Consider the following 144,179-nt stretch of genomic DNA (forward strand, 5'->3'; position numbering starts at 1 on the left):
TAAACCGTTCGTTGGCAGTAACAGTTTTAATTTTTAGGTTTCATTCTGTTTTCTCCTATATGGATACATGTAGTTGGAACTCTAAATCAAACACGGTTTGTGCTAGCCCTTGGAAACTTGACACAATAAAGTATTTCCTAGTTCTATCTCTATGGTTTGTTTCCTATTGATATAGCCCTAAGCAGAGACCGGCGCAAATCACTTTCATGGAAAGTTGTTGCCAAGCTTCCAAAAAACTACGAGTTTCCTGAAATCTCAGCACACATTTTTTCACCCAAACTTGATGACACTTTCAGGTAATGATCAGTACACCAATCCCACTTGGCTCACCAAATTTCGTTCTTCTAGGTTAAACCGTTCGTTGGCAGTAACAGTTTTAATTTTTAGGTTTCACTCTGTTTTCTCCTATATGGATACATGTAGTTGGAACTCTAAATCAAACACGGTTTGTGCTAGCCCTTGGAAACTTGACATGATAAAGTAGTTCCAAGTTCTATCTCTATGGTTTGTTTCCTATTGATGTAGCCCTAAGCAGAGACCGGCGCAAATCACTTTCATGGAAAGGGGTTGCCAAGCTTCCAAAAAACTACGAGTTTCCTGAAATCTCAGCACACATTTTCTCACCCAATCTTGATGACACTTTCAGGTATTGATCAGTACCCCAATCCCACTTGGCTCACCAAATTTCATTCTTCTAGGTTAAACCGTTCATTGGCAGTAACAGTTTTAATTTTTAGGTTTCACTCTGTTTTCTCCTATATGGATACATATAGTTGGAACTCTAAATCAAACACGGTTTGTGCTAGATCTTGGAAACTTGACACAATAAATTAGTTCCAAGTTCTATCTCTATGGTTTGTTTCCTATTGATGTAGCCCTAAGCAGAGACCGGCGCAAATCACTTTCATGGAAAGTTGTTGCCAAGCTTCAAAAAACCACGAGTTTCCTGAAATCTCAGCACACATTTTTTCACCCAATCTTGATGACACTTTCAGGTAAATATCAGTACCCCAATCCCACTTGGCTCACCAAATTTCATTCTTCTATATTAAACCGTTCGTTTGCAGTAACAGTTTTAATTTTTAGGTTTCATTCTGTTTTCTCCTATATGGATACATGTAGTTGGAACTCTAAATCAAACACGGTTTGTCCTAGCCCTTGGAAACTTGACACGATAAAGTAGTTCCTAGTTCTATCTCTATGGTTTGTTTCCTATTGATGTAGCCCTAAGCAGAGACCGGCGCAAATCACTTTCATGGAAAGGGGTTGCCAAGCTTCCAAAAAATTACGAGTTTCCTGAAATCTCAGCACACATTTTTTCACCCAATCTTGATGACACTTTCAGGTAATGATAAGTACCCCAATCCCACTTGCCTCACCAAATTTCATTCTTCTAGGTTAAACCGTTCGTTGGCAGTAACAGTTTTAATTTTTAGGTTTCACTCTGTTTTCTCCTATATGGATACATGTAGTTGGAACTCTAAATCAAACACGGTTTGTGCTAGATCATGGAAACTTGACACAATAAAGTAGTTCCAAGTTCTATCTCTATGGTTTTTTTTCCTATTGATGTAGCCCTAAGCAGAGACCTGCGCAAATCACTTTCATGGAAAGTTGTTGCCAAGCTTCAAAAAACTACGAGTTTCCTGAAATCTCAGCAGACATTTTTTAACCCAATGTTGATGACACTTTCAGGTAATGATCAGTACCCCAATCCCACTTGGCTCACCAAATTTCATTCTTCTAGGTTAAACCGTTCGTTGGCAGTATCAGTTTTAATTTTTAGGTTTCACTCTGTTGTCTCCTATATGGATACATATAGTTGGAACTCTAAATCAAACACGGTTTGTGCTAGCTCTTTGAAACTTGACACAATAAATTAGTTCCAAGTTCTATCTCTATGGTTTGTTTCCTATTGATGTAGCCCTAAGCAGAGACTGGCGCAAATCACTTACATGGAAAGTTGTTGCCAAGCTTCCAAAAAACTACGAGTTTCCTGAAATCTCAGCACACATTTTTTCACCCAATCTTGATGACACTTTCAGGTAATGATCAGTACCCCAATCCCACTTTCCTCACCAAATTTCATTCTCCTAAGTTAAACCGTTCGTTGGAAGTAACAGTTTTAATTTTTAGGTTTCACTCTGTTGTCTCCTATATGGATACATGTAGTTGGAACTCTAAATCAAACACGGTTTGTGCTAGCTCTTTGAAACTTGACACAATAAATTAGTTCCAAGTTCTATCTCTATGGTTTGTTTCCTATTGATGTAGCCCTAAGCAGAGACTGGCGCAAATCACTTTCAGGGAAAGGGGTTGCCAAGCTTCCAAAAAACTACGAGTTTCCTGAAATCTCAGCACACATTTTTTCACCCAATCTTGATGACACTTTCAGGTAATGATCAGTACCCCAATCCCACTTGCCTCACCAAATTTCATTCTCCTAAGTTAAACCGTTCGTTGGAAGTAACAGTTTTAATTTTTAGGTTTCACTCTCTTTTCTCCTATATGGATACATGTAGTTGGAACTCTAAATCAAACACGGTTTGTCCTAGCCCTTGGAAACTTGACACAATAAAGTAGTTCCAAGTTCTATCTCTATGGTTTGTTTCCTATTGATGTAGCCCTAAGCAGAGACCGGCGCAAATCACTTTCATGGAAAGGGGTTGCCAAGCTTCCAAAAAACTACGAGTTTCCTGAAATCTCAGCACACATTTTTTCACCCAATCTTGATGACACTTTCAGGTAAATATCAGTACCCCAATCCCACTTGGCTCACCAAATTTCGTTCTTCTATATTAAACCGTTCGTTGGCAGTAACAGTTTTAATTTTTAGGTTTCATTCTGTTTTCTCCTATATGGATACATGTAGTTGGAACTCTAAATCAAACACGGTTTGTGATAGCCCTTGGAAACTTGACACAATAAAGTAGTTCCAAGTTCTATCTCTATGGTTGTTTCCCATTGATGTAGCCCTAAGCAGAGACTGGCACATATCACTTTCATGAAAAGGGGTTGCCAAGCTTCGAAAAAACTACGAGTTTCCTGAAATCTCAGCACACATTTTTTCACCCAATCTTGATGACACTTTCAGGTAATGATCAGTACCCCAATCCCACTTGGCTCACAAAATTTCGTTCTTCTAGGTTAAACCGTTCGTTGGCAGTAACAGTTTTAATTTTTAGGTTTCACTCTGTTTTCTCCTGTATGGATACATCTAGTTGGAACTCTAAATCAAACACGGTTTGTGCTAGCCCTTGGAAACTTGAAACGATAAAGTAGTTCCAAGTTCTATCTCTATGGTTTGTTTCCTATTGATGTAGCCCTAAGCAGAGACCAGCGCAAATCACTTTCATGGAAAGGGGTTGCCAAGCTTCCTAAAAATTACCAGTTTCCTGAAATCTCTGCACACATTTTTTCACACAATTTGATGATACTTTCAGGTAATGATCAGTACCGCAATCCCACTTGGCTCACCAAATTTCGTTCTTCTAGGTTAAACCGTTCATTGGCAGTAACAGTTTTAATTTTTAGGTTTTACTCTGTTTTCTCCTATATGGATACATGTAGTTGGAACTCTAAATCAAACACGGTTTGTGCTAGCCCTTGGAAACTTGACACAATAAAGTAGTTCCAAGTTCTATCTCTATGGTTTGTTTCCTATTGATGTAGCCCTAAGCAGAGACTGGCACAAATCACTTTCATGGAAAGGGGTTGCCAAGCTTCCAAAAAACTACGAGTTTCCTGAAATCTCAGCATACATTTTTTCACCCAATCTTGATGACACTTTCAGGTAATGATCAGTACCCCAATCACACTTGGCTCACAAATTTCATTTTCTAGGTTAAACCGTTCGTTGGCAGTATCAGTTTTAATTTTTACCTTTCACTCTGTTGTCTCCTATACGGATACATATAGTTGGAACTGTAAATCAAACACCGTTTGTACTAGCTCTTTGAAACTTGACACAATAAAGTAGTTCCAAGTTCTATCTCTATGGTTTGTTTCCTATTGATGTAGCTCTAAGCAGAGACTGGCGCAAATCACTTTCATGGAAATTTGTTGCCAAGCTTCCAAAAAACTACAAGTTTCCTGAAATCTCAGCACACATTTTTTTACCCAATCTTGATGACACTTTCAGGTAATGATCAGTACCCCAATCCCACTTGGGTCACCAAATTTCATTCTTCTAGTTTAAACCGTTCGTTGGCAGTAACAGTTTTAATTTTTAGGTTTCACTCTGTTTTCTCCTATATTGATACATGTAGTTGGAACTCTAAATCAAACACGGTTTGTGCTAGATCATGGAAACTTGACACAATAAAGTAGTTCCAAGTTCTATCTCTATGGTTTGTTTCGTATTGATGTAGCACTAAGCAGAGACCGGCGCAAATCACTTTCACGGAAAGGGGTTGCCAAACTTCCAAAAAACTACGAGTTTCCTGAAATCTCAGCATACATTTTTACACCCAATTTGATGACACTTTCAGGTAATGATCAGTACCCCAATCCCACTTGGCTCCCCAAAGTTCGTTCTTCTCGGTTAAACCGTTCGTTGGCAGTAACAGTTTTAATTTTTAGGTTTCACTCTCTTTTCTCCTATATGGATACATGTAGTTGGAACTCTAAAACAAACACGGTTTGTGCTAGCTCTTGGAAACTTGACACAATAAAGTAGTTCCAAGTTCTATCTCTATGGTTTGTTTCCTATTGATGTAGCCCTAAGCAGAGACAGGCGCAAATCACTTTCATGGAAAGGGGTTGCCAAGCTTCCAAAAAACTACGAGTTTCCTGAAATCTCAGCACACATTTTTTCACCCAATCTTGATGACACTTTCAGGTAATGATCAGTACCCCAATCCCACTTGGCTCACCAAATTTCATTCTTCTAGGTTAAACCGTTCGTTGGCAGTAACAGTTTTAATTTTTAGGTTTCACTCTGTTTTCTCCTATATGGATACATGTAGTTGGAACTCTAAATCAAACACGGTTTGTGCTAGATCTTGGAAACTTGACACAATAAAGTAATTCCAAGTTCTATCTCTATGGTTTGTTTCCTATTGATGTAGCCCTAAGCAGAGACCGGCGCAAATCACTTTCATGGAAAGTTGTTGCCAAGCTTCAAAAAACTACGAGTTTCCTGAAATCTCAGCACACATTTTTTCACCCAATCTTGATGACACTTTCAGGTAAATATCAGTACCCCAATTCCACTTGGCTCACCAAATTTCGTTCTTCTATATTAAACCGTTCGTTGGCAGTAACAGTTTTAATTTTTAGGTTTCATTCTGTTTTCTCCTATATGGATACATGTATTTGGAACTCTAAATCAAACACGGTTTGTGCTAGCCCTTGGCAACTTGACACGATAAAGTAGTTCCAAGTTCTATCTCTATGGTTTCTTTCCTATTGATGTAGCACTAAGCAGAGACCGGCGCAAATCACTTTCATGGAAAGGGGTTGCCAAACTTCCAAAAAACTACGAGTTTCCTGAAATCTCAGCATACATTTTTTCACCCAATCTTGATGACACTTTCAGGTAATGATCAGTACCCCAATCCCACTTGGCTCACCAAAGTTCGTTCTTCTAGGTTAAACCGTTCGTTGGCAGTAACAGTTTTAAATTTTAGGTTTCACTCTGTTGTCTCCTATATGGATACATGTAGTTGGAAATCTAAATCAAACATGGTTTGTGCTAGCCCTTGGAAACTTGACACAATAAAGTAGTTCCAAGTTCTATCTCTATGGTTTTTTTCCTATTGATGTAGCCCTAAGCAGAGACCTGCGCAAATCACTTTCATGGAAAGCTGTTGCCAAGCTTCAAAAAACTACGAGTTTCCTGAAATCTCAGCACACATTTTTTCACCCAATCTTGATGACACTTTCAGGTAAATATCAGTACACCAATCCCACTTGGCTCACCAAATTTCGTACTTCTCGGTTAAACCGTTCGTTGGCAGTAACAGTTTAAATTTTTAGGTTTCACTCTGTTTTCTCCTATAAGGATACATGTAGTTGGAACTCTAAATCAAACACGGTTTGTGCTAGCCCTTGGAAACTTGACACAATAAAGTAGTTCCAAGTTCTATCTCTATGGTTTCTTTCCTATTGATGTAGCCCTAAGCAGAGACTGGCAAAAATCACTTTCATGGAAAGGGGTTGCAAAGCTTCCAAAAAACTACGAGTTTCCTGAAATCTCAGCATACATTTTTTCACCCAATGTTGATGGCACTTTCAGGTAAATATCAGTACCCCAATCCCACTTGGCTCACCAAATTTCATTCTTCTAGGTTAAACCGTTCGTTGGCAGTATCAGTTTTAATTTTTAGGTTTCACTCTGTTTTCTCCTATATGGATACATGTACTTGGAACTCTAAATCAAACACGGTTTGTGCTAGCTCTTGGAAACTTGACACAATAAAGTACTTCCAAGTTCTATCTCTATGGTTTGTTTCCTATTGATGTAGCCCTCAGCAGAGACCGGTGCAAATCACTTTCATGGAAAGGGGTTGCCAAGCTTCCAAAAAACTACGAGTTTCCTGAAATCTCAGCACAAATTTTTTCACCCAATCTTGATGACACTTTCAGGTAAATATCAGTACACGAATCCCACTTGGCTCACCAAATTTCGTTCTTCTAGGTTAAACCGTTCGTTGGCAGTATCAGTTTTAATTTTTAGGTTTCATTCTGTTTTCTCCTATATGGATACATGTAGTTGGAACTCTAAATCAAACACGGTTTGTGCTAGCTCTTTCAAACTTGACACAATAAAGTAGTTCCAAGTTCTATCTCTATGGTTTGTTTCCTATTGATGTAGCCCTAAGAAGAGACCGTCACAAATCACTTTCATGGAAAGGTTTTGCCAAGCTTCCAAAAAACTACGAGTTTCCTGAAATTTCAGCACACATTTTTTCACCCAATCTTGATTACACTTTCAGGTAATGATCAGTACCCCAATCCCACTTGGGTCACCAAATTTCATTCTTCTAGGTTAAACCGTTCATTGGCAGTAACAGTTTTAATTTTTAGGTTTCACTCTGTTTTCTCCTATATGGATACATGTAGTTGGAACTCTAAATCAAACACGGTTTGTGCTAGCCCTTGGAAACCTGACACAATAAAGTAGTTCCAAGTTCTATTTCTATGGTTTGTTTCCTATTGATGTAGCCCTAAGCAGAGACTGGCACAAATCACTTTCATGGGAAGGGGTTGCCAACCTTCCAAAAAACTACGAGTTTCCTGAAATATCAGCATATATTTTTTCACCCAATCGTGATGACACTTTCAGGTAATGATCAGTACCCCAATCCCACTTTCCTCACGAATTTTCGTTCTTCTAGTTTAAACCGTTCGTTGGCAGTAACAGTTTTAATTTTTAGGTTTCACTCTGTTTTCTCCTATATGGATACATGTAGTTGGAACTCTAAATCAAACACGGTTTGTGCTGGATCATGGAAACTTGACACAATAAAGTAGTTCCAAGTTCTATCACTATGGTTTGTTTCCTATTGATGTAGCACTAAGCAGAGACCGGCGCAAATCACTTTCATGGAAAGGGATTGCCAAACTTCCAAAAAACTACGAGTTTCCTGAAATCTCAGCATACATTTTTTCACCCAATCTTGATGACACTTTCAGGTAATGATCAGTACCCCAATTCCACTTGGCTCACCAAAGTTCGTTCTTCTCGGTTAAACCGTTCGTTGGCAGTAACAGTCTTAAATTTTAGGTTTCACTCTGTTTTCTCCTATATGGATACACGTAGTTGGAACTCTAAATCAAACACGGTTTGTGCTAGCTCTTGGAAACTTGACACAATAAAGTAGTTCCAAGTTCTATCTCTATGGTTTGTTTCCTATTGATGTAGCCCTCAGCAGAGACTGGCACAAATCACTTTCATGGAAAGGGGTTGCCAAGCTTCCAAAAAACTACAAGTTTCCTGAAATCTCAGCATACATTTTTTCACCCAATGTTGATGACACTTTCAGGTAATGATCAGTACCCCAATCCCACTTGGCTCACCAAATTTCATTCTTCTAGGTTAAACAGTTCGTTGGCAGTATCAGTTTAATTTTTAGCTTTCACTCTGTTGTCTCCTATATGGATACATATATTTGGAACTCTAAATCAAACACCGTTTGTGCTAGCTCTTTGAAACTTGACACAATAAAGTAGTTCCAAGTTTAGTCTCTATGGTATGTTTCCTATTGATGTAGTCCTAAGCAGAGACCGGCGCAAATCACTTTCATGGAAAGGGGTTGCCAAGCTTCCAAAAAACTACGAGTTTCCTGAAATCACAGCACACATTTTTTCACCCAACCTTGATGACACTTTCAGGTAAATATCAGTACCCCAATCTCACTTTGCTCACCAAATTTCGTTCTTCTATATTAAACCGTTCGTTGGCAGTAACAGTTTTAATTTTTAGTTTCACTCTGTTTTCTCCTATATGGATACATGTAGTTGGAACTCTAAATCAAACACGGTTTGTGCTAGCCCTTGGAATCTTGACACAATAAAGTAGTTCCAAGTTCTATCTCTATGGTTTGTTTTCTATTGATATAGCCCTAAGCAGAGACCGGCGCAAATCACTTGCATGGAAAGTTTTTGCCAAGCTTCCAAAAAACTACGAGTTTCCTGAAATCTCAGCACACATTTTTTCACCCAATCTTGATGACACTTTCAGGTAATGATCAGTCCACCAATCCCACTTGGCTCACCATATTTCGTTCTTCTAGGTTAAACCGTTCGTTGGCAGTAACAGTTTTAATTTTTAGGTTTCACTCTGTTTTCTCCTATAAGGATACATGTAGTTGGAACTCTAAATCAAACACGGTTTGTGCTAGCTCTTTGAAACTTCAAACAATAAAGTAGTTCCAAAGTCTATCTCTATGGTTTGTTTCCTATTGATGTAGCCCTAAGCAGAGACTGGCGCAAATCACTTTCATGGAAAGGGGTTGCCAAGATTCCAAAAAATACAAGTTTCTTGAAATCTCAGCACACATTTTTTCACCCAATCTTGATGACACTTTCAGGTAATGATCAGTACCCCAATTCCACTTGGCTCACCAAATTTCGTTCTTCTAGGTTAATCCGTTCATTGGCAGTATCAGTTTTAATTTTCAGGTTTCACTCTGTTTTCTCCTATATGGATACATGTAGTTGGAACTCTAAATCAAACACGGTTTGTGCTAGCTCTTTGAAACTTGACACAATAAAGTAGTTTCAAGTTCTATCTCTATGGTTTCTTTCCTATTGATGTAGCCCTAAGCAGAGACCGTCGCAAATCACTTTCATGGAACGGTGTTGCCAAGCTTCCAAAAAACTACGAGTTTCCTGAAATTTCAGCACACATTTTTCACCCAAACTTGATTACACTTTCAGGTAATGATCAGTACCCCAATCCCACTTGGGTCACCAAATTTCGTTCCTCTAGGTTAAACCGTTCATTGGCACTAACAGTTTTATTTTTTAGGTTTCACTCTGTTTTCTCCTATATGGATACATGTAGTTGGAACTCTAAATCAAACACGGTTTGTGCTAGCCCTTGGAATCTTGACACAATAAATTAGTTCCAAGTTCTATCTCTATGGTTTGTTTCCTATTGATGTAGCCCTAAGCAGAGACTGGCGCAAATCAGTTTCAGGGAAAGGGGTTGCCAAGCTTCCAAAAAACTACGAGTTTCCAGAAATCTCAGCACACATTTTTTCACCCAATCTTGATGACACTTTCAGGTAATGATCAGTACCCCAATCCCACTTGCCTCACCAAATTTCATTCTCCTAAGTTAAACCGTTCGTTGGAAGTAACAGTTTTAATTTTTAGGTTTCACTCTGTTGTCTCCTATATGGATACATGTAGTTGGAACTCTAAATCAAACAAGGTTTGTGCTAGCTCTTTGAAACTTGACACAATAAATTAGTTCCAAGTTCTATCTCTATGGTTTGTTTCCTATTGATGTAGCCCTAAGCAGAGACTGGCGCAAATCACTGTCAGGGAAAGGGGTTGCCAAGCTTCCAAAAAACTACGAGTTTCCTGAAATCTCAGCACACATTTTTTCACCCAATCTTGATGACACTTTCAGGTAATGATCAGTACCCCAATCCCACTTGCCTCACCAAATTTCATTCTCCTAAGTTAAACCGTTCGTTGGAAGTAACAGTTTTAATTTTTAGGTTTCACTCTGTTGTCTCCTATATGGATACATGTAGTTGGAACTCTAAATAAAACACGGTTTGTGCTAGATCTTGGAAACTTGACACAATAAAGTAGTTCCAAGTTCTATTTCTATGGTTTGATTCCTATTGATGTAGCCCTAAGCAGAGACCGGCGCAAATCACTTTCATGGAAAGTTGTTGCCAAGCTTCAAAAAACTACGAGTTTCCTGAAATCTCAGCACACATTTTTTCACCCAATCTTGATGACACTTTCAGGTAAATATCAGTACCCCAATCCCACTTGGCTCACCAAATTTCGTTCTTCTATATTAAACCGTTCGTTGGCAGTAACAGTTTTAATTTTTAGGTTTCATTCTGTTTTCTCCTATATGGATACATGTAGTTGGAACTCTAAATCAAACACGGTTTGTGATAGCCCTTGGAAACTTGACACAATAAAGTAGTTCCAAGTTCTATCTCTATGGTTGTTTCCCATTGATGTAGCCCTAAGCAGAGACTGGCACAAATCACTTTCATGGAAAGGGGTTGCCAAGCTTCCAAAAAACTACGAGTTTCCTGAAATCTCAGCATACATTTTTTCACCCAATCTTGATGACACTTTCAGGTAATGATCAGTACCCCAATCCCACTTGGCTCACCAAATTTCATTTTTCTAGGTTAAACCGTTCGTTGGCAGTATCAGTTTTAATTTTTAGCTTTCACGCTGTTGTCTCCTATACGGATACATATAGTTGGAACTGTAAATCAAACACAGTTTGTGCTAGCTCTTTGAAACTTGACACAATAAAGTAGTTCCAAGTTCTATCTCTATGGTTTGTTTCCTATTGATGTAGCTCTAAGCAGAGACTGGCGCAAATCACTTTCATGGAAATTTGTTGCCAAGCTTCCAAAAAACTACGAGTTTCCTGAAATCTCAGCACACATTTTTTCACCCAATCTTGATGACACTTTCAGGTAATTATCAGTACCCCAATCCCACTTGGGTCACCAAATTTCGTTCTTCTAGTTTAAACCGTTCGTTGGCAGTAACAGTTTTAATTTTTAGGTTTCACTCTGTTTTCTCCTATATTGATACATGTAGTTGGAACTCTAAATCAAACACGGTTTGTGCTAGATCATGGAAACTTGACACAATAAAGTAGTTCCAAGTTCTATCTCTATGGTTTGTTTCCTATTGATGTAGCACTAACCAGAGACCGGCGCAAATCACTTTCATGGAAAGGGGTTGCCAAACTTCCAAAAAACTACGAGTTTCCTGAAATCTCAGCATACATTTTTACACCCAATTTGATGACACTTTCAGGTAATTATCAGTACCCCTATCCCACTTGGCTCACAAAATTTCGTTCTTCTCGGTTAAACCGTTCGTTGGCAGTAACAGTTTTAATTTTTAGGTTTCACTCTGTTTTCTCCTACATGGATACATGTAGTTGGAACTCTAAATCAAACACCGTTTGTGCTAGCTCTTTGAAACTTGACACAATAAAGTAGTTCCAAGTTCTATCTCTATGGTTTGTTTCCTATTGATGTAGCCCTAAGCAGAGACAGGCGCAAATCACTTTCATGGAAAGGGGTTGCCAAGCTTCCAAAAAACTACGAGTTTCCTGAAATCACAGCACACATTTTTTCACCCAACCTTGATGACACTTTCAGGTAAATATCAGTACCCCAATCTCACTTGGCTCACCAAATTTCGTTCTTCTATATTAAACCGTTCGTTGGCAGTAACAGTTTTAATTTTTAGTTTCACTCTGTTTTCTCCTATATGGATACATGTAGTTGGAACTCTAAATCAAACACGGTTTGTGCTAGCCCTTGGAATCTTGACACAATAAAGTAGTTCCAAGTTCTATCTCTATGGTTTGTTTTCTATTGATATAGCCCTAAGCAGAGACCGGTGCAAATCACTTGCATGGAAAGTTTTTGCCAAGCTTCCAAAAAACTACGAGTTTCCTGAAATCTCAGCACACATTTTTTCACCCAATCTTGATGACACTTTCAGGTAATGATCAGTACACCAATCCCACTTGGCTCACCATATTTCGTTCTTCTAGGTTAAACCGTTCGTTGGCAGTAACAGTTTTAATTTTTAGGTTTCACTCTGTTTTCTCCTATAAGGATACATGTAGTTGGAACTCTAAATCAAACACGGTTTGTGCTAGCTCTTTGAAACTTCAAACAATAAAGTAGTTCCAAAGTCTATCTCTATGGTTTGTTTCCTATTGATGTAGCCCTAAGCAGAGACTGGCGCAAATCACTTTCATGGAAAGGGGTTGCCAAGATTCCAAAAAATACAAGCTTCTTGAAATCTCAGCACACATTTTTACACCCAATCTTGATGACACTTTCAGGTAATGATCAGTACCCCAATTCCACTTGGCTCACCAAATTTCGTTCTTCTAGGTTAATCCGTTCATTGGCAGTATCAGTTTTAATTTTTAGGTTTCACTCTGTTTTCTCCTATATGGATACATGTAGTTGGAACTCTAAATCAAACACGGTTTGTGCTAGCTCTTTGAAACTTGACACAATAAAATAGTTTCAAGTTCTATCTCTATGGTTTCTTTCCTATTGATGTAGCCCTAAGCACAGACCGTCGCAAATCACTTTCATGGAACGGTGTTGCCAAGCTTCCAAAAAACTACGAGTTTCCTGAAATTTCAGCACACATTTTTCACCCAATCTTGATTACACTTTCAGGTAATGATCAGTACCCCAATCCCACTTGGGTCACCAAATTTCGTTCCTCTAGGTTAAACCGTTCATTGGCACTAACAGTTTTATTTTTTAGGTTTCACTCTGTTTTCTCCTATATGGATACATGTAGTTGGAACTCTAAATCAAACACGGTTTGTGCTAGCCCTTGGAATCTTGACACAATAAATTAGTTCCAAGTTCTATCTCTATGGTTTGTTTCCTATTGATGTAGCCCTAAGCAGAGACTGGCGCAAATCACTTTCAGGGAAAGGGGTTGCCAAGCTTCCAAAAAACTACGAGTTTCCAGAAATCTCAGCACACATTTTGCACCCAATCTTGATGACACTTTCAGGTAATGATCAGTACCCCAATCCCACTTGCCTCACCAAATTTCATTCTCCTAAGTTAAACCGTTCGTTGGAAGTAACAGTTTTAATTTTTAGGTTTCACTCTGTTGTCTCCTATATGGATACATGTAGTTGGAACTCTAAATCAAACACGGTTTGTGCTAGCTCTTTGAAACTTGACACAATAAATTAGTTCCAAGTTCTATCTCTATGGTTTGTTTCCTATTGATGTAGCCCTAAGCAGAGACTGGCGCAAATCACTTTCAGTGAAAGGGGTTGCCAAGCTTCCAAAAAACTACGAGTTTCCTGAAATCTCAGCACACATTTTGCACCCAATCTTGATGACACTTTCAGGTAATGATCAGTACCCCAATCCCACTTGCCTCACCAAATTTCATTCTCCTAAGTTAAACCGTTCGTTGGCAGTAACAGATTTAATTTTTAGGTTTCATTCTGTTTTCTCCTATATGGATACATGTAGTTGGAACTCTAAATCAAACACGGTTTGTGATAGCCCTTGGAAACTTGAAACAATAAAGTAGTTCCATGTTCTATCTCTATGGTTTGTTTCCTATTGATGTAGCCCTAAGCAGAGACTGGCAAAAATCACTTTCATTGAAAGGGGTTGCAAAGCTTCCAAAAAACTACGAGTTTCCTGAAATCTCAGCACAAATTTTTTCACCCAATCTTGATGACACTTTCAGGTAAATATCAGTACACCAATCCCACTTGGCTCACCAAATTTCGTTCTTCTAGGTTAAACCGTTCGTTTGCAGTATCAGTTTTAATTTTTAGGTTTCATTCTGTTTTCTCCTATATGGATACATGTAGTTGGAAGTCTAAATCAAACACGGTTTGTGCAAGCTCTTTCAAACTTGACACAATAAAGTAGTTCCAAGTTCTATCTCTATGGTTTCTTTCCTATTGATGTAGCCCTAAGAAGAGACCGTCGCAAATCACTTTCATAGAAAGGTGTTGCCAAGCTTCCAAAAAACTTCGAGTTTCCTGAAATTTCAGCACACATTTTTTTACCCAATCTTGATTACACTTTCAGGTAATGATCAGTACCCCAATCCCACTTGGGTCACCAAATTTCATTCTTCTAGGTTAAACCGTTCATTGGCAGTAACAGTTTTAATTTTTAGGTTTCACTCTGTTTTCTCCTATATGGATACATGTAGTTGGAACTCTAAATCAAACACGGTTTGTGCTAGCCCTTGGAAACCTGACACAATAAAGTAGTTCCAAGTTCTATTTCTATGGTTTGTTTCCTATTGATGTAGCCCTAAGCAGAGACTGGCACAAATCACTTTCATGGGAAGGGGTTGCCAACCTTCCAAAAAACTACGAGTTTCCTGAAATATCAGCATATATTTTCTCACCCAATCGTGATGACTCTTTCAGGTAATGATCACTACCCCAATCCCACTTTCCTCACCAATTTTCGTTCTTCTAGTTTAAACCGTTCGTTGGCAGTAACAGTTTTAATTTTTAGGTTTCACTCTGTTTTCTCCTATATGGATACATGTAGTTGGAACTCTAAATCAAACACGGTTTGTGCTAGATCATGGAAACTTGACACAATAAAGTAGTTCCAAGTTCTATCTCTATGGTTTGTTTCCTATTGATGTAGCACTAAGCAGAGACCGGCACAAATAACTTTCATGGAAAGGGGTTGCCAAACTTCCAAAAAACTACGAGTTTCCTGAAATCTCAGCATACATTTTTTCACCCAATCTTGATGACACTTTCAGGTAATGATCAGTACCCCAATTCCACTTGGCTCACCAAAGTTCGTACTTCTCGGTTAAACCGTTCGTTGGCAGTAACAGTCTTAAATTTTAGGTTACACTCTGTTTTCTCCTATATGGATACACGTAGTTGGAACTCTAAATCAAACACGGTTTGTGCTAGCTCTTGGAAACTTGACACAATAAAGTAGTTCCAAGTTCTATCTCTATGGTTTGTTTCCTATTGATGTAGCCCTCAGCAGAGACTGGCACAAATCACTTTCATGGAAAGGGGTTGCCAAGCTTCCAAAAAACTACGAGTTTCCTGAAATCTCAGCATACATTTTTTCACCCAATGTTGATGACACTTTCAGGTAATGATCAGTACCCCAATCCCACTTGGCTCACCAAATTTCATTCTTCTAGTTTAAACCGTTCGTTGGCAGTATCAGTTTAATTTTTAGCTTTCACTCTGTTGTCTCCTATATGGATACATATATTTGGAACTCTAAATCAAACACCGTTTGTGCTAGCTCTTTGAAACTTGACACAATAAAGTAGTTCCAAGTTCTGTCTCTATGGTATGTTTCCTATTGATGTAGCCCTAAGCAGAGACCGGCGCAAATCACTTTCATAGAAAGGGGTTGCCAAGCTTCCAAAAAACTACGAGTTTCCTGAAATCACAGCACACATTTTTTCACCCAACCTTGATGACACTTTCAGGTAAATATCAGTACCCCAATCTCACTTGGCTCACCAAATTTCGTTCTTCTATATTAAACCGTTCGTTGGCAGTAACAGTTTTAATTTTTAGTTTCACTCTGTTTTCTCCTATATGGATACATGTAGTTGGAACTCTAAATCAAACACGGTTTGTGCTAGCCCTTGGAATCTTGACACAATAAAGTAGTTCCAAGTTCTAGCTCTATGGTTTATTTTCTATTGATATAGCCCTAAGCAGAGACCGGCGCAAATCACTTGCATGGAAAGTTGTTGCCAAGCTTCCAAAAAACTACGAGTTTCCTGAAATCTCAGCACACATTTTTTCACCCAATCTTGATGACACTTTCAGGTAATGATCAGTACCCCAATCCCACTTGGCTCACCATATTTCGTTCTTCTAGGTTAAACCGTTCGTTGGCAGTAACAGTTTTAATTTTTAGGTTTCACTATGTTTTCTCCTATAAGGATACATGTAGTTGGAACTCTAAATCAAACACGGTTTGTGCTAGCTATTTGAAACTTCAAACAATAAAGTAGTTCCAAAGTCTATCTCTATGATTTGTTTCCTATTGATGTAGCCCTAAGCAGAGACTGGCGCAAATCACTTTCATGGAAAGGGGTTGCCAAGCTTCCAAAAAATACAAGTTTCTTGAAATCTCAGCACACATTTTTTCACACAATCTTGATGACACTTTCAGGTAATGATCAGTACCCCAATTCCACTTGGGTCACCAAATTTCGTTCTTCTAGGTTAAACCGTTCATTGGCAGTATCAGTTTTAATTTTTAGGTTTCACTCTGGTTTCTCCTATATGGATACATGTAGTTGGAACTCTAAATCAAAAACGGTTTGTGCTAGCTCTTGGAAACTTGACACAATAAATTAGTTCCAAATTATATCTCTATGGTTTGTTTCTTATTGATGTAGACCTAAGCAGAGACTGGAAGAAATCACTTTCATGGAAAGGGGTTGCCAAGCTTCCAAAAAACTACGAGTTTCCTCAAATCTCAGCATACATTTTTTCCCCCAATCTTGATGACACTTTCAGGTAATGATCAGTACCCCAATCCCACTTGGCTCACCAAATTTCATTCTTCTAGGTTAAACCGTTCGTTGTCATTATCAGTTTTAATTTTTAGCTTTCACTCTGTTGTCTTCTATACGGATACATATATTTGGAACTCTAAATCAAACACCATTTGTGCTAGCTCTTTGAAACTTGACACAAAAAAGTAGTTCCAAGTTCTATCTCTATGGTTTGTTTCCTATTGATGTAGCCCTAAGCAGAGACTGGCGCAAATCACTTTCATGGAAATTTTCTGCCAAGCTTCCAAAAAACTACGAGTTTCCTGAAATCTCAGCACACATTTTTTCACCCAATCTTGATGACACTTTCAGGTAATGATCAGTACCCCAATCCCACTTGCCTCACCAAATTTCATTCTTCTAGGTTAAACCGTTCGTTGGCAGTAACAGTTTTAATTTTTAGGTTTCACTCTGTTTTCTCCTATATGGATACATGTAGTTGGAACTCTAAATCAAACACGGTTTGTGCTAGATCATGGAAACTTGACACAATAAAGTAGTTCCAAGTTCTATCTCTATGGTTTGTTTCCTATTGATGTAGCACTAAGCAGAGACCGGCGCAAATCACTTTCATGGAAAGGGGTTGCCAAATTTCCAAAAAACTACGAGTTTCCTGAAATCTCAGCATACATTTTTTCACCCAATCTTGATGACACTTTCATGTAATGATCAGTACCCCAATCGCACTTGGGTCACCAAAGTTCGTTCTTCTCGGTTAAACCGTTCGTTGGCAGTAACAGTTTTAATTTTTAGGTTTCACTCTGTTTTCTCCCATATGGATACATGTAGTTGGAACTCTAAATCAAACACAGTTTGTGCTAGCTCTTGGAAACGTGACAAAATAAAGTAGTTCCAAGTTCTATCTCTATGTTTTTTTTCCTAATGATGTAGCCCTAAGCAGAGACCTGCGCAAATCACTTTCATGGAAAGTTGTTGCCAAGCTTCAAAAAACTACGAGTTTCCTGAAATCTCAGCATACATTTTTTCACCCAATCTTGATGACACTTTCATGTAATGATCAGTACCCCAATTCCACTTGGCTCACCAAAGTTCGTTCTTCTCGGTTAAACCGTTCGTTGGCAGTAACAGTCTTAAATTTTAGGTTTCACTCTGTTTTCTCCTATATGGATACACGTAGTTGGAACTCTAAATCAAACACGGTTTGTGCTAGCTCTTGGAAACTTGACACAATAAAGTAGTTCCAAGTTCTATCTCTATTGTTTGTTTCCTATTGATGTAGCCCTCAGCAGAGACTAGCACAAATCACTTTCATGGAAAGGGGTTGCCAAGATTCCAAAAAACTACGAGTTTCCTGAAATCTCAGCATACATTTTTTCACCCAATGTTGATGACACTTTCAGGTAATGATCAGTACCCCAATCCCACTTGGCTCACCAAATTTCATTCTTCTAGGTTAAACCGTTCGTTGGCAGTATCAGTTTAATTTTTAGCTTTCACTCTGTTGTCTCCTATATGGATACATATATTTGGAACTCTAAATCAAACACCATTTGTGCTAGCTCTTTGAACCTTGACACAATAAAGTAGTTCCAAGTTCTGTCTCTATGGTTTGTTTCCTATTGATGTAGCCCTCAGCAGAGACCGGCGCAAATCACTTGCATGGAAAGTTGTTGCCAAGCTTCCAAAAAACTATGAGTTTCCTGAAATCTCAGCACACATTTTTTCACCCAATCTTGATGACACTTTCAGGTAATGATCAGTACCCCAATCCCACTTGGCTCACCATATTTCGTTCTTCTAGGTTAAACCGTTCGTTGGCAGAAACAGTTTTAATTTTTAGGTTTCACTCTGTTTTCTCCTATATGGATACATGTAGTTGGAACTCTAAATCAAACACGGTTTGTGCTAGCTCTTTGAAACTTCAAACAATAAAGTAGTTCCAAAGTCTGTCTCTATGGTTTGTTTCCTATTAATGTAGCCCTAAGCAGAGACTGGCGCAAATCACTTTCATGGAAAGGGGTTGCCAAGCTTCCAAAAAATACAAGTTTCTTGAAATCTCAGCACACATTTTTTCACCCAATCTTGATGACACTTTCAGGTAATGATCAGTACCCCAATTCCACTTGGCTCACCAAATTTCGTTCTTCTAGGTTGAACCGTTCATTGGCAGTATCAGTTTTAATTTTTAGGTTTCACTCTGTTTTCTCCTATATGGATACATCTAGTTGGAACTCTAAATCAAACACGGTTTGTGCTAGCTCTTTGAAACTTGACACAATAAAGTAGTTCCAAGTTCTATCTCTATGGTTTCTTTCCTATTGATGTAGCTCTAAGCAGAGACCGTCGCAAATCACTTTCATGGAAAGGTGTTGCCAAGCTTCCAAAAAATACAAGTTTCCTGAAATTTCAGCACACATTTTTCACCCAATCTTGATTACACTTTCAGGTAGTGATCAGTACCCCAATCCCACTTGGGTCACCAAATTTCGTTCCTCTAGGTTAAACCGTTCATTGGCAGTAACAGTTTTATTTTTTAGGTTTCACTCTGTTTTCTCCTATATGGATACATGTAGTTGGAACTCTAAATCAAACACGGTTTGTGCTAGATCATGGAAACTTGACACAATAAAGTAGTTCCAAGTTCTATCTCTATGGTTTGTTTCCTATTGATGTAGCACTAAGCAGAGACCGGCGCAAATCACTTTCATGGAAAGGGGTTGCCAAATTTCCAAAAAACTACGAGTTTCCTGAAATCTCAGCATACATTTTTTCACCCAATCTTGATGACACTTTCATGTAATGATCAGTACCCCAATCGCACTTGGGTCACCAAAGTTCGTTCTTCTCGGTTAAACCGTTCGTTGGCAGTAACAGTTTTAATTTTTAGGTTTCACTCTGTTTTCTCCCATATGGATACATGTAGTTGGAACTCTAAATCAAACACAGTTTGTGCTAGCTCTTGGAAACGTGACAAAATAAAGTAGTTCCAAGTTCTATCTCTATGTTTTTTTTCCTAATGATGTAGCCCTAAGCAGAGACCTGCGCAAATCACTTTCATGGAAAGTTGTTGCCAAGCTTCAAAAAACTACGAGTTTCCTGAAATCTCAGCATACATTTTTTCACCCAATCTTGATGACACTTTCATGTAATGATCAGTACCCCAATTCCACTTGGCTCACCAAAGTTCGTTCTTCTCGGTTAAACCGTTCGTTGGCAGTAACAGTCTTAAATTTTAGGTTTCACTCTGTTTTCTCCTATATGGATACACGTAGTTGGAACTCTAAATCAAACACGGTTTGTGCTAGCTCTTGGAAACTTGACACAATAAAGTAGTTCCAAGTTCTATCTCTATTGTTTGTTTCCTATTGATGTAGCCCTCAGCAGAGACTAGCACAAATCACTTTCATGGAAAGGGGTTGCCAAGATTCCAAAAAACTACGAGTTTCCTGAAATCTCAGCATACATTTTTTCACCCAATGTTGATGACACTTTCAGGTAATGATCAGTACCCCAATCCCACTTGGCTCACCAAATTTCATTCTTCTAGGTTAAACCGTTCGTTGGCAGTATCAGTTTAATTTTTAGCTTTCACTCTGTTGTCTCCTATATGGATACATATATTTGGAACTCTAAATCAAACACCATTTGTGCTAGCTCTTTGAACCTTGACACAATAAAGTAGTTCCAAGTTCTGTCTCTATGGTTTGTTTCCTATTGATGTAGCCCTCAGCAGAGACCGGCGCAAATCACTTGCATGGAAAGTTGTTGCCAAGCTTCCAAAAAACTATGAGTTTCCTGAAATCTCAGCACACATTTTTTCACCCAATCTTGATGACACTTTCAGGTAATGATCAGTACCCCAATCCCACTTGGCTCACCATATTTCGTTCTTCTAGGTTAAACCGTTCGTTGGCAGAAACAGTTTTAATTTTTAGGTTTCACTCTGTTTTCTCCTATATGGATACATGTAGTTGGAACTCTAAATCAAACACGGTTTGTGCTAGCTCTTTGAAACTTCAAACAATAAAGTAGTTCCAAAGTCTGTCTCTATGGTTTGTTTCCTATTAATGTAGCCCTAAGCAGAGACTGGCGCAAATCACTTTCATGGAAAGGGGTTGCCAAGCTTCCAAAAAATACAAGTTTCTTGAAATCTCAGCACACATTTTTTCACCCAATCTTGATGACACTTTCAGGTAATGATCAGTACCCCAATTCCACTTGGCTCACCAAATTTCGTTCTTCTAGGTTGAACCGTTCATTGGCAGTATCAGTTTTAATTTTTAGGTTTCACTCTGTTTTCTCCTATATGGATACATCTAGTTGGAACTCTAAATCAAACACGGTTTGTGCTAGCTCTTTGAAACTTGACACAATAAAGTAGTTCCAAGTTCTATCTCTATGGTTTCTTTCCTATTGATGTAGCTCTAAGCAGAGACCGTCGCAAATCACTTTCATGGAAAGGTGTTGCCAAGCTTCCAAAAAATACAAGTTTCCTGAAATTTCAGCACACATTTTTCACCCAATCTTGATTACACTTTCAGGTAGTGATCAGTACCCCAATCCCACTTGGGTCACCAAATTTCGTTCCTCTAGGTTAAACCGTTCATTGGCAGTAACAGTTTTATTTTTTAGGTTTCACTCTGTTTTCTCCTATATGGATACATGTAGTTGGAACTCTAAATCAAACACGGTTTGTGCTAGCCCTTGGAAACCTGACACAATAAAGTAGTTCCAAGTTCTATTTCTATGGTTTGTTTCCTATTGATGTAGCCCTAAGTAGAGAGTGGCACAAATCACTTTCATGGGAAGGGGTTGCCAAGCTTCCAAAAAACTACGAGTTTCCTGAAATATCAGCATACATTTTTTCACGCAATTGTGATGACACTTTCAGGTAATGATCAGTACCCCAATTCCACTTGGCTCACCAAATTTCGTTCTTCTAGTTTAAACCGTTCGTTGGCAGTAACAGTTTTAATTTTTAGGTTTCACTCTGTTTTCTCCTATATGGATACATGTAGTTGGAACTCTAAATCAAACACGGTTTGTGCTAGCCCTTGGAAACCTGACACAATAAAGTAGTTCCAAGTTCTATTTCTATGGTTTGTTTCCTATTGATGTAGCCCTAAGCAGAGACTGGAACAAATCACTTTCATGGAAAGGGGTTGCCAAGCTTCCAAAAAACTACGAGTTTCCTCAAATCTCAGCATACATTTTTTCACCCAATGTTGATGACACTTTCAGGTAATGATCAGTACCCCAATCCCACTTGGCTCACCAAATTTCATTCTTCTAGGTTAAACCATTCATTGGCAGTATCAGTTTTAATTTTTAGCTTTCACTCTGTTGTCTCCTATATGGATACATATATTTGGAACTCTAAATCAATCACCGTTTGTGCTAGTTCTTTGAAACTTGACACAATAAAGTAGTTCCAAGTTCTGTCTCTATGGTTTGTTTCCTATTGATGCAGCCCTAAGCAGAGACTGGCGCAAATCACTTTAATGGAAATTTGTTGCCAAGCTTCCAAAAAACTACGAGTTTCCTGAAATCTCAGCACACATTTTTTCACCCAATCTTGATGACACTTTCAGGTAATGATCAGTACCCCAATCCCACTTGCCTCACCAAATTTCATTCTTCTAGGTTAAACCGTTCGTTGGCAGTAACAGTTTTAATTTTTAGGTTTCACTCTGTTTTCTCCTATATGGATACATGTAGTTGGAACTCTAAATCAAACACGGTTTGTGCTAGATCATGGAAACTTGACACAATAAAGTAGTTCCAAGTTCTATCTCTATGTTTTGTTTCCTATTGATGTAGCACTAAGCAGAGACCGGCGCAAATCACTTTCATGGAAAGGGGTTGCCAAACTTCCAAAAAACTACGAGTTTCCTGAAATCTCAGCACACATTTTTTCACCCAAACTTGATGACACTTTCAGGTAATGATCAGTACCCCAATCCCACTTGGCTTACAAAATTTCGTTCTTCTAGGTTAAACCGTTCGTTGGCAGTAACAGTTTTAATTTTTAGGTTTCACTCTGTTTTCTCCTATATGGATACATGTAGTTGGAACTCTAAATCAAACACGGTTTGTCCTAGCCCTTGGAAACTTGACATGATAAAGTAGTTCCAAGTTCTATCTCTATGGTTTGTTTCCTATTCATGTAGCCCTAAGCAGAGACCGGCGCAAATCACTTTCATGGAAAGGGGTTGCCAAGCTTCCAAAAAACTACGAGTTTCCTGAAATCTCAGCACACATTTTTTCACCCAATCTTGATGACACTTTCAGGTAATGATCAGTACCCCAATCCCACTTGGCTCACCAAATTTCATTCTTCTAGGTTAAACCGTTCATTGGCAGTAACAGTTTTAATTTTTAGGTTTCACTCTGTTTTCTCCTATATGGATACATGTAGTTGGAACTGTAAATCAAACACGGTTTGTGCTAGCTCTTTGAAACTTGACACAATATAGTAGTTCCAAGTTCTATCTCTATGGTTTGTTTCCTATTGATGTAGCCCTAAGCAGAGACCGGCGCAAATCACTTTCATGGAAAGTTGTTGCCAAGCTTCAAAAAACTACGAGTTTCCTGAAATCTCAGCACACATTTTTTCACCCAATCTTGATGACACTTTCAGGTAAATATCAGTACCCCAATCCCACTTGGCTCACCAAATTTCGTTCTTCTATATTAAACCTTTCGTTGGCAGTAACAGTTTTAATTTTTAGGTTTCATTCTGTTTTCTCCTATATAGATACATGTAGTTGGAACTCTAAATCAAACACGGTTTGTCCTAGCCCTTGGAAACTTGACACGATAAAGTAGTTCCTAGTTCTATCTCTATGGTTTGTTTCCTATTGATGTAGCCCTAAGCAGAGACCGGCGCAAATCACTTTCATGGAAAGGGGTTGCCAAGCTTCCAAAAAATTACGAGTTTCCTGAAATCTCAGCACACATTTTTTCACCCAATCTTGATGACACTTTCAGGTAATGATCAGTACCCCAATCCCACTTGCCTCACCAAATTTCATTCTTCTAGGTTAAACCGTTCGTTGTCAGTAACAGTTTTAATTTTTAGGTTTCACTCTGTTTTCTCCTATATGGATACATGTAGTTGGAACTCTAAATCAAACACGGTTTGTGCTAGATCATGGAAACTTGACACAATAAAGTAGTTCCAAGTTCTATCTCTATGTTTTGTTTCCTATTGATGTAGCACTAAGCAGAGACCGGCGCAAATCACTTTCATGGAAAGGGGTTGCCAAACTTCCAAAAAACTACGAGTTTCCTGAAATCTCACCATACATTTTTTCACCCAATCTTGATGACACTTTCAGGTAATGATCAGTACCCCAATCCCACTTGCCTCACCAAATTTCATTCTCCTAAGTTAAACCGTTCGTTGGAAGTAACAGTTTTAATTTTTAGGTTTCACTCTGTTGTCTCCTATATGGATACATGTAGTTGGAACTCTAAATCAAAAACGGTTTGTGCTTGATCTTGGAAACTTGACACAATAAAGTAGTTCCAAGTTCTATTTCTATTGTTTGATTCCTATTGATGTAGCCCTACGCAGAGACCGGCGCAAATCACTTTCATGGAAAGTTGTTGCCAAGCTTCAAAAAACTACGAGTTTCCTGAAATCTCAGCACACATTTTTTCACCCAATCTTGATGACACTTTCAGGAAAATATCAGTACCCCAATCCCACTTGGCTCACCAAATTTCGTTCTTCTATATTAAACCGTTCGTTGGCAGTAACAGTTTTAATTTTTAGGTTTCATTCTGTTTTCTCCTATATGGATACATGTAGTTGGAACTCTAAATCAAACACGGTTTGTGATAGCCCTTGGAAACTTGACACAAAAAAGTAGTTCCAAGTTCTATCTCTATGGTTTGCTTCCTATTGATGTAGCACTAAGCAGAGACCGGCGCAAATCACTTTCATGGAAAGGGGTTGCCAAACTTCCAAAAAACTACGAGTTTCCTGAAATCTCAGCATACATTTTTTCACCCAATGTTGATGACACTTTCAGGTAATGATCAGTACCCCAATCCCACTTGGCTCACCAAATTTCATTCTTCTATGTTAAACCATTCATTGGCAGTATCAGTTTTAATTTTTAGCTTTCACTCTGTTGTCTCCTATATGGATACATATATTTGGAACTCTAAATCAAACACCGTTTGTACTAGCTCTTTGAAACTTGACACGATAAAGTAGTTCCAAGTTCTGTCTCTATGGTTTGTTTCCTATTGATGCAGCCCTAAGCAGAGACTGGCGCAAATCACTTTAATGGAAATTTGTTGCCAAGCTTCCAAAAAACTACGAGTTTCCTGAAATCTCAGCACACATTTTTTCACCCAATCTTGATGACACTTTCAGGTAATGATCAGTACCCCAATCCCACTTGCCTCACCAAATTTCATTCTTCTAGGTTAAACCGTTCGTTGGCAGTAACAGTTTTAATTTTTAGGTTTCACTCTGTTTTCTCCTATATGGATACATGTAGTTGGAACTGTAAATCAAACACGGTTTGTGCTAGATCATGGAAACTTGACACAATAAAGTAGTTCCAAGTTCTATCTCTATGTTTTGTTTCCTATTGATGTAGCACTAAGCAGAGACCGGAGCAAATCACTTTCATGGAAAGGGGTTCCCATACTTCCAAAAAATACGAGTTTCCTGAAATCTCAGCACACATTTTTTCACCCAAACTTGATGACACTTTCAGGTAATGATCAGTACCCCAATCCCACTTGGCTCACAAAATTTCGTTCTTCTAGGTTAAACCGTTCGTTGGCAGTAACAGTTTTAATTTTTAGGTTTCACTCTGTTTTCTCCTATATGGATACATGTAGTTGGAACTCTAAATCAAACACGGTTTGTGCTAGCCCTTGGAAACTTGACATGAAAAAGTAGTTCCAAGTTCTATCTCTATGGTTTGTTTCCTATTCATGTAGCCCTAAGCAGAGACCGGCGCAAATCACTTTCATGGAAAGGGGTTGCCAAGCTTCCAAAAAACTACGAGTTTCCTGAAATCTCAGCACACATTTTTTCACCCAATCTTGATGACACTTTCAGGTAATGATCAGTACCCCAATCCCACTTGGGTCACCAAATTTCATTCTTCTATATTAAACCGTTCGTTGGCAGTAACAGTTTTAATTTTTAGGTTTCATTCTGTTTTCTCCTATATGGATACATGTAGTTGGAACTCTAAATCAAACACGGTTTGTCCTAGCCCTTGGAAACTTGACACGATAAAGTAGTTCCTAGTTCTATCTCTATGGTTTGTTTCCTATTGATGTAGCCCTAAGCAGAGACCGGCGCAATACACTTTCATGGAAAGGGGTTGCCAAGCTTCCAAAAAATTACGAGTTTCCTGAAATCTCAGCACACATTTTTTCACCCAATCTTGATGACACTTTCAGGTAATGATCAGTACCCCAATCCCACTTGCCTCACCAAATTTCATTCTTCTAGGTTAAACCATTCGTTGGCAGTAACAGTTTTAATTTTTAGGTTTCACTCTGTTTTCTCCTATATGGATACATGTAGTTGGAACTCTAAATCAAACACGGTTTGTGCTAGATCATGGAAACTTGACACAATAAAGTAGTTCCAAGTTCTATCTCTATGTTTTGTTTCCTATTGATGTAGCACTAAGCAGAGACCGGCGCAAATCACTTTCATGGAAAGGGGTTGCCAAACTTCCAAAAAACTACGAGTTTCCTGAAATCTCAGCATACATTTTTTCACCCAATCTTGATGACACTTTCAGGTAATGATCAGTACCCCAATCCCACTTGGCTCACAAAATTTCGTTCTTCTAGGTTAAACCGTTCGTTGGCAGTAACAGTTTTAATTTTTAGGTTTCACTCTGTTTTCTCCTATATGGATACATGTAGTTGGAAATCTAAATCAAACATGGTTTGTGCTAGCTCTTGGAAACTTGACACAATAAAGTAGTTCCAAGTTCTATCTCTATGGTTTTTTTTCCTATTGATGTAGCCCTAAGCAGAGACCTGCGCAAATCACTTTCATGGAAAGTTGTTGCCAAGCTTCAAAAAACTACGAGTTTCCTGAAATCTCAGCAGACATTTTTTAACCCAATGTTGATGACACTTTCAGGTAATGATCAGTACCCCAATCCCACTTGGCTCACCAAATTTCATTCTTCTAGGTTAAACCGTTCGTTGGCAGTATCAGTTTTAATTTTTAGGTTTCACTCTGTTGTCTCCTATATGGATACATATAGTTGGAACTCTAAATCAAACACGGTTTGTGCTAGCTCTTTGAAACTTGACACAATAAATTAGTTCCAAGTTCTATCTCTATGGTTTGTTTCCTATTGATGTAGCCCTAAGCAGAGACTGGCGCAAATCACTTACATGGAAAGTTGTTGCCAAGCTTCCAAAAAACTACGAGTTTCCTGAAATCTCAGCACACATTTTTTCACCCAATCATGATGACACTTTCAGGTAATGATCAGTACCCCAATCCCACTTGCCTCACCAAATTTCATTCTCCTAAGTTAAACCGTTCGTTGGAAGTAACAGTTTTAATTTTTAGGTTTCACTCTGTTGTCTCCTGTATGGATACATGTAGTTGGAACTCTAAATCAAACACGGTTTGTGCTAGCTCTTTGAAACTTGACACAATAAATTAGTTCCAAGTTCTATCTCTATGGTTTGTTTCCTATTGATGTAGCCCTAAGCAGAGACTGGCGCAAATCACTTTCAGGGAAAGGGGTTGCCAAGCTTCCAAAAAACTACGAGTTTCCTGAAATCTCAGCACACATTTTTTCACCCAATCTTGATGACACTTTCAGGTAATGATCAGTACCCCAATCCCACTTGCCTCACCAAATTTCATTCTCCTAAGTTAAACCATTCGTTGGAAGTAACAGTTTTAATTTTTAGGTTTCACTCTCTTTTCTCCTATATGGATACATTTAGTTGGAACTCTAAATCAAACACGGTTTGTGCTAGCTCTTGGAAACGTGACACAATAAAGTAGTTCCAATTTCTATCTCTATGGTTTGTTTCCTATTGATGTAGCCCTAAGCAGAGACCGGCGCAAATCACTTTCATGGAAAGGGGTTGCCAAGCTTCCAAAAAACTACGAGTTTCCTGAAATCTCAGCACACATTTTTTCACCCAATCTTGATGACACTTTCAGGTAAATATCAGTACCCCAATCCCACTTGGCTCACCAAATTTCGTTCTTCTATATTAAACCGTTCGTTGGCAGTAACAGTTTTAATTTTTAGGTTTCATTCTGTTTTCTCCTATATGGATACATGTAGTTGGAACTCTAAATCAAACACGGTTTGTGATAGCCCTTGGAAACTTGACACAATAAAGTAGTTCCAAGTTCTATCTCTATGGTTGTTTCCCATTGATGTAGCCCTAAGCAGAGACTGGCACATATAACTTTCATGAAAAGGGGTTGCCAAGCTTCGAAAAAACTACGAGTTTCCTGAAATCTCAGCACACATTTTTTCACCCAATCTTGATGACACTTTCAGGTAATGATCAGTACCCCAATCCCACTTGGCTCACAAAATTTCGTTCTTCTAGGTTAAACCGTTCGTGGGCAGTAACAGTTTTAATTTTTAGGTTTCACTCTGTTTTCTCCTGTATGGATACATCTAGTTGGAACTCTAAATCAAACACGGTTTGTGCTAGCCCTTGGAAACTTGAAACGATAAAGTAGTTCCAAGTTCTATCTCTATGGTTTGTTTCCTATTGATGTAGCACTAAGCAGAGACCGGCGCAAATCACTTTCATGGAAAGGGGTTGCCAAACTTCCAAAAAACTACGAGTTTCCTGAAATCTCAGCATACATTTTTTCACCCAATGTTGATGACACTTAGAGGTAATGATCAGTACCCCAATCCCACTTGGCTCACCAAATTTCATTCTTCTAGGTTAAACCGTTCGTTGGCAGCATCAGTTTTAATTTTTAGCTTTCACTCTGTTGTCTCCTATATGGATACATATATTTGGAACTCTAAATCAAACACCGTTTGTGCTAGCTCTTTGAAACTTGACACGATAAAGTAGTTCCAAGTTCTGTCTCTATGGTTTGTTTCCTATTGATGCAGCCCTAAGCAGAGACTGGCACATATCACTTTCATGAAAAGGGGTTGCCAAGCTTCGAAAAAACTACGAGTTTCCTGAAATCTCAGCACATATTTTTTCACCCAATCTTGATGACACTTTCAGGTAATGATCAGTACCCCAATCCCACTTGGCTCACCAAATTTCGTTCTTCTATATTAAACCGTTCGTTGGCAGTAACAGTTTTAATTTTTAGGTTTCACTCTGTTTTCTCCTATATGGATACATGTAGTTGGAACTGTAAATCAAACACGGTTTGTGCTAGATCATGGAAACTTGACACAATAAAGTAGTTCCAAGTTCTATCTCTATGTTTTGTTTCCTATTGATGTAGCACTAAGCAGAGACCGGAGCAAATCACTTTCATGGAAAGGGGTTCCCATACTTCCAAAAAACTACGAGTTTCCTGAAATCTCAGCATACATTTTTTCACCCAATCTTGATGACACTTTCAGGTAATGATCAGTACCCCAATCCCACTTGGCTCACCAAATTTCATTCTTCTAGTTTAAACCGTTCGTTGGCAGTATCAGTTTTAATTTTTAGGTTTCAATCTGTTTTCTCCTATATGGATACATGTAGTTGGAACTCTAAATCAAACACGGTTTGCGCTAGCTCTTGGAAACGTGACACAATAAAGTAGTTCCAAGTTCTATCTCTATGGTTTGTTTCCTATTGATGTAGCCCTAAGCAGAGACCGGAGCAAATCACTTTCATGGAAAGGGGTTCCCATACTTCCAAAAAACTACGAGTTTCCTGAAATCTCAGCATACATTTTTTCACCCAATCTTGATGACACTTTCAGGTAATGATCAGTACCCCAATCCCACTTGGCTCACCAAATTTCGTTCTTCAATATTAAACCGTTCGTTGGCAGTAACAGTTTTAATTTTTAGGTTTCATTCTGTTTTCTCCTATATGGATACATGTAGTTGGAACTCTAAATCAAACACGGTTTGTGCTAGCCCTTGGAAACTTGACACAATAAAGTATTTCCTAGTTCTATCTCTATGGTTTGTTTCCTATTGATATAGCCCTAAGCAGAGACCGGCGCAAATCACTTACATGGAAAGTTGTTGCCAAGCTTCCAAAAAACTACGAGTTTCCTGAAATCTCAGCACACATTTTTTCACCCAAACTTGATGACACTTTCAGGTAATGATCAGTACCCCAATCCCACTTGGCTCACAAAATTTCGTTCTTCTAGGTTAAACCGTTCGTTGGCAGTAACAGTTTTAATTTTTAGGTTTCACTCTGTTTTCTCCTATATGGATACATGTAGTTGGAACTCTAAATCAAACACGGTTTGTGCAAGCCCTTGGAAACTTGACATGATAAAGTAGTTCCAAGTTCTATCTCTATGGTTTGTTTCCTATTGATGTAGCCCTAAGCAGAGACCGGCGCAAATCACTTTCATGGAAAGGGGTTGCCAAGCTTCCAAAAAACTACGAGTTTCCTGAAATCTCAGCACACATTTTTTCACCCAATCTTGATGACACTTTCAGGTAATGATCAGTACCCCAATCCCACTTGGCTCACCAAATTTCATTCTTCTAGGTTAAACCGTTCATTGGCAGTAACAGTTTTAATTTTTAGGTTTCACTCTGTTTTCTCCTATATGGATACATGTAGTTGGAACTCTAAATCAAACACGGTTTGTGCTAGATCTTGGAAACTTCACACAATAAAGTAGTTCCAAGTTCTATCTCTATGGTTTGTTTCCTATTGATGTAGCCCTAAGCAGAGACCGGCGCAAATCACTTTCATGGAAAGTTGTTGCCAAGCTTCAAAAAACCACGAGTTTCTTGAAATCTCAGCACACATTTTTTCACCCAATCTTGATGACACTTTCAGGTAAATATCAGTACCCCAATCCCACTTGGCTCACCAAATTTCATTCTTGTATATTAAACCGTTCGTTGGCAGTAACAGTTTTAATTTTTAGGTTTCATTCTGTTTTCTCCTATATGGATACATGTAGTTGGAACTCTAAATCAAACACGGTTTGTCCTAGCCCTTGGAAACTTGACACGATAAAGTAGTTCCTAGTTCTATCTCTATGGTTTGTTTCCTATTGATGTAGCCCTAAGCAGAGACCGGCGCAAATCACTTTCATGGAAAGGGGTTGCCAAGCTTCCAAAAAATTACGAGTTTCCTGAAATCTCAGCACACATTTTTTCACCCAATCTTGATGACACTTTCAGGTAATGATCAGTACCCCAATCCCACTTGCCTCACCAAATTTCATTCTTCTAGGTTAAACCGTTCGTTGGCAGTAACAGTTTTAATTTTTAGGTTTCACTCTGTTTTCTCCTATATGGATACATGTAGTTGGAACTCTAAATCAAACACGGTTTGTGCTAGATCATGGAAACTTGACACAATAAAGTAGTTCCAAGTTCTATCTCTATGTTTTGTTTCCTATTGATGTAGCACTAAGCAGAGACCGGCGCAAATCACTTTCATGGAAAGGGGTTGCCAACCTTCCAAAAAACTACGAGTTTCCTGAAATCACAGCATACATTTTTTCACCCAATCTTGATGACACTTTCAGGTAATGATCAGTACCCCAATCCCACTTGGCTCACCAAAGTTCGTTCTTCTCGGTTAAACCGTTCGTTGGCAGTAACAGTTTTAATTTTTAGGTTTCACTCTCTTTTCTCCTATATGGATACATGTAGTTGGAAATCTAAATCAAACATGGTTTGTGCTAGCTCTTGGAAACTTGACACAATAAAGTAGTTCCAAGTTCTATCTCTATGGTTTTTTTTCCTATTGATGTAGCCCTAAGCAGAGACCTGCGCAAATCACTTTCATGGAAAGTTGTTGCCAAGCTTCAAAAAACTACGAGTTTCCTGAAATCTCAGCAGACATTTTTTAACCCAATGTTGATGACACTTTCAGGTAATGATCAGTACCTCAATCCCACTTGGCTCACCAAATTTCATTCTTCTAGGTTAAACCGTTCGTTGGCAGTATCAGTTTTAATTTTTAGGTTTCACTCTGTTGTCTCCTATATGGATACATATAGTTGGAACTCTAAATCAAACACGGTTTGTGCTAGCTCTTTGAAACTTGACACAATAAATTAGTTCCAAGTTCTATCTCTATGGTTTGTTTCCTATTGATGTAGCCCTAAGCAGAGACTGGCGCAAATCACTTACATGGAAAGTTGTTGCCAAGCTTCCAAAAAACTACGAGTTTCCTGAAATCTCAGCACACATTTTTTCACCCAATCTTGATGACACTTTCAGGTAATGATCAGTACCCCAATCCCACTTACCTCACCAAATTTCATTCTCCTAAGTTAAACCGTTCGTTGGAAGTAACAGTTTTAATTTTTAGGTTTCAGTCTGTTGTCTCCTATATGGATACATGTAGTTGGAACTCTAAATCAAACACGGTTTGTGCTAGCTCTTTGAAACTTGACACAATAAATTAGTTCCAAGTTCTATCTCTATGGTTTGTTTCCTATTGATGTAGCCCTAAGCAGAGACTGGCGCAAATCACTTTCAGGGAAAGGGGTTGCCAAGATTCCAAAAAACTACGAGTTTCCTGAAATCTCAGCACACATTTTTTCACCCAATCTTGATGACACTTTCAGGTAATGATCAGTACCCCAATCCCACTTGGCTCACCAAATGTCGTTCTTCTATATTAAACCGTTCGTTGGCAGTAACAGTTTTAATTTTTAGGTTTCATTCTGTTTTCTCCTATATGGATACATGTAGTTGGAACTCTAAATCAAACACGGTTTGTGATAGCCCTTGGAAACTTGACGCAATAAAGTAGTTCCAAGTTCTATCTCTATGGTTGTTTCCCATTGATGTAGCCCTAAGCAGAGACTGGCACATATCACTTTCATGAAAAGGGGTTGCCAAGCTTCGAAAAAACTACGAGTTTCCTGAAATCTCAGCACACATTTTTTCACCCAATCTTGATGACACTTTCAGGTAATGATCAGTACCCCAATCCCACTTGGCTCACAAAATTTCGTTCTTCTAGGTTAAACCGTTCGTTGGCAGTAACAGTTTTAATTTTTAGGTTTCACTCTGTTTTCTCCTGTATGGATACATCTAGTTGGAACTCTAAATCAAACACGGTTTGTGCTAGCCCTTGGAAACTTGAAACGATAAAGTAGTTCCAAGTTCTATCTCTATGGTTTGTTTCCTATTGATGTAGCCCTAAGCAGAGACCAGCGCAAATCACTTTCATGGAAAGGGGTTGCCAAGCTTCCTAAAAACTACCAGTTTCCTGAAATCTCTGCACACATTTTTTCACACAATTTGATGATACTTTCAGGTAATGATCAGTACCGCAATCCCACTTGGCTCAACAAATTTCGTTCTTCTAGGTTAAACCGTTCATTGGCAGTAACAGTTTTAATTTTTAGGTTTTACTCTGTTTTCTCCTATATGGATACATGTACTTGGAACTCTAAATCAAACACGGTTTGTGCTAGCCCTTGGAAACTTGACACAATAAAGTAGTTCCAAGTTCTATCTCTATGGTTTCTTTCCTATTGATGTAGCCCTAAGCAGAGACTTGCACAAATCACTTTCATGGAAAGGGGTTGCCAAGCTTCCAAAAAACTACGAGTTTCCTGAAATCTCAGCATACATTTTTTCACCCAATCTTGATGACACTTTCAGGTAATGATCAGTACCCCAATCACACTTGGCTCACAAATTTCATTTTCTAGGTTAAACCGTTCGTTGGCAGTATCAGTTTTAATTTTTAGCTTTCACTCTGTTGTCTCCTATACGGATACATATAGTTGGAACTGTAAATCAAAAACCGTTTGTACTAGCTCTTTGAAACTTGACACAATAAAGTAGTTCCAAGTTCTATCTCTATGGTTTGTTTCCTATTGATGTAGCCCTAAGCAGAGACCGTCGCAAATCACTTTCATGGAAAGCTGTTGCCAAGCTTCAAAAAACTACGAGTTTCCTGAAATCTCAGCACACATTTTTTCACCCAATCTTGATGACACTTTCAGGTAAATATCAGTACCCCAATCCCACTTGGCTCACCAAATTTCGTACTTCTCGGTTAAACCGTTCGTTGGCAGTAACAGTTTTAATTTTTAGGTTTCATTCTGTTTTCTCCTATATGGATACATGTATTTGGAACTCTAAATCAAACACGGTTTGTGCTAGCCCTTGGCAACTTGACACGATAAAGTAGTTCCAAGTTCTATCTCTATGGTTTGTTTCCTATTGATGTAGCACTAAGCAGAGACCGGCGCAAATCACTTTCATGGAAAGGGGTTGCCAAACTTCCAAAAAACTACGAGTTTCCTGAAATCTCAGCATACATTTTTTCACCCAATCTTGATGACACTTTCAGGTAATGATCAGTACCCCAATCCCACTTGGCTCACCAAAGTTCGTTCTTCTAGGTTAAACCGTTCGTTGGCAGTAACAGTTTTAAATTTTAGGTTTCACTCTGTTTTCTCCTATATGGATACATGTAGTTGGAAATCTAAATCAAACATGGTTTGTGCTAGCCCTTGGAAACTTGACACAATAAAGTAGTTCCAAGTTCTATCTCTATGGTTTTTTTCCTATTGATGTAGCCCTAAGCAGAGACCTGCGCAAATCACCTTCATGGAAAGCTGTTGCCAAGCTTCAAAAAACTACGAGTTTCCTGAAATCTCAGCACACATTTTTTCACCCAATCTTGATGACACTTTCAGGTAAATATCAGTACCCCAATCCCACTTGGCTCACCAAATTTCGTACTTCTCGGTTAAACCATTCGTTGGCAGTAACAGTTTTAATTTTTAGGTTTCACTCTGTTTTCTCCTATATGGATACATGTAGTTGGAACTCTAAATCAAACACGGTTTGTGCTAGCCCTTGGAAACTTGACACAATAAAGTAGTTCCAAGTTCTATCTCTATGCTTTTTTTTCTATTGATGTAGCCCTAAGCAGAGACCTGCGCAAATCACTTTCATGGAAAGTTGTTGCCAAGCTTCAAAAAACTACGAGTTTCCTGAAATCTCAGCACAAATTTTTTCACCCAATCTTGATGACACTTTCAGGTAAATATCAGTACCCCAATCCCACTTGGCTCACCAAATTTTGTTCTTCTATATTAAACGGTTCGTTGGCAGTAACAGATTTAATTTTTAGGTTTCATTCTGTTTTCTCCTATATGGATACATGTAGTTGGAACTCTAAATCAAACACGGTTTGTGATAGCCCTTGGAAACTTGACACAATAAAGTAGTTCCAAGTTCTATCTCTATGGTTTGTTTCCTATTGATGTAGCCCTAAGCAGAGACTGGCAAAAATCACTTTCATGGAAAGGGGTTGCAAAGCTTCCAAAAAACTACGAGTTTCCTGAAATCTCAGCATACATTTTTTCACCCAATGTTGATGGCACTTTCAGGTAATGATCAGTACCCCAATCCCACTTGGCTCACCAAATTTCATTCTTCTAGGTTAAACCGTTCGTTGGCAGTATCAGTTTTAATTTTTAGGTTTCACTCTGTTTTCTCCTATATGGATACATGTAGTTGGAACTCTAAATCAAACACGGTTTGTGCTAGCTCTTGGAAACTTGACACAATAAAGTACTTCCAAGTTCTATCTCTATGGTTTGTTTCCTATTGATGTAGCCCTCAGCAGAGACCGGTGCAAATCACTTTCATGGAAAGGGGTTGCCAAGCTTCCAAAAAACTACGAGTTTCCTGAAATCTCAGCACAAATTTTTTCACCCAATCTTGATGACACTTTCAGGTAAATATCAGTACACCAATCCCACTTGGCTCACCAAATTTCGTTCTTCTAGGTTAAACCGTTCGTTGGCAGTATCAGTTTTAATTTTTAGGTTTCATTCTGTTTTCTCCTATATGGATACATGTAGTTGGAACTCTAAATCAAACACGGTTTGTGCTAGCTCTTTCAAACTTGACACAATAAAGTAGTTCCAAGTTCTATCTCTATGGTTTGTTTCCTATTGATGTAGCCCTAAGAAGAGACCGTCACAAATCACTTTCATGGAAAGGTGTTGCCAAGCTTCCAAAAAACTACGAGTTTCCTGAAATCTCAGCATACATTTTTTCACCCAATGTTGATGACACTTTCAGGAAATGATCAGTACCCCAATCACACTTGGCTCACCAAATTTCATTCTTCTAGGTTAAACCATTCATTGGCAGTATCAGTTTTAATTTTTAGCTTTCACTCTGTTGTCTCCTATATGGATACATATATTTGGAACTCTAAATCAAACACCGTTTGTGCTAGCTCTTTGAAACTTGACACGATAAAGTAGTTCCAAGTTCTGTCTCTATGGTTTGTTTCCTATTGATGCAGCCCTAAGCAGAGACTGGTGCAAATCACTTTAATGGAAATTTGTTGCCAAGCTTCCAAAAAACTACGAGTTTCCTGAAATCTCAGCACACATTTTTTCACCCAATCTTGATGACACTTTCAGGTAATGATCAGTACACTAATCCCACTTGCCTCACCAAATTTCATTCTTCTAGGTTAAACCGTTCGTTGGCAGTAACAGTTTTAATTTTTAGGTTTCACTCTGTTTTCTCCTATATGGATACATGTAGTTGGAACTCTAAATCAAACACGGTTTGTGCTAGATCATGGAAACTTGACACAATAAAGTAGTTCCAAGTTCTATCTCTATGTTTTGTTTCCTATTGATGTAGCACTAAGCAGAGACCGGAGCAAATCACTTTCATGGAAAGGGGTTCCCATACTTCCAAAAAACTACGAGTTTCCTGAAATCTCAGCATACATTTTTTCACCCAATCTTGATGACACTTTCAGGTAATGATCAGTACCCCAATCCCACTTGGCTCACCAAATTTCATTCTTCTAGGTTAAACCGTTCGTTGGCAGTATCAGTTTTAATTTTTAGGTTTCAATCTGTTTTCTCCTATATGGATACATGTAGTTGGAACTCTAAATCAAACACGGTTTGTGCTAGCTCTTGGAAACGTGACACAATAAAGTAGTTCCAAGTTCTATCTCTATGGTTTGTTTCCTATTGATGTAGCCCTAAGCAGAGACCGGCGCAAATCACTTTCATGTAAAGGGGTTGCCAAGCTTCCAAAAAACTACGAGTTTCCTGAAATCTCAGCACACATTTTTTCACCCAATCTTGATGACACTTTCAGGTAAATATCAGTACCCCAATCCCACTTGGCTCACCAAATTTCGTTCTTCAATATTAAACCGTTCGTTGGCAGTAACAGTTTTAATTTTTAGGTTTCATTCTGTTTTCTCCTATATGGATACATGTAGTTGGAACTCTAAATCAAACACGGTTTGTGCTAGCCCTTGGAAACTTGACACAATAAAGTATTTCCTAGTTCTATCTCTATGGTTTGTTTCCTATTGATATAGCCCTAAGCAGAGACCGGCGCAAATCACTTACATGGAAAGTTGTTGCCAAGCTTCCAAAAAACTACGAGTTTCCTGAAATCTCAGCACACATTTTTTCACCCAAACTTGATGACACTTTCAGGTAATGATCAGTACCCCAATCCCACTTGGCTCACAAAATTTCGTTCTTCTAGGTTAAACCGTTCGTTGGCAGTAACAGTTTTAATTTTTAGGTTTCACTCTGGTTTCTCCTATATGGATACATGTAGTTGGAACTCTAAATCAAACACGGTTTGTGCTAGCCCTTGGAAACTTGACATGATAAAGTAGTTCCAAGTTCTATCTCTATGGTTTGTTTCCTATTGATGTAGCCCTAAGCAGAGACCGGCGCAAATCACTTTCATGGAAAGTTGTTGCCAAGCTTCAAAAAACCACGAGTTTCCTGAAATCTCAGCACACATTTTTTCACCCAATCTTGATGACACTTTCAGGTAAATATCAGTACCCCAATCCCACTTGGGTCACCAAATTTCATTCTTCTATATTAAACCGTTCGTTGGCAGTAACAGTTTTAATTTTTAGGTTTCATTCTGTTTTCTCCTATATGGATACATGTAGTTGGAACTCTAAATCAAACACGGTTTGTCCTAGCCCTTGGAAACTTGACACGATAAAGTAGTTCCTAGTTCTATCTCTATGGTTTGTTTCCTATTGATGTAGCCCTAAGCAGAGACCGGCGCAAATCACTTTCATGGAAAGGGGTTGCCAAGCTTCCAAAAAATTACGAGTTTCCTGAAATCTCAGCACACATTTTTTCACCCAATCTTGATGACACTTTCAGGTAATGATCAGTACCCCAATCCCACTTGCCTCACCAAATTTCATTCTTCTAGGTTAAACCGTTCGTTGGCAGTAACAGTTTTAATTTTTAGGTTTCACTCTGTTTTCTCCTATATGGATACATGTAGTTGGAACTCTAAATCAAACACTGTTTGTGCTAGATCATGGAAACTTGACACAATAAAGTAGTTCCAAGTTCTATCTCTATGTTTTGTTTCCTATTGATGTAGCACTAAGCAGAGACCGGCGCAAATCACTTTCATGGAAAGGGGTTGCCAAACTTCCAAAAAACTACGAGTTTCCTGAAATCTCAGCATACATTTTTTCACCCAATCTTGATGACACTTTCAGGTAATGATCAGTACCCCAATCCCACTTGGCTCACAAAATTTCGTTCTTCTAGGTTAAACCGTTCGTTGGCAGTAACAGTTTTAATTTTTAGGTTTCACTCTGTTTTCTCCTATATGGATACATGTAGTTGGAAATCTAAATCAAACATGGTTTGTGCTAGCTCTTGGAAACTTGACACAATAAAGTAGTTCCAAGTTCTATCTCTATGGTTTTTTTTCCTATTGATGTAGCCCTAAGCAGAGACCTGCGCAAATCACTTTCATGGAAAGTTGTTGCCAAGCTTCAAAAAACTACGAGTTTCCTGAAATCTCAGCAGACATTTTTTAACCCAATGTTGATGACACTTTCAGGTAATGATCAGTACCCCAATCCCACTTGGCTCACCAAATTTCATTCTTCTAGGTTAAACCGTTCGTTGGCAGTATCAGTTTTAATTTTTAGGTTTCACTCTGTTGTCTCCTATATGGATACATATAGTTGGAACTCTAAATCAAACACGGTTTGTGCTAGCTCTTTGAAACTTGACACAATAAATTAGTTCCAAGTTCTATCTCTATGGTTTGTTTCCTATTGATGTAGCCCTAAGCAGAGACTGGCGCAAATCACTTACATGGAAAGTTGTTGCCAAGCTTCCAAAAAACTACGAGTTTCCTGAAATCTCAGCACACATTTTTTCACCCAATCTTGATGACACTTTCAGGTAATGATCAGTACCCCAATCCCACTTGCCTCACCAAATTTCATTCTCCTAAGTTAAACCGTTCGTTGGAAGTAACAGTTTTAATTTTTAGGTTTCACTCTGTTGTCTCCTATATGGATACATGTAGTTGGAACTCTAAATCAAACACGGTTTGTGCTAGCTCTTTGAAACTTGACACAATAAATTAGTTCCAAGTTCTATCTCTATGGTTTGTTTCCTATTGATGTAGCCCTAAGCAGAGACTGGCGCAAATCACTTTCAGGGAAAGGGGTTGCCAAGCTTCCAAAAAACTACGAGTTTCCTGAAATCTCAGCACACATTTTTTCACCCAATCTTGATGACACTTTCAGGTAATGATCAGTACCCCAATCCCACTTGCCTCACCAAATTTCATTCTCCTAAGTTAAACCATTCGTTGGAAGTAACAGTTTTAATTTTTAGGTTTCACTCTCTTTTCTCCTATATGGATACATTTAGTTGGAACTCTAAATCAAACACGGTTTGTGCTAGCTCTTGGAAACGTGACACAATAAAGTAGTTCCAAGTTCTATCTCTATGGTTTGTTTCCTATTGATGTAGCCCTAAGCAGAGACCGGCGCAAATCACTTTCATGGAAAGGGGTTGCCAAGCTTCCAAAAAACTACGAGTTTCCTGAAATCTCAGCACACATTTTTTCACCCAATCTTGATGACACTTTCAGGTAAATATCAGTACCCCAATCCCACTTGGCTCACCAAATTTCGTTCTTCTATATTAAACCGTTCGTTGGCAGTAACAGTTTTAATTTTTAGGTTTCATTCTGTTTTCTCCTATATGGATACATGTAGTTGGAACTCTAAATCAAACACGGTTTGTGATAGCCCTTGGAAACTTGACACAATAAAGTAGTTCCAAGTTCTATCTCTATGGTTGTTTCCCATTGATGTAGCCCTAAGCAGAGACTGGCACATATAACTTTCATGAAAAGGGGTTGCCAAGCTTCGAAAAAACTACGAGTTTCCTGAAATCTCAGCACACATTTTTTCACCCAATCTTGATGACACTTTCAGGTAATGATCAGTACCCCAATCCCACTTGGCTCACAAAATTTCGTTCTTCTAGGTTAAACCGTTCGTGGGCAGTAACAGTTTTAATTTTTAGGTTTCACTCTGTTTTCTCCTGTATGGATACATCTAGTTGGAACTCTAAATCAAACACGGTTTGTGCTAGCCCTTGGAAACTTGAAACGATAAAGTAGTTCCAAGTTCTATCTCTATGGTTTGTTTCCTATTGATGTAGCACTAAGCAGAGACCGGCGCAAATCACTTTCATGGAAAGGGGTTGCCAAACTTCCAAAAAACTACGAGTTTCCTGAAATCTCAGCATACATTTTTTCACCCAATGTTGATGACACTTAGAGGTAATGATCAGTACCCCAATCCCACTTGGCTCACCAAATTTCATTCTTCTAGGTTAAACCGTTCGTTGGCAGCATCAGTTTTAATTTTTAGCTTTCACTGTGTTGTCTCCTATATGGATACATATATTTGGAACTCTAAATCAAACACAGTTTGTGCTAGCTCTTTGAAACTTGACACGATAAAGTAGTTCCAAGTTCTGTCTCTATGGTTTGTTTCCTATTGATGCAGCCCTAAGCAGAGACTGGCACATATCACTTTCATGAAAAGGGGTTGCCAAGCTTCGAAAAAACTACGAGTTTCCTGAAATCTCAGCACATATTTTTTCACCCAATCTTGATGACACTTTCAGGTAATGATCAGTACCCCAATCCCACTTGGCTCACCAAATTTCGTTCTTCTATATTAAACCGTTCGTTGGCAGTAACAGTTTTAATTTTTAGGTTTCACTCTGTTTTCTCCTATATGGATACATGTAGTTGGAACTGTAAATCAAACACGGTTTGTGCTAGATCATGGAAACTTGACACAATAAAGTAGTTCCAAGTTCTATCTCTATGTTTTGTTTCCTATTGATGTAGCACTAAGCAGAGACCGGAGCAAATCACTTTCATGGAAAGGGGTTCCCATACTTCCAAAAAACTACGAGTTTCCTGAAATCTCAGCATACATTTTTTCACCCAATCTTGATGACACTTTCAGGTAATGATCAGTACCCCAATCCCACTTGGCTCACCAAATTTCATTCTTCTAGGTTAAACCGTTCGTTGGCAGTATCAGTTTTAATTTTTAGGTTTCAATCTGTTTTCTCCTATATGGATACATGTAGTTGGAACTCTAAATCAAACACGGTTTGCGCTAGCTCTTGGAAACGTGACACAATAAAGTAGTTCCAAGTTCTATCTCTATGGTTTGTTTCCTATTGATGTAGCCCTAAGCAGAGACCGGCGCAAATCACTTTCATGGAAAGGGGTTGCCAAGCTTCCAAAAAACTACGAGTTTCCTGAAATCTCAGCACACATTTTTTCACCCAATCTTGATGACACTTTCAGGTAAATATCAGTACCCCAATCCCACTTGGCTCACCAAATTTCGTTCTTCAATATTAAACCGTTCGTTGGCAGTAACAGTTTTAATTTTTAGGTTTCATTCTGTTTTCTCCTATATGGATACATGTAGTTGGAACTCTAAATCAAACACGGTTTGTGCTAGCCCTTGGAAACTTGACACAATAAAGTATTTCCTAGTTCTATCTCTATGGTTTGTTTCCTATTGATATAGCCCTAAGCAGAGACCGGCGCAAATCACTTACATGGAAAGTTGTTGCCAAGCTTCCAAAAAACTACGAGTTTCCTGAAATCTCAGCACACATTTTTTCACCCAAACTTGATGACACTTTCAGGTAATGATCAGTACCCCAATCCCACTTGGCTCACAAAATTTCGTTCTTCTAGGTTAAACCGTTCGTTGGCAGTAACAGTTTTAATTTTTAGGTTTCACTCTGTTTTCTCCTATATGGATACATGTAGTTGGAACTCTAAATCAAACACGGTTTGTGCTAGCTCTTGGAAACTTGACATGATAAAGTAGTTCCAAGTTCTATCTCTATGGTTTGTTTCCTATTGATGTAGCCCTAAGCAGAGACCGGCGCAAATCACTTTCATGGAAAGGGGTTGCCAAGCTTCCAAAAAACTACGAGTTTCCTGAAATCTCAGCACACATTTTTTCACCCAATCTTGATGACACTTTCAGGTAATGATCAGTACCCCAATCCCACTTGGCTCACCAAATTTCATTCTTCTAGGTTAAACCGTTCATTGGCAGTAACAGTTTTAATTTTTAGGTTTCACTCTGTTTTCTCCTATATGGATACATGTAGTTGGAACTCTAAATCAAACACGGTTTGTGCTAGATCTTGGAAACTTCACACAATAAAGTAGTTCCAAGTTCTATCTCTATGGTTTGTTTCCTATTGATGTAGCCCTAAGCAGAGACCGGTGCAAATCACTTTCATGGAAAGTTGTTGCCAAGCTTCAAAAAACCACGAGTTTCCTGAAATCTCAGCACACATTTTTTCACCCAATCTTGATGACACTTTCAGGTAAATATCAGTACCCCAATCCCACTTGGCTCACCAAATTTCATTCTTGTATATTAAACCGTTCGTTGGCAGTAACAGTTTTAATTTTTAGGTTTCATTCTGTTTTCTCCTATATGGATACATGTAGTTGGAACTCTAAATCAAACACGGTTTGTCCTAGCCCTTGGAAACTTGACACGATAAAGTAGTTCCTAGTTCTATCTCTATGGTTTGTTTCCTATTGATGTAGCCCTAAGCAGAGACCGGCGCAAATCACTTTCATGGAAAGGGGTTGCCAAGCTTCCAAAAAATTACGAGTTTCCTGAAATCTCAGCACACATTTTTTCACCCAATCTTGATGACACTTTCAGGTAATGATCAGTACCCCAGTCCCACTTGCCTCACCAAATTTCATTCTTCTAGGTTAAACCGTTCGTTGGCAGTAACAGTTTTAATTTTTAGGTTTCACTCTGTTTTCTCCTATATGGATACATGTAGTTGGAACTCTAAATCAAACACGGTTTGTGCTAGATCATGGAAACTTGACACAATAAAGTAGTTCCAAGTTCTATCTCTATGTTTTGTTTCCTATTGATGTAGCACTAAGCAGAGACCGGCGCAAATCACTTTCATGGAAAGGGGTTGCCAACCTTCCAAAAAACTACGAGTTTCCTGAAATCACAGCATACATTTTTTCACCCAATCTTGATGACACTTTCAGGTAATGATCAGTACCCCAATCCCACTTGGCTCACCAAAGTTCGTTCTTCTCGGTTAAACCGTTCGTTGGCAGTAACAGTTTTAATTTTTAGGTTTCACTCTCTTTTCTCCTATATGGATACATGTAGTTGGAAATCTAAATCAAACATGGTTTGTGCTAGCTCTTGGAAACTTGACACAATAAAGTAGTTCCAAGTTCTATCTCTATGGTTTTTTTTCCTATTGATGTAGCCCTAAGCAGAGACCTGCGCAAATCACTTTCATGGAAAGTTGTTGCCAAGCTTCAAAAAACTACGAGTTTCCTGAAATCTCAGCAGACATTTTTTAACCCAATGTTGATGACACTTTCAGGTAATGATCAGTACCCCAATCCCACTTGGCTCACCAAATTTCATTCTTCTAGGTTAAACCGTTCGTTGGCAGTATCAGTTTTAATTTTTAGGTTTCACTCTGTTGTCTCCTATATGGATACATATAGTTGGAACTCTAAATCAAACACGGTTTGTGCTAGCTCTTTGAAACTTGACACAATAAATTAGTTCCAAGTTCTATCTCTATGGTTTGTTTCCTATTGATGTAGCCCTAAGCAGAGACTGGCGCAAATCACTTACATGGAAAGTTGTTGCCAAGCTTCCAAAAAACTACGAGTTTCCTGAAATCTCAGCACACATTTTTTCACCCAATCTTGATGACACTTTCAGGTAATGATCAGTACCCCAATCCCACTTGCCTCACCAAATTTCATTCTCCTAAGTTAAACCGTTCGTTGGAAGTAACAGTTTTAATTTTTAGGTTTCACTCTGTTGTCTCCTATATGGATACATGTAGTTGGAACTCTAAATCAAACACGGTTTGTGCTAGCTCTTTGAAACTTGACACAATAAAGTAGTTCCAAGTTCTATCTCTATGGTTTTTTTTCCTATTGATGTAGCCCTAAGCAGAGACCTGCGCAAATCACTTTCATGGAAAGTTGTTGCCAAGCTTCAAAAAACTACGAGTTTCCTGAAATCTCAGCAGACATTTTTTAACCCAATGTTGATGACACTTTCAGGTAATGATCAGTACCCCAATCCCACTTGGCTCACCAAATTTCATTCTTCTAGGTTAAACCGTTCGTTGGCAGTATCAGTTTTAATTTTTAGGTTTCACTCTGTTGTCTCCTATATGGATACATATAGTTGGAACTCTAAATCAAACACGGTTTGTGCTAGCTCTTTGAAACTTGACACAATAAATTAGTTCCAAGTTCTATCTCTATGGTTTGTTTCCTATTGATGTAGCCCTAAGCAGAGACTGGCGCAAATCACTTACATGGAAAGTTGTTGCCAAGCTTCCAAAAAACTACGAGTTTCCTGAAATCTCAGCACACATTTTTTCACCCAATCTTGATGACACTTTCAGGTAATGATCAGTACCCCAATCCCACTTGCCTCACCAAATTTCATTCTCCTAAGTTAAACCGTTCGTTGGAAGTAACAGTTTTAATTTTTAGGTTTCACTCTGTTGTCTCCTATATGGATACATGTAGTTGGAACTCTAAATCAAACACGGTTTGTGCTAGCTCTTTGAAACTTGACACAATAAATTAGTTCCAAGTTCTATCTCTATGGTTTGTTTCCTATTGATGTAGCCCTAAGCAGAGACTGGCGCAAATCACTTTCAGGGAAAGGGGTTGCCAAGCTTCCAAAAAACTACGAGTTTCCTGAAATCTCAGCACATATTTTTTCACCCAATCTTGATGACACTTTCAGGTAATGATCAGTACCCCAATCCCACTTGCCTCACCAAATTTCATTCTCCTAAGTTAAACCATTCGTTGGAAGTAACAGTTTTAATTTTTAGGTTTCACTCTCTTTTCTCCTATATGGATACATTTAGTTGGAACTCTAAATCAAACACGGTTTGTGCTAGCTCTTGGAAACGTGACACAATAAAGTAGTTCCAAGTTCTATCTCTATGGTTTGTTTCCTATTGATGTAGCCCTAAGCAGAGACCGGCGCAAATCACTTTCATGGAAAGGGGTTGCCAAGCTTCCAAAAAACTACGAGTTTCCTGAAATCTCAGCACACATTTTTTCACCCAATCTTGATGACACTTTCAGGTAAATATCAGTACCCCAATCCCACTTGGCTCACCAAATTTCGTTCTTCTATATTAAACCGTTCGTTGGCAGTAACAGTTTTAATTTTTAGGTTTCATTCTGTTTTCTCCTATATGGATACATGTAGTTGGAACTCTAAATCAAACACGGTTTGTGATAGCCCTTGGAAACTTGACACAATAAAGTAGTTCCAAGTTCTATCTCTATGGTTGTTTCCCATTGATGTAGCCCTAAGCAGAGACTGGCACATATAACTTTCATGAAAAGGGGTTGCCAAGCTTCGAAAAAACTACGAGTTTCCTGAAATCTCAGCACACATTTTTTCACCCAATCTTGATGACACTTTCAGGTAATGATCAGTACCCCAATCCCACTTGGCTCACAAAATTTCGTTCTTCTAGGTTAAACCGTTCGTGGGCAGTAACAGTTTTAATTTTTAGGTTTCACTCTGTTTTCTCCTGTATGGATACATCTAGTTGGAACTCTAAATCAAACACGGTTTGTGCTAGCCCTTGGAAACTTGAAACGATAAAGTAGTTCCAAGTTCTATCTCTATGGTTTGTTTCCTATTGATGTAGCACTAAGCAGAGACCGGCGCAAATCACTTTCATGGAAAGGGGTTGCCAAACTTCCAAAAAACTACGAGTTTCCTGAAATCTCAGCATACATTTTTTCACCCAATGTTGATGACACTTAGAGGTAATGATCAGTACCCCAATCCCACTTGGCTCACCAAATTTCATTCTTCTAGGTTAAACCGTTCGTTGGCAGCATCAGTTTTAATTTTTAGCTTTCACTCTGTTGTCTCCTATATGGATACATATATTTGGAACTCTAAATCAAACACAGTTTGTGCTAGCTCTTTGAAACTTGACACGATAAAGTAGTTCCAAGTTCTGTCTCTATGGTTTGTTTCCTATTGATGCAGCCCTAAGCAGAGACTGGCACATATCACTTTCATGAAAAGGGGTTGCCAAGCTTCGAAAAAACTACGAGTTTCCTGAAATCTCAGCACATATTTTTTCACCCAATCTTGATGACACTTTCAGGTAATGATCAGTACCCCAATCCCACTTGGCTCACCAAATTTCGTTCTTCTATATTAAACCGTTCGTTGGCAGTAACAGTTTTAATTTTTAGGTTTCACTCTGTTTTCTCCTATATGGATACATGTAGTTGGAACTGTAAATCAAACACGGTTTGTGCTAGATCATGGAAACTTGACACAATAAAGTAGTTCCAAGTTCTATCTCTATGTTTTGTTTCCTATTGATGTAGCACTAAGCAGAGACCGGAGCAAATCACTTTCATGGAAAGGGGTTCCCATACTTCCAAAAAACTACGAGTTTCCTGAAATCTCAGCATACATTTTTTCACCCAATCTTGATGACACTTTCAGGTAATGATCAGTACCCCAATCCCACTTGGCTCACCAAATTTCATTCTTCTAGGTTAAACCGTTCGTTGGCAGTATCAGTTTTAATTTTTAGGTTTCAATCTGTTTTCTCCTATATGGATACATGTAGTTGGAACTCTAAATCAAACACGGTTTGCGCTAGCTCTTGGAAACGTGACACAATAAAGTAGTTCCAAGTTCTATCTCTATGGTTTGTTTCCTATTGATGTAGCCCTAAGCAGAGACCGGCGCAAATCACTTTCATGGAAAGGGGTTGCCAAGCTTCCAAAAAACTACGAGTTTCCTGAAATCTCAGCACACATTTTTTCACCCAATCTTGATGACACTTTCAGGTAAATATCAGTACCCCAATCCCACTTGGCTCACCAAATTTCGTTCTTCAATATTAAACCGTTCGTTGGCAGTAACAGTTTTAATTTTTAGGTTTCATTCTGTTTTCTCCTATATGGATACATGTAGTTGGAACTCTAAATCAAACACGGTTTGTACTAGCCCTTGGAAACTTGACACAATAAAGTATTTCCTAGTTCTATCTCTATGGTTTGTTTCCTATTGATATAGCCCTAAGCAGAGACCGGCGCAAATCACTTACATGGAAAGTTGTTGCCAAGCTTCAAAAAACCACGAGTTTCCTGAAATCTCAGCACACATTTTTTCACCCAATCTTGATGACACTTTCAGGTAAATATCAGTACCCCAATCCCACTTGGCTCACCAAATTTCATTCTTGTATATTAAACCGTTCGTTGGCAGTAACAGTTTTAATTTTTAGGTTTCATTCTGTTTTCTCCTATATGGATACATGTAGTTGGAACTCTAAATCAAACACGGTTTGTCCTAGCCCTTGGAAACTTGACACGATAAAGTAGTTCCTAGTTCTATCTCTATGGTTTGTTTCCTATTGATGTAGCCCTAAGCAGAGACCGGCGCAAATCACTTTCATGGAAAGGGGTTGCCAAGCTTCCAAAAAATTACGAGTTTCCTGAAATCTCAGCACACATTTTTTCACCCAATCTTGATGACACTTTCAGGTAATGATCAGTACCCCAGTCCCACTTGCCTCACCAAATTTCATTCTTCTAGGTTAAACCGTTCGTTGGCAGTAACAGTTTTAATTTTTAGGTTTCACTCTGTTTTCTCCTATATGGATACATGTAGTTGGAACTCTAAATCAAACACGGTTTGTGCTAGATCATGGAAACTTGACACAATAAAGTAGTTCCAAGTTCTATCTCTATGTTTTGTTTCCTATTGATGTAGCACTAAGCAGAGACCGGCGCAAATCACTTTCATGGAAAGGGGTTGCCAACCTTCCAAAAAACTACGAGTTTCCTGAAATCACAGCATACATTTTTTCACCCAATCTTGATGACACTTTCAGGTAATGATCAGTACCCCAATCCCACTTGGCTCACCAAAGTTCGTTCTTCTCGGTTAAACCGTTCGTTGGCAGTAACAGTTTTAATTTTTAGGTTTCACTCTCTTTTCTCCTATATGGATACATGTAGTTGGAAATCTAAATCAAACATGGTTTGTGCTAGCTCTTGGAAACTTGACACAATAAAGTAGTTCCAAGTTCTATCTCTATGGTTTTTTTTCCTATTGATGTAGCCCTAAGCAGAGACCTGCGCAAATCACTTTCATGGAAAGTTGTTGCCAAGCTTCAAAAAACTACGAGTTTCCTGAAATCTCAGCAGACATTTTTTAACCCAATGTTGATGACACTTTCAGGTAATGATCAGTACCTCAATCCCACTTGGCTCACCAAATTTCATTCTTCTAGGTTAAACCGTTCGTTGGCAGTATCAGTTTTAATTTTTAGGTTTCACTCTGTTGTCTCCTATATGGATACATATAGTTGGAACTCTAAATCAAACACGGTTTGTGCTAGCTCTTTGAAACTTGACACAATAAATTAGTTCCAAGTTCTATCTCTATGGTTTGTTTCCTATTGATGTAGCCCTAAGCAGAGACTGGCGCAAATCACTTACATGGAAAGTTGTTGCCAAGCTTCCAAAAAACTACGAGTTTCCTGAAATCTCAGCACACATTTTTTCACCCAATCTTGATGACACTTTCAGGTAATGATCAGTACCCCAATCCCACTTGCCTCACCAAATTTCATTCTCCTAAGTTAAACCGTTCGTTGGAAGTAACAGTTTTAATTTTTAGGTTTCAGTCTGTTGTCTCCTATATGGATACATGTAGTTGGAACTCTAAATCAAACACGGTTTGTGCTAGCTCTTTGAAACTTGACACAATAAATTAGTTCCAAGTTCTATCTCTATGGTTTGTTTCCTATTGATGTAGCCCTAAGCAGAGACTGGCGCAAATCACTTACAGGGAAAGGGGTTGCCAAGATTCCAAAAAACTACGAGTTTCCTGAAATCTCAGCACACATTTTTTCACCCAATCTTGATGACACTTTCAGGTAATGATCAGTACCCCAATCCCAATGGCCTCACCAAATTTCATTCTCCTAAGTTAAACCGTTCGTTGGAAGTAACAGTTTTAATTTTTAGGTTTCACTCTCTTTTCTCCTATATGGATACATGTAGTTGGAACTCTAAATCAAACACGGTTTGTCCTAGCCCTTGGAAACTTGACACAATAAAGTAGTTCCAAGTTCTATCTCTATGGTTTGTTTCCTATTGATGTAGCCCTAAGCAGAGACCGGCGCAAATCACTTTCATGGAAAGGGGTTGCCAAGCTTCCAAAAAACTACGAGTTTCCTGAAATCTCAGCACACATTTTTTCACCCAATCTTGATGACACTTTCAGGTAAATATCAGTACCCCAATCCCACTTGGCTCACCAAATGTCGTTCTTCTATATTAAACCGTTCGTTGGCAGTAACAGTTTTAATTTTTAGGTTTCATTCTGTTTTCTCCTATATGGATACATGTAGTTGGAACTCTAAATCAAACACGGTTTGTGATAGCCCTTGGAAACTTGACACAATAAAGTAGTTCCAAGTTCTATCTCTATGGTTGTTTCCCATTGATGTAGCCCTAAGCAGAGACTGGCACATATCACTTTCATGGAAAGGGGTTGCCAAACTTCCAAAAAACTACGAGTTTCCTGAAATCTCAGCATACATTTTTACACCCAATTTGATGACACTTTCAGGTAATTATCAGTACCCCTATCCCACCTGGCTCACAAAATTTCGTTCTTCTCGGTTAAACCGTTCGTTGGCAGTAACAGTTTTAATTTTTAGGTTTCACTCTGTTTTCTCCTACATGGATACATGTAGTTGGAACTCTAAATCAAACACCGTTTGTGCTAGCTCTTTGAAACTTGACACAATAAAGTAGTTCCAAGTTCTGTCTCTATGGTATGTTTCCTATTGATGTAGTCCTAAGCAGAGACCGGCGCAAATCACTTTCATGGAAAGGGGTTGCCAAGCTTCCAAAAAACTACGAGTTTCCTGAAATCACAGCACACATTTTTTCACCCAACCTTGATGACACTTTCAGGTAAATATCAGTACCCCAATCTCACTTGGCTCACCAAATTTCGTTCTTCTATATTAAACCGTTCGTTGGCAGTAACAGTTTTAATTTTTAGTTTCACTCTGTTTTCTCCTATATGGATACATGTAGTTGGAACTCTAAATCAAACACGGTTTGTGCTAGCCCTTGGAATCTTGACACAATAAAGTAGTTCCAAGTTCTATCTCTATGGTTTGTTTTCTATTGATATAGCCCTAAGCAGAGACCGGTGCAAATCACTTGCATGGAAAGTTTTTGCCAAGCTTCCAAAAAACTACGAGTTTCCTGAAATCTCAGCACACATTTTTTCACCCAATCTTGATGACACTTTCAGGTAATGATCAGTACACCAATCCCACTTGGCTCACCATATTTCGTTCTTCTAGGTTAAACCGTTCGTTGGCAGTAACAGTTTCAATTTTTAGGTTTCACTCTGTTTTCTCCTATATGGATACATGTAGTTGGAACTCTAAATCAAACACGGTTTGTGCTAGCTCTTTGAAACTTCAAACAATAAAGTAGTTCCAAAGTCTATCTCTATGGTTTGTTTCCTATTGATGTAGCCCTAAGCAGAGACTGGCGCAAATCACTTTCATGGAAAGGGGTTGCCAAGATTCCAAAAAATACAAGTTTCTTGAAATCTCAGCACACATTTTTACACCCAATCTTGATGACACTTTCAGGTAATGATCAGTACCCCAATTCCACTTGGCTCACCAAATTTCGTTCTTCTAGGTTAATCCGTTCATTGGCAGTATCAGTTTAAATTTTTAGGTTTCACTCTGTTTTCTCCTATATGGATACATGTAGTTGGAACTCTAAATCAAACACGGTTTGTGCTAGCTCTTTGAAACTTGACACAATAAAGTAGTTTCAAGTTCTATCTCTATGGTTTCTTTCCTATTGATGTAGCCCTAAGCACAGACCGTCGCAAATCACTTTCATGGAACGGTGTTGCCAAGCTTCCAAAAAACTACGAGTTTCCTGAAATTTCAGCACACATTTTTCACCCAATCTTGATTACACTTTCAGGTAATGATCAGTACCCCAATCCCACTTGGGTCACCAAATTTCGTTCCTCTAGGTTGAACCGTTCATTGGCACTAACAGTTTTATTTTTTAGGTTTCACTCTGTTTTCTCCTATATTGATACATGTAGTTGGAACTCTAAATCAAACACGGTTTGTGCTAGATCATGGAAACTTGACACAATAAAGTAGTTCCAAGTTCTATCTCTATGTTTTTTTTCTTATTGATGTAGCACTAAGCAGAGACCGGCGCAAATCACTTTCATGGAAAGGGGTTGCCAAACTTCCAAAAAACTACGAGTTTCCTGAAATCTCAGCATACATTTTTTCACCAAATCTTGATGACACTTTCAGGTAATGATCAGAACCCCAATCCCACTTGGCTCACCAAAGTTCGTTCTTCTAGGTTAAACCGTTCGTTGGCAGTAACAGTTTTAATTTTTAGGTTTCACTCTGTTTTCTCCTATATGGATACATGTAGTTGGAACTCTAAATCAAACACGGTTTGTGCTAGATCATGGAAACTTGACACAATAAAGTAGTTCCAAGTTCTATCTCTATGGTTTGTTTCCTATTGATGTAGCACTAAGCAGAGACTGGCGCAAAACACTTTCATGGAAAGGGGTTGCCAAACTTCCAAAAAACTACGAGTTTCCTGAAATCTCAGCATACATTTTTTCACCCAATCTTGATGACACTTTCAGGTAATGATCAGTACCCCAATTCCACTTGGCTCACCAAAGTTCGTTCTTCTTGGTTAAACCGTTCGTTGGCAGTAACAGTCTTAATTTTAGGTTTCACTCTGTTTTCTCCTATATGGATACACGTAGTTGGAACTCTAAATCAAACACGGTTTGTGCTAGCTCTTGGAAACTTGACACAATAAAGTAGTTCCAAGTTCTATCTCTATGGTTTGTTTCCTATTGATGTAGCCCTCAGCAGAGACTGGCACAAATCACTTTCATGGAAAGGGGTTGCCAAGCTTCCAAAAAACTACGAGTTTCCTGAAATCTCAGCATACATTTTTTCACCCAATCTTGATGACACTTTCAGGTAATGATCAGTACCCCAATCCCACTTGGCTCACCAAATTTCATTCTTCTAGGTTAAACCGTTCGTTGGCAGTATCAGTTTAATTTTTAGCTTTCACTCTGTTGTCTCCTATATGGATACATATATTTGGAACTCTAAATCAAACACCGTTTGTGCTAGCTCTTTGAAACTTGACACAATAAAGTAGTTCCAAGTTCTGTCTCTATGGTATGTTTCCTATTGATGTAGCCCTAAGCAGAGACCGGCGCAAATCACTTTCATGGAAAGGGGTTGCCAAGCTTCCAAAAAACTACGAGTTTCCTGAAATCACACCACACATTTTTTCACCCAACCTTGATGACACTTTCAGGTAATGATCAGTACCCCAATCTCACTTGGCTCACCAAATTTCGTTCTTCTATATTAAACAGTTCGTTGGCAGTAACAGTTTTAATTTTTAGTTTCACTCTGTTTTCTCCTATATGGATACATGTAGTTGGAACTCTAAATCAAACACGGTTTGTGCTAGCCCTTGGAATCTTGACACAATAAAGTAGTTCCAAGTTCTATCTCTATGGTTTGTTTTCTATTGATATAGCCCTAAGCAGAGACCGGCGCAAATCACTTGCATGGAAAGTTGTTGCCAAGCTTCCAAAAAACTACGAGTTTCCTGAAATCTCAGCACACATTTTTTCACCCAATCTTGATGACACTTTCAGGTAATGATCAGTACACCAATCCCACTTGGCTCACCATATTTCGTTCTTCTAGGTTAAACCGTTTGTTGGCAGTAACAGTTTTAATTTTTAGGTTTCACTCTGTTTTCTCCTATAAGGATACATGTAGTTGGAACTCTAAATCAAACACGGTTTGTGCTAGCTCTTTGAAACTTCAAACAATAAAGTAGTTCCAAAGTCTATCTCTATGGTTTGTTTCCTATTGATGTAGCCCTAAGCCGAGACTGGCGCAAATCACTTTCATGGAAAGGGGTTGCCAAGCTTCCAAAAAATACAAGTTTCTTGAAATCTCAGCACACATTTTTTCACCCAATCTTGATGACACTTTCAGGTAATGATCAGTACCCCAATTCCACTTGGCTCACCAAATTTCGTTCTTCTAGGTTAATCCGTTCATTGGCAGTATCAGTTTTAATTTTTAGGTTTCACTCTGTTTTCTCCTATATGGATACATGTAGTTGGAACTCTAAATCAAACACGGTTTGTGCTAGCTCTTTGAAACTTGACACAATAAAGTAGTTTCAAGTTCTATCTCTATGGTTTCTTTCCTATTGATGTAGCCCTAAGCAGAGACCGTCGCAAATCACTTTCATGGAACGGTGTTGCCAAGCTTCCAAAAAACTACGAGTTTCCTGAAATTTCAGCACACATTTTTCACCCAATCTTGATTACACTTTCAGGTAATGATCAGTACCCCAATCCCACTTGGGTCACCAAATTTCGTTCCTCTAGGTTAAACCGTTGATTGGCACTAACAGTTTAATTTTTTAGGTTTCACTCTGTTTTCTCCTATATGGATACATGTAGTTGGAACTCTAAATCAAACACGGTCTGTGCTAGCCCTTGGAATCTTGACACAATAAATTAGTTTTAAGTTCTATCTCTATGGTTTGTTTCCTATTGATGTAGCCCTAAGCAGAGACTGGCGCAAATCACTTTCATGGAAAGGGGTTGCCAAGCTTCCAAAAAACTACTCGTTTCCAGAAATCTCACCACACATTTTTTCACCCAATCTTGATGACACTTTCAGGTAATGATCAGTACCCCAATCCCACTTGCCTCACCAAATTTCATTCTCCTAAGTTAAACCGTTCGTTGGAAGTAACAGTTTTAATTTTTAGGTTTCACTCTGTTGTCTCCTATATGGATACATGTAGTTGGAACTCTAAATCAAACACGGTTTGTGATAGCTCTTTGAAACTTGACACAATAAATTAGTTCCAAGTTCTATCTCTATGGTTTGTTTCCTATTGATGTAGCCCTAAGCAGAGACTGGCGCAAATCACTTTCAGGGAAAGGGGTTGCCAAGCTTCCAAAAAACTACGAGTTTCCTGAAATCTCAGCACACATTTTTTCACCCAATCTTGATGACACTTTCAGGTAATGATCAGTACCCCAATCCCACTTGGCTCACAAAATTTCGTTCTTCTAGGTTAAACCGTTCGTTGGCAGTAACAGTTTTAATTTTTAGGTTTCACTCTGTTTTCTCCTATATGGATACATCTAGTTAGAACTCTAAATCAAACACGGTTTGTGCTAGCCCTTGGAAACTTGACACGATAAAGTAGTTCCAAGTTCTATCTCTATGGTTTGTTTCCTATTGATGTAGCCCTAAGCAGAGACCGGCGCAAATCACTTTCATGGAAAGGGGTTGCCAAGCTTCCTAAAAACTACCAGTTTCCTGAAATCTCTGCACACATTTTTTCACCCAATTTGATGACACCTTTAGATAATGATCAGTACCGCAATCCCACTTGGCTCACCAAATTTCGTTCTTCTAGGTTAAACCGTTCATTGGCAGTAACAGTTTTAATTTTTAGGTTTCACTCTCTTTTCTCCTATATGGATACATGTAGTTGGAACTCTAAATCAAACACGGTTTGTGCTAGCCCTTGGAAACTTGACACAATAAAGTAGTTCCAAGTTCTATCTCTGTGGTTTGTTTCCTATTGATGTAGCCCTAAGCAGAGACTGGCACAAATCACTTTCATGGAAAGGGGTTGCCAAGCTTCCAAAAAAATACGAGTTTCCTGAAATCTCAGCATACATTTTTTCACCCAATCTTGATGACACTTTCAGGTAATGATCAGTACCCCAATCCCACTTGGCTCACCAAATTTCATTTTTCTAGGTTAAACCGTTCGTTGGCAGTATCAGTTTTAATTTTTAGCTTTCACGCTGTTGTCTCCTATACGGATACATATAGTTGGAACTGTAAATCAAACACCGTTTGTGCTAGCTCTTTGAAACTTGACACAATAAAGTAGTTCCAAGTTCTATCTCTATGGTTTGTTTCCTATTGATGTAGCTCTAAGCAGAGACTGGCGCAAATCACTTTCATGGAAATTTGTTGCCAAGCTTCCAAAAAACTACGAGTTTCCTGAAATCTCAGCACAAATTTTTTCACCCAATCTTGATGACACTTTCAGGTAATTATCAGTACCCCAATCCCACTTGGGTCACCAAATTTCGTTCTTCTAGTTTAAACCGTTTGTTGGCAGTAACAGTTTTAATTTTTAGGTTTCACTCTGTTTTCTCCTATATTGATACATGTAGTTGGAACTCTAAATCAAACACGGTTTGTGCTAGATCATGGAAACTTGACACAATAAAGTAGTTCCAAGTTCTATCTCTATGGTTTGTTTCCTATTGATGTAGCACTAACCAGAGACCGGCGCAAATCACTTTCATGGAAAGGGGTTGCCAAACTTCCAAAAAACTACGAGTTTCCTGAAATCTCAGCATACATTTTTACACCCAATTTGATGACACTTTCAGGTAATTATCAGTACCCCTATCCCACTTGGCTCCCCAAAGTTCGTTCTTCTCGGTTAAACCGTTCATTGGCAGTAACAGTTTTAATTTTTAGGTTTCACTCTGTTTTCTCCTACATGGATACATGTAGTTGGAACTCTAAATCAAACACGGTTTGGGCTAGCTCTTGGAAACTTGACACAATAAAGTAGTTCCAAGTTCTATCTCTATGGTTTGTTTCCTATTGATGTAGCCCTAAGCAGAGACCGGCGCAAATCACTTTCATGGAAAGGGGTTGCCAAGCTTCCAAAAAACTACGAGTTTCCTGAAATCTCAGCACACATTTTTTCACCCAATCTTGATGACACTTTCAGGTAATGATCAGTACCCCAATCCCACTTGGCTCACCAAATTTCGTTCTTCTATATTAAACCGTTCGTTGGCAGTAACAGTTTTAATTTTTAGGTTTTACTCTCTTTTCTCCTATATGGATACATGTAGTTGGAACTCTAAATCAAACACGGTTTGTGCTAGCCCTTGGAAACTTGACACAATAAAGTAGTTCCAAGTTCTATCTCTATGGTTTGTTTCCTATTGATGTAGCCCTAAGCAGAGACTGGCACAAATCACTTTCATGGAAAGGGGTTGCCAAGCTTCCAAAAAAATACGAGTTTCCTGAAATCTCAGCATACATTTTTTCACCCAATCTTGATGACACTTTCAGGTAATGATCAGTACCCCAATCCCACTTGGCTCACCAAATTTCATTTTTCTAGGTTAAACCGTTCGTTGGCAGTATCAGTTTTAATTTTTAGCTTTCACGCTGTTGTCTCCTATACGGATACATATAGTTGGAACTGTAAATCAAACACCGTTTGTGCTAGCTCTTTGAAACTTGACACAATAAAGTAGTTCCAAGTTCTATCTCTATGGTTTGTTTCCTATTGATGTAGCTCTAAGCAGAGACTGGCGCAAATCACTTTCATGGAAATTTGTTGCCAAGCTTCCAAAAAACTACGAGTTTCCTGAAATCTCAGCACAAATTTTTTCACCCAATCTTGATGACACTTTCAGGTAATGATCAGTACCCCAATCCCACTTGGGTCACCAAATTTCGTTCTTCTAGTTTAAACCGTTCGTTGGCAGTAACAGTTTTAATTTTTAGGTTTCACTCTGTTTTCTCCTATATTGATACATGTAGTTGGAACTCTAAATCAAACACGGTTTGTGCTAGATCATGGAAACTTGACACAATAAAGTAGTTCCAAGTTCTATCTCTATGGTTTGTTTCCTATTGATGTAGCACTAACCAGAGACCGGCGCAAATCACTTTCATGGAAAGGGGTTGCCAAGCTTCCAAAAAACTACGAGTTTCCTGAAATCTCAGCACACATTTTTTCACCCAATCTTGATGACACTTTCAGGTAATGATCAGTACCCCAATCCCACTTGGCTCACCAAATTTCGTTCTTCTATATTAAACCGTTCGTTGGCAGTAACAGTTTTAATTTTTAGGTTTCATTCTGTTTTCTCCTATATGGATACATGTATTTGGAACTCAAAATCAAACACGGTTTGTGCTAGCCCTTGGAAACTTGACACGATAAAGTAGTTCCAAGTTCTATCTCTATGGTTTGTTTCCTATTGATGTAGCCCTAAGCAGAGACCGGCGCAAATCCCTTTCATGGAAAGGGGTTGCCAAGCTTCCAAAAAACTACGAGTTTCCTGAAATCTCAGCACACATTTTTTCACCCAATCTTGATGACACTTTCAGGTAATGATCAGTACCCCAATCCCACTTGCCTCACCAAATTTCATTCTTCTAGGTTTAACCGTTCATTGGCAGTATCAGTTTTAATTTTTAGGTTTCACTCTGTTTTCTCCTATAAGGATACATGTAGTTGGAACTCTAAATCAAACACGGTTTGTGCTAGCTCTTTGAAACTTCAAACAATAAAGTAGTTCCAAAGTCTATCTCTATGGTTTGTTTCCTATTGATGTAGCCCTAAGCAGAGACTGGCGCAAATCACTTTCATGGAAAGGGGTTGCCAAGCTTCCAAAAAATACAAGTTTCTTGAAATCTCAGCACACATTTTCTCACCCAATCTTGATGACACTTTCAGGTAATGATCAGTACCCCAATTCCACTTGGCTCACCAAATTTCGTTCTTCTAGGTTAATCCGTTCATTGGCAGTAACAGTTTTAATTTTTAGGTTTCACTCTGTTTTCTCCTATATGGATACATGTAGTTGGAACTCTAAATCAAACACGGTTTGTGCTAGCCCTTTGAAACTTGACACAATAAAGTAGTTTCAAGTTCTATCTCTATGGTTTCTTTCCTATTGATGTAGCCCTAAGCAGAGACCGTCGCAAATCACTTTCATGGAACGGTGTTGCCAAGCTTCCAAAAAACTACGAGTTTCCTGAAATTTCAGCACACATTTTTCACCCAATCGTGATTACACTTTCAGGTAATGATCAGTACCCCAATCCCACTTTGGTCACCAAATTTCGTTCCTCTAGGTTAAACCGTTGATTGGCACTAACAGTTTTATTTTTTAGGTTTCACTCTGTTTTCTCCTATATGGATACATGTAGTTGGAACTCTAAATCAAACACGGTCTGTGCTAGCCCTTGGAATCTTGACACAATAAATTAGTTCCAAGTTCTATCTCTATGGTTTGTTTCCTATTGATGTAGCCCTAAGCAGAGACTGGCGCAAATCACTTTCAAGGAAAGGGGTTGCCAAGCTTCCAAAAAACTACGAGTTTCCAGAAATCTCAGCACACATTTTTTCACCCAATCTTGATGACACTTTCAGGTAATGATCAGTACCCCAATCCCACTTGCCTCACCAAATTTCATTCTCCTAAGTTAAACCGTTCGTTGGAAGTAACAGTTTTAATTTTTAGGTTTCACTCTGTTGTCTCCTATATGGATACATGTAGTTGGAACTCTAAATCAAACACGGTTTGTGCTAGCTCTTTGAAACTTGACACAATAAATTAGTTCCAAGTTCTATCTCTATGGTTTGTTTCCTATTGATGTAGCCCTAAGCAGAGACTGGCGCAAATCACTTTCAGGGAAAGGGGTTGCCAAGCTTCCAAAAAACTACGAGTTTCCTGAAATCTCAGCACACATTTTTTCACCCAATCTTGATGACACTTTCAGGTAATGATCAGTACCCCAATCCCACTTGGCTCACAAAATTTCGTTCTTCTTTGTTAAACCGTTCGTTGGCAGTAACAGTTTTAATTTTTAGGTTTCACTCTGTTTTCTCCTATATGGATACATCTAGTTAGAACTCTAAATCAAACACGGTTTGTGCTAGCCCTTGGAAACTTGACACGATAAAGTAGTTCCAAGTTCTATCTCTATGGTTTGTTTCCTATTGATGTAGCCCTAAGCAGAGACCGGCGCAAATCACTTTCATGGAAAGGGGTTGCCAAGCTTCCTAAAAACTACCAGTTTCCTGAAATCTCTGCACACATTTTTTCACCCAATTTGATGACACCTTCAGATAATGATCAGTACCGCAATCCCACTTGGCTCACCAAATTTCGTTCTTCTAGGTTAAACCGTTCATTGGCAGTAACAGTTTTAATTTTTAGGTTTCACTCTGTTTTCTCCTATATGGATACATGTAGTTGGAACTCTAAATCAAACACGGTTTGTGCTAGCCCTTGGAAACTTGACACAATAAAGTAGTTCCAAGTTCTATCTCTATGGTTTGTTTCCTATTGATGTAGCCCTAAGCAGAGACTGGCACAAATCACTTTCATGGAAAGGGGTTGCCAAGCTTCCAAAAAAATATGAGTTTCCTGAAATCTCAGCATACATTTTTTCACCCAATCTTGATGACACTTTCAGGTAATGATCAGTACCCCAATCCCACTTGGCTCACCAAATTTCATTTTTCTAGGTTAAACCGTTCGTTGGCAGTATCAGTTTTGATTTTTAGCTTTCACGTTGTTGTCTCCTATACGGATACATATAGTTGGAACTGTAAATCAAACACCGTTTTTGCTAGCTAATTGAAACTTGACACAATAAAGTAGTTCCAAGTTCTATCTCTATAGTTTGTTTCCTATTGATGTAGCTCTAAGCAGAGACTGGCGCAAATCACTTTCATGGAAATTTGTTGCCAAGCTTCCAAAAAACTACGAGTTTCCTGAAATCTCAGCACACATTTTTTCACCCAATCTTGATGACACTTTCAGGTAATTATCAGTACCCCAATCCCACTTGGGTCACCAAATTTCGTTCTTCTAGTTTAAACCGTTCGTTGGCAGTAACAGTTTTAATTTTTAGGTTTCACTCTGTTTTCTCCTATATTGATACATGTATTTGGAACTCTAAATCAAACACGGTTTGTGCTAGCCCTTGGAAACTTGACACGATAAAGTAGTTCCAAGTTCTATCTCTATGGTTTGTTTCCTATTGATGTAGCCCTAAGCAGAGACCGGCGCAAATCACTTTCATGGAAAGGGGTTGCCAAGCTTCCAAAAAACTACGAGTTTCCTGAAATCTCAGCACACATTTTTTCACCCAATCTTGATGACACTTTCAGGTAATGATCAGTACCCCAATCCCACTTGCCTCACCAAATTTCATTCTTCTAGGTTTAACCGTTCGTTGGCAGTATCAGTTTTAATTTTTAGGTTTCACTCTGTTTTCTCCTATAAGGATACATGTAGTTGGAACTCTAAATCAAACACGGTTTGTGCTAGCTCTTTGAAACTTCATACAATAAAGTAGTTCCAAAGTCTATCTCTATGGTTTGTTTCCTATTGATGTAGCCCTAAGCAGAGACTGGCGCAAATCACTTTCATGGAAAGGGGTTGCCAAGCTTCCAAAAAATACAAGTTTCTTGAAATCTCAGCACACATTTTTTCACCCAATCTTGATGACACTTTCAGGTAATGATCAGTACCCCAATCCCACTTGCCTCACCAAATTTCATTCTCCTAAGTTAAACCGTTCGTTGGAAGTAACAGTTTTAATTTTTAGGTTTCACTCTGTTGTCTCCTATATGGATACATGTAGTTGGAACTCTAAATCAAACACGGTTTGTGCTAGCTCTTTGAAACTTGACACAATAAATTAGTTCCAAGTTCTATCTCGATGGTTTGTTTCCTATTGATGTAGCCCTAAGCAGAGACTGGCGCAAATCACTTTCAGGGAAAGGGGTTGCCAAGCTTCCAAAAAACTACGAGTTTCCTGAAATCTCAGCACACATTTTTTCACCCAATCTTGATGACACTTTCAGGTAATGATCAGTACGCCAATCCCACTTGGCTCACAAAATTTCGTTCTTCTAGGTTAAACCGTTCGTTGGCAGTAACAGTTTTAATTTTTAGGTTTCACTCTGTTTTCTCCTATATGGATACATCTAGTTAGAACTCTAAATCAAACACGGTTTGTGCTAGCCCTTGGAAACTTGACACGATAAAGTAGTTCCAAGTTCTATCTCTATGGTTTGTTTCCTATTGATGTAGCCCTAAGCAGAGACCGGCGCAAATCACTTTCATGGAAAGGGGTTGCCAAGCTTCCTAAAAACTACCAGTTTCCTGAAATCTCTGCACACATTTTTTCACCCAATTTGATGACACCTTCAGATAATGATCAGTACCGCAATCCCACTTGGCTCACCAAATTTCGTTCTTCTAGGTTAAACCGTTCATTGGCAGTAACAGTTTTAATTTTTAGGTTTCACTCTGTTTTCTCCTATATGGATACATGTAGTTGGAACTCTAAATCAAACACGGTTTGTGCTAGCCCTTGGAAACTTGACACAATAAAGTAGTTCCAAGTTCTATCTCTATGGTTTGTTTCCTATTGATGTAGCCCTAAGCAGAGACTGGCACAAATCACTTTCATGGAAAGGGGTTGCCAAGCTTCCAAAAAAATATGAGTTTCCTGAAATCTCAGCATACATTTTTTCACCCAATCTTGATGACACTTTCAGGTAATGATCAGTACCCCAATCCCACTTGGCTCACCAAATTTCATTTTTCTAGGTTAAACCGTTCGTTGGCAGTATCAGTTTTGATTTTTAGCTTTCACGTTGTTGTCTCCTATACGGATACATATAGTTGGAACTGTAAATCAAACACCGTTTGTGCTAGCTCTTTGAAACTTGACACAATAAAGTAGTTCCAAGTTCTATCTCTATGGTTTGTTTCCTATTGATGTAGCTCTAAGCAGAGACTGGCGCAAATCACTTTCATGGAAATTTGTTGCCAAGCTTCCAAAAAACTACGAGTTTCCTGAAATCTCAGCACACATTTTTTCACCCAATCTTGATGACACTTTCAGGTAATTATCAGTACCCCAATCCCACTTGGGTCACCAAATTTCGTTCTTCTAGTTTAAACCGTTCGTTGGCAGTAACAGTTTTAATTTTTAGGTTTCACTCTGTTTTCTCCTATATTGATACATGTAGTTGGAACTCTAAATCAAACACGGTTTGTGCTAGATCATGGAAACTTGACACAATAAAGTAGTTCCAAGTTCTATCTCTATGGTTTGTTTCCTATTGATGTAGCACTAACCAGAGACCGGCGCAAATCACTTTCATGGAAAGGGGTTGCCAAACTTCCAAAAAACTACGAGTTTCCTGAAATCTCAGCATACATTTTTACACCCAATTTGATGACACTTTCAGGTAATTATCAGTACCCCTATCCCACTTGGCTCCCCAAAGTTCGTTCTTCTCGGTTAAACCGTTCGTTGGCAGTAACAGTTTTAATTTTTAGGTTTCACTCTGTTTTCTCCTACATGGATACATGTAGTTGGAACTCTAAATCAAACACGGTTTGGGCTAGCTCTTGGAAACTTGACACAATAAAGTAGTTCCAAGTTCTATCTCTATGGTTTGTTTCCTATTGATGTAGCCCTAAGCAGAGACCGGCGCAAATCACTTTCATGGAAAGGGGTTGCCAAGCTTCCAAAAAACTACGAGTTTCCTGAAATCTCAGCACACATTTTTTCACCCAATCTTGATGACACTTTCAGGTAATGATCAGTACCCCAATCCCACTTGGCTCACCAAATTTCGTTCTTCTATATTAAACCGTTCGTTGGCAGTAACAGTTTTAATTTTTAGGTTTCATTCTGTTTTCTCCTATATGGATACATGTATTTGGAACTCTAAATCAAACACGGTTTGTGCTAGCCCTTGGAAACTTGACACGATAAAGTAGTTCCAAGTTCTATCTCTATGGTTTGTTTCCTATTGATGTAGCCCTAAGCAGAGACCGGCGCAAATCACTTTCATGGAAAGGGGTTGCCAAGCTTCCAAAAAACTACGAGTTTCCTGAAATCTCAGCACACATTTTTTCACCCAATCTTGATGACACTTTCAGGTAATGATCAGTACCCCAATCCCACTTGCCTCACCAAATTTCATTCTTCTAGGTTAAACCGTTCGTTGGCAGTAACAGTTTTAATTTTTAGGTTTCACTCTGTTTTCTCCTATATGGATACATGTAGTTGGAACTCTAAATCAAACACGGTTTGTGCTAGATCATGGAAACTTGACACAATAATGTAGTTCCAAGTTCTATCTCTATGTTTTGTTTCCTATTGATGTAGCACTAAGCAGAGACCGGCGCAAATCACTTTCATGGAAAGGGGTTGCCAAACTTCCAAAAAACTACGAGTTTCCTGAAATCTCAGCATACATTTTTTCACCAAATCTTGATGACACTTTCAGGTAATGATCAGTACCCCAATCCCACTTGGCTCACCAAAGTTCGATCTTCTAGGTTAAACCGTTCGTTGGCAGTAACAGTTTTAATTTTTAGGTTTCACTCTGTTTTCTCCTATATGGATACATGTAGTTGGAACTCTAAATCAAACACGGTTTGTGCTAGATCATGGAAACTTGACACAATAAAGTAGTTCCAAGTTCTATCTCTATGGTTTGTTTCCTATTGATGTAGCACTAAGCAGAGACCTGCGCAAAACACTTTAATGGAAAGGGGTTGCCAAACTTCCAAAAAACTACGAGTTTCCTGAAATCTCAGCATACATTTTTTCACCCAATCTTGATGACACTTTCAGGTAATGATCAGTACCCCAATTCCACTTGGCTCACCAAAGTTCGTTCTTCTCGGTTAAACCGTTCTTGGCAGTAACAGTCTTAAATTTTAGGTTTCACTCTGTTTTCTCCTATATGGATACACGTAGTTGGAACTCTAAATCAAACACGGTTTGTGCTAGCTCTTGGAAACTTGACACAATAAAGTAGTTCCAAGTTCTATCTCTATGGTTTGTTTCCTATTGATGTAGCCCTCAGCAGAGACTGGCACAAATCACTTTCATGGAAAGGGGTTGCCAAGCTTCCAAAAAAATACGAGTTTCCTGAAATCTCAGCATACATTTTTTCACCCAATGTTGATGACACTTTCAGGTAATGATCAGTACCCCAATCCCACTTGGCTCACCAAATTTCATTCTTCTAGGTTAAACCGTTCGTTGGCAGTATCAGTTTAATTTTTAGCTTTCACTCTGTTGTCTCCTATATGGATACATATATTTGGAACTCTAAATCAAACACCGTTTGTGCTAGCTCTTTGAAACTAGACACAATAAAGTAGTTCCAAGTTCTGTCTCTATGGTATGTTTCCTATTGATGTAGCCCTAAGCAGAGACCGGCGCAAATCACTTTTATGGAAAGGGGTTGCCAAGCTTCCAAAAAACTACGAGTTTCCTGAAATCACACCACACATTTTTTCACCCAACCTTGATGACACTTTCAGGAAAATATCAGTACCCCAATCTCACTTGGCTCACCAAATTTCGTTCTTCTATATTAAACCGTTCGTTGGCAGTAAAAGTTTTAATTTTTAGTTTCACTCTGTTTTCTCCTATATGGATACATGTAGTTGGAACTCTATATCAAACATGGTTTGTGCTAGCCCTTGGAATCTTGACACAATAAAGTAGTTCCAAGTTCTATCTCTATGGTTTGTTTTCTATTGATATAGCCCTAAGCAGAGACCGGCGCAAATCACTTGCATGGAAAGTTTTTGCCAAGCTTCCAAAAAACTACGAGTTTCCTGAAATCTCAGCACACATTTTTTCACCCAATCTTGATGACACTTTCAGGTAAGGATCAGTAGCCCAATCCCACTTTCCTCACCAAATTTCATTCTTCTAGGTTAAACCGTTCGTTGGCAGTAACAGTTTTAATTTTTAGGTTTCACTCTGTTTTCTCCTATAAGGATACATGTAGTTGGAACTCTAAATCAAACACGGTTTGTGCTAGCTCTTTGAAACTTCAAACAATAAAGTAGTTCCAAAGTCTATCTCTATGGTTTGTTTCCTCTTGATGTAGCCCTAAGCAGAGACTGGCGCAAAGCACTTTCATGGAAAGGGGTTGCCAAACTTCCAAAAAATACAAGTTTCTTGAAATCTCAGCACACCTTTTTTCACCCAATCTTGATGACACTTTCAGGTAATGATCAGTACCCCAATTCCACTTGGCTCACCAAATTTCGTTCTTCTAGGTTAAACCGTTCATTGGCAGTATCAGTTTTAATTTTTAGGTTTCACTCTGTTTTCTCCTATATAGATACATGTAGTTGGAACTCTAAATCAAACACGGTTTGTGCTAGCCCTTGGAAACCTGACACAATAAAGTAGTTCCAAGTTCTATTTCTATGGTTTGTTTCCTATTGATGTAGCCCTAAGCAGAGAATGGCACAAATCACTTTCATGTGAAGGGGTTGCCAAGCTTCCAAAAAACTACGAGTTTCTTGAAATATCAGCATACATTTTTTCACCCAATCTTGATGACACTTTCAGGTAATGATCAGTACCCCAATCCCATTTGGCTCACCAAATTTCGTTCTTCTAGGTTAAACCGTTTGTTGGCAGTAACAGTTTTAATTTTTAGGTTTCACTCTGTTTTCTCCTATATGGATACATGTAGTTGGAACTCTAAATAAAACACGGTTTGTGCTAGCCCTTGGAAACTTGACACAATAAAGTAGTTCCAAGTTCTATCTCTAGGGTTTGTTTCCTATTGATGTAGCACTAAGCAGAGACCTGCGCAAATCACTTTCATGGAAATTTGTTGCCAAGCTTCCAAAAAACTACGAGTTTCCTGAAATCTCAGCACACATTTTTCACCCAATCTTGATGACACTTTCAGGTAAGGATCAGTACCCCAATCCCACTTGGCTCACCAATTTCGTTCTTCTATATTAAACCGTTCGTTGGCAGTAACAGTTTTAATTTTTAGGTTTCATTCTGTTTTCTCCTATATGGATACATGTAGTTGGAACTCTAAATAAAACAGGTTTGTGATAGCCCTTGGAAACTTGACACAATAAAGTAGTTCCAAGTTCTATCTCTATGGTTTGTTTCCTATTGATGTAGCCCTAAGCAGAGACTGGCACAAATCACTTTCATGGAAAGGGGTTGCCAAGCTTCCAAAAAACTACGAGTTTCCTAAAATCTCAGCATACATTTTTCACCCAATGTTGATGACACTTTAAGGTAATGATCAGTACCCCAATCCCACTTGGCTCACCAAATTTCATTCTTCTAGGTTAAACCGTTCGTTGCCAGTATCAGTTTTAATTTTTATGTTTCACTGTGTTTTCTCCTATTTGGATACATGTAGTTGGAACTCTAAATCAAATACGGTTTGTGCTAGCCCTTGGAATCTTTACACAATAAAGTAGTTCCAATTTCTATCTCTATGGTTTGTTTCCTATTGATATAGCCCTAAGCAGAGACCGGCGCAAATCACTTTCATGGAAAGTTGTTGCCAAGCTTCCAAAAAACTACGAGTTTCCTGAAATCTCAGCACACATTTTTTCACCCAATCTTGATGACACTTTCAGGTAAATATCAGTACCCCAATCCCACTTGGCTCACCAAATTTCGTTCTTCTATATTAAACCGTTCGTTGGCAGTAACAGTTTTAATTTTTAGGTTTCATTCTGTTTTCTCCTATATGGACACATGTAGTTGGAACTCTAAATCAAACACGGTTTGTGCTAGCCCTTGGAATCTTGACACAATAAAGTAGTTCCAATTTCTATCTCTATGGTTTGTTTCCTATTGATATAGCCCTAAGCAGAGACCGGCGCAAATCACATTCATGGAAAGTTGTTGCCAAGGTTCCAAAAAACTACGAGTTTCGTGAAATCTCAGCACATATTTTTTCACCAAATCTTGATGACACTTTCAGGTAATGATCAGTACCCCAATCCCACTTGGCTCACCAAATTTCGTTTTTCTAGGTTAAACCGTTCGTTGGCAGTAACAGTTTTAATTTTTAGGTTTCACTCTGTTTTCTCCTATATGGATACATGTAGTTGGAACTCTAAATCAAACACGGTTTGTGCTAGCCCTTGGAAACTTGACACAATAAAGTAGTTCCAAGTTCTATCTCTATTGTTTGTTTCCTATTGATGTAGCCCTATGCAGAGACTGGCACAAATCACTTTCATGGAAAGGGGTTGCCAAGCTTCCAAAAAACTACGAGTTTCCTGAAATCTCAGCACACATTTTTTCATCCAATGTTGATAACACTTTCAGATAATGATCAGTACCCCAATCCCACTTGGCTCACCAAATTTCATTCTTCTAGGTTAAACCGTTCGTTGGCAGTATCAGTTTTAATTTTTAGGTTTCACTCTGTTGTCTCCTATATGGATACATATAGTTGGAACTCTAAATCAAACACCGTTTGTGCTAGCTCTTTGAAACTTGACACAATAAATTAGTTCCAAGTTCTATCTCTATGGTTTGTTTCCTATTGATGTAGCCCTAAGCAGAGACTGGCGCAAATCACTTTCATGGAAATTTGTTGCCAAGCTTCCAAAAAACTACGAGTTTCCTGAAATCTCAGCACACATTTTTTCACCCAATCTTGATGACACTTTCAGGTAATGATCAGTACCCCAATCCCACTTGGCTCACCAAATTTCATTCTTCTAGGTTAAACCATTCGTTGGCAGTAACAGTTTTAATTTTTAGGTTTCACTCTGTTTTCTCCTATATGGATACATGTAGTTGGAACTCTAAATCAAGCACGGTTTGTGCTAGGTCTTGGAAACTTGACACAATAATGTAGTTCCAAGTTCTATCTCTATGTTTTGTTTCCTATTGATGTAGCCCTAAGCAGAGACCATCGCAAATCTCTTTCATGGAAAGGGGATGCCAAGCTTCCAAAAAACTACGAGTTTCCTGAAATCTCAGCACACATTTTTTTACCCAATCTTGATGACACTTTCAGGTAAATATCAGTACCCCAATCCCACTTGGCTCACCAAATTTCGTTCTTCTATATTAAACCGTTCGTTGGCAGTAACAGTTTTAATTTTTAGGTTTCATTCTGTTTTCTCCTATATGGATACATGTAGTTGGAACTCTAAATCAAACACGGTTTGTGCTAGCCCTTGGAATCTTGACACAATAAAGTAGTTCCAAGTTCTATCTCTATGGTTTGTTTCCTATTGATATAGCCCTAAGCAGAGACCGGCGCAAATCTCTTTCATGGAAAGTTCTTGCCAAGCTTCCAAAAAAATACGAGTTTCCTGAAATCTCAGCACACATTTTTTCACCCAATCTTGATGACACTTTCAGGTAATGATCAGTACCCCAATCCCACTTGGCTCACCAAACTTCGTTCTTCTAGGTTAAACCGTTCGTTGGCAGTAACAGTTTTAATTTTTAGGTTTCACTCTGTTGTCTCCTATATGGATACATATTGTTGGAACTCTAAATCAAACACCGTTTGTGCTAGCTCTTTGAAACTTGACACAATAAACTAGTTCCAAGTTCTATCTCTATGGTTTGTTTCCTATTGATGTAGCCCTAAGCAGAGACTGGCGCAAATCACTTTCATGAAAATTTGTTGCCAAGCTTCCAAAAAACTACGAGTTTCCTGAAATCTCAGCACACATTTTTTTACCCAATCTTGATGACACTTTCAGGTAATGATCAGTACCCCAATCCCACTTGCCTCACCAAATTTCATTCTTCTAGGTTAAACCGTTCGTTGGCAGTAACAGTTTTAATTTTTAGGTTTCACTCTGTTTTCTCCTATATGGATACATGTAGTTGGAACTCTAAATCAAACACGGTTTGTGCTAGATCATGGAAACTTGACACAATAAAGTAGTTCCAAGTTCTATCTCTATGGTTTGTTTCCTATTGATGTAGCACTAAGCAGAGACCGGCGCAAATCACTTTCATGGAAAGGGGTTGCCAAACTTCCAAAAAACTACGAGTTTCCTGAAATCTCAGCATACATTTTTTCACCCAATCTTGATGACACTTTCAGGTAATGATCAGTACCCCAATCCCACTTGGCGCACCCAAGTTCGTTCTTCTAGGTTAAACCGTTCGTTGGCAGTAACAGTTTTAATTTTTAGGTTTCACTCTGTTTTCTCCTATATGGATACATGTAGTTGGAACTCTAAATCAAACACGGTTTGTGCTAGCCCTTGGAATCTTGACACAATAAAGTAGTTCCAAGTTCTATCTCTATGGTTTGTTTCCTATTGATGTAGCCCTAAGCAGAGACTGGCACAAATCACTTTCATGGAAAGGGGTTGCCAAGCTTCCAAAAAACTACGAGTTTCCTGAAATCTCAGCACACATTTTTTCATCCAATGTTGATAACACTTTCAGATAATGATCAGTACCCCAATCGCACTTGGCTCACCAAATTTCATTCTTCTAGGTTAAACCGTTCGTTGGCAGTATCAGTTTTAATTTTTAGGTTTCACTCTGTTGTCTCCTATATGGATACATATAGTTGGAACTCTAAATCAAACACCGTTTGTGCTAGCTGTTTGAAACTTGACACAATAAATTAGTTCCAAGTTCTATCTCTATGGTTTGTTTCCTATTGATGTAGCCCTAAGCAGAGACTGGCGCAAATCACTTTCATGGAAATTTGTTGCCAAGCTTCCAAAAAACTACGAGTTTCCTGAAATCTCAGCACACATTTTTTCACCCAATCTTGATGACACTTTCAGGTAATGATCAGTACCCCAATCCCACTTGGCTCACCAAATTTCATTCTTCTAGGTTAAACCATTCGTTGGCAGTATCAGTTTTAATTTTTAGGTTTCACTCTGTTTTCTCCTATATGGATACATGTAGTTGGAACTCTAAATCAAGCACGGTTTGTGCTAGATCTTGGAAACTTGACACAATAAAGTAGTTCCAAGTTCTATCTCTATGTTTTGTTTCCTATTGATGTAGCCCTAAGCAGAGACCATCGCAAATCACTTTCATGGAAAGGGGTTGCCAAGCTTCCAAAAAACTACGAGTTTCCTGAAATCTCAGCACACATTTTTTTACCCAATCTTGATGACACTTTCAGGTAAATATCAGTACCCCAATCCCACTTGGCTCACCAAATTTCGTTCTTCTATATTAAACCGTTCGTTGGCAGTAACAGTTTTAATTTTTAGGTTTCATTCTGTTTTCTCCTATATGGATACATGTAGTTGGAACTCTAAATCAAACACGGTTTGTGCTAGCCCTTGGAATCTTGACACAATAAAGTAGTTCCAATTTCTATCTCTATGGTTTGTTTCCTATTGATATAGCCCTAAGCAGAGACCGGCGCAAATCACTTTCATGGAAAGTTGTTGCCAAGCTTCCAAAAAAGTACGAGTTTCCTCAAAGATCAGCATATATTTTTTCACCCAATCTTGATGACACTTTCAGGTAATGATCAGTACCCCAATCCCACTTGGCTCACCAAAGTTTGTTCTTCTCGGTTAAACCGTTCGTTGGCAGTAACAGTTTTAATTTTTAGGTTTCACTCTGTTTTCTCCTATATGGATACATGTAGTTGGAACTCTAAAACAAACACGGTTTGTGCTAGCTCTTGGAAACTTGACACAATAAATTAGTACCAAGTTCTATCACTATGGTTTTTTTCCTATTGATGTAGCCCTAAGCAGAGACCTGCGCAAATCACTTTCATGGAAAGTTGTTGCCAAGCTTCAAAAAACTACGAGTTTCCTGAAATCTCAGCACACATTTTTTCACCCAATCTTGATGACACTTTCAGGTAAATATCAGTACCCCAATCCCACTTGGCTCACCAAATTTCGTTCTTCTATATTAAACCGTTCGTTGGCAGTAACAGTTTTAATTTTTAGGTTTCATTCTGTTTTCTCCTATATGAATACATGTAGTTGGAACTCTAAATCAAACACAGTTTGTGAGAGCCCTTGGAAACTTGACACAATAAAGTAGTTCCAAGTTCTAGCGCTATGGTTTGTTTCCTATTGATGTAGCCCTAAGCAGAGACTGGCACAAATCACTTTCATGGAAAGGGGTTGCCAAGCTTTCAAAAAACTACGAATTTCCTGAAATCTCAGCATACATTTTTTCACCCAATGTTGATGACACTTTCAGGTAATGATCAGTACCCCAATCCCACTTGGCTCACCAAATTTCATTCTTCTAGGTTAAACCGTTCCTTGGCAGTATCAGTTTTAATTTTTAGGTTTCACTCTGTTTTCTCCTATATGGATACATGTAGTTGGAACTCTATATCAAACACGGTTTGTGCTAGCCCTTGGAAACTTAACACAATAAAGTAGTTCCAAGTTCTATCTCTATGGTTTGTTTCCTATTGATGTAGCCCTAAGCAGAGACCGGAGCAAATCACTTTCATGGAAAGGGGTTGCCAAGCTTCCAAAAAACTACGAGTTTCCTGAAATCTCAGCACATATTTTTTCACCCAATCTTGATGACATTTTCAGGTAAATATCAGTAACCCAATCCCACTTGGCTCACCAAATTTCGTTCTTCTATATTAAACCGTTCGTTGGCAGTAACAGTTTTAATTTTTAGGTTTCATTCTGTTTTCTCCTATATGGATACATGTAGTTGGAACTCTAAATCAAACACGGTTTGTGCTAGCCCTTGGAATCTTGACACAATAAAGTAGTTCCAAGTTCTATCTCTATGGTTTGTTTCCTATTGATATAGCCCTAAGCAGAGACCGGCGCAAATCTCTTTCATGGAAAGTTCTTGCCAAGCTTCCAAAAAACTACGAGTTTCCTGAAATCTCAGCACACATTTTTTCACCCAATCTTGATGACACTTTCAGGTAATGATCAGTACCCCAATCCCACTTGGCTCACCAAACTTCGTTCTTCTAGGTTAAACCGTTCGTTGGCAGTAACAGTTTTAATTTTTAGGTTTCACTCTGTTGTCTCCTATATGGATACATATTTTTGGAACTCTAAATCAAACACCGTTTGTGCTAGCTCTTTGAAACTTGACAGGATAAAGTAGTTCCAAGTTCTATCTCTATGGTTTGTTTCCTATTGATGTAGCCCTAAGCAGAGACTGGCGCAAATCACTTTCATGAAAATTTGTTGCCAAGCTTCCAAAAAACTACGAGTTTCCTGAAATCTCAGCACACATTTTTTCACCCAATCTTGATGACACTTTCAGGTAATGATCAGTACCCCAATCCCACTTGGCTCACCATATTTCGTTTTTCTAGGTTAAACCGTTCGTTGGCAGTAACAGTTTTAATTTTTAGGTTTCACTCTGTTTTCTCCTATAAGGATACATGTAGTTGGAACTCTAAATCAAACACGGTTTGTGCTAGCTCTTTGAAACTTCAAACAATAAAGTAGTTCAAAAGTCTATCTTTATGGTTTGTTTCCTATTGATGTAGACCTAAGCAGAGACTGGCACAAATCACTTTCATGTGAAGGGGTTGCCAAGCTTCCAAAAAACTACGAGTTTCTTGAAATATCAGCATACATTTTGTCACCCAATCTTGATGACACTTTCAGGTAATGATCAGTACCCCAATCCCATTTGGCTCACCAAATTTCGTTCTTCTAGGTTAAACCGTTTGTTGGCAGTAACAGTTTTAATTTTTAGGTTTCACTCTGTTTTCTCCTATATGGATACATGTAGTTGGAACTCTAAATAAAACACGGTTTGTGCTAGCCCTTGGAAACTTGACACGATAAAGTAGTTCCAAGTTCTATCTCTAGGGTTTGTTTCCTATTGATGTAGCACTAAGCAGAGACCTGCGCAAATCACTTTCATGGAAATTTGTTGCCAAGCTTCCAAAAAACTACGAGTTTCCTGAAATCTCAGCACACATTTTTTCACCCAATCTTGATGACACTTTCAGGTAAGGATCAGTACCCCAATCCCACTTACCTCACCAAATTTCATTCTTCTAGGTTAAACCGTTCGTTGGCAGTAACAGTTTTAATTTTTAGGTTTCACTCTGTTTTCTCCTATATGGATACATGTAGTTGGAACTCTAAATCAAACACGGTTTGTGCTAGATCTTGGAAACTTGACACAATAAAGTAGTTCCAAGTTCTATCTCTATGGTTTTTTTCCTATTGATGTAGCCCTAAGCAGAGACCTGCGCAAATCACTTTCATGGAAAGTTGTTGCCAAGCTTCAAAAAACTACGAGTTTCCTGAAATCTCAGCACACATTTTTTCACCCAATCTTGATGACACTTTCAGATAAATATCAGTACCCAAATCCCACTTGGCTCACCAAATTTCGTTCTTCTATATTAAACCGTTCGTTGGCAGTAACAGTTTTAATTTTTAGGTTTCATTCTGTTTTCTCCTATATTGATACATGTAGTTGGAACTCTAAATAAAACAGGTTTGTGATAGCCCTTGGAAACTTGACACAATAAAGTAGTTCCAAGTTCTATCTCTATGGTTTGTTTCCTATTGATGTAGCCCTAAGCAGAGACTGGCACAAATCACTTTCATGGAAAGGGGTTGCCAAGCTTCCAAAAAACTACGAGTTTCCTAAAATCTCAGCATACATTTTTCACCCAATGTTGATGACACTTTAAGGTAATGATCAGTACCCCAATCCCACTTGGCTCACCAAATTTCATTCTTCTAGGTTAAACCGTTCGTTGCCAGTATCAGTTTTAATTTTTATGTTTCACTCTGTTTTCTCCTATATGGATACATGTAGTTGGAACTCTAAATCAAACACGGTTTGTGCTAGCTCTTGGAAACTTGACACAATAAAGTAGTTCCAAGTTCTATCTCTATGGTTTGTTTCCTATTGATGTAGCCCTAAGCAGAGACCGGCGCAAATCACTTTCATGGAAAGGGGTTGCCAAGCTTCCAAAAAATTACGAGTTTCCTGAAATCCCAGCACACATTTTTTCTCCCAATCTTGATGACACTTTCAGGTAATGATCAGTACCCCAATCCCACTTGCCTCACCAAATTTCATTCTTCTAGGTTAAACCATTCGTTGGCAGTAACAGTTTTAATTTTTAGGTTTCACTCTGTTTTCTCCTATATGGATACATGTAGTTGGAACTCTAAATCAAACACGGTTTGTGCTAGATCATGAAAACTTGACACAATAAAGTAGTTCCAAGTTCTATCTCTATGTTTTGTTTCCTATTGATGTAGCACTAAGCAGAGACCGGCGCAAATCACTTTCATGGAAAGGGGTTCCCATACTTCCAAAAAACTACGAGTTTCCTGAAATCTCAGCATACATTTTTTCACCCAAACTTGATGACACTTTCAGGTAATGATCAGTACCCCAATCCCACTGGCTCACCAAAGTTCGTTCTTCTAGGTTAAACCGTTCGTTGGCAGTAACAGTTTTAATTTTTAGGTTTCACTCTGTTTTCTCCTATATGGATACATGTAGTTGGAATTCTAAATCAAACATGGTTTGTGCTAGCTCTTGGAAACTTGACACAATAAAGTAGTTCCAAGTTCTATCTCTATGGTTGGTTTCCTATTGATGTAGCCCTAAGCAGAGACTGGCACAAATCACTTTCATGGAAAGGGGTTGCCAAGCTTCCAAAAAACTACGAGTTTCCTGAAATATAAGCAGACATTTCTTAACCCAATGTTGATGACACTTTCAGGTAAATATCAGTACCCCAATCCCACTTGGCTCACCAAATTTCGTTCTTCTATATTAAACCGTTCGTTGGCAGTAACAGTTTTAATTTTTAGGTTTCATTCTGTTTTCTCCTATATGGATACATGTAGTTGGAACTCTAAATCAAGCACGGTTTGTGCTAGCCCTTGGAATCTTGACACAATAAAGTAGTTCCAATTTCTATCTCTATGGTTTGTTTCCTATTGATATAGCCCTAAGAGGAGACCGGCGCAAATCACATTCATGGAAAGTTGTTGCCAAGGTTCCAAAAAACTACGAGTTTCCTGAAATCTCAGCACATATTTTTTCACCAAATCTTGATGACACTTTCAGGTAATGATCAGTACCCCAATCCCACTTGGCTCACCAAATTTCGTTTTTCTAGGTTAAACCGTTCGTTGGCAGTAACAGTTTTAATTTTTAGGTTTCACTCTGTTTTCTCCTATATGGATACATGTAGTTGGAACTCTAAATCAAACACGGTTTGTGCTAGCCCTTGGAAACTTGACACAATAAAGTAGTTCCAAGTTCTATCTCTATGGTTTGTTTCCTATTGATGTAGCCCTATGCAGAGACTGGCACAAATCACTTTCATGGAAAGGGGTTGCCAAGCTTCCAAAAAACTACGAGTTTCCTGAAATCTCAGCACACATTTTTTCATCCAATGTTGATAACACTTTCAGATAATGATCAGTACCCCAATCCCACTTGGCTCACCAAATTTCATTCTTCTAGGTTAAACCGTTCGTTGGCAGTATCAGTTTTAATTTTTAGGTTTCACTCTGTTGTCTCCTATATGGATACATATAGTTGGAACTCTAAATCAAACACCGTTTGTGCTAGCTCTTTAAAACTTGACACAATAAATTAGTTCCAAGTTCTATCTCTATGGTTTGTTTCCTATTGATGTAGCCCTAAGCAGAGACTGGCGCAAATCACTTTCATGGAAATTTGTTGCCAAGCTTCCAAAAAACTACGAGTTTCCTGAAATCTCAGCACACATTTTTTCACCCAATCTTGATGACACTTTCAGGTAATGATCAGTACCCCAATCCCACTTGGCTCACCAAATTTCATTCTTCTAGGTTAAACCATTCGTTGGCAGTAACAGTTTTAATTTTTAGGTTTCACTCTGTTTTCTCCTATATGGATAAATGTAGTTGGAAATCTAAATCAAGCACGGTTTGTGCTAGATCTTGGAAACTTGACACAATAAAGTAGTTCCAAGTTCTATCTCTATGTTTTGTTTCCTATTGATGTAGCCCTAAGCAGAGACCATCGCAAATCACTTTCATGGAAAGGGGTTGCCAAGCTTCCAAAAAACTACGAGTTTCCTGAAATCTCAGCACACATTTTTTTACCCAATCTTGATGACACTTTCAGGTAAATATCAGTACCCCAATCCCACTTGGCTCACCAAATTTCGTTCTTCTATATTAAACCGTTCGATGGCAGTAACAGTTTTAATTTTTAGGTTTCATTCTGTTTTCTCCTATATGGATACATGTAGTTGGAACTCTAAATCAAACACGGTTTGTGCTAGACCTTGGAATCTTGACACAATAAAGTAGTTCCAATTTCTATCTCTATGGTTTGTTTCCTATTGATATAGCCCTAAGCAGAGACCGGCGCAAATCACTTTCATGGAAAGTTGTTGCCAAGCTTCCAAAAAATACGAGTTTCCTCAAATCTCAGCATATATTTTTTCACCCAATCTTGATGACACTTTCAGGTAATGATCAGTACCCCAATCCCACTTGGCTCACCCAAGTTTGTTCTTCTCGTTTAAACCGTTCGTTGGCAGTAACAGTTTTAATTTTTAGGTTTCACTCTGTTTTCTCCTATATGGATACATGTAGTTGGAACTCTAAAACAAACACGGTTTGTGCTAGCTCTTGGAAACTTGACACAATAAATTAGTTCCAAGTTCTATCACTATGGTTTTTTTCCTATTGATGTAGCCCTAAGCACAGACCTGCGCAAATCACTTTCATGGAAAGTTGTTGCCAAGCTTCAAAAAACTACGAGTTTCCTGAAATCTCAGCACACATTTTTTCACCCAATCTTGATGACACTTTCAGGTAAATATCAGTACCCCAATCCCACTTGGCTCACCAAATTTCGTTCTTCTATATTAAACCGTTCGTTGGCAGTAACAGTTTTAATTTTTAGGTTTCATTCTGTTTTCTCCTATATGAATACATGTAGTTGGAACTCTAAATCAAACACAGTTTGTGAGAGCCCTTGGAAACTTGACACAATAAAGTAGTTCCAAGTTCTAGCTCTATGGTTTGTTTCCTATTGATGTAGCCCTAAGCAGAGACTGGCACAAATCACTTTCATGGAAAGGGGTTGCCAAGCTTCCAAAAAACTACGAGTTTCCTGAAATATCAGCATACATTTTTTCACCCAATGTTGATGACACTTTCAGGTAATGATCAGTACCCCAATCCCACTTGGCTCACCAAATTTCATTCTTCTAGGTTAAACCGTTCGTTGGCAGTAACAGTTTTAATTTTTAGGTTTCACTCTGTTTTCTCCTATATGGATACATGTAGTTGGAACTCTAAATCAAACACGGTTTGTGCTAGCCCTTGGAAACTTAACACAATAAAGTAGTTCCAAGTTCTATCTCTATGGTTTGTTTCCTATTGATGTAGCCCTAAGCAGAGACCGGAGCAAATCACTTTCATGGAAAGGGGTTGCCAAGCTTCCAAAAAACTACGAGTTTCCTGAAATCTCAGCACATATTTTTTCACCCAATCTTGATGACATTTTCAGGTAAATATCAGTAACCCAATCCCACTTGGCTCACCAAATTTCGTTCTTCTATATTAAACCGTTCGTTGGCAGTAACAGTTTTAATTTTTAGGTTTCATTCTGTTTTCTCCTATATGGATACATGTAGTTGGAACTCTAAATCAAACACGGTTTGTGCTAGCCCTTGGAATCTTGACACAATAAAGTAGTTCCAAGTTCTATCTCTATGGTTTGTTTCCTATTGATATAGCCCTAAGCAGAGACCGGCGCAAATCTCTTTCATGGAAAGTTCTTGCCAAGCTTCCAAAAAACTACGAGTTTCCTGAAATCTCAGCACACATTTTTTCACCCAATCTTGATGACACTTTCAGGTAATGATCAGTACCCCAATCCCACTTGGCTCACCAAACTTCGTTCTTCTAGGTTAAACCGTTCGTTGGCAGTAACAGTTTTAATTTTTAGGTTTCACTCTGTTGTCTCCTATATGGATACATATTGTTGGAACTCTAAATCAAACACCGTTTGTGCTAGCTCTTTGAAACTTGACACAATAAAGTAGTTCCAAGTTCTATCTCTATGGTTTGTTTCCTATTGATGTAGCCCTAAGCAGAGACTGGCGCAAATCACTTTCATGAAAATTTGTTGCCAAGCTTCCAAAAAAACTACGAGTTTCCTGAAATCTCAGCACACATTTTTTTACCCAATCTTGATGACACTTTCAGGTAATGATCAGTACCCCAATCCCACTTGCCTCACCAAATTTCATTCTTCTAGGTTAAACCGTTCGTTGGCAGTAACAGTTTTAATTTTTAGGTTTCACTCTGTTTTCTCCTATATGGATACATGTAGTTGGAACTCTAAATCAAACACGGTTTGTGCTAGATCATGGAAACTTGACACAATAAAGTAGTTCCAAGTTCTATCTCTATGGTTTGTTTCCTATTGATGTAGCACTAAGCAGAGACCGGCGCAAATCACTTTCATGGAAAGGGGTTGCCAAACTTCCAAAAAACTACGAGTTTCCTGAAATCTCAGCATACATTTTTTCACCCAATATTGATGACAATTTCAGGTAATGATCAGTACCCCAATCCCACTTGGCGCACCAAAGTTCGTTCTTCTAGGTTAAACCGTTCGTTGGCAGTAACAGTTTTAATTTTTAGGTTTCACTCTGTTTTCTCCTATATGGATACATGTAGTTGGATCTCTAAATCAAACACGGTTTGTGCTAGCCCTTGGAATCTTGACACAATAAAGTAGTTCCAAGTTCTATCTCTATGGTTTGTTTCCTATTGATGTAGCCCTAAGCAGAGACTGGCACAAATCACTTTCATGGAAAGGTGTTGCCAAGCTTCCAAAAAACTACGAGTTTCCTGAAATCTCAGCACACATTTTTTCATCCAATGTTGATAACACTTTCAGATAATGATCAGTACCCCAATCCCACTTGGCTCACCAAATTTCATTCTTCTAGGTTAAACGGTTCGTTGGCAGTATCAGTTTTAATTTTTAGGTTTCACTCTGTTTTCTCCTATATGGATACATATAGTTGGAACTCTAAATCAAACACTGTTTGTGCTAGCTCTTTGAAACTTGACACAATAAAGTAGTTCCAAGTTCTGTCTCTATGGTTTGTGTCCTATTGATGTAGCCCTAAGCAGAGACTGGCGCAAATCACTTTCATGGAAATTTGTTGCCAAGCTTCCAAAAAACTACGAGTTTCCTGAAATCTCAGCACACATTTTTTCACCCAATCTTGATGATACTTTCAGGTAATGATCAGTACCCCAATCCCACTTGGCTCACCAAATTTCATTCTTCTAGGTTAAACCGTTCGTTGGCAGTAACAGTTTTAATTTTTAGGTTTCACTCTGTTTTCTCCTATATGGATACATGTAGTTGGAACTCTAAATCAAGCACGGTTTGTGCTAGATCTTGGAAACTTGACACAATAAAGTAGATCCAAGTTCTATCTCTATGTTTTGTTTCCTATTGATGTAGCCCTAAGCAGAGACCGGCGCAAATCACTTTCATGGAAAGGGGTTGCCAAGCTTCCAAAAAACTACGATTTTCCTGAAATCTCAGCACACATTTTTTCACCCAATCTTGTGACACTTTCAGGTAAATATCAGTACCCCAATCCCACTTGGCTCACCAAATTTCGTTCTTCTATATTAAACCGTTCGTTGGCAGTAAAAGTTTTAATTTTTAGTTTTCATTCTGTTTTCTCCTATATGCATACATGTAGTTGGAACTCTAAATCAAACACGGTTTGTGCTAGCCCTTGGAATCTTGACACAATAAAGTAGTTCCAAGTTCTATCATTATGGTTTGTTTCCTATTGATATAGCCCTAAGCAGAGACCGGCGCAAATCACTTTCATGGAAAGTTGTTGCCAAGCTTCCAAAAAACTACGAGTTTCCTGAAATCTCAGCACACATTTTTTCACCCAATCTTGATGACACTTTCAGGTAATGATCAGTACCCCAATCCCACTTGGCTCACCAAAGTTTGTTCTTCTCGGTTAAACCGTTCGTTGGCAGTAACAGTTTTAATTTTTAGGTTTCACTCTGTTTTCTCCTATATGGATACATGTAGTTGGAACTCTAAAACAAACACGGTTTGTGCTAGCTCTTGGAAACTTGACACAATTAATTAGTTCCAAGTTCTATCACTATGGTTTTTTTCCTATTGATGTAGCCCTAAGCAGAGACCTGCGCAAATCACTTTCATGGAAAGTTGTTGCCAAGCTTCAAAAAACTGCGAGTTTCCTGAAATCTCAGCACACATTTTTTCACCCAATCTTGATGACACTTTCAGGTAAATATCAGTACCCCAATCCCACTTGGCTCACCAAATTTCGTTCTTCTATATTAAACCGTTCGTTGGCAGTAACAGTTTTAATTTTTAGGTTTCATTCTGTTTTCTCCTATATGAATACATGTAGTTGGAACTCTAAATCAAACACAGTTTGTGAGAGCCCTTGGAAACTTGACACAATAAAGTAGTTCCAAGTTCTAGCTCTATGGTTTGTTTCCTATTGATGTAGCCCTAAGCAGAGACTGGCACAAATCACTTTCATGGAAAGGGGTTGCCAAGCTTCCAAAAAACTACGAGTTTCCTGAAATCTCAGCATACATTTTTTCACCCAATGTTGATGACACTTTCAGGTAATGATCAGTACCCCAATCCCACTTGGCTCACCAAATTTCATTCTTCTAGGTTAAACCTTTCGTTGGCAGTATCAGTTTTAATTTTTAGGTTTCACTCTGTTTTCTCCTATATGGATACATGTTGTTGGAACTCTAAATCAAACACGGTTTGTGCTAGCCCTTGGAAACTTGACACAATAAAGTAGTTCCAAGTTCTATCTCTATGGTTTGTTTCCTATTGATGTAGCCCTAAGCAGAGACCGGCGCAAATCACTTTCATGGAAAGGGGTTGCCAAGCTTCCAAAAAACTACGAGTTTCCTGAAATCTCAGCACATATTTTTTCACCCATTCTTGATGACATTTTCAGGTAAATATCAGTAACCCAATCCCACTTGACTCACCAAATTTCGTTCCTCTATATTAAACCGTTCGTTGGCAGTAACAGTTTTAATTTTTAGGTTTTATTCTGTTTTCTCCTATATGGATACATGTAGTTGGAACTCTAAATCAAACACGGTTTGTGCTAGCCCTTGGAATCTTGACACAATAAAGTAGTTCCAAGTTCTATCTCTATGGTTTGTTTCCTATTGATATAGCCCTAAGCAGAGACCGGCGCAAATCTCTTTCATGGAAAGTTGTTGCCAAGCTTCCAAAAAACTACGAGTTTCCTGAAATCTCAGCACACATTTTTTCACCCAATCTTGATGACACTTTCAGGTAATGATCAGTACCCCAATCCCACTTGGCTCACCAAACTTCGTTCTTCTAGGTTAAACCGTTCGTTGGCAGTAACAGTTTTAATTTTTAGGTTTCACTCTGTTTTCTCCTATATGGATACATGTAGTTGGAACTCTAAATCAAACACGGTTTGTGCTAGATCATGGAAACTTGACACAATACAGTAGTTCCAAGTTCTATCTCTATGGTTTGTTTCCTATTGATGTAGCACTAAGCAGAGACCGGCGCAAATCACTTTCATGGAAAGGGGTTGCCAAACTTCCAAAAAACTACGAGTTTCCTGAAATCTCAGCATACATTTTTTCACCCAATCTTGATGACACTTTCAGGTAATGATCAGTACCCCAATCCCACTTGGCGCACCAAAGTTCGTTCTTCTAGGTTAAACCGTTCGTTGGCAGTAACAGTTTTAATTTTTAGGTTTCACTCTGTTTTCTCCTATATGGATACATGTAGTTGGAACTCTAAATCAAACATGGTTTGTGCTAGCTCTTGGAAACTTGACACAATAAAGTAGTTCCAAGTTCTATCTCTATGGTTTTTTTCCTATTGATGTAGCCATAAGCAGAGACCTGCGCAAATCACTTTAATGGAAAGTTGTTGCCAAGCTTCAAAAAACTACGAGTTTCCGGAAATCTCAGCACACATTTTTTCACCCAATCTTGATGACACTTTCAGGTAATGATCAGTACCCCAATCCCACTTGCCTCAACAAATTTCATTCTTCTAGGTTAAATCGTTCGTTGGCAGTAACAGTTTTAATTTTTAGGTTTCATTCTGTTTTCTCCTATATGGATACATGTAGTTGGAACTGTAAATCAAACACGGTTTGTGCTAGATCATGGAAACTTGACACAATAAAGTAGTTCCAAGTTCTATCTCTATGTTTTGTTTCCTATTGATGTAGCACTAAGCAGAGACCGGCGCAAATCACTTTCATGGAAAGGGGTTGCCATACTTCCAAAAAACTACGAGTTTCCTGAAATCTCAGCACACATTTTTTCACCCAATGTTGATGACACTTTCAGGGAATGATCAGTACCCCAATCTCACTTGGCGCACCAAAGTTCGTTCTTCTAGGTTAAACCGTTCGTTGGCAGTAACAGTTTTAATTTTTAGGTTTCATTCTGTTTTCTCCTATATGGATACATGTAGTTGGAACTCTAAATCAAACACGGTTTGTGATAGCCCTTGGAAACTTGACACAATAAAGTAGTTCAAAGTTCTCTCTCTATGGTTTGTTTCCTATTGATGTAGCCCTAAGCAGAGACTGGCACAAATCACTTTCATGGAAAGGGGTTGCCAAGCTTCCAAAAAACTACGATTTTCCTGAAATCACAGCATAATTTTTTCACCCAATGTTGATGACACTTTCAGGTAATGATCAGTACCCCAATCCCACTTGGCTCACAAAATTTCGTTCTTCTAGGTTAAACCGTTCGTTGGCAGTAACAGTTTTAATTTTTAGGTTTCACTCTGTTTTCTCCTATATGGATACATGTAGTTGGAACTCTAAATCAAACACGGTTTGTGCTAGCTGTTGGAATCTTGACACAATAAAGTAGTTCCAAGTTCTATCTCTATGGTTTGTTTCCTATTGATGTAGCCCTAAGCAGAGACTGGCGCAAATCACTTTCATGGAAAGGGGTTGCCAAGCTTCCAAAAAAATACGAGTTTCCTGAAATCACAGCACACATTTTATCACCCAATTTTCATGACACTTTCAGGTAAATATCAGTACCCCAATCCCACTTGGCTCACCAAATTTCGTTCTTCTATATTAAACCGTTCATTGGCAGTAACAGTTTTAATTTTTAGGATTCATTCTGTTTTCTCCTATATGGATACAGGTAGTTGGAACTCTAATCAAACACGGTTTGTGCTAATCCTTGGAATCTTGACACAATAAAATACTTCCAATTTCTATCTCTATGATTTGTTTCCTATTGATATATCCCTAAGCAGAGACAGGCCCAAATCACTTTCATGGAAAGTTGTTGCCAAACTTCCAAAAAACTATGAGTTTCCTGAAATCTCAGCACACATTTTTTCACCCAATCTTGATGACACTTTCAGGTAATGATCAGTACCCCAATCCCACTTGGCTCACCAAATTTCGTTCTTCTAGGTTAAACCGTTCGTTGGCAGTAACAGTTTTAATTTTTAGGTTTCACTCTGTTTTCTCCTATATGGATACATGTAGTTGGAACTCTAAATCAAACACGGTTTGTGCTAGCCCTTGGAAACTTGACACAATAAAATAGTTCCAATTTCTATCTCTACGGGTTGTTTCCTATTGATGTAGCCCTAAGCAGAGACTGGCACAAATCACTTTCATGGAATTTTGTTGCCAAGCTTCCAAAAAACTACGAGTTTCCTGAAATCTCAGCACACATTTTTTCACCCAATGTTGATGACACTTTCAATTAATGATCAGTACCCCAATCCCACTTGGCTCACCAAATTTCATTCTTCTAGTATAAACCGTTCATTGGCAGTATAAGTTTTAATTTTTAGCTTTCACTCAGTTGTCTCCTATATGCATAAATATAGTTGGAACTCTAAATCAAACACGGTTTGTTCTAGCTCTTTGAAACTTGACACAATAAAGTAGTTCCAAGTTCTACCTCTATGGTTTGTTTCCTATTGATGTAGCCCTAAGCAGAGACTGGCGAAATCACTTTCATGGAAAGGGGTTGCCAAGCTTCCAAAAAACTACGAGTTTCCTGAAATCTCAGCACACATTTTTTCACCCAATCTTGATGACACTTTCAGGTAATGATCAGTACCCCAATCCCACTTTCCTCACCAAATTTCATTCTTCTAGGTTAAACCGTTCGTTGGCAGTAACAGTTTTAATTTTTAGGTTTCACTCTGTTTTCTCCTATATGGATACATGTAGTTGGAACTCTAAATCAAACCCGGTTTGTGCTAGCCCTTGGAATCTTGACACAATAAAGTAGTTCCAATTTCTATCTCTATGGTTTGTTTCCTATAGGTATAGCCCTAAGCAGAGACCGGCGCAAATCACTTTCATGGAAAGTTGTTGCCAAGCTTCCAAAAAACTAGGAGTTTCCTGAAATCTCAGCACACATTTTTTCACCCAATCTTGATGACACTTTCAGGTAATGATCAGTACCCCAATCCCATTTGGCTCACCAAATTTCGTTCTTCTAGGTTAAACCGTTCGTTGGCAGTAACAGTTTTAATTTTTAGGTTTCACTCTGTTTTCTCCTATATGGATACATGTAGTTGGAACTCTAAATCAAACACGGTTTGTGCTAGCTCTTTGAAACTTGACACAATAAAGTATTTCCAAGTTCTATCTCTATGGTTTGTTTTCTATTGATGTAGCCCTAAGCAGAGACTAGCGCAAATCACTTTCATGGAAAGGGGTTGCCAAGCTTCCAAAAAACTACGAGATTCCTGAAATCTCAGCACACATTTTTTCACCGAATCTTGATGACACTTTCAGGTAATGATCAGTACCCCATTCCCACTTGGCTCACCAAATTTCATTCTTCTAGGTTAAACCGTTTTTTGGCAGTAACAGTTTTAATTTTTAGGTTTCACTCTGTTTTCTCCTATATGGATACATGTATTTGGAACTCTAAATCAAACACGGTTTGTGCTAGCTTTTTGAAACTTGGCACAATAAAGTAGTTCCAAGTTCTATCTCTATGGTTTGTTTCCTATTGATGTAGCCCTAAGAAGAGACTGGCGCAAATCACTTTCATGGAATGGTTTTCCCAAGCTTCCAAAAAACTACGAGTTTCCTGAAATCTCAGCACACATTTTTTCACCCAATCTTGATGACACTTTCAGTTAATGATCAGTACGCCAATCCCACTTGGCTCACCAAATTTTGTTCTTCTAGGTTAAACAATTCGTTGGCTATAACAGTTTTAATTTTTAGGTTTCACTCTGTTTTCTCCTATATGGATACATGTAGTTTGAAATCTAAATCAAACACGGTTTGTGCTAGCTCTTTGAAACTTGACACCATAAAGTAGTTCCAAATTCTATCTCTATGGTTTGTTTCCTATTGATGTCGCCCTAAGCAGAGACCGGCGAAATCACTTTCATGGAAAGGGTTTGCCAAGCTTCCAAAAAACTACGAGTTTCCTGAAATCTCAGAACACATTTTTTCATCTAATCTTGATGACACTTTCAGGTAATGATCAGTACCGCAATCCCACTTGGCTCAAGAAATTTTGTTCTTCTAGGTAAAACCGTTCGTTGGCAGTAACAGTTTCAATTTTTAGGTTTCACTCTGTTTTCTCCTATATGGATACATGTAGTTGGAACTCTAAATCAAACACGGTTTGTGCTAGCTCTTTGAAACTTGACACAATAAATAGTTCCAAGTTCTATCTCTATGGTTTGTTTCCTATTGATGTAGCCCTAAGCATAGGCTGGCTCAAATCACTTTCATGGAAAGGCGTTGCCAAGCTTCCAAAAAACTACGAGTTTCCTGAAATCTCAGCACACATTTTTTCACCCAAACTTGATGACACTTTCAGGTAATGATCAGTACGCCAATCCCACTTGGCTCACCAAATTTCATTCTTGTAGGTTAAACCGTTCGTTGGCAGTAACAGTTTCAATTTTTAGGTTTCACTCTGTTTTCTCCTACATGGATATTTGTAATTGGAACTCTAAATCAACCACGGTTTGTGCTAGCTCTTTGAAACATGGCACAATAAAGTAGTTCCAAGTTCTATCTCTATGGTTTGTTTCCTATTGATATAGCCCTAAGCAGAGACTGGCGCAAATCACTTTCATGGAATGGGGTTCCCCAGCTTCCAAAAAACTATGAATTTCCTGAAATCTCAGCACACATTTTTTCACCCAAACTTGATGACACTTTCAGGTAATGATCAGTACGCCAATCCCACTTGGCTCACCAAATTTCGTTCTTCTAGGTTAAACCTTTCGTTGGCTATAACAGTTTTAATTTTTAGGTTTCACTCTGTTTTCTCCTATATGGATACATGTAGTTGGAACTCTAAATCAAACACGGTTTTTGCTAGCTCTTTGAAACTTGACACAATAAAGTAGTCCCAAGTCCTATCTCTATGCTTTGTTTCCTATTGATGTATTCCTAAGCAGAGACTTGCGCAAATCACTTTCATGGAAAGGGATTGCCAAGCTTCCAAAAAGCTACGAGTTTCCTGAAATCTCAGCACACATTTTTTCACCCAATCTTGATGACACTTTCAGGTAATGATCAGTACACCAATCCCACTTGGCACACCAAATTTCGTTCTTCTAGGTTAAACCGTTCGTTGGCAGTAAGAGTTTAATTTTTAGGTTTCACTCTGTTTTCTCCTATATGGATACATATAGTTGGAACCCTAAATCAAACACGGTTTGTGCTTGCTCTATGAAACTTGACACAATAATGTAGTTCCAAGTTCTATCTCTATGGTTTGTTTCCTATTGATGTAGCCCTAAGCGGAGACCGGCGAAATCACTTTCATGGAAAGGGGTTGCCAAGCTTCCAAAAAACTACGAGTGTCCTGAAATCTCAGCACACATTTTTCACCCAATCTTGATGACTCTTTCAGGTAGTGATCAGTACACCAATCCCACTTGGCTCAACAAATTTCGTTCTCCTAGGTTAAACCTTTCGTTGGCAGTAACAGTTTTAATTTTTAGGTTTCACTCTGTTTTCTCCTATATGGATACATGTAGTTGGAACTCTAAATCAACCACGGTTTGAGCTAGCTCTTTGAAACTTGACACCATAAAGTAGCTCCAAGTTCTATCTCTATGGTTTGTTTCGTATTGATGTAGCCCTAAGCAGAGACTGGCGCAAATCACTTTCATGGAAAGGGGTTGCAAAGCTTCCAAAATACTACGAGTTTTCTGAAATCACAGCACACATTTTTTCACCCAATCTTGATTACACTTTCAGGTAATGATCAGTACCCCAATCCCACTTGGCACACCAAATTCTGTTCTTCTAGGTTAAACCGATTGTTGGCAGTAACAGTTTTAATTTTTAGGTTTCACTTTGTTTTCTCCTATATGGATACATGTAGTTGAAACTCTAAATCAAACACGGTTTGTGCTAGCTCTTTGAAACTTGACACAATAAAGTATTTCCAAGTTCTATCTCTATGGTTTGTTTCCTATTGATGTAGCCCTAAGCAGAGACCTGCAGAATCACTTTCATGGAAAGGGGTTGCCAAGCTTCCCAAAAACTACGAGTTTCCTGAAATCTCAGCACACATTTTTTCACCCAATCTTGATGACACATTCAGGTAATGATCAGTACCCCAATCCCACTTGGCTCACCAAATTTTGTTTTTCTAGGTTAAACCGTTCGTAGGCAGTAACAGTTTTAATTTTTAGGTTTCACTCTGTTTTCTCCTATATGGATACATGGAGTTGGAACTCTAAATAAAACACGGTTTGTGCTAGCTCTTTGAAACTTGACACAATAAAGTAGTTCCAAGTTCTATCTCTATGGTTTGTTTCCTATTGATGTAGCCCTAAGCAGAGACTGGCGCAAATCACTTTCATGGAATGGGGTTCCCCAGCTTCCAAAAAACTATGAGTTTCCTGAAATCTCAGCACACATTTTTTCACCCAATCTTGATGACACATTCAGGTAATGATCAGTATCCCAATCCCACTTGGCTCACCAAAGTTCGTTCTTCTCGGTTAAACCGTTCGTTGGCAATAACAGTTTTCATTTTTAGGTTTCACTCTGTTTTCTCCTATATGGATACATGTAGTTGGAACTCTAAATCAAGCAAGGTTTGCGCTAGATCTTTGAAACGTGACATAATAAAGTAGTTCCAAGTTCTATCTCTAGAGTTTGTTTCCTGTAGTTGTAGCCCTAAGCAGAGACCTGCGCAAATCACTTTCATGGAAAGTTGTTGCCAAGCTTCAAAAAACTATGAGTTTCCTGAAATCTCAGCACCCATTTTTTCACCCAATCTTGATGACACTTTCAGGTAATGATCAGTACCCCAATCCCACTTGGCTCACCAAAGTTCGTTCTTCTCGGTTAAACTGTTCGTTGGCAATAACAGTTTTCATTTTTAGGTTTCACTCTGTTTTCTCCTATATGGATACATGTAGTTGGAACTCTAAATCAAACACGGTTTGTGCTAGCTCTTGGAAACGTGACAAAATAAAGTAGTTCCAAGTTCTATCTCTATGGTTGTTTCCTATTGATGTAGCCCTAAGCAGAGACTGGCACAAATCACTTTCATGGAAAGGGGTTGCCAAGCTTCCAAAAAACTACGAGTTTCCTGAAATCTCAGCATACATTTTTTCACCCAATGTTGATGACACTTTCAGGTAATGATCAGTACCGCAATCCCACTTGGCTCAAGAAATTTCGTTCTTCTAGGTTAAACCGTTCGTTGGCAGTAACAGTTTCAATTTTTAGGTTTCACTCTCTTTTCTCCTATATGGATACATGTAGTTGGAACTCTAAATCAAACACGGTTTGTGATAGCCCTTGGAAACTTGACACAATAAATAGTTCCAAGTTCTATCTCTATGGTTTGTTTCCTATTGATGTAGCCCTAAGCAGAGGCTGGTGCAAATAACTTTCATGGAAAGGGGTTGCCAAGCTTCCAAAAAACTACGAGTTTCCTGAAATCTCAGCACACATTTTTTCACCCAATCTTGATGACACATTCAGGTAATGATCAGTACCCCAATCCCACTTGGCTCACCAAATTTCGTTCTTCTAGGTTAAACCGTTCGTTGGCAGTAACAGTTTTAATTTTTAGTTTTCACTCGGTTTTCTCCTATATGGATACATGTAGTTGGAACTCTAAAACAAACACGGTTTGTGCTAGCTCTTTGAAACTTGACACAATAAACTCGTTCCAAGTTCTATCTCTATGGTTTCTTTCCTATTGATGTAGCCCTAAGCAGAGGCCAGAGCAAATCACTTTCATGGAAAGGGGTTGCCAAGCTTCCAAAAATCTATGAGTTTCCTGAAATCTCAGCACACACTTTTTCACCCAATCTTGATGACACTTTCAGGTAATGATCAGTACCCCAATCCCACTTGGCTTACCAAATATCATTCTTCTAGGTTAAACCGTTCGTTGGCAGTAACAGTTTCAATTTTTAGGTTTCACTCTGTTTTCTCCTACAGGGATATTTGTAATTGGAACTCTAAATCAACCACGGTTTGAGCTAGCTCTTTGAAACTTGACACCATAAAGTAGCTCCAAGTTCTATCTCTATGATTTGTTTCCTATTGATGTAGCCCTAAGCAGAGACTGGCGCAAATCACTTTCATGGAAAGGGGTTGCAAATCTTCCAAAAAACTACGAGTTTTCTGAAATCACAGCACACATTTTTTCACCCAATCTTGATGACACTTTCAGGTAATGATCAGTACGCCAATCCAACTTGGCACACCAAATTCTGTTCTTCTAGGTTAAACCGATTGTTGGCAGTAACAGTTTTAATTGTTAGGTTTCACTCTGTTTTCTCCTATATGGATACATGTAGTTGGAACTCTAAATCAAACACGGTTTGTGCTAGCTCTTTGAAACTTGACACAATAAAGTCGTTCCAAGTTCTATCTCTATGATTTCTTTCCTATTGATGTAGCCCTAAGCAGAGACCAGCCCAAATAACTTTCATGGAAAGGGGTTGCCAAGCTTCCCAAAAACTACGAGTTTCCTGAAATCTCAGCACACATTTTTTCAACCAATCTTGATCACACTTTCAGGTAATGATCAGTACCCCAATCCCACTTGGCTCACCAAATTTCGTTCTTCTAGGTTAAACCGTTCGTGGGCAGTAACAGTTTTAATTTTTAGGTTTCACTCTGTTTTCTCCTATATGGATATATGTAGTTGGAACTCTAAATCAAACACGGTTTGTGCTAGCTCTTTGAAATTTGACACAATAAAGTGGTTCCAAGTTCCATCTCTATGGTTTGTTTCCTATTGATGTAGCCCTAAGGAGAGACTGGCGCAAATCACTTTCATGGAATGGGGTTCCCCAGCTTCCAAAAAACTATGAGTTTCCTGAAATCTCAGCACACATTTTTTCACCCAATCTTGATGACACTTTCACGTAATATCAGTATCCCAGTCCCACTTGGCTCACCAAATTTCGTTCTTCTAGGTTAAACCGTTCGTTGGCAGTAACAGTTTTAATTTTTAGGTTTCACTCTGTTTTCTCCTATATGGATACATGTAGTTGGAACTCTAAATCAAACACGGTTTGTGCTAGCTATTTGAAACTTGCAAAATAAAGTAGTTCCAAGTTTTATCATTATGGTTTTTTTCTTATTGATGTAGCCCTAAGCAGAGAAGGGCGCAAATCACTTTCATGGAAAGTATTGCCAAGCTTCCAAAAAACTACGGGTTTCCTGAAATCTAAGCACACATTTTTTCACCCAATCTTGATGACACATTCAGGTAATGATCAGTACCCCAATCCCACTTGGCTCACCAAATTTTGTTTTTCTAGGTTAAACCGTTCGTAGGCAGTAACAGTTTTAATTTTTAGGTTTCACTCTGTTTTCTCCTATATGGATACATGTAGTTGGAACTCTAAATAAAACACGGTTTGTGCTAGCTATTTGAAACTTGACACAATAAAGTAGTTCCAAGTTCTATCTCTATGGTTTCTTTCCTATTGATGTAGCCCTAAGCAGAGACTGGAGCAAATCACTTTCATGGAAAGGGGTTGCCAAGCTTCCAAAAAACTACGAGATTCCTGAAATCTTAGCACACATTTTTTCACCCAATCTTGATGACACTTTCAGGTAATGATCAGTACGCCAATCCCACTTTGCTCACCAAATTTCGTTCTTCTAGGTTAAACCATTCGTTGGCTATAACAGTTTTAATTTTTAGGTTTCACTTTGTTTTCTCCTATATGGATACATGTAGTTGAAACTCTAAATCAAACACGGTTTGTGCTAGCTCTTTGAAACTTGACACAATAAAGTATTTCCAAGTTCTATCTCTATGGATTGTTTCCTATTGATGTAGCCCTAAGCAGAGACCGGCAGAATCACTTTCATGGAAAGGGGTTGCCAAGCTTCCCAAAAACTACGAGTTTCCTGAAATCTCAGCACACATTTTTTCACCCAATCTTGATGACACATTCAGGTAATGATCAGTACCCCAATCCCACTTGGCTCACCAAATTTTGTTTTTCTAGGTTAAACCGTTCGTAGGCAGTAACAGTTTTAATTTTTAGGTTTCACTCTGTTTTCTCCTATATGGATACATGGAGTTGGAACTCTAAATAAAACACGGTTTGTGCTAGCTCTTTGAAACTTGACACAATAAAGTAGTTCCAAGTTCTATCTCTATGGTTTGTTTCCTATTGATGTAGCCCTAAGCAGAGACTGGCGCAAATCACTTTCATGGAATGGGGTTCCCCAGCTTCCAAAAAACTATGAGTTTCCTGAAATCTCAGCACACATTTTTTCACCCAATCTTGATGACACATTCAGGTAATGATCAGTACCCCAATCCCACTTGGCTCACCAAAGTTCGTTCTTCTCGGTTAAACCGTTCGTTGGCAATAACAGTTTTCATTTTTAGGTTTCACTCTGTTTTCTCCTATATGGATACATGTAGTTGGAACTCTAAATCAAGCAAGGTTTGCGCTAGATCTTTGAAAAGTGACATAATAAAGTAGTTCCAAGTTCTATCTCTAGAGTTTGTTTCCTGTAGTTGTAGCCCTAAGCAGAGACCTGCGCAAATCACTTTCATGGAAAGTTGTTGCCAAGCTTCAAAAAACTATGAGTTTCCTGAAATCTCAGCACCCATTTTTTCACCCAATCTTGATGACACTTTCAGGTAATGATCAGTACCCCAATCCCACTTGGCTCACCAAAGTTCGTTCTTCTCGGTTAAACTGTTCGTTGGCAATAACAGTTTTCATTTTTAGGTTTCACTCTGTTTTCTCCTATATGGATACATGTAGTTGGAACTCTAAATCAAACACGGTTTGTGCTAGCTCTTGGAAACGTGACAAAATAAAGTAGTTCCAAGTTCTATCTCTATGGTTGTTTCCTATTGATGTAGCCCTAAGCAGAGACTGGCACAAATCACTTTCATGGAAAGGGGTTGCCAAGCTTCCAAAAAACTACGAGTTTCCTGAAATCTCAGCATACATTTTTTCACCCAATGTTGATGACAATTTCAGGTAATGATCAGTACCGCAATCCCACTTGGCTCAAGAAATTTCGTTCTTCTAGGTTAAACCGTTCGTTGGCAGTAACAGTTTCAATTTTTAGGTTTCACTCTGTTTTCTCCTATATGGATACATGTAGTTGGAACTCTAAATCAAACACGGTTTGTGATAGCCCTTGGAAACTTGACACAATAAATAGTTCCAAGTTCTATCTCTATGGTTTGTTTCCTATTGATGTAGCCCTAAGCAGAGGCTGGTGCAAATAACTTTCATGGAAAGGGGTTGCCAAGCTTCCAAAAAACTACGAGTTTCCTGAAATCTCAGCACACATTTTTTCACCCAATCTTGATGACACATTCAGGTAATGATCAGTACCCCAATCCCACTTGGCTCACCAAATTTCGTTCTTCTAGGTTAAACCGTTCGTTGGCAGTAACAGTTTTAATTTTTAGTTTTCACTCGGTTTTCTCCTATATGGATACATGTAGTTGGAACTCTAAAACAAACACGGTTTGTGCTAGCTCTTTGAAACTTGACACAATAAACTCGTTCCAAGTTCTATCTCTATGGTTTCTTTCCTATTGATGTAGCCCTAAGCAGAGGCCAGAGCAAATCACTTTCATGGAAAGGGGTTGCCAAGCTTCCAAAAATCTATGAGTTTCCTGAAATCTCAGCACACACTTTTTCACCCAATCTTGATGACACTTTCAGGTAATGATCAGTACCCCAATCCCACTTGGCTTACCAAATATCATTCTTCTAGGTTAAACCGTTCGTTGGCAGTAACAGTTTCAATTTTTAGGTTTCACTCTGTTTTCTCCTACAGGGATATTTGTAATTGGAACTCTAAATCAACCACGGTTTGAGCTAGCTCTTTGAAACTTGACACCATAAAGTAGCTCCAAGTTCTATCTCTATGATTTGTTTCCTATTGATGTAGCCCTAAGCAGAGACTGGCGCAAATCACTTTCATGGAAAGGGGTTGCAAATCTTCCAAAAAACTACGAGTTTTCTGAAATCACAGCACACATTTTTTCACCCAATCTTGATGACACTTTCAGGTAATGATCAGTACGCCAATCCAACTTGGCACACCAAATTCTGTTCTTCTAGGTTAAACCGATTGTTGGCAGTAACAGTTTTAATTGTTAGGTTTCACTCTGTTTTCTCCTATATGGATACATGTAGTTGGAACTCTAAATCAAACACGGTTTGTGCAGGCTCTTTGAAACTTGACACAATAAAGTCGTTCCAAGTTCTATCTCTATGATTTCTTTCCTATTGATGTAGCCCTAAGCAGAGACCAGCCCAAATAACTTTCATGGAAAGGGGTTGCCAAGCTTCCCAAAAACTACGAGTTTCCTGAAATCTCAGCACACATTTTTTCAACCAATCTTGATCACACTTTCAGGTAATGATCAGTACCCCAATCCCACTTGGCTCACCAAATTTCGTTCTTCTAGGTTAAACCGTTCGTGGGCAGTAACAGTTTTAATTTTTAGGTTTCACTCTGTTTTCTCCTATATGGATATATGTAGTTGGAACTCTAAATCAAACACGGTTTGTGCTAGCTCTTTGAAATTTGACACAATAAAGTGGTTCCAAGTTCCATCTCTATGGTTTGTTTCCTATTGATGTAGCCCTAAGGAGAGACTGGCGCAAATCACTTTCATGGAATGGGGTTCCCCTGCTTCCAAAAAACTATGAGTTTCCTGAAATCTCAGCACACATTTTTTCACCCAATCTTGATGACACTTTCACGTAATATCAGTATCCCAGTCCCACTTGGCTCACCAAATTTCGTTCTTCTAGGTTAAACCGTTCGTTGGCAGTAACAGTTTTAATTTTTAGGTTTCACTCTGTTTTCTCCTATATGGATACATGTAGTTGGAACTCTAAATCAAACACGGTTTGTGCTAGCTATTTGAAACTTGCAAAATAAAGTAGTTCCAAGTTTTATCATTATGGTTTTTTTCTTATTGATGTAGCCCTAAGCAGAGAAGGGCGCAAATCACTTTCATGGAAAGTATTGCCAAGCTTCCAAAAAACTACGGGTTTCCTGAAATCTAAGCACACATTTTTTCACCCAATCTTGATGACACATTCAGGTAATGATCAGTACCCCAATCCCACTTGGCTCACCAAATTTTGTTTTTCTAGGTTAAACCGTTCGTAGGCAGTAACAGTTTTAATTTTTAGGTTTCACTCTGTTTTCTCCTATATGGATACATGTAGTTGGAACTCTAAATAAAACACGGTTTGTGCTAGCTATTTGAAACTTGACACAATAAAGTAGTTCCAAGTTCTATCTCTATGGTTTCTTTCCTATTGATGTAGCCCTAAGCAGAGACTGGAGCAAATCACTTTCATGGAAAGGGGTTGCCAAGCTTTCAAAAAACTACGAGATTCCTGAAATCTTAGCACACATTTTTTCACCCAATCTTGATGACACTTTCAGGTAATGATCAGTACGCCAATCCCACTTTGCTCACCAAATTTCGTTCTTCTAGGTTAAACCATTCGTTGGCTATAACAGTTTTAATTTTTAGGTTTCACTTTGTTTTCTCCTATATGGATACATGTAGTTGAAACTCTAAATCAAACACGGTTTGTGCTAGCTCTTTGAAACTTGACACAATAAAGTATTTCCAAGTTCTATCTCTATGGATTGTTTCCTATTGATGTAGCCCTAAGCAGAGACCGGCGAAATCATTTTCATGGAAAGGGGTTGCAAAGCCTCAAAAAACTACGAGTTTCCTGAAATCTCAGCACACATTTTTTCACCCAATCTTGATGACACTTTCAGGTAATGATCAGTACCCCAATCCCACTTGGCTCACCATATTTCGTTTTTCTAGGTTAAACCGTTGGTTGGCAGTAACAGTTTCAATTTTTAGGTTTCACTCTGTTTTCTCCTATATGGATACATGTAGTTGGAACTCTAAATCAAACACGGTTTGTGCTAGCTCTTTGAAACTTGACACAATAAAGTAGTTCCAAGTTCTATCTCTATGGTTTGTTTCCTATTGATGTAGCCCTAAGCAGAGACTGGCGCAAATCACTTTCATGGAATGGGGTTCCCCAGCTTCCAAAAAACTATGAGTTTCCTGAAATCTCAGCACACATTTTTTCACCCAAACTTGATGACACTTTCAGGTAATGATCAGTACGCCAATCCACTTGGCTCACCAAATTTCGTTCTTCTAGGTTAAACCATTCGTTGGCTATAACAGTTTTAATTTTTAGGTTTCACTCTGTTTTCTCCTATATGGATACATGTAGTTGGAACTCTAAATCAAACACGTTTTGTGCTAGCTCTTTGAAATTTGACACAATAAAGTGGTTCCAAGTTCCATCTATATGGTTTGTTTCCTATTGATGTAGCCCTAAGCAGAGACTGGCGCAAATCAATATCATGGAAAGGGGTTGCCAAGCTTTCAAAAAACTACGAGTTTCCTAAAATCTCAGCACACATTTTTTCACCCAATCTTGATGACACTTTCACGTAATGATCAGTATCCCAATCCCACTTGGCTCACCAAATTTCGTTCTTCTAGGTTAAACCGTTCGTTGGCAGTAACAGTTTTAATTTTTAGGTTTCACTCTGTTTTCTCCTATATGGATACATGTAGTTGGAACTCTAAATAAAACACGGTTTGTGCTAGCTATTTGAAACTTGGCAAAATAAAGTAGTTCCAAGTTCTATCTCTATGGTTTGTTTCTTATTGATGTAGCCCTAAGCAGAGAAGGGCGGAAATCACTTACATGGAAAGTATTGCCAAGCTTCCAAAAAACTACGAGTTTCCTGAAATCTCAGCACACATTTTTTCACCCGATCTTGATGACACATTCAGGTAATGATCAGTACCCCAATCCCACTTGGCTCACCAAATTTTGTTTTTCTAGGTTAAACCGTTCGTAGGCAGTAACAGTTTTAATTTTTAGGTTTCACTCTGTTTTCTCCTATATGGATACATGTGTTTGGAACTCTAAATCAAACACGGTTTGTCCTAGCTCTTTGAAACTTGACACAATAAAGTAGTTCCAAGTTCTATCTCTATGGTTTCTTTCCTATTGATGTAGCCCTAAGCAGAGACTGGAGCAAATCACTTTCATGGAAAGGGGTTGCCAAGCTTCCAAAAAACTGCGAGTTTCCTGAAATCTCAGCACACATTTTTTCACCCAATCTTGATGACACTTTCAGGTAATGATCAGTATGCCAATCCCACTTGGCTCACCAAATTTCGTTCTTCTAGGTTAAACCATTCGTTGGCTATAACAGTTTTAATTTTTAGGTTTCACTTTGTTTTCTCCTATATGGATACATGTAGTTGAAACTCTAAATCAAACACGGTTTGTGCTAGCTCTTTGAAACTTGACAAAATAAAGTATTTCCAAGTTATATCTCTATGGTTTGTTTCCTATTGATGTAGCCCTAAGCAGAGACCTGCGAAATCACTTTCATGGAAAGGGGTTGCCAAGCCTCAAAAAACTACGAGTTTCCTGAAATCTCAGCACACATTTTTTCACCCAATCTTGATGACACTTTCAGGTAATGATCAGTACCCCAATCCCACTTGGCTCACCATATTTCTTTCTTCTAGGTTAAACCGTTGGTTGGCAGTAACAGTTTCAATTTTTAGGTTTCACTCTGTTTTCTCCTATATGGATACATGTAGTTGGAACTCTAAATCAAACACGGTTTGTGCTAGCTCTTTGAAACTTGACACAATAAAGTAGTTCCAATTCTATCTCTATGGTTTGTTTCCTATTGATGTAGCCCTAAGCAGAGACTGGCGCAAATCACTTTCATGGAATGGGGTTCCCCAGCTTCCAAAAAACTATGAGTTTCCTGAAATCTCAGCACACATTTTTTCACCCAAACTTGATGACACTTTCATGTAATGATCAGTACGCCAATCCCACTTGGCTCACCAAATTTCGTTCTTCTAGGTTAAACCATTCGTTGGCTATAACAGTTTTAATTTTTAGGTTTCACTCTGTTTTCTCCTATATGGATACATGTAGTTGGAACTCTAAATCAAACACGGTTTGTGCTAGCTCTTTGAAACTTGACACAATAAAGTAGTCCCAAGTCCTATCTCTATGCTTTGTTTCCTATTGATGTATTCCTAAGCAGAGACTTGCGCAAATCACTTTCATGGAAAGGGTTTGCCAAGCTACCAAAAAGCTACGAGTTTCCTGAAATCTCAGCACACACTTTTACACCCAATCTTGATGACACTTTCAGGTAATGATCAGTACCCCAATCCCACTTGGCTCACCAAATTTTGTTTTTCTAGGTTAAACCGTTCGTAGGCAGTAACAGTTTTAATTTTTAGGTTTCACTCTGTTTTCTCCTATATGGATACATGTAGTTGGAACTCTAAATAAAACACGGTTTGTGCTAGCTATTTGAAACTTGACACAATAAAGTAGTTCCAAGTTCTATCTCTATGGTTTCTTTCCTATTGATGTAGCCCTAAGCAGAGACTGGAGCAAATCACTTTCATGGAAAGGGGTTGCCAAGCTTCCAAAAAACTACGAGATTCCTGAAATCTTAGCACACATTTTTTCACCCAATCTTGATGACACTTTCAGGTAATGATCAGTACGCCAATCCCACTTTGCTCACCAAATTTCGTTCTTCTAGGTTAAACCATTCGTTGGCTATAACAGTTTTAATTTTTAGGTTTCACTTTGTTTTCTCCTATATGGATACATGTAGTTGAAACTCTAAATCAAACACGGTTTGTGCTAGCTCTTTGAAACTTGACACAATAAAGTATTTCCAAGTTCTATCTCTATGGATTGTTTCCTATTGATGTAGCCCTAAGCAGAGACCGGCGAAATCATTTTCATGGAAAGGGGTTGCAAAGCCTCAAAAAACTACGAGTTTCCTGAAATCTCAGCACACATTTTTTCACCCAATCTTGATGACACTTTCAGGTAATGATCAGTACCCCAATCCCACTTGGCTCACCATATTTCGTTTTTCTAGGTTAAACCGTTGGTTGGCAGTAACAGTTTCAATTTTTAGGTTTCACTCTGTTTTCTCCTATATGGATACATGTAGTTGGAACTCTAAATCAAACACGGTTTGTGCTAGCTCTTTGAAACTTGACACAATAAAGTAGTTCCAAGTTCTATCTCTATGGTTTGTTTCCTATTGATGTAGCCCTAAGCAGAGACTGGCGCAAATCACTTTCATGGAATGGGGTTCCCCAGCTTCCAAAAAACTATGAGTTTCCTGAAATCTCAGCACACATTTTTTCACCCAAACTTGATGACACTTTCAGGTAATGATCAGTACGCCAATCCACTTGGCTCACCAAATTTCGTTCTTCTAGGTTAAACCATTCGTTGGCTATAACAGTTTTAATTTTTAGGTTTCACTCTGTTTTCTCCTATATGGATACATGTAGTTGGAACTCTAAATCAAACACGTTTTGTGCTAGCTCTTTGAAATTTGACACAATAAAGTGGTTCCAAGTTCCATCTATATGGTTTGTTTCCTATTGATGTAGCCCTAAGCAGAGACTGGCGCAAATCAATATCATGGAAAGGGGTTGCCAAGCTTTCAAAAAACTACGAGTTTCCTAAAATCTCAGCACACATTTTTTCACCCAATCTTGATGACACTTTCACGTAATGATCAGTATCCCAATCCCACTTGGCTCACCAAATTTCGTTCTTCTAGGTTAAACCGTTCGTTGGCAGTAACAGTTTTAATTTTTAGGTTTCACTCTGTTTTCTCCTATATGGATACATGTAGTTGGAACTCTAAATAAAACACGGTTTGTGCTAGCTATTTGAAACTTGGCAAAATAAAGTAGTTCCAAGTTCTATCTCTATGGTTTGTTTCTTATTGATGTAGCCCTAAGCAGAGAAGGGCGGAAATCACTTACATGGAAAGTATTGCCAAGCTTCCAAAAAACTACGAGTTTCCTGAAATCTCAGCACACATTTTTTCACCCGATCTTGATGACACATTCAGGTAATGATCAGTACCCCAATCCCACTTGGCTCACCAAATTTTGTTTTTCTAGGTTAAACCGTTCGTAGGCAGTAACAGTTTTAATTTTTAGGTTTCACTCTGTTTTCTCCTATATGGATACATGTGTTTGGAACTCTAAATCAAACACGGTTTGTCCTAGCTCTTTGAAACTTGACACAATAAAGTAGTTCCAAGTTCTATCTCTATGGTTTCTTTCCTATTGATGTAGCCCTAAGCAGAGACTGGAGCAAATCACTTTCATGGAAAGGGGTTGCCAAGCTTCCAAAAAACTGCGAGTTTCCTGAAATCTCAGCACACATTTTTTCACCCAATCTTGATGACACTTTCAGGTAATGATCAGTATGCCAATCCCACTTGGCTCACCAAATTTCGTTCTTCTAGGTTAAACCATTCGTTGGCTATAACAGTTTTAATTTTTAGGTTTCACTTTGTTTTCTCCTATATGGATACATGTAGTTGAAACTCTAAATCAAACACGGTTTGTGCTAGCTCTTTGAAACTTGACAAAATAAAGTATTTCCAAGTTCTATCTCTATGGTTTGTTTCCTATTGATGTAGCCCTAAGCAGAGACCTGCGAAATCACTTTCATGGAAAGGGGTTGCCAAGCCTCAAAAAACTACGAGTTTCCTGAAATCTCAGCACACATTTTTTCACCCAATCTTGATGACACTTTCAGGTAATGATCAGTACCCCAATCCCACTTGGCTCACCATATTTCTTTCTTCTAGGTTAAACCGTTGGTTGGCAGTAACAGTTTCAATTTTTAGGTTTCACTCTGTTTTCTCCTATATGGATACATGTAGTTGGAACTCTAAATCAAACACGGTTTGTGCTAGCTCTTTGAAACTTGACACAATAAAGTAGTTCCAAGTTCTATCTCTATGGTTTGTTTCCTATTGATGTAGCCCTAAGCAGAGACTGGCGCAAATCACTTTCATGGAATGGGGTTCCCCAGCTTCCAAAAAACTATGAGTTTCCTGAAATCTCAGCACACATTTTTTCACCCAAACTTGATGACACTTTCATGTAATGATCAGTACGCCAATCCCACTTGGCTCACCAAATTTCGTTCTTCTAGGTTAAACCATTCGTTGGCTATAACAGTTTTAATTTTTAGGTTTCACTCTGTTTTCTCCTATATGGATACATGTAGTTGGAACTCTAAATCAAACACGGTTTGTGCTAGCTCTTTGAAACTTGACACAATAAAGTAGTCCCAAGTCCTATCTCTATGCTTTGTTTCCTATTGATGTATTCCTAAGCAGAGACTTGCGCAAATCACTTTCATGGAAAGGGTTTGCCAAGCTACCAAAAAGCTACGAGTTTCCTGAAATCTCAGCACACACTTTTACACCCAATCTTGATGACACTTTCAGGTAATGATCAGTACCCCAATCCCACTTGGCTCACCAAATTTTGTTTTTCTAGGTTAAACCGTTCGTAGGCAGTAACAGTTTTAATTTTTAGGTTTCACTCTGTTTTCTCCTATATGGATACATGTAGTTGGAACTCTAAATAAAACACGGTTTGTGCTAGCTATTTGAAACTTGACACAATAAAGTAGTTCCAAGTTCTATCTCTATGGTTTCTTTCCTATTGATGTAGCCCTAAGCAAAGACTGGAGCAAATCACTTTCATGGAAAGGGGTTGCCAAGCTTCCAAAAAACTACGAGATTCCTGAAATCTTAGCACACATTTTTTCACCCAATCTTGATGACACTTTCAGGTAATGATCAGTACGCCAATCCCACTTTGCTCACCAAATTTCGTTCTTCTAGGTTAAACCATTCGTTGGCTATAACAGTTTTAATTTTTAGGTTTCACTTTGTTTTCTCCTATATGGATACATGTAGTTGAAACTCTAAATCAAACACGGTTTGTGCTAGCTCTTTGAAACTTGACACAATAAAGTATTTCCAAGTTCTATCTCTATGGATTGTTTCCTATTGATGTAGCCCTAAGCAGAGACCGGCGAAATCATTTTCATGGAAAGGGGTTGCAAAGCCTCAAAAAACTACGAGTTTCCTGAAATCTCAGCACACATTTTTTCACCCAATCTTGATGACACTTTCAGGTAATGATCAGTACCCCAATCCCACTTGGCTCACCATATTTCGTTTTTCTAGGTTAAACCGTTGGTTGGCAGTAACAGTTTCAATTTTTAGGTTTCACTCTGTTTTCTCCTATATGGATACATGTAGTTGGAACTCTAAATCAAACACGGTTTGTGCTAGCTCTTTGAAACTTGACACAATAAAGTAGTTCCAAGTTCTATCTCTATGGTTTGTTTCCTATTGATGTAGCCCTAAGCAGAGACTGGCGCAAATCACTTTCATGGAATGGGGTTCCCCAGCTTCCAAAAAACTATGAGTTTCCTGAAATCTCAGCACACATTTTTTCACCCAAACTTGATGACACTTTCAGGTAATGATCAGTACGCCAATCCACTTGGCTCACCAAATTTCGTTCTTCTAGGTTAAACCATTCGTTGGCTATAACAGTTTTAATTTTTAGGTTTCACTCTGTTTTCTCCTATATGGATACATGTAGTTGGAACTCTAAATCAAACACGTTTTGTGCTAGCTCTTTGAAATTTGACACAATAAAGTGGTTCCAAGTTCCATCTATATGGTTTGTTTCCTATTGATGTAGCCCTAAGCAGAGACTGGAGCAAATCAATATCATGGAAAGGGGTTGCCAAGCTTTCAAAAAACTACGAGTTTCCTAAAATCTCAGCACACATTTTTTCACCCAATCTTGATGACACTTTCACGTAATGATCAGTATCCCAATCCCACTTGGCTCACCAAATTTCGTTCTTCTAGGTTAAACCGTTCGTTGGCAGTAACAGTTTTAATTTTTAGGTTTCACTCTGTTTTCTCCTATATGGATACATGTAGTTGGAACTCTAAATAAAACACGGTTTGTGCTAGCTATTTGAAACTTGGCAAAATAAAGTAGTTCCAAGTTCTATCTCTATGGTTTGTTTCTTATTGATGTAGCCCTAAGCAGAGAAGGGCGGAAATCACTTACATGGAAAGTATTGCCAAGCTTCTAAAAAACTACGAGTTTCCTGAAATCTCAGCACACATTTTTTCACCCGATCTTGATGACACATTCAGGTAATGATCAGTACCCCAATCCCACTTGGCTCACCAAATTTTGTTTTTCTAGGTTAAACCGTTCGTAGGCAGTAACAGTTTTAATTTTTAGGTTTCACTCTGTTTTCTCCTATATGGATACATGTGGTTGGAACTCTAAATCAAACACGGTTTGTCCTAGCTCTTTGAAACTTGACACAATAAAGTAGTTCCAAGTTCTATCTCTATGGTTTCTTTCCTATTGATGTAGCCCTAAGCAGAGACTGGAGCAAATCACTTTCATGGAAAGGGGTTGCCAAGCTTCCAAAAAACTGCGAGTTTCCTGAAATCTCAGCACATATTTTTTCACCCAATCTTGATGACACTTTCAGGTAATGATCAGTATGCCAATCCCACTTGGCTCACCAAATTTCGTTCTTCTAGGTTAAACCATTCGTTGGCTATAACAGTTTTAATTTTTAGGTTTCACTTTGTTTTCTCCTATATGGATACATGTAGTTGAAACTCTAAATCAAACACGGTTTGTGCTAGCTCTTTGAAACTTGACAAAATAAAGTATTTCCAAGTTCTATCTCTATGGTTTGTTTCCTATTGATGTAGCCCTAAGCAGAGACCTGCGAAATCACTTTCATGGAAAGGGGTTGCCAAGCCTCAAAAAACTTCGAGTTTCCTGAAATCTCAGCACACATTTTTTCACCCAATCTTGATGACACTTTCAGGTAATGATCAGTACCCCAATCCCACTTGGCTCACCATATTTCTTTCTTCTAGGTTAAACCGTTGGTTGGCAGTAACAGTTTCAATTTTTAGGTTTCACTCTGTTTTCTCCTATATGGATACATGTAGTTGGAACTCTAAATCAAACACGGTTTGTGCTAGCTCTTTGAAACTTGACACAATAAAGTAGTTCCAAGTTCTATCTCTATGGTTTGTTTCCTATTGATGTAGCCCTAAGCAGAGACTGGCGCAAATCACTTTCATGGAATGGGGTTCCCCAGCTTCCAAAAAACTATGAGTTTCCTGAAATCTCAGCACACATTTTTTCACCCAAACTTGATGACACTTTCATGTAATGATCAGTACGCCAATCCCACTTGGCTCACCAAATTTCGTTCTTCTAGGTTAAACCATTCGTTGGCTATAACAGTTTTAATTTTTAGGTTTCACTCTGTTTTCTCCTATATGGATACATGTAGTTGGAACTCTAAATCAAACACGGTTTGTGCTAGCTCTTTGAAACTTGACACAATAAAGTAGTCCCAAGTCCTATCTCTATGCTTTGTTTCCTATTGATGTATTCCTAAGCAGAGACTTGCGCAAATCACTTTCATGGAAAGGGTTTGCCAAGCTACCAAAAAGCTACGAGTTTCCTGAAATCTCAGCACACACTTTTACACCCAATCTTGATGACACTTTCAGGTAATGATCAGTACCCCAATCCCACTTGGCTCACCAAATTTTGTTTTTCTAGGTTAAACCGTTCGTAGGCAGTAACAGTTTTAATTTTTAGGTTTCACTCTGTTTTCTCCTATATGGATACATGTAGTTGGAACTCTAAATAAAACACGGTTTGTGCTAGCTATTTGAAACTTGACACAATAAAGTAGTTCCAAGTTCTATCTCTATGGTTTCTTTCCTATTGATGTAGCCCTAAGCAAAGACTGGAGCAAATCACTTTCATGGAAAGGGGTTGCCAAGCTTCCAAAAAACTACGAGATTCCTGAAATCTTAGCACACATTTTTTCACCCAATCTTGATGACACTTTCAGGTAATGATCAGTACGCCAATCCCACTTTGCTCACCAAATTTCGTTCTTCTAGGTTAAACCATTCGTTGGCTATAACAGTTTTAATTTTTAGGTTTCACTTTGTTTTCTCCTATATGGATACATGTAGTTGAAACTCTAAATCAAACACGGTTTGTGCTAGCTCTTTGAAACTTGACACAATAAAGTATTTCCAAGTTCTATCTCTATGGATTGTTTCCTATTGATGTAGCCCTAAGCAGAGACCGGCGAAATCATTTTCATGGAAAGGGGTTGCAAAGCCTCAAAAAACTACGAGTTTCCTGAAATCTCAGCACACATTTTTTCACCCAATCTTGATGACACTTTCAGGTAATGATCAGTACCCCAATCCCACTTGGCTCACCATATTTCGTTTTTCTAGGTTAAACCGTTGGTTGGCAGTAACAGTTTCAATTTTTAGGTTTCACTCTGTTTTCTCCTATATGGATACATGTAGTTGGAACTCTAAATCAAACACGGTTTGTGCTAGCTCTTTGAAACTTGACACAATAAAGTAGTTCCAAGTTCTATCTCTATGGTTTGTTTCCTATTGATGTAGCCCTAAGCAGAGACTGGCGCAAATCACTTTCATGGAATGGGGTTCCCCAGCTTCCAAAAAACTATGAGTTTCCTGAAATCTCAGCACACATTTTTTCACCCAAACTTGATGACACTTTCAGGTAATGATCAGTACGCCAATCCACTTGGCTCACCAAATTTCGTTCTTCTAGGTTAAACCATTCGTTGGCTATAACAGTTTTAATTTTTAGGTTTCACTCTGTTTTCTCCTATATGGATACATGTAGTTGGAACTCTAAATCAAACACGTTTTGTGCTAGCTCTTTGAAATTTGACACAATAAAGTGGTTCCAAGTTCCATCTATATGGTTTGTTTCCTATTGATGTAGCCCTAAGCAGAGACTGGAGCAAATCAATATCATGGAAAGGGGTTGCCAAGCTTTCAAAAAACTACGAGTTTCCTAAAATCTCAGCACACATTTTTTCACCCAATCTTGATGACACTTTCACGTAATGATCAGTATCCCAATCCCACTTGGCTCACCAAATTTCGTTCTTCTAGGTTAAACCGTTCGTTGGCAGTAACAGTTTTAATTTTTAGGTTTCACTCTGTTTTCTCCTATATGGATACATGTAGTTGGAACTCTAAATAAAACACGGTTTGTGCTAGCTATTTGAAACTTGGCAAAATAAAGTAGTTCCAAGTTCTATCTCTATGGTTTGTTTCTTATTGATGTAGCCCTAAGCAGAGAAGGGCGGAAATCACTTACATGGAAAGTATTGCCAAGCTTCTAAAAAACTACGAGTTTCCTGAAATCTCAGCACACATTTTTTCACCCGATCTTGATGACACATTCAGGTAATGATCAGTACCCCAATCCCACTTGGCTCACCAAATTTTGTTTTTCTAGGTTAAACCGTTCGTAGGCAGTAACAGTTTTAATTTTTAGGTTTCACTCTGTTTTCTCCTATATGGATACATGTGGTTGGAACTCTAAATCAAACACGGTTTGTCCTAGCTCTTTGAAACTTGACACAATAAAGTAGTTCCAAGTTCTATCTCTATGGTTTCTTTCCTATTGATGTAGCCCTAAGCAGAGACTGGAGCAAATCACTTTCATGGAAAGGGGTTGCCAAGCTTCCAAAAAACTGCGAGTTTCCTGAAATCTCAGCACATATTTTTTCACCCAATCTTGATGACACTTTCAGGTAATGATCAGTATGCCAATCCCACTTGGCTCACCAAATTTCGTTCTTCTAGGTTAAACCATTCGTTGGCTATAACAGTTTTAATTTTTAGGTTTCACTTTGTTTTCTCCTATATGGATACATGTAGTTGAAACTCTAAATCAAACACGGTTTGTGCTAGCTCTTTGAAACTTGACAAAATAAAGTATTTCCAAGTTCTATCTCTATGGTTTGTTTCCTATTGATGTAGCCCTAAGCAGAGACCTGCGAAATCACTTTCATGGAAAGGGGTTGCCAAGCTTCCAAAAAACTGCGAGTTTCCTGAAATCTCAGCACATATTTTTTCACCCAATCTTGATGACACTTTCAGGTAATGATCAGTATGCCAATCCCACTTGGCTCACCAAATTTCGTTCTTCTAGGTTAAACCATTCGTTGGCTATAACAGTTTTAATTTTTAGGTTTCACTTTGTTTTCTCCTATATGGATACATGTAGTTGAAACTCTAAATCAAACACGGTTTGTGCTAGCTCTTTGAAACTTGACAAAATAAAGTATTTCCAAGTTCTATCTCTATGGTTTGTTTCCTATTGATGTAGCCCTAAGCAGAGACCTGCGAAATCACTTTCATGGAAAGGGGTTGCCAAGCCTCAAAAAACTTCGAGTTTCCTGAAATCTCAGCACACATTTTTTCACCCAATCTTGATGACACTTTCAGGTAATGATCAGTACCCCAATCCCACTTGGCTCACCATATTTCTTTCTTCTAGGTTAAACCGTTGGTTGGCAGTAACAGTTTCAATTTTTAGGTTTCACTCTGTTTTCTCCTATATGGATACATGTAGTTGGAACTCTAAATCAAACACGGTTTGTGCTAGATCATGGAAACTTGACACAATAATGTAGTTCCAAGTTCTATCTCTATGTTTTGTTTCCTATTGATGTAGCACTAAGCAGAGACCGGCGCAAATCACTTTCATGGAAAGGGGTTGCCAAACTTCCAAAAAACTACGAGTTTCCTGAAATCTCAGCATACATTTTTTCACCAAATCTTGATGACACTTTCAGGTAATGATCAGTACCCCAATCCCACTTGGCTCACCAAAGTTCGATCTTCTAGGTTAAACCGTTCGTTGGCAGTAACAGTTTTAATTTTTAGGTTTCACTCTGTTTTCTCCTATATGGATACATGTAGTTGGAACTCTAAATCAAACACGGTTTGTGCTAGATCATGGAAACTTGACACAATAAAGTAGTTCCAAGTTCTATCTCTATGGTTTGTTTCCTATTGATGTAGCACTAAGCAGAGACCTGCGCAAAACACTTTAATGGAAAGGGGTTGCCAAACTTCCAAAAAACTACGAGTTTCCTGAAATCTCAGCATACATTTTTTCACCCAATCTTGATGACACTTTCAGGTAATGATCAGTACCCCAATTCCACTTGGCTCACCAAAGTTCGTTCTTCTCGGTTAAACCGTTCTTGGCAGTAACAGTCTTAAATTTTAGGTTTCACTCTGTTTTCTCCTATATGGATACACGTAGTTGGAACTCTAAATCAAACACGGTTTGTGCTAGCTCTTGGAAACTTGACACAATAAAGTAGTTCCAAGTTCTATCTCTATGGTTTGTTTCCTATTGATGTAGCCCTCAGCAGAGACTGGCACAAATCACTTTCATGGAAAGGGGTTGCCAAGCTTCCAAAAAAATACGAGTTTCCTGAAATCTCAGCATACATTTTTTCACCCAATGTTGATGACACTTTCAGGTAATGATCAGTACCCCAATCCCACTTGGCTCACCAAATTTCATTCTTCTAGGTTAAACCGTTCGTTGGCAGTATCAGTTTAATTTTTAGCTTTCACTCTGTTGTCTCCTATATGGATACATATATTTGGAACTCTAAATCAAACACCGTTTGTGCTAGCTCTTTGAAACTAGACACAATAAAGTAGTTCCAAGTTCTGTCTCTATGGTATGTTTCCTATTGATGTAGCCCTAAGCAGAGACCGGCGCAAATCACTTTTATGGAAAGGGGTTGCCAAGCTTCCAAAAAACTACGAGTTTCCTGAAATCACACCACACATTTTTTCACCCAACCTTGATGACACTTTCAGGAAAATATCAGTACCCCAATCTCACTTGGCTCACCAAATTTCGTTCTTCTATATTAAACCGTTCGTTGGCAGTAAAAGTTTTAATTTTTAGTTTCACTCTGTTTTCTCCTATATGGATACATGTAGTTGGAACTCTATATCAAACATGGTTTGTGCTAGCCCTTGGAATCTTGACACAATAAAGTAGTTCCAAGTTCTATCTCTATGGTTTGTTTTCTATTGATATAGCCCTAAGCAGAGACCGGCGCAAATCACTTGCATGGAAAGTTTTTGCCAAGCTTCCAAAAAACTACGAGTTTCCTGAAATCTCAGCACACATTTTTTCACCCAATCTTGATGACACTTTCAGGTAAGGATCAGTAGCCCAATCCCACTTTCCTCACCAAATTTCATTCTTCTAGGTTAAACCGTTCGTTGGCAGTAACAGTTTTAATTTTTAGGTTTCACTCTGTTTTCTCCTATAAGGATACATGTAGTTGGAACTCTAAATCAAACACGGTTTGTGCTAGCTCTTTGAAACTTCAAACAATAAAGTAGTTCCAAAGTCTATCTCTATGGTTTGTTTCCTCTTGATGTAGCCCTAAGCAGAGACTGGCGCAAAGCACTTTCATGGAAAGGGGTTGCCAAACTTCCAAAAAATACAAGTTTCTTGAAATCTCAGCACACCTTTTTTCACCCAATCTTGATGACACTTTCAGGTAATGATCAGTACCCCAATTCCACTTGGCTCACCAAATTTCGTTCTTCTAGGTTAAACCGTTCATTGGCAGTATCAGTTTTAATTTTTAGGTTTCACTCTGTTTTCTCCTATATAGATACATGTAGTTGGAACTCTAAATCAAACACGGTTTGTGCTAGCCCTTGGAAACCTGACACAATAAAGTAGTTCCAAGTTCTATTTCTATGGTTTGTTTCCTATTGATGTAGCCCTAAGCAGAGAATGGCACAAATCACTTTCATGTGAAGGGGTTGCCAAGCTTCCAAAAAACTACGAGTTTCTTGAAATATCAGCATACATTTTTTCACCCAATCTTGATGACACTTTCAGGTAATGATCAGTACCCCAATCCCATTTGGCTCACCAAATTTCGTTCTTCTAGGTTAAACCGTTTGTTGGCAGTAACAGTTTTAATTTTTAGGTTTCACTCTGTTTTCTCCTATATGGATACATGTAGTTGGAACTCTAAATAAAACACGGTTTGTGCTAGCCCTTGGAAACTTGACACAATAAAGTAGTTCCAAGTTCTATCTCTAGGGTTTGTTTCCTATTGATGTAGCACTAAGCAGAGACCTGCGCAAATCACTTTCATGGAAATTTGTTGCCAAGCTTCCAAAAAACTACGAGTTTCCTGAAATCTCAGCACACATTTTTCACCCAATCTTGATGACACTTTCAGGTAAGGATCAGTACCCCAATCCCACTTGGCTCACCAATTTCGTTCTTCTATATTAAACCGTTCGTTGGCAGTAACAGTTTTAATTTTTAGGTTTCATTCTGTTTTCTCCTATATGGATACATGTAGTTGGAACTCTAAATAAAACAGGTTTGTGATAGCCCTTGGAAACTTGACACAATAAAGTAGTTCCAAGTTCTATCTCTATGGTTTGTTTCCTATTGATGTAGCCCTAAGCAGAGACTGGCACAAATCACTTTCATGGAAAGGGGTTGCCAAGCTTCCAAAAAACTACGAGTTTCCTAAAATCTCAGCATACATTTTTCACCCAATGTTGATGACACTTTAAGGTAATGATCAGTACCCCAATCCCACTTGGCTCACCAAATTTCATTCTTCTAGGTTAAACCGTTCGTTGCCAGTATCAGTTTTAATTTTTATGTTTCACTGTGTTTTCTCCTATTTGGATACATGTAGTTGGAACTCTAAATCAAATACGGTTTGTGCTAGCCCTTGGAATCTTTACACAATAAAGTAGTTCCAATTTCTATCTCTATGGTTTGTTTCCTATTGATATAGCCCTAAGCAGAGACCGGCGCAAATCACTTTCATGGAAAGTTGTTGCCAAGCTTCCAAAAAACTACGAGTTTCCTGAAATCTCAGCACACATTTTTTCACCCAATCTTGATGACACTTTCAGGTAAATATCAGTACCCCAATCCCACTTGGCTCACCAAATTTCGTTCTTCTATATTAAACCGTTCGTTGGCAGTAACAGTTTTAATTTTTAGGTTTCATTCTGTTTTCTCCTATATGGACACATGTAGTTGGAACTCTAAATCAAACACGGTTTGTGCTAGCCCTTGGAATCTTGACACAATAAAGTAGTTCCAATTTCTATCTCTATGGTTTGTTTCCTATTGATATAGCCCTAAGCAGAGACCGGCGCAAATCACATTCATGGAAAGTTGTTGCCAAGGTTCCAAAAAACTACGAGTTTCGTGAAATCTCAGCACATATTTTTTCACCAAATCTTGATGACACTTTCAGGTAATGATCAGTACCCCAATCCCACTTGGCTCACCAAATTTCGTTTTTCTAGGTTAAACCGTTCGTTGGCAGTAACAGTTTTAATTTTTAGGTTTCACTCTGTTTTCTCCTATATGGATACATGTAGTTGGAACTCTAAATCAAACACGGTTTGTGCTAGCCCTTGGAAACTTGACACAATAAAGTAGTTCCAAGTTCTATCTCTATTGTTTGTTTCCTATTGATGTAGCCCTATGCAGAGACTGGCACAAATCACTTTCATGGAAAGGGGTTGCCAAGCTTCCAAAAAACTACGAGTTTCCTGAAATCTCAGCACACATTTTTTCATCCAATGTTGATAACACTTTCAGATAATGATCAGTACCCCAATCCCACTTGGCTCACCAAATTTCATTCTTCTAGGTTAAACCGTTCGTTGGCAGTATCAGTTTTAATTTTTAGGTTTCACTCTGTTGTCTCCTATATGGATACATATAGTTGGAACTCTAAATCAAACACCGTTTGTGCTAGCTCTTTGAAACTTGACACAATAAATTAGTTCCAAGTTCTATCTCTATGGTTTGTTTCCTATTGATGTAGCCCTAAGCAGAGACTGGCGCAAATCACTTTCATGGAAATTTGTTGCCAAGCTTCCAAAAAACTACGAGTTTCCTGAAATCTCAGCACACATTTTTTCACCCAATCTTGATGACACTTTCAGGTAATGATCAGTACCCCAATCCCACTTGGCTCACCAAATTTCATTCTTCTAGGTTAAACCATTCGTTGGCAGTAACAGTTTTAATTTTTAGGTTTCACTCTGTTTTCTCCTATATGGATACATGTAGTTGGAACTCTAAATCAAGCACGGTTTGTGCTAGGTCTTGGAAACTTGACACAATAATGTAGTTCCAAGTTCTATCTCTATGTTTTGTTTCCTATTGATGTAGCCCTAAGCAGAGACCATCGCAAATCTCTTTCATGGAAAGGGGATGCCAAGCTTCCAAAAAACTACGAGTTTCCTGAAATCTCAGCACACATTTTTTTACCCAATCTTGATGACACTTTCAGGTAAATATCAGTACCCCAATCCCACTTGGCTCACCAAATTTCGTTCTTCTATATTAAACCGTTCGTTGGCAGTAACAGTTTTAATTTTTAGGTTTCATTCTGTTTTCTCCTATATGGATACATGTAGTTGGAACTCTAAATCAAACACGGTTTGTGCTAGCCCTTGGAATCTTGACACAATAAAGTAGTTCCAAGTTCTATCTCTATGGTTTGTTTCCTATTGATATAGCCCTAAGCAGAGACCGGCGCAAATCTCTTTCATGGAAAGTTCTTGCCAAGCTTCCAAAAAAATACGAGTTTCCTGAAATCTCAGCACACATTTTTTCACCCAATCTTGATGACACTTTCAGGTAATGATCAGTACCCCAATCCCACTTGGCTCACCAAACTTCGTTCTTCTAGGTTAAACCGTTCGTTGGCAGTAACAGTTTTAATTTTTAGGTTTCACTCTGTTGTCTCCTATATGGATACATATTGTTGGAACTCTAAATCAAACACCGTTTGTGCTAGCTCTTTGAAACTTGACACAATAAACTAGTTCCAAGTTCTATCTCTATGGTTTGTTTCCTATTGATGTAGCCCTAAGCAGAGACTGGCGCAAATCACTTTCATGAAAATTTGTTGCCAAGCTTCCAAAAAACTACGAGTTTCCTGAAATCTCAGCACACATTTTTTTACCCAATCTTGATGACACTTTCAGGTAATGATCAGTACCCCAATCCCACTTGCCTCACCAAATTTCATTCTTCTAGGTTAAACCGTTCGTTGGCAGTAACAGTTTTAATTTTTAGGTTTCACTCTGTTTTCTCCTATATGGATACATGTAGTTGGAACTCTAAATCAAACACGGTTTGTGCTAGATCATGGAAACTTGACACAATAAAGTAGTTCCAAGTTCTATCTCTATGGTTTGTTTCCTATTGATGTAGCACTAAGCAGAGACCGGCGCAAATCACTTTCATGGAAAGGGGTTGCCAAACTTCCAAAAAACTACGAGTTTCCTGAAATCTCAGCATACATTTTTTCACCCAATCTTGATGACACTTTCAGGTAATGATCAGTACCCCAATCCCACTTGGCGCACCCAAGTTCGTTCTTCTAGGTTAAACCGTTCGTTGGCAGTAACAGTTTTAATTTTTAGGTTTCACTCTGTTTTCTCCTATATGGATACATGTAGTTGGAACTCTAAATCAAACACGGTTTGTGCTAGCCCTTGGAATCTTGACACAATAAAGTAGTTCCAAGTTCTATCTCTATGGTTTGTTTCCTATTGATGTAGCCCTAAGCAGAGACTGGCACAAATCACTTTCATGGAAAGGGGTTGCCAAGCTTCCAAAAAACTACGAGTTTCCTGAAATCTCAGCACACATTTTTTCATCCAATGTTGATAACACTTTCAGATAATGATCAGTACCCCAATCGCACTTGGCTCACCAAATTTCATTCTTCTAGGTTAAACCGTTCGTTGGCAGTATCAGTTTTAATTTTTAGGTTTCACTCTGTTGTCTCCTATATGGATACATATAGTTGGAACTCTAAATCAAACACCGTTTGTGCTAGCTGTTTGAAACTTGACACAATAAATTAGTTCCAAGTTCTATCTCTATGGTTTGTTTCCTATTGATGTAGCCCTAAGCAGAGACTGGCGCAAATCACTTTCATGGAAATTTGTTGCCAAGCTTCCAAAAAACTACGAGTTTCCTGAAATCTCAGCACACATTTTTTCACCCAATCTTGATGACACTTTCAGGTAATGATCAGTACCCCAATCCCACTTGGCTCACCAAATTTCATTCTTCTAGGTTAAACCATTCGTTGGCAGTATCAGTTTTAATTTTTAGGTTTCACTCTGTTTTCTCCTATATGGATACATGTAGTTGGAACTCTAAATCAAGCACGGTTTGTGCTAGATCTTGGAAACTTGACACAATAAAGTAGTTCCAAGTTCTATCTCTATGTTTTGTTTCCTATTGATGTAGCCCTAAGCAGAGACCATCGCAAATCACTTTCATGGAAAGGGGTTGCCAAGCTTCCAAAAAACTACGAGTTTCCTGAAATCTCAGCACACATTTTTTTACCCAATCTTGATGACACTTTCAGGTAAATATCAGTACCCCAATCCCACTTGGCTCACCAAATTTCGTTCTTCTATATTAAACCGTTCGTTGGCAGTAACAGTTTTAATTTTTAGGTTTCATTCTGTTTTCTCCTATATGGATACATGTAGTTGGAACTCTAAATCAAACACGGTTTGTGCTAGCCCTTGGAATCTTGACACAATAAAGTAGTTCCAATTTCTATCTCTATGGTTTGTTTCCTATTGATATAGCCCTAAGCAGAGACCGGCGCAAATCACTTTCATGGAAAGTTGTTGCCAAGCTTCCAAAAAAGTACGAGTTTCCTCAAAGATCAGCATATATTTTTTCACCCAATCTTGATGACACTTTCAGGTAATGATCAGTACCCCAATCCCACTTGGCTCACCAAAGTTTGTTCTTCTCGGTTAAACCGTTCGTTGGCAGTAACAGTTTTAATTTTTAGGTTTCACTCTGTTTTCTCCTATATGGATACATGTAGTTGGAACTCTAAAACAAACACGGTTTGTGCTAGCTCTTGGAAACTTGACACAATAAATTAGTACCAAGTTCTATCACTATGGTTTTTTTCCTATTGATGTAGCCCTAAGCAGAGACCTGCGCAAATCACTTTCATGGAAAGTTGTTGCCAAGCTTCAAAAAACTACGAGTTTCCTGAAATCTCAGCACACATTTTTTCACCCAATCTTGATGACACTTTCAGGTAAATATCAGTACCCCAATCCCACTTGGCTCACCAAATTTCGTTCTTCTATATTAAACCGTTCGTTGGCAGTAACAGTTTTAATTTTTAGGTTTCATTCTGTTTTCTCCTATATGAATACATGTAGTTGGAACTCTAAATCAAACACAGTTTGTGAGAGCCCTTGGAAACTTGACACAATAAAGTAGTTCCAAGTTCTAGCGCTATGGTTTGTTTCCTATTGATGTAGCCCTAAGCAGAGACTGGCACAAATCACTTTCATGGAAAGGGGTTGCCAAGCTTTCAAAAAACTACGAATTTCCTGAAATCTCAGCATACATTTTTTCACCCAATGTTGATGACACTTTCAGGTAATGATCAGTACCCCAATCCCACTTGGCTCACCAAATTTCATTCTTCTAGGTTAAACCGTTCCTTGGCAGTATCAGTTTTAATTTTTAGGTTTCACTCTGTTTTCTCCTATATGGATACATGTAGTTGGAACTCTATATCAAACACGGTTTGTGCTAGCCCTTGGAAACTTAACACAATAAAGTAGTTCCAAGTTCTATCTCTATGGTTTGTTTCCTATTGATGTAGCCCTAAGCAGAGACCGGAGCAAATCACTTTCATGGAAAGGGGTTGCCAAGCTTCCAAAAAACTACGAGTTTCCTGAAATCTCAGCACATATTTTTTCACCCAATCTTGATGACATTTTCAGGTAAATATCAGTAACCCAATCCCACTTGGCTCACCAAATTTCGTTCTTCTATATTAAACCGTTCGTTGGCAGTAACAGTTTTAATTTTTAGGTTTCATTCTGTTTTCTCCTATATGGATACATGTAGTTGGAACTCTAAATCAAACACGGTTTGTGCTAGCCCTTGGAATCTTGACACAATAAAGTAGTTCCAAGTTCTATCTCTATGGTTTGTTTCCTATTGATATAGCCCTAAGCAGAGACCGGCGCAAATCTCTTTCATGGAAAGTTCTTGCCAAGCTTCCAAAAAACTACGAGTTTCCTGAAATCTCAGCACACATTTTTTCACCCAATCTTGATGACACTTTCAGGTAATGATCAGTACCCCAATCCCACTTGGCTCACCAAACTTCGTTCTTCTAGGTTAAACCGTTCGTTGGCAGTAACAGTTTTAATTTTTAGGTTTCACTCTGTTGTCTCCTATATGGATACATATTTTTGGAACTCTAAATCAAACACCGTTTGTGCTAGCTCTTTGAAACTTGACAGGATAAAGTAGTTCCAAGTTCTATCTCTATGGTTTGTTTCCTATTGATGTAGCCCTAAGCAGAGACTGGCGCAAATCACTTTCATGAAAATTTGTTGCCAAGCTTCCAAAAAACTACGAGTTTCCTGAAATCTCAGCACACATTTTTTCACCCAATCTTGATGACACTTTCAGGTAATGATCAGTACCCCAATCCCACTTGGCTCACCATATTTCGTTTTTCTAGGTTAAACCGTTCGTTGGCAGTAACAGTTTTAATTTTTAGGTTTCACTCTGTTTTCTCCTATAAGGATACATGTAGTTGGAACTCTAAATCAAACACGGTTTGTGCTAGCTCTTTGAAACTTCAAACAATAAAGTAGTTCAAAAGTCTATCTTTATGGTTTGTTTCCTATTGATGTAGACCTAAGCAGAGACTGGCACAAATCACTTTCATGTGAAGGGGTTGCCAAGCTTCCAAAAAACTACGAGTTTCTTGAAATATCAGCATACATTTTGTCACCCAATCTTGATGACACTTTCAGGTAATGATCAGTACCCCAATCCCATTTGGCTCACCAAATTTCGTTCTTCTAGGTTAAACCGTTTGTTGGCAGTAACAGTTTTAATTTTTAGGTTTCACTCTGTTTTCTCCTATATGGATACATGTAGTTGGAACTCTAAATAAAACACGGTTTGTGCTAGCCCTTGGAAACTTGACACGATAAAGTAGTTCCATGTTCTATCTCTAGGGTTTGTTTCCTATTGATGTAGCACTAAGCAGAGACCTGCGCAAATCACTTTCATGGAAATTTGTTGCCAAGCTTCCAAAAAACTACGAGTTTCCTGAAATCTCAGCACACATTTTTTCACCCAATCTTGATGACACTTTCAGGTAAGGATCAGTACCCCAATCCCACTTACCTCACCAAATTTCATTCTTCTAGGTTAAACCGTTCGTTGGCAGTAACAGTTTTAATTTTTAGGTTTCACTCTGTTTTCTCCTATATGGATACATGTAGTTGGAACTCTAAATCAAACACGGTTTGTGCTAGATCTTGGAAACTTGACACAATAAAGTAGTTCCAAGTTCTATCTCTATGGTTTTTTTCCTATTGATGTAGCCCTAAGCAGAGACCTGCGCAAATCACTTTCATGGAAAGTTGTTGCCAAGCTTCAAAAAACTACGAGTTTCCTGAAATCTCAGCACACATTTTTTCACCCAATCTTGATGACACTTTCAGATAAATATCAGTACCCAAATCCCACTTGGCTCACCAAATTTCGTTCTTCTATATTAAACCGTTCGTTGGCAGTAACAGTTTTAATTTTTAGGTTTCATTCTGTTTTCTCCTATATTGATACATGTAGTTGGAACTCTAAATAAAACAGGTTTGTGATAGCCCTTGGAAACTTGACACAATAAAGTAGTTCCAAGTTCTATCTCTATGGTTTGTTTCCTATTGATGTAGCCCTAAGCAGAGACTGGCACAAATCACTTTCATGGAAAGGGGTTGCCAAGCTTCCAAAAAACTACGAGTTTCCTAAAATCTCAGCATACATTTTTCACCCAATGTTGATGACACTTTAAGGTAATGATCAGTACCCCAATCCCACTTGGCTCACCAAATTTCATTCTTCTAGGTTAAACCGTTCGTTGCCAGTATCAGTTTTAATTTTTATGTTTCACTCTGTTTTCTCCTATATGGATACATGTAGTTGGAACTCTAAATCAAACACGGTTTGTGCTAGCTCTTGGAAACTTGACACAATAAAGTAGTTCCAAGTTCTATCTCTATGGTTTGTTTCCTATTGATGTAGCCCTAAGCAGAGACCGGCGCAAATCACTTTCATGGAAAGGGGTTGCCAAGCTTCCAAAAAATTACGAGTTTCCTGAAATCCCAGCACACATTTTTTCTCCCAATCTTGATGACACTTTCAGGTAATGATCAGTACCCCAATCCCACTTGCCTCACCAAATTTCATTCTTCTAGGTTAAACCATTCGTTGGCAGTAACAGTTTTAATTTTTAGGTTTCACTCTGTTTTCTCCTATATGGATACATGTAGTTGGAACTCTAAATCAAACACGGTTTGTGCTAGATCATGAAAACTTGACACAATAAAGTAGTTCCAAGTTCTATCTCTATGTTTTGTTTCCTATTGATGTAGCACTAAGCAGAGACCGGCGCAAATCACTTTCATGGAAAGGGGTTCCCATACTTCCAAAAAACTACGAGTTTCCTGAAATCTCAGCATACATTTTTTCACCCAAACTTGATGACACTTTCAGGTAATGATCAGTACCCCAATCCCACTGGCTCACCAAAGTTCGTTCTTCTAGGTTAAACCGTTCGTTGGCAGTAACAGTTTTAATTTTTAGGTTTCACTCTGTTTTCTCCTATATGGATACATGTAGTTGGAATTCTAAATCAAACATGGTTTGTGCTAGCTCTTGGAAACTTGACACAATAAAGTAGTTCCAAGTTCTATCTCTATGGTTGGTTTCCTATTGATGTAGCCCTAAGCAGAGACTGGCACAAATCACTTTCATGGAAAGGGGTTGCCAAGCTTCCAAAAAACTACGAGTTTCCTGAAATATAAGCAGACATTTCTTAACCCAATGTTGATGACACTTTCAGGTAAATATCAGTACCCCAATCCCACTTGGCTCACCAAATTTCGTTCTTCTATATTAAACCGTTCGTTGGCAGTAACAGTTTTAATTTTTAGGTTTCATTCTGTTTTCTCCTATATGGATACATGTAGTTGGAACTCTAAATCAAGCACGGTTTGTGCTAGCCCTTGGAATCTTGACACAATAAAGTAGTTCCAATTTCTATCTCTATGGTTTGTTTCCTATTGATATAGCCCTAAGAGGAGACCGGCGCAAATCACATTCATGGAAAGTTGTTGCCAAGGTTCCAAAAAACTACGAGTTTCCTGAAATCTCAGCACATATTTTTTCACCAAATCTTGATGACACTTTCAGGTAATGATCAGTACCCCAATCCCACTTGGCTCACCAAATTTCGTTTTTCTAGGTTAAACCGTTCGTTGGCAGTAACAGTTTTAATTTTTAGGTTTCACTCTGTTTTCTCCTATATGGATACATGTAGTTGGAACTCTAAATCAAACACGGTTTGTGCTAGCCCTTGGAAACTTGACACAATAAAGTAGTTCCAAGTTCTATCTCTATGGTTTGTTTCCTATTGATGTAGCCCTATGCAGAGACTGGCACAAATCACTTTCATGGAAAGGGGTTGCCAAGCTTCCAAAAAACTACGAGTTTCCTGAAATCTCAGCACACATTTTTTCATCCAATGTTGATAACACTTTCAGATAATGATCAGTACCCCAATCCCACTTGGCTCACCAAATTTCATTCTTCTAGGTTAAACCGTTCGTTGGCAGTATCAGTTTTAATTTTTAGGTTTCACTCTGTTGTCTCCTATATGGATACATATAGTTGGAACTCTAAATCAAACACCGTTTGTGCTAGCTCTTTAAAACTTGACACAATAAATTAGTTCCAAGTTCTATCTCTATGGTTTGTTTCCTATTGATGTAGCCCTAAGCAGAGACTGGCGCAAATCACTTTCATGGAAATTTGTTGCCAAGCTTCCAAAAAACTACGAGTTTCCTGAAATCTCAGCACACATTTTTTCACCCAATCTTGATGACACTTTCAGGTAATGATCAGTACCCCAATCCCACTTGGCTCACCAAATTTCATTCTTCTAGGTTAAACCATTCGTTGGCAGTAACAGTTTTAATTTTTAGGTTTCACTCTGTTTTCTCCTATATGGATAAATGTAGTTGGAAATCTAAATCAAGCACGGTTTGTGCTAGATCTTGGAAACTTGACACAATAAAGTAGTTCCAAGTTCTATCTCTATGTTTTGTTTCCTATTGATGTAGCCCTAAGCAGAGACCATCGCAAATCACTTTCATGGAAAGGGGTTGCCAAGCTTCCAAAAAACTACGAGTTTCCTGAAATCTCAGCACACATTTTTTTACCCAATCTTGATGACACTTTCAGGTAAATATCAGTACCCCAATCCCACTTGGCTCACCAAATTTCGTTCTTCTATATTAAACCGTTCGATGGCAGTAACAGTTTTAATTTTTAGGTTTCATTCTGTTTTCTCCTATATGGATACATGTAGTTGGAACTCTAAATCAAACACGGTTTGTGCTAGACCTTGGAATCTTGACACAATAAAGTAGTTCCAATTTCTATCTCTATGGTTTGTTTCCTATTGATATAGCCCTAAGCAGAGACCGGCGCAAATCACTTTCATGGAAAGTTGTTGCCAAGCTTCCAAAAAATACGAGTTTCCTCAAATCTCAGCATATATTTTTTCACCCAATCTTGATGACACTTTCAGGTAATGATCAGTACCCCAATCCCACTTGGCTCACCCAAGTTTGTTCTTCTCGTTTAAACCGTTCGTTGGCAGTAACAGTTTTAATTTTTAGGTTTCACTCTGTTTTCTCCTATATGGATACATGTAGTTGGAACTCTAAAACAAACACGGTTTGTGCTAGCTCTTGGAAACTTGACACAATAAATTAGTTCCAAGTTCTATCACTATGGTTTTTTTCCTATTGATGTAGCCCTAAGCACAGACCTGCGCAAATCACTTTCATGGAAAGTTGTTGCCAAGCTTCAAAAAACTACGAGTTTCCTGAAATCTCAGCACACATTTTTTCACCCAATCTTGATGACACTTTCAGGTAAATATCAGTACCCCAATCCCACTTGGCTCACCAAATTTCGTTCTTCTATATTAAACCGTTCGTTGGCAGTAACAGTTTTAATTTTTAGGTTTCATTCTGTTTTCTCCTATATGAATACATGTAGTTGGAACTCTAAATCAAACACAGTTTGTGAGAGCCCTTGGAAACTTGACACAATAAAGTAGTTCCAAGTTCTAGCTCTATGGTTTGTTTCCTATTGATGTAGCCCTAAGCAGAGACTGGCACAAATCACTTTCATGGAAAGGGGTTGCCAAGCTTCCAAAAAACTACGAGTTTCCTGAAATATCAGCATACATTTTTTCACCCAATGTTGATGACACTTTCAGGTAATGATCAGTACCCCAATCCCACTTGGCTCACCAAATTTCATTCTTCTAGGTTAAACCGTTCGTTGGCAGTAACAGTTTTAATTTTTAGGTTTCACTCTGTTTTCTCCTATATGGATACATGTAGTTGGAACTCTAAATCAAACACGGTTTGTGCTAGCCCTTGGAAACTTAACACAATAAAGTAGTTCCAAGTTCTATCTCTATGGTTTGTTTCCTATTGATGTAGCCCTAAGCAGAGACCGGAGCAAATCACTTTCATGGAAAGGGGTTGCCAAGCTTCCAAAAAACTACGAGTTTCCTGAAATCTCAGCACATATTTTTTCACCCAATCTTGATGACATTTTCAGGTAAATATCAGTAACCCAATCCCACTTGGCTCACCAAATTTCGTTCTTCTATATTAAACCGTTCGTTGGCAGTAACAGTTTTAATTTTTAGGTTTCATTCTGTTTTCTCCTATATGGATACATGTAGTTGGAACTCTAAATCAAACACGGTTTGTGCTAGCCCTTGGAATCTTGACACAATAAAGTAGTTCCAAGTTCTATCTCTATGGTTTGTTTCCTATTGATATAGCCCTAAGCAGAGACCGGCGCAAATCTCTTTCATGGAAAGTTCTTGCCAAGCTTCCAAAAAACTACGAGTTTCCTGAAATCTCAGCACACATTTTTTCACCCAATCTTGATGACACTTTCAGGTAATGATCAGTACCCCAATCCCACTTGGCTCACCAAACTTCGTTCTTCTAGGTTAAACCGTTCGTTGGCAGTAACAGTTTTAATTTTTAGGTTTCACTCTGTTGTCTCCTATATGGATACATATTGTTGGAACTCTAAATCAAACACCGTTTGTGCTAGCTCTTTGAAACTTGACACAATAAAGTAGTTCCAAGTTCTATCTCTATGGTTTGTTTCCTATTGATGTAGCCCTAAGCAGAGACTGGCGCAAATCACTTTCATGAAAATTTGTTGCCAAGCTTCCAAAAAAACTACGAGTTTCCTGAAATCTCAGCACACATTTTTTTACCCAATCTTGATGACACTTTCAGGTAATGATCAGTACCCCAATCCCACTTGCCTCACCAAATTTCATTCTTCTAGGTTAAACCGTTCGTTGGCAGTAACAGTTTTAATTTTTAGGTTTCACTCTGTTTTCTCCTATATGGATACATGTAGTTGGAACTCTAAATCAAACACGGTTTGTGCTAGATCATGGAAACTTGACACAATAAAGTAGTTCCAAGTTCTATCTCTATGGTTTGTTTCCTATTGATGTAGCACTAAGCAGAGACCGGCGCAAATCACTTTCATGGAAAGGGGTTGCCAAACTTCCAAAAAACTACGAGTTTCCTGAAATCTCAGCATACATTTTTTCACCCAATATTGATGACAATTTCAGGTAATGATCAGTACCCCAATCCCACTTGGCGCACCAAAGTTCGTTCTTCTAGGTTAAACCGTTCGTTGGCAGTAACAGTTTTAATTTTTAGGTTTCACTCTGTTTTCTCCTATATGGATACATGTAGTTGGATCTCTAAATCAAACACGGTTTGTGCTAGCCCTTGGAATCTTGACACAATAAAGTAGTTCCAAGTTCTATCTCTATGGTTTGTTTCCTATTGATGTAGCCCTAAGCAGAGACTGGCACAAATCACTTTCATGGAAAGGTGTTGCCAAGCTTCCAAAAAACTACGAGTTTCCTGAAATCTCAGCACACATTTTTTCATCCAATGTTGATAACACTTTCAGATAATGATCAGTACCCCAATCCCACTTGGCTCACCAAATTTCATTCTTCTAGGTTAAACGGTTCGTTGGCAGTATCAGTTTTAATTTTTAGGTTTCACTCTGTTTTCTCCTATATGGATACATATAGTTGGAACTCTAAATCAAACACTGTTTGTGCTAGCTCTTTGAAACTTGACACAATAAAGTAGTTCCAAGTTCTGTCTCTATGGTTTGTGTCCTATTGATGTAGCCCTAAGCAGAGACTGGCGCAAATCACTTTCATGGAAATTTGTTGCCAAGCTTCCAAAAAACTACGAGTTTCCTGAAATCTCAGCACACATTTTTTCACCCAATCTTGATGATACTTTCAGGTAATGATCAGTACCCCAATCCCACTTGGCTCACCAAATTTCATTCTTCTAGGTTAAACCGTTCGTTGGCAGTAACAGTTTTAATTTTTAGGTTTCACTCTGTTTTCTCCTATATGGATACATGTAGTTGGAACTCTAAATCAAGCACGGTTTGTGCTAGATCTTGGAAACTTGACACAATAAAGTAGATCCAAGTTCTATCTCTATGTTTTGTTTCCTATTGATGTAGCCCTAAGCAGAGACCGGCGCAAATCACTTTCATGGAAAGGGGTTGCCAAGCTTCCAAAAAACTACGATTTTCCTGAAATCTCAGCACACATTTTTTCACCCAATCTTGTGACACTTTCAGGTAAATATCAGTACCCCAATCCCACTTGGCTCACCAAATTTCGTTCTTCTATATTAAACCGTTCGTTGGCAGTAAAAGTTTTAATTTTTAGTTTTCATTCTGTTTTCTCCTATATGCATACATGTAGTTGGAACTCTAAATCAAACACGGTTTGTGCTAGCCCTTGGAATCTTGACACAATAAAGTAGTTCCAAGTTCTATCATTATGGTTTGTTTCCTATTGATATAGCCCTAAGCAGAGACCGGCGCAAATCACTTTCATGGAAAGTTGTTGCCAAGCTTCCAAAAAACTACGAGTTTCCTGAAATCTCAGCACACATTTTTTCACCCAATCTTGATGACACTTTCAGGTAATGATCAGTACCCCAATCCCACTTGGCTCACCAAAGTTTGTTCTTCTCGGTTAAACCGTTCGTTGGCAGTAACAGTTTTAATTTTTAGGTTTCACTCTGTTTTCTCCTATATGGATACATGTAGTTGGAACTCTAAAACAAACACGGTTTGTGCTAGCTCTTGGAAACTTGACACAATTAATTAGTTCCAAGTTCTATCACTATGGTTTTTTTCCTATTGATGTAGCCCTAAGCAGAGACCTGCGCAAATCACTTTCATGGAAAGTTGTTGCCAAGCTTCAAAAAACTGCGAGTTTCCTGAAATCTCAGCACACATTTTTTCACCCAATCTTGATGACACTTTCAGGTAAATATCAGTACCCCAATCCCACTTGGCTCACCAAATTTCGTTCTTCTATATTAAACCGTTCGTTGGCAGTAACAGTTTTAATTTTTAGGTTTCATTCTGTTTTCTCCTATATGAATACATGTAGTTGGAACTCTAAATCAAACACAGTTTGTGAGAGCCCTTGGAAACTTGACACAATAAAGTAGTTCCAAGTTCTAGCTCTATGGTTTGTTTCCTATTGATGTAGCCCTAAGCAGAGACTGGCACAAATCACTTTCATGGAAAGGGGTTGCCAAGCTTCCAAAAAACTACGAGTTTCCTGAAATCTCAGCATACATTTTTTCACCCAATGTTGATGACACTTTCAGGTAATGATCAGTACCCCAATCCCACTTGGCTCACCAAATTTCATTCTTCTAGGTTAAACCTTTCGTTGGCAGTATCAGTTTTAATTTTTAGGTTTCACTCTGTTTTCTCCTATATGGATACATGTTGTTGGAACTCTAAATCAAACACGGTTTGTGCTAGCCCTTGGAAACTTGACACAATAAAGTAGTTCCAAGTTCTATCTCTATGGTTTGTTTCCTATTGATGTAGCCCTAAGCAGAGACCGGCGCAAATCACTTTCATGGAAAGGGGTTGCCAAGCTTCCAAAAAACTACGAGTTTCCTGAAATCTCAGCACATATTTTTTCACCCATTCTTGATGACATTTTCAGGTAAATATCAGTAACCCAATCCCACTTGACTCACCAAATTTCGTTCCTCTATATTAAACCGTTCGTTGGCAGTAACAGTTTTAATTTTTAGGTTTTATTCTGTTTTCTCCTATATGGATACATGTAGTTGGAACTCTAAATCAAACACGGTTTGTGCTAGCCCTTGGAATCTTGACACAATAAAGTAGTTCCAAGTTCTATCTCTATGGTTTGTTTCCTATTGATATAGCCCTAAGCAGAGACCGGCGCAAATCTCTTTCATGGAAAGTTGTTGCCAAGCTTCCAAAAAACTACGAGTTTCCTGAAATCTCAGCACACATTTTTTCACCCAATCTTGATGACACTTTCAGGTAATGATCAGTACCCCAATCCCACTTGGCTCACCAAACTTCGTTCTTCTAGGTTAAACCGTTCGTTGGCAGTAACAGTTTTAATTTTTAGGTTTCACTCTGTTTTCTCCTATATGGATACATGTAGTTGGAACTCTAAATCAAACACGGTTTGTGCTAGATCATGGAAACTTGACACAATACAGTAGTTCCAAGTTCTATCTCTATGGTTTGTTTCCTATTGATGTAGCACTAAGCAGAGACCGGCGCAAATCACTTTCATGGAAAGGGGTTGCCAAACTTCCAAAAAACTACGAGTTTCCTGAAATCTCAGCATACATTTTTTCACCCAATCTTGATGACACTTTCAGGTAATGATCAGTACCCCAATCCCACTTGGCGCACCAAAGTTCGTTCTTCTAGGTTAAACCGTTCGTTGGCAGTAACAGTTTTAATTTTTAGGTTTCACTCTGTTTTCTCCTATATGGATACATGTAGTTGGAACTCTAAATCAAACATGGTTTGTGCTAGCTCTTGGAAACTTGACACAATAAAGTAGTTCCAAGTTCTATCTCTATGGTTTTTTTCCTATTGATGTAGCCATAAGCAGAGACCTGCGCAAATCACTTTAATGGAAAGTTGTTGCCAAGCTTCAAAAAACTACGAGTTTCCGGAAATCTCAGCACACATTTTTTCACCCAATCTTGATGACACTTTCAGGTAATGATCAGTACCCCAATCCCACTTGCCTCAACAAATTTCATTCTTCTAGGTTAAATCGTTCGTTGGCAGTAACAGTTTTAATTTTTAGGTTTCATTCTGTTTTCTCCTATATGGATACATGTAGTTGGAACTGTAAATCAAACACGGTTTGTGCTAGATCATGGAAACTTGACACAATAAAGTAGTTCCAAGTTCTATCTCTATGTTTTGTTTCCTATTGATGTAGCACTAAGCAGAGACCGGCGCAAATCACTTTCATGGAAAGGGGTTGCCATACTTCCAAAAAACTACGAGTTTCCTGAAATCTCAGCACACATTTTTTCACCCAATGTTGATGACACTTTCAGGGAATGATCAGTACCCCAATCTCACTTGGCGCACCAAAGTTCGTTCTTCTAGGTTAAACCGTTCGTTGGCAGTAACAGTTTTAATTTTTAGGTTTCATTCTGTTTTCTCCTATATGGATACATGTAGTTGGAACTCTAAATCAAACACGGTTTGTGATAGCCCTTGGAAACTTGACACAATAAAGTAGTTCAAAGTTCTCTCTCTATGGTTTGTTTCCTATTGATGTAGCCCTAAGCAGAGACTGGCACAAATCACTTTCATGGAAAGGGGTTGCCAAGCTTCCAAAAAACTACGATTTTCCTGAAATCACAGCATAATTTTTTCACCCAATGTTGATGACACTTTCAGGTAATGATCAGTACCCCAATCCCACTTGGCTCACAAAATTTCGTTCTTCTAGGTTAAACCGTTCGTTGGCAGTAACAGTTTTAATTTTTAGGTTTCACTCTGTTTTCTCCTATATGGATACATGTAGTTGGAACTCTAAATCAAACACGGTTTGTGCTAGCTGTTGGAATCTTGACACAATAAAGTAGTTCCAAGTTCTATCTCTATGGTTTGTTTCCTATTGATGTAGCCCTAAGCAGAGACTGGCGCAAATCACTTTCATGGAAAGGGGTTGCCAAGCTTCCAAAAAAATACGAGTTTCCTGAAATCACAGCACACATTTTATCACCCAATTTTCATGACACTTTCAGGTAAATATCAGTACCCCAATCCCACTTGGCTCACCAAATTTCGTTCTTCTATATTAAACCGTTCATTGGCAGTAACAGTTTTAATTTTTAGGATTCATTCTGTTTTCTCCTATATGGATACAGGTAGTTGGAACTCTAATCAAACACGGTTTGTGCTAATCCTTGGAATCTTGACACAATAAAATACTTCCAATTTCTATCTCTATGATTTGTTTCCTATTGATATATCCCTAAGCAGAGACAGGCCCAAATCACTTTCATGGAAAGTTGTTGCCAAACTTCCAAAAAACTATGAGTTTCCTGAAATCTCAGCACACATTTTTTCACCCAATCTTGATGACACTTTCAGGTAATGATCAGTACCCCAATCCCACTTGGCTCACCAAATTTCGTTCTTCTAGGTTAAACCGTTCGTTGGCAGTAACAGTTTTAATTTTTAGGTTTCACTCTGTTTTCTCCTATATGGATACATGTAGTTGGAACTCTAAATCAAACACGGTTTGTGCTAGCCCTTGGAAACTTGACACAATAAAATAGTTCCAATTTCTATCTCTACGGGTTGTTTCCTATTGATGTAGCCCTAAGCAGAGACTGGCACAAATCACTTTCATGGAATTTTGTTGCCAAGCTTCCAAAAAACTACGAGTTTCCTGAAATCTCAGCACACATTTTTTCACCCAATGTTGATGACACTTTCAATTAATGATCAGTACCCCAATCCCACTTGGCTCACCAAATTTCATTCTTCTAGTATAAACCGTTCATTGGCAGTATAAGTTTTAATTTTTAGCTTTCACTCAGTTGTCTCCTATATGCATAAATATAGTTGGAACTCTAAATCAAACACGGTTTGTTCTAGCTCTTTGAAACTTGACACAATAAAGTAGTTCCAAGTTCTACCTCTATGGTTTGTTTCCTATTGATGTAGCCCTAAGCAGAGACTGGCGAAATCACTTTCATGGAAAGGGGTTGCCAAGCTTCCAAAAAACTACGAGTTTCCTGAAATCTCAGCACACATTTTTTCACCCAATCTTGATGACACTTTCAGGTAATGATCAGTACCCCAATCCCACTTTCCTCACCAAATTTCATTCTTCTAGGTTAAACCGTTCGTTGGCAGTAACAGTTTTAATTTTTAGGTTTCACTCTGTTTTCTCCTATATGGATACATGTAGTTGGAACTCTAAATCAAACCCGGTTTGTGCTAGCCCTTGGAATCTTGACACAATAAAGTAGTTCCAATTTCTATCTCTATGGTTTGTTTCCTATAGGTATAGCCCTAAGCAGAGACCGGCGCAAATCACTTTCATGGAAAGTTGTTGCCAAGCTTCCAAAAAACTAGGAGTTTCCTGAAATCTCAGCACACATTTTTTCACCCAATCTTGATGACACTTTCAGGTAATGATCAGTACCCCAATCCCATTTGGCTCACCAAATTTCGTTCTTCTAGGTTAAACCGTTCGTTGGCAGTAACAGTTTTAATTTTTAGGTTTCACTCTGTTTTCTCCTATATGGATACATGTAGTTGGAACTCTAAATCAAACACGGTTTGTGCTAGCTCTTTGAAACTTGACACAATAAAGTATTTCCAAGTTCTATCTCTATGGTTTGTTTTCTATTGATGTAGCCCTAAGCAGAGACTAGCGCAAATCACTTTCATGGAAAGGGGTTGCCAAGCTTCCAAAAAACTACGAGATTCCTGAAATCTCAGCACACATTTTTTCACCGAATCTTGATGACACTTTCAGGTAATGATCAGTACCCCATTCCCACTTGGCTCACCAAATTTCATTCTTCTAGGTTAAACCGTTTTTTGGCAGTAACAGTTTTAATTTTTAGGTTTCACTCTGTTTTCTCCTATATGGATACATGTATTTGGAACTCTAAATCAAACACGGTTTGTGCTAGCTTTTTGAAACTTGGCACAATAAAGTAGTTCCAAGTTCTATCTCTATGGTTTGTTTCCTATTGATGTAGCCCTAAGAAGAGACTGGCGCAAATCACTTTCATGGAATGGTTTTCCCAAGCTTCCAAAAAACTACGAGTTTCCTGAAATCTCAGCACACATTTTTTCACCCAATCTTGATGACACTTTCAGTTAATGATCAGTACGCCAATCCCACTTGGCTCACCAAATTTTGTTCTTCTAGGTTAAACAATTCGTTGGCTATAACAGTTTTAATTTTTAGGTTTCACTCTGTTTTCTCCTATATGGATACATGTAGTTTGAAATCTAAATCAAACACGGTTTGTGCTAGCTCTTTGAAACTTGACACCATAAAGTAGTTCCAAATTCTATCTCTATGGTTTGTTTCCTATTGATGTCGCCCTAAGCAGAGACCGGCGAAATCACTTTCATGGAAAGGGTTTGCCAAGCTTCCAAAAAACTACGAGTTTCCTGAAATCTCAGAACACATTTTTTCATCTAATCTTGATGACACTTTCAGGTAATGATCAGTACCGCAATCCCACTTGGCTCAAGAAATTTTGTTCTTCTAGGTAAAACCGTTCGTTGGCAGTAACAGTTTCAATTTTTAGGTTTCACTCTGTTTTCTCCTATATGGATACATGTAGTTGGAACTCTAAATCAAACACGGTTTGTGCTAGCTCTTTGAAACTTGACACAATAAATAGTTCCAAGTTCTATCTCTATGGTTTGTTTCCTATTGATGTAGCCCTAAGCATAGGCTGGCTCAAATCACTTTCATGGAAAGGCGTTGCCAAGCTTCCAAAAAACTACGAGTTTCCTGAAATCTCAGCACACATTTTTTCACCCAAACTTGATGACACTTTCAGGTAATGATCAGTACGCCAATCCCACTTGGCTCACCAAATTTCATTCTTGTAGGTTAAACCGTTCGTTGGCAGTAACAGTTTCAATTTTTAGGTTTCACTCTGTTTTCTCCTACATGGATATTTGTAATTGGAACTCTAAATCAACCACGGTTTGTGCTAGCTCTTTGAAACATGGCACAATAAAGTAGTTCCAAGTTCTATCTCTATGGTTTGTTTCCTATTGATATAGCCCTAAGCAGAGACTGGCGCAAATCACTTTCATGGAATGGGGTTCCCCAGCTTCCAAAAAACTATGAATTTCCTGAAATCTCAGCACACATTTTTTCACCCAAACTTGATGACACTTTCAGGTAATGATCAGTACGCCAATCCCACTTGGCTCACCAAATTTCGTTCTTCTAGGTTAAACCTTTCGTTGGCTATAACAGTTTTAATTTTTAGGTTTCACTCTGTTTTCTCCTATATGGATACATGTAGTTGGAACTCTAAATCAAACACGGTTTTTGCTAGCTCTTTGAAACTTGACACAATAAAGTAGTCCCAAGTCCTATCTCTATGCTTTGTTTCCTATTGATGTATTCCTAAGCAGAGACTTGCGCAAATCACTTTCATGGAAAGGGATTGCCAAGCTTCCAAAAAGCTACGAGTTTCCTGAAATCTCAGCACACATTTTTTCACCCAATCTTGATGACACTTTCAGGTAATGATCAGTACACCAATCCCACTTGGCACACCAAATTTCGTTCTTCTAGGTTAAACCGTTCGTTGGCAGTAAGAGTTTAATTTTTAGGTTTCACTCTGTTTTCTCCTATATGGATACATATAGTTGGAACCCTAAATCAAACACGGTTTGTGCTTGCTCTATGAAACTTGACACAATAATGTAGTTCCAAGTTCTATCTCTATGGTTTGTTTCCTATTGATGTAGCCCTAAGCGGAGACCGGCGAAATCACTTTCATGGAAAGGGGTTGCCAAGCTTCCAAAAAACTACGAGTGTCCTGAAATCTCAGCACACATTTTTCACCCAATCTTGATGACTCTTTCAGGTAGTGATCAGTACACCAATCCCACTTGGCTCAACAAATTTCGTTCTCCTAGGTTAAACCTTTCGTTGGCAGTAACAGTTTTAATTTTTAGGTTTCACTCTGTTTTCTCCTATATGGATACATGTAGTTGGAACTCTAAATCAACCACGGTTTGAGCTAGCTCTTTGAAACTTGACACCATAAAGTAGCTCCAAGTTCTATCTCTATGGTTTGTTTCGTATTGATGTAGCCCTAAGCAGAGACTGGCGCAAATCACTTTCATGGAAAGGGGTTGCAAAGCTTCCAAAATACTACGAGTTTTCTGAAATCACAGCACACATTTTTTCACCCAATCTTGATTACACTTTCAGGTAATGATCAGTACCCCAATCCCACTTGGCACACCAAATTCTGTTCTTCTAGGTTAAACCGATTGTTGGCAGTAACAGTTTTAATTTTTAGGTTTCACTTTGTTTTCTCCTATATGGATACATGTAGTTGAAACTCTAAATCAAACACGGTTTGTGCTAGCTCTTTGAAACTTGACACAATAAAGTATTTCCAAGTTCTATCTCTATGGTTTGTTTCCTATTGATGTAGCCCTAAGCAGAGACCTGCAGAATCACTTTCATGGAAAGGGGTTGCCAAGCTTCCCAAAAACTACGAGTTTCCTGAAATCTCAGCACACATTTTTTCACCCAATCTTGATGACACATTCAGGTAATGATCAGTACCCCAATCCCACTTGGCTCACCAAATTTTGTTTTTCTAGGTTAAACCGTTCGTAGGCAGTAACAGTTTTAATTTTTAGGTTTCACTCTGTTTTCTCCTATATGGATACATGGAGTTGGAACTCTAAATAAAACACGGTTTGTGCTAGCTCTTTGAAACTTGACACAATAAAGTAGTTCCAAGTTCTATCTCTATGGTTTGTTTCCTATTGATGTAGCCCTAAGCAGAGACTGGCGCAAATCACTTTCATGGAATGGGGTTCCCCAGCTTCCAAAAAACTATGAGTTTCCTGAAATCTCAGCACACATTTTTTCACCCAATCTTGATGACACATTCAGGTAATGATCAGTATCCCAATCCCACTTGGCTCACCAAAGTTCGTTCTTCTCGGTTAAACCGTTCGTTGGCAATAACAGTTTTCATTTTTAGGTTTCACTCTGTTTTCTCCTATATGGATACATGTAGTTGGAACTCTAAATCAAGCAAGGTTTGCGCTAGATCTTTGAAACGTGACATAATAAAGTAGTTCCAAGTTCTATCTCTAGAGTTTGTTTCCTGTAGTTGTAGCCCTAAGCAGAGACCTGCGCAAATCACTTTCATGGAAAGTTGTTGCCAAGCTTCAAAAAACTATGAGTTTCCTGAAATCTCAGCACCCATTTTTTCACCCAATCTTGATGACACTTTCAGGTAATGATCAGTACCCCAATCCCACTTGGCTCACCAAAGTTCGTTCTTCTCGGTTAAACTGTTCGTTGGCAATAACAGTTTTCATTTTTAGGTTTCACTCTGTTTTCTCCTATATGGATACATGTAGTTGGAACTCTAAATCAAACACGGTTTGTGCTAGCTCTTGGAAACGTGACAAAATAAAGTAGTTCCAAGTTCTATCTCTATGGTTGTTTCCTATTGATGTAGCCCTAAGCAGAGACTGGCACAAATCACTTTCATGGAAAGGGGTTGCCAAGCTTCCAAAAAACTACGAGTTTCCTGAAATCTCAGCATACATTTTTTCACCCAATGTTGATGACACTTTCAGGTAATGATCAGTACCGCAATCCCACTTGGCTCAAGAAATTTCGTTCTTCTAGGTTAAACCGTTCGTTGGCAGTAACAGTTTCAATTTTTAGGTTTCACTCTCTTTTCTCCTATATGGATACATGTAGTTGGAACTCTAAATCAAACACGGTTTGTGATAGCCCTTGGAAACTTGACACAATAAATAGTTCCAAGTTCTATCTCTATGGTTTGTTTCCTATTGATGTAGCCCTAAGCAGAGGCTGGTGCAAATAACTTTCATGGAAAGGGGTTGCCAAGCTTCCAAAAAACTACGAGTTTCCTGAAATCTCAGCACACATTTTTTCACCCAATCTTGATGACACATTCAGGTAATGATCAGTACCCCAATCCCACTTGGCTCACCAAATTTCGTTCTTCTAGGTTAAACCGTTCGTTGGCAGTAACAGTTTTAATTTTTAGTTTTCACTCGGTTTTCTCCTATATGGATACATGTAGTTGGAACTCTAAAACAAACACGGTTTGTGCTAGCTCTTTGAAACTTGACACAATAAACTCGTTCCAAGTTCTATCTCTATGGTTTCTTTCCTATTGATGTAGCCCTAAGCAGAGGCCAGAGCAAATCACTTTCATGGAAAGGGGTTGCCAAGCTTCCAAAAATCTATGAGTTTCCTGAAATCTCAGCACACACTTTTTCACCCAATCTTGATGACACTTTCAGGTAATGATCAGTACCCCAATCCCACTTGGCTTACCAAATATCATTCTTCTAGGTTAAACCGTTCGTTGGCAGTAACAGTTTCAATTTTTAGGTTTCACTCTGTTTTCTCCTACAGGGATATTTGTAATTGGAACTCTAAATCAACCACGGTTTGAGCTAGCTCTTTGAAACTTGACACCATAAAGTAGCTCCAAGTTCTATCTCTATGATTTGTTTCCTATTGATGTAGCCCTAAGCAGAGACTGGCGCAAATCACTTTCATGGAAAGGGGTTGCAAATCTTCCAAAAAACTACGAGTTTTCTGAAATCACAGCACACATTTTTTCACCCAATCTTGATGACACTTTCAGGTAATGATCAGTACGCCAATCCAACTTGGCACACCAAATTCTGTTCTTCTAGGTTAAACCGATTGTTGGCAGTAACAGTTTTAATTGTTAGGTTTCACTCTGTTTTCTCCTATATGGATACATGTAGTTGGAACTCTAAATCAAACACGGTTTGTGCTAGCTCTTTGAAACTTGACACAATAAAGTCGTTCCAAGTTCTATCTCTATGATTTCTTTCCTATTGATGTAGCCCTAAGCAGAGACCAGCCCAAATAACTTTCATGGAAAGGGGTTGCCAAGCTTCCCAAAAACTACGAGTTTCCTGAAATCTCAGCACACATTTTTTCAACCAATCTTGATCACACTTTCAGGTAATGATCAGTACCCCAATCCCACTTGGCTCACCAAATTTCGTTCTTCTAGGTTAAACCGTTCGTGGGCAGTAACAGTTTTAATTTTTAGGTTTCACTCTGTTTTCTCCTATATGGATATATGTAGTTGGAACTCTAAATCAAACACGGTTTGTGCTAGCTCTTTGAAATTTGACACAATAAAGTGGTTCCAAGTTCCATCTCTATGGTTTGTTTCCTATTGATGTAGCCCTAAGGAGAGACTGGCGCAAATCACTTTCATGGAATGGGGTTCCCCAGCTTCCAAAAAACTATGAGTTTCCTGAAATCTCAGCACACATTTTTTCACCCAATCTTGATGACACTTTCACGTAATATCAGTATCCCAGTCCCACTTGGCTCACCAAATTTCGTTCTTCTAGGTTAAACCGTTCGTTGGCAGTAACAGTTTTAATTTTTAGGTTTCACTCTGTTTTCTCCTATATGGATACATGTAGTTGGAACTCTAAATCAAACACGGTTTGTGCTAGCTATTTGAAACTTGCAAAATAAAGTAGTTCCAAGTTTTATCATTATGGTTTTTTTCTTATTGATGTAGCCCTAAGCAGAGAAGGGCGCAAATCACTTTCATGGAAAGTATTGCCAAGCTTCCAAAAAACTACGGGTTTCCTGAAATCTAAGCACACATTTTTTCACCCAATCTTGATGACACATTCAGGTAATGATCAGTACCCCAATCCCACTTGGCTCACCAAATTTTGTTTTTCTAGGTTAAACCGTTCGTAGGCAGTAACAGTTTTAATTTTTAGGTTTCACTCTGTTTTCTCCTATATGGATACATGTAGTTGGAACTCTAAATAAAACACGGTTTGTGCTAGCTATTTGAAACTTGACACAATAAAGTAGTTCCAAGTTCTATCTCTATGGTTTCTTTCCTATTGATGTAGCCCTAAGCAGAGACTGGAGCAAATCACTTTCATGGAAAGGGGTTGCCAAGCTTCCAAAAAACTACGAGATTCCTGAAATCTTAGCACACATTTTTTCACCCAATCTTGATGACACTTTCAGGTAATGATCAGTACGCCAATCCCACTTTGCTCACCAAATTTCGTTCTTCTAGGTTAAACCATTCGTTGGCTATAACAGTTTTAATTTTTAGGTTTCACTTTGTTTTCTCCTATATGGATACATGTAGTTGAAACTCTAAATCAAACACGGTTTGTGCTAGCTCTTTGAAACTTGACACAATAAAGTATTTCCAAGTTCTATCTCTATGGATTGTTTCCTATTGATGTAGCCCTAAGCAGAGACCGGCAGAATCACTTTCATGGAAAGGGGTTGCCAAGCTTCCCAAAAACTACGAGTTTCCTGAAATCTCAGCACACATTTTTTCACCCAATCTTGATGACACATTCAGGTAATGATCAGTACCCCAATCCCACTTGGCTCACCAAATTTTGTTTTTCTAGGTTAAACCGTTCGTAGGCAGTAACAGTTTTAATTTTTAGGTTTCACTCTGTTTTCTCCTATATGGATACATGGAGTTGGAACTCTAAATAAAACACGGTTTGTGCTAGCTCTTTGAAACTTGACACAATAAAGTAGTTCCAAGTTCTATCTCTATGGTTTGTTTCCTATTGATGTAGCCCTAAGCAGAGACTGGCGCAAATCACTTTCATGGAATGGGGTTCCCCAGCTTCCAAAAAACTATGAGTTTCCTGAAATCTCAGCACACATTTTTTCACCCAATCTTGATGACACATTCAGGTAATGATCAGTACCCCAATCCCACTTGGCTCACCAAAGTTCGTTCTTCTCGGTTAAACCGTTCGTTGGCAATAACAGTTTTCATTTTTAGGTTTCACTCTGTTTTCTCCTATATGGATACATGTAGTTGGAACTCTAAATCAAGCAAGGTTTGCGCTAGATCTTTGAAAAGTGACATAATAAAGTAGTTCCAAGTTCTATCTCTAGAGTTTGTTTCCTGTAGTTGTAGCCCTAAGCAGAGACCTGCGCAAATCACTTTCATGGAAAGTTGTTGCCAAGCTTCAAAAAACTATGAGTTTCCTGAAATCTCAGCACCCATTTTTTCACCCAATCTTGATGACACTTTCAGGTAATGATCAGTACCCCAATCCCACTTGGCTCACCAAAGTTCGTTCTTCTCGGTTAAACTGTTCGTTGGCAATAACAGTTTTCATTTTTAGGTTTCACTCTGTTTTCTCCTATATGGATACATGTAGTTGGAACTCTAAATCAAACACGGTTTGTGCTAGCTCTTGGAAACGTGACAAAATAAAGTAGTTCCAAGTTCTATCTCTATGGTTGTTTCCTATTGATGTAGCCCTAAGCAGAGACTGGCACAAATCACTTTCATGGAAAGGGGTTGCCAAGCTTCCAAAAAACTACGAGTTTCCTGAAATCTCAGCATACATTTTTTCACCCAATGTTGATGACAATTTCAGGTAATGATCAGTACCGCAATCCCACTTGGCTCAAGAAATTTCGTTCTTCTAGGTTAAACCGTTCGTTGGCAGTAACAGTTTCAATTTTTAGGTTTCACTCTGTTTTCTCCTATATGGATACATGTAGTTGGAACTCTAAATCAAACACGGTTTGTGATAGCCCTTGGAAACTTGACACAATAAATAGTTCCAAGTTCTATCTCTATGGTTTGTTTCCTATTGATGTAGCCCTAAGCAGAGGCTGGTGCAAATAACTTTCATGGAAAGGGGTTGCCAAGCTTCCAAAAAACTACGAGTTTCCTGAAATCTCAGCACACATTTTTTCACCCAATCTTGATGACACATTCAGGTAATGATCAGTACCCCAATCCCACTTGGCTCACCAAATTTCGTTCTTCTAGGTTAAACCGTTCGTTGGCAGTAACAGTTTTAATTTTTAGTTTTCACTCGGTTTTCTCCTATATGGATACATGTAGTTGGAACTCTAAAACAAACACGGTTTGTGCTAGCTCTTTGAAACTTGACACAATAAACTCGTTCCAAGTTCTATCTCTATGGTTTCTTTCCTATTGATGTAGCCCTAAGCAGAGGCCAGAGCAAATCACTTTCATGGAAAGGGGTTGCCAAGCTTCCAAAAATCTATGAGTTTCCTGAAATCTCAGCACACACTTTTTCACCCAATCTTGATGACACTTTCAGGTAATGATCAGTACCCCAATCCCACTTGGCTTACCAAATATCATTCTTCTAGGTTAAACCGTTCGTTGGCAGTAACAGTTTCAATTTTTAGGTTTCACTCTGTTTTCTCCTACAGGGATATTTGTAATTGGAACTCTAAATCAACCACGGTTTGAGCTAGCTCTTTGAAACTTGACACCATAAAGTAGCTCCAAGTTCTATCTCTATGATTTGTTTCCTATTGATGTAGCCCTAAGCAGAGACTGGCGCAAATCACTTTCATGGAAAGGGGTTGCAAATCTTCCAAAAAACTACGAGTTTTCTGAAATCACAGCACACATTTTTTCACCCAATCTTGATGACACTTTCAGGTAATGATCAGTACGCCAATCCAACTTGGCACACCAAATTCTGTTCTTCTAGGTTAAACCGATTGTTGGCAGTAACAGTTTTAATTGTTAGGTTTCACTCTGTTTTCTCCTATATGGATACATGTAGTTGGAACTCTAAATCAAACACGGTTTGTGCAGGCTCTTTGAAACTTGACACAATAAAGTCGTTCCAAGTTCTATCTCTATGATTTCTTTCCTATTGATGTAGCCCTAAGCAGAGACCAGCCCAAATAACTTTCATGGAAAGGGGTTGCCAAGCTTCCCAAAAACTACGAGTTTCCTGAAATCTCAGCACACATTTTTTCAACCAATCTTGATCACACTTTCAGGTAATGATCAGTACCCCAATCCCACTTGGCTCACCAAATTTCGTTCTTCTAGGTTAAACCGTTCGTGGGCAGTAACAGTTTTAATTTTTAGGTTTCACTCTGTTTTCTCCTATATGGATATATGTAGTTGGAACTCTAAATCAAACACGGTTTGTGCTAGCTCTTTGAAATTTGACACAATAAAGTGGTTCCAAGTTCCATCTCTATGGTTTGTTTCCTATTGATGTAGCCCTAAGGAGAGACTGGCGCAAATCACTTTCATGGAATGGGGTTCCCCTGCTTCCAAAAAACTATGAGTTTCCTGAAATCTCAGCACACATTTTTTCACCCAATCTTGATGACACTTTCACGTAATATCAGTATCCCAGTCCCACTTGGCTCACCAAATTTCGTTCTTCTAGGTTAAACCGTTCGTTGGCAGTAACAGTTTTAATTTTTAGGTTTCACTCTGTTTTCTCCTATATGGATACATGTAGTTGGAACTCTAAATCAAACACGGTTTGTGCTAGCTATTTGAAACTTGCAAAATAAAGTAGTTCCAAGTTTTATCATTATGGTTTTTTTCTTATTGATGTAGCCCTAAGCAGAGAAGGGCGCAAATCACTTTCATGGAAAGTATTGCCAAGCTTCCAAAAAACTACGGGTTTCCTGAAATCTAAGCACACATTTTTTCACCCAATCTTGATGACACATTCAGGTAATGATCAGTACCCCAATCCCACTTGGCTCACCAAATTTTGTTTTTCTAGGTTAAACCGTTCGTAGGCAGTAACAGTTTTAATTTTTAGGTTTCACTCTGTTTTCTCCTATATGGATACATGTAGTTGGAACTCTAAATAAAACACGGTTTGTGCTAGCTATTTGAAACTTGACACAATAAAGTAGTTCCAAGTTCTATCTCTATGGTTTCTTTCCTATTGATGTAGCCCTAAGCAGAGACTGGAGCAAATCACTTTCATGGAAAGGGGTTGCCAAGCTTTCAAAAAACTACGAGATTCCTGAAATCTTAGCACACATTTTTTCACCCAATCTTGATGACACTTTCAGGTAATGATCAGTACGCCAATCCCACTTTGCTCACCAAATTTCGTTCTTCTAGGTTAAACCATTCGTTGGCTATAACAGTTTTAATTTTTAGGTTTCACTTTGTTTTCTCCTATATGGATACATGTAGTTGAAACTCTAAATCAAACACGGTTTGTGCTAGCTCTTTGAAACTTGACACAATAAAGTATTTCCAAGTTCTATCTCTATGGATTGTTTCCTATTGATGTAGCCCTAAGCAGAGACCGGCGAAATCATTTTCATGGAAAGGGGTTGCAAAGCCTCAAAAAACTACGAGTTTCCTGAAATCTCAGCACACATTTTTTCACCCAATCTTGATGACACTTTCAGGTAATGATCAGTACCCCAATCCCACTTGGCTCACCATATTTCGTTTTTCTAGGTTAAACCGTTGGTTGGCAGTAACAGTTTCAATTTTTAGGTTTCACTCTGTTTTCTCCTATATGGATACATGTAGTTGGAACTCTAAATCAAACACGGTTTGTGCTAGCTCTTTGAAACTTGACACAATAAAGTAGTTCCAAGTTCTATCTCTATGGTTTGTTTCCTATTGATGTAGCCCTAAGCAGAGACTGGCGCAAATCACTTTCATGGAATGGGGTTCCCCAGCTTCCAAAAAACTATGAGTTTCCTGAAATCTCAGCACACATTTTTTCACCCAAACTTGATGACACTTTCAGGTAATGATCAGTACGCCAATCCACTTGGCTCACCAAATTTCGTTCTTCTAGGTTAAACCATTCGTTGGCTATAACAGTTTTAATTTTTAGGTTTCACTCTGTTTTCTCCTATATGGATACATGTAGTTGGAACTCTAAATCAAACACGTTTTGTGCTAGCTCTTTGAAATTTGACACAATAAAGTGGTTCCAAGTTCCATCTATATGGTTTGTTTCCTATTGATGTAGCCCTAAGCAGAGACTGGCGCAAATCAATATCATGGAAAGGGGTTGCCAAGCTTTCAAAAAACTACGAGTTTCCTAAAATCTCAGCACACATTTTTTCACCCAATCTTGATGACACTTTCACGTAATGATCAGTATCCCAATCCCACTTGGCTCACCAAATTTCGTTCTTCTAGGTTAAACCGTTCGTTGGCAGTAACAGTTTTAATTTTTAGGTTTCACTCTGTTTTCTCCTATATGGATACATGTAGTTGGAACTCTAAATAAAACACGGTTTGTGCTAGCTATTTGAAACTTGGCAAAATAAAGTAGTTCCAAGTTCTATCTCTATGGTTTGTTTCTTATTGATGTAGCCCTAAGCAGAGAAGGGCGGAAATCACTTACATGGAAAGTATTGCCAAGCTTCCAAAAAACTACGAGTTTCCTGAAATCTCAGCACACATTTTTTCACCCGATCTTGATGACACATTCAGGTAATGATCAGTACCCCAATCCCACTTGGCTCACCAAATTTTGTTTTTCTAGGTTAAACCGTTCGTAGGCAGTAACAGTTTTAATTTTTAGGTTTCACTCTGTTTTCTCCTATATGGATACATGTGTTTGGAACTCTAAATCAAACACGGTTTGTCCTAGCTCTTTGAAACTTGACACAATAAAGTAGTTCCAAGTTCTATCTCTATGGTTTCTTTCCTATTGATGTAGCCCTAAGCAGAGACTGGAGCAAATCACTTTCATGGAAAGGGGTTGCCAAGCTTCCAAAAAACTGCGAGTTTCCTGAAATCTCAGCACACATTTTTTCACCCAATCTTGATGACACTTTCAGGTAATGATCAGTATGCCAATCCCACTTGGCTCACCAAATTTCGTTCTTCTAGGTTAAACCATTCGTTGGCTATAACAGTTTTAATTTTTAGGTTTCACTTTGTTTTCTCCTATATGGATACATGTAGTTGAAACTCTAAATCAAACACGGTTTGTGCTAGCTCTTTGAAACTTGACAAAATAAAGTATTTCCAAGTTATATCTCTATGGTTTGTTTCCTATTGATGTAGCCCTAAGCAGAGACCTGCGAAATCACTTTCATGGAAAGGGGTTGCCAAGCCTCAAAAAACTACGAGTTTCCTGAAATCTCAGCACACATTTTTTCACCCAATCTTGATGACACTTTCAGGTAATGATCAGTACCCCAATCCCACTTGGCTCACCATATTTCTTTCTTCTAGGTTAAACCGTTGGTTGGCAGTAACAGTTTCAATTTTTAGGTTTCACTCTGTTTTCTCCTATATGGATACATGTAGTTGGAACTCTAAATCAAACACGGTTTGTGCTAGCTCTTTGAAACTTGACACAATAAAGTAGTTCCAATTCTATCTCTATGGTTTGTTTCCTATTGATGTAGCCCTAAGCAGAGACTGGCGCAAATCACTTTCATGGAATGGGGTTCCCCAGCTTCCAAAAAACTATGAGTTTCCTGAAATCTCAGCACACATTTTTTCACCCAAACTTGATGACACTTTCATGTAATGATCAGTACGCCAATCCCACTTGGCTCACCAAATTTCGTTCTTCTAGGTTAAACCATTCGTTGGCTATAACAGTTTTAATTTTTAGGTTTCACTCTGTTTTCTCCTATATGGATACATGTAGTTGGAACTCTAAATCAAACACGGTTTGTGCTAGCTCTTTGAAACTTGACACAATAAAGTAGTCCCAAGTCCTATCTCTATGCTTTGTTTCCTATTGATGTATTCCTAAGCAGAGACTTGCGCAAATCACTTTCATGGAAAGGGTTTGCCAAGCTACCAAAAAGCTACGAGTTTCCTGAAATCTCAGCACACACTTTTACACCCAATCTTGATGACACTTTCAGGTAATGATCAGTACCCCAATCCCACTTGGCTCACCAAATTTTGTTTTTCTAGGTTAAACCGTTCGTAGGCAGTAACAGTTTTAATTTTTAGGTTTCACTCTGTTTTCTCCTATATGGATACATGTAGTTGGAACTCTAAATAAAACACGGTTTGTGCTAGCTATTTGAAACTTGACACAATAAAGTAGTTCCAAGTTCTATCTCTATGGTTTCTTTCCTATTGATGTAGCCCTAAGCAGAGACTGGAGCAAATCACTTTCATGGAAAGGGGTTGCCAAGCTTCCAAAAAACTACGAGATTCCTGAAATCTTAGCACACATTTTTTCACCCAATCTTGATGACACTTTCAGGTAATGATCAGTACGCCAATCCCACTTTGCTCACCAAATTTCGTTCTTCTAGGTTAAACCATTCGTTGGCTATAACAGTTTTAATTTTTAGGTTTCACTTTGTTTTCTCCTATATGGATACATGTAGTTGAAACTCTAAATCAAACACGGTTTGTGCTAGCTCTTTGAAACTTGACACAATAAAGTATTTCCAAGTTCTATCTCTATGGATTGTTTCCTATTGATGTAGCCCTAAGCAGAGACCGGCGAAATCATTTTCATGGAAAGGGGTTGCAAAGCCTCAAAAAACTACGAGTTTCCTGAAATCTCAGCACACATTTTTTCACCCAATCTTGATGACACTTTCAGGTAATGATCAGTACCCCAATCCCACTTGGCTCACCATATTTCGTTTTTCTAGGTTAAACCGTTGGTTGGCAGTAACAGTTTCAATTTTTAGGTTTCACTCTGTTTTCTCCTATATGGATACATGTAGTTGGAACTCTAAATCAAACACGGTTTGTGCTAGCTCTTTGAAACTTGACACAATAAAGTAGTTCCAAGTTCTATCTCTATGGTTTGTTTCCTATTGATGTAGCCCTAAGCAGAGACTGGCGCAAATCACTTTCATGGAATGGGGTTCCCCAGCTTCCAAAAAACTATGAGTTTCCTGAAATCTCAGCACACATTTTTTCACCCAAACTTGATGACACTTTCAGGTAATGATCAGTACGCCAATCCACTTGGCTCACCAAATTTCGTTCTTCTAGGTTAAACCATTCGTTGGCTATAACAGTTTTAATTTTTAGGTTTCACTCTGTTTTCTCCTATATGGATACATGTAGTTGGAACTCTAAATCAAACACGTTTTGTGCTAGCTCTTTGAAATTTGACACAATAAAGTGGTTCCAAGTTCCATCTATATGGTTTGTTTCCTATTGATGTAGCCCTAAGCAGAGACTGGCGCAAATCAATATCATGGAAAGGGGTTGCCAAGCTTTCAAAAAACTACGAGTTTCCTAAAATCTCAGCACACATTTTTTCACCCAATCTTGATGACACTTTCACGTAATGATCAGTATCCCAATCCCACTTGGCTCACCAAATTTCGTTCTTCTAGGTTAAACCGTTCGTTGGCAGTAACAGTTTTAATTTTTAGGTTTCACTCTGTTTTCTCCTATATGGATACATGTAGTTGGAACTCTAAATAAAACACGGTTTGTGCTAGCTATTTGAAACTTGGCAAAATAAAGTAGTTCCAAGTTCTATCTCTATGGTTTGTTTCTTATTGATGTAGCCCTAAGCAGAGAAGGGCGGAAATCACTTACATGGAAAGTATTGCCAAGCTTCCAAAAAACTACGAGTTTCCTGAAATCTCAGCACACATTTTTTCACCCGATCTTGATGACACATTCAGGTAATGATCAGTACCCCAATCCCACTTGGCTCACCAAATTTTGTTTTTCTAGGTTAAACCGTTCGTAGGCAGTAACAGTTTTAATTTTTAGGTTTCACTCTGTTTTCTCCTATATGGATACATGTGTTTGGAACTCTAAATCAAACACGGTTTGTCCTAGCTCTTTGAAACTTGACACAATAAAGTAGTTCCAAGTTCTATCTCTATGGTTTCTTTCCTATTGATGTAGCCCTAAGCAGAGACTGGAGCAAATCACTTTCATGGAAAGGGGTTGCCAAGCTTCCAAAAAACTGCGAGTTTCCTGAAATCTCAGCACACATTTTTTCACCCAATCTTGATGACACTTTCAGGTAATGATCAGTATGCCAATCCCACTTGGCTCACCAAATTTCGTTCTTCTAGGTTAAACCATTCGTTGGCTATAACAGTTTTAATTTTTAGGTTTCACTTTGTTTTCTCCTATATGGATACATGTAGTTGAAACTCTAAATCAAACACGGTTTGTGCTAGCTCTTTGAAACTTGACAAAATAAAGTATTTCCAAGTTCTATCTCTATGGTTTGTTTCCTATTGATGTAGCCCTAAGCAGAGACCTGCGAAATCACTTTCATGGAAAGGGGTTGCCAAGCCTCAAAAAACTACGAGTTTCCTGAAATCTCAGCACACATTTTTTCACCCAATCTTGATGACACTTTCAGGTAATGATCAGTACCCCAATCCCACTTGGCTCACCATATTTCTTTCTTCTAGGTTAAACCGTTGGTTGGCAGTAACAGTTTCAATTTTTAGGTTTCACTCTGTTTTCTCCTATATGGATACATGTAGTTGGAACTCTAAATCAAACACGGTTTGTGCTAGCTCTTTGAAACTTGACACAATAAAGTAGTTCCAAGTTCTATCTCTATGGTTTGTTTCC

This window comes from Spermophilus citellus, assembly GCF_964194105.1.
Source record: "Spermophilus citellus genome assembly, chromosome: 4".
Lineage (NCBI taxonomy): Eukaryota > Metazoa > Chordata > Mammalia > Rodentia > Sciuridae > Spermophilus > Spermophilus citellus.